General features: G+C 50.9%; 5 protein-coding genes, 1 long non-coding RNA gene and 1 pseudogene across 18 annotated transcripts; 4 read left to right on the forward strand and 3 right to left on the reverse strand.

Annotated features, from left to right (window-relative positions):
* The first annotated feature begins 525 nt into the window (after positions 1–525).
* LOC113933076 (sodium/potassium-transporting ATPase subunit alpha-4) lies at positions 526–30,601 on the forward strand. Of its 7 annotated transcripts, XM_027612788.2 has the most exons (23): positions 526–993; positions 1,162–1,221; positions 2,705–2,908; positions 3,421–3,534; positions 5,382–5,516; positions 5,780–5,897; positions 9,076–9,344; positions 10,771–10,987; positions 11,162–11,271; positions 11,442–11,576; positions 11,936–12,013; positions 14,975–15,164; positions 15,302–15,474; positions 19,427–19,563; positions 19,961–20,111; positions 20,392–20,560; positions 21,854–22,008; positions 22,167–22,290; positions 23,499–23,644; positions 26,474–26,604; positions 26,716–26,817; positions 30,058–30,149; positions 30,406–30,584. In XM_027612788.2, exons 1-23 carry the CDS (start codon positions 841–843, stop codon positions 30,432–30,434), a joined length of 3,192 nt encoding a protein of 1,063 aa, XP_027468589.1. In that variant the 5' UTR covers positions 526–840; the 3' UTR covers positions 30,435–30,584. The 7 variants fall into 7 exon arrangements, with proteins under 7 accessions (XP_027468589.1, XP_027468588.1, XP_027468591.1 ...); XM_027612787.1 differs by lacking the exon at positions 30,058–30,149 and having other exon boundaries at positions 30,406–30,601; XM_027612790.2 differs by lacking the exon at positions 11,936–12,013.
* LOC113933077 lies at positions 16,087–18,643 on the reverse strand. Its single transcript, XR_003523229.2, has 4 exons — positions 17,996–18,643; positions 17,251–17,897; positions 16,735–16,841; positions 16,087–16,587 (listed from the first exon to the last, which is right to left on the reverse strand). It is a non-coding gene; the product is annotated as an uncharacterized LOC113933077 (long non-coding RNA).
* Positions 30,602–30,682: 81 nt separating the features above from the next.
* On the reverse strand, positions 30,683–51,160 carry LOC113932415 (translation initiation factor IF-2-like). Of its 3 annotated transcripts, XR_003523063.2 has the most exons (5): positions 44,424–45,131; positions 41,259–41,442; positions 40,795–40,850; positions 39,535–39,687; positions 30,683–31,776 (listed from the first exon to the last, which is right to left on the reverse strand). XR_003523063.2 is itself a non-coding variant. In XM_027611531.2 (3 exons), the coding sequence occupies exon 1, from the start codon at positions 48,397–48,399 to the stop codon at positions 47,350–47,352; it is 1,050 nt and encodes a 349-aa protein (XP_027467332.2). In that variant the 5' UTR covers positions 48,400–51,160; the 3' UTR covers positions 30,683–31,776; positions 39,535–39,687; positions 47,090–47,349. The 3 variants fall into 3 exon arrangements, 2 of the variants coding, with proteins under 2 accessions (XP_027467332.2, XP_027467333.2); XM_027611531.2 differs by lacking the exons at positions 40,795–40,850; positions 41,259–41,442; positions 44,424–45,131 and adding an exon at positions 47,090–51,160; XM_027611532.2 differs by lacking the exons at positions 30,683–31,776; positions 40,795–40,850; positions 41,259–41,442; positions 44,424–45,131 and adding exons at positions 36,995–37,034; positions 47,090–51,160.
* On the forward strand, positions 33,457–42,472 carry CASQ1 (calsequestrin 1). Its single transcript, XM_027611530.1, has 11 exons — positions 33,457–34,477; positions 36,103–36,187; positions 37,013–37,113; positions 37,299–37,410; positions 37,746–37,819; positions 38,161–38,291; positions 39,155–39,200; positions 39,636–39,690; positions 39,909–40,009; positions 40,815–40,889; positions 41,925–42,472. The coding sequence occupies exons 1-11, from the start codon at positions 33,923–33,925 to the stop codon at positions 42,054–42,056; spliced, it is 1,467 nt and encodes a 488-aa protein (XP_027467331.1). The 5' UTR covers positions 33,457–33,922; the 3' UTR covers positions 42,057–42,472.
* Positions 45,295–53,932, forward strand: PEA15 (proliferation and apoptosis adaptor protein 15). Its single transcript, XM_027611533.2, has 4 exons — positions 45,295–45,445; positions 51,167–51,340; positions 52,369–52,524; positions 52,671–53,932. The coding sequence occupies exons 2-4, from the start codon at positions 51,169–51,171 to the stop codon at positions 52,733–52,735; spliced, it is 393 nt and encodes a 130-aa protein (XP_027467334.1). The 5' UTR covers positions 45,295–45,445; positions 51,167–51,168; the 3' UTR covers positions 52,736–53,932.
* A 2,080-nt stretch (positions 53,933–56,012) lies between these two features.
* DCAF8 (DDB1 and CUL4 associated factor 8) lies at positions 56,013–95,935 on the reverse strand. 5 transcript variants are annotated; one of them, XM_027612875.2, is made up of 14 exons: positions 95,784–95,935; positions 94,672–94,744; positions 82,375–82,449; positions 78,985–79,655; positions 77,894–78,034; positions 76,560–76,654; positions 72,098–72,208; positions 64,642–64,714; positions 64,095–64,152; positions 63,471–63,578; positions 61,946–62,076; positions 58,170–58,289; positions 57,587–57,703; positions 56,013–56,973 (listed from the first exon to the last, which is right to left on the reverse strand). In XM_027612875.2, exons 3-14 carry the CDS (start codon positions 82,421–82,423, stop codon positions 56,857–56,859), a joined length of 1,791 nt encoding a protein of 596 aa, XP_027468676.1. In that variant the 5' UTR covers positions 82,424–82,449; positions 94,672–94,744; positions 95,784–95,935; the 3' UTR covers positions 56,013–56,856. The 5 variants fall into 5 exon arrangements, with proteins under 5 accessions (XP_027468676.1, XP_027468675.1, XP_027468677.1 ...); XM_027612874.2 differs by having other exon boundaries at positions 95,614–95,920; XM_027612876.2 differs by lacking the exon at positions 95,784–95,935 and adding an exon at positions 95,460–95,593.
* LOC113933118 lies at positions 68,697–69,071 on the forward strand (annotated as a pseudogene).
* Positions 95,936–107,060: the final 11,125 nt, after the last annotated feature.

A 107,060-nucleotide genomic window follows, 5' to 3' on the forward strand; every position in this document is an offset into this window, starting at 1 on the left:
TCAATTTAATCCTGACTCTTGCCACCTTAGGTAGACAGTATCCCCCTTACAGACGAGGAAAGAGAGACACAGAGAGGTTAGGTAACTTGCCCGAAGCCACACAGCTGGTGAGCCGAGGAGTCAGGATTCAAACCCAGGACTGATTCAAATGCCCAAGATCTGACGCATTCTGCTATAATCTCCTAAAACTAAAAGCTCAAGGTCAGGGAGGGTGGAGAAGCGGGCCTCGGTAAGGAGCATGCTCACACACAGGGCCTGCTTTATTTATTTATTTATTTATTTATTTATTTATTTATTTATTTATTTATTTATTTTGTCAGCTGCCAAGGGTCCGGGTGAGCCCCGGAAGCCAGCAGCACCCAGCCGGGACCTGGGTCCAGTCTGGCGCTCATGCTGACGTTCTCCCTGCTCCTGTGGCCCTCCAGCCCGAAGGCGGGACTTCTGGACTCTGGGCCAGAACTGTCCCGAGGCCTTTGTGACCACAGACCTGGGGGTTGCCATGGCGCCCACAGGGCCTGGGCCAGGGGCCTCCTCCCCCTGACCCCCCTGCTTGGCGCCTTCAGCATCTGCACCTCCTCGCCAAGGCCCAGGGCTGCCCCACCGTGTCCCCAGCCCTGGCCTGCCGCCTGCTGCCCGCTTCCTGTTCGGCCTCCCCCTCCCTGGAGCTCACCTCCGGCCTCTGCTCTCCCCGAACGGTGTTCCCCCTGCCCTCTCCTCTTCACTTCCCTGGCCTTCCCCGTCCTCGGTGCCCCCGCTTCTCCCTGCACCCCCCACTTCTCCTCCTCACCCTTGGCTTCCCCCTCACCAGCTGAGCTGGGCCAGCCATATCTAGGGAGGACGATGGGGCGCTGGGGGAAGAGGGGGACCGTGACCCCTCACGAGCAGAACCCAAGCCCAAGACCTAAAAGGGAGTCTAATACAGGGAAGAGAAGAAAAATGAAGAGGAAAAAAAAGAAGACTGATTTGGAGGAGCTGAAGAAGGAAGTGGTCCTGGTGAGAACCCCCCCAGGAGCTGCTCTCCTCAGCCCCGCAGCCCGGCCTCTCCTGCCCTGACAGCACCCCCCAGGCCAGGCCCGGCCCTCTGCCCCAGGGGCTTCTCCCCCTCCCCTGGAAATGACCCAGGTCACCGCCCGTCCCCCAGTGACTCCACTGTCCCCTCAGGAGGATCACAAATTAACCTTGGAAGAGCTGAGCGCCAAGTACTCTGTGGACCTGACGATGGTAAGCAAAGGAAGCCCCTGATGGAGGCAGAGGGTCTCCTTCCGATGCGAAGCCCCCACCCCATCCCCAGGGGGCAGCAGTGGAACTGGAAGTTGGGGCCCTAACTTCCAGGGCAATGCTGTTACCCTTCCCTCCTCCCAGCCAAGTTCCCCAGCACACACGCTGGGGAGAGCCCAGCATGGTAACGCCCCAAGAGTTCGGGGTCAGATGAGAGAAAGGAGAATGGGGTAGGGCAGCACTTCTCCAACCGTTGTCCCCGGGGCCCCTCTCCGCTCTCTTAAATTCTCAAGACCCTAAAGAGCTTTTGTTTGTGTGAGTTACATCTATCCATTGCTAGCATCTTCAACATTAAAATTGAGAAAATTAAAAAATACTTCCTAATTCATTTAAAAACAAGAGTAAATCCATTATATATTAGTATAAATAATATTTGTATGACAACTGTTTTCCCAAACAAAAATTTAGTGGAGTTTGACATTTCTGCAAACCTTTTTAATGTCTAGCTTTTTTTTTTTTAATGTCTAGTTTTTTGATAGAAGGCAGCTGGATTCCCATACATTTTCAGTATTAAATCTGTTGTGATATGTGACCATACGCTCAAGAACAAGAGTGGAAAAAGGCGAACCATGATTTAGCACTATTGTGAAAATCGTCTGATTGCGGGACCCCATGGGCCCCCCAGACCACACTTTGAGAACCACTGGTTTAACAGTAAAACCACATATTCTGACTATTACCCTTAGTACTGCTACCACTTAATACGGGGACCACAAATAAAAACTTAAAGGCCCTCAAAATGTAAGTTCTTAGTTCTAGAATTTCTTCACTGAAGGGGATTTGTCTGGTAACCAGGGAGGCACGAATGAGGCTTGTCCTGCTTTCATTCAAGTCGTACGTTTTTCAGGGGAAGCCGGGGGGTCCGGTGGGGATGAAGGAGTTTGTTTCTTAATCCTCTGGTGGGTTCTGCTATTACTCTCAGAAGGAAAGGCGCACAAGGGTACGCCCAGGCTCCACTGGGAATCTGTACCTGCATGTGTTTGGTTGGCATTTTTTTCCCCATGTCTAAGAGTCAAAGTGTGAATGTCCTTATGTTATTGACGTAAGGTATTGTATCCCATCATTGCATTAGCCTTGCACATTATACCGTGAACAGTCGACCGTTACCTCCCACTAGGGCTGGCGCTCCGTAAGGTAGGGACGGTTCGCACTCACTCTGCTGTCCAACCACAGTACCAGCCCAAGATAGGTGCTCAAAAGGTTTGTGAATCAGTCCACCAACTAAAAATCCTTCCTATGTAAATGTGCTAAACAAGGGAGATCTCTTCTGTACCGCATGCAAATTCTAGGAAGAACCAGGGTGACCTTCAGAGAGCTTCCTTGGTCTGTAGACCCATCCAGGGGCTATAAATGGCACCTCTGAGTTTGGCTGTAGCTGCTTTTCTGCTCATGGCTCTCCGTCCTTTCCTATTTCCTCTCCACACAGGGCCTTAGCCCCAGAAGGGCACAGGAAATCTTGAGACAAGATGGACCCAATACACTTACCCCACCCCCCACCACTTCAAAATGGTTCAAATTCTGTAAACAGCTGTTCAGTGGCTTCTCGATCCTACTATGGGTTGGTGCCATCCTCTGCTTTGTGGCCTATGGCATCCAGTTCCATCAGAAGGAGGAGCCTACCAAAGATAACGTGAGTCTGTTCAGCTGCTCGTGCACAACCCAGTCTCTGCTTAGCCCTGACACTCTTCTGCTCAGCAGCCTTGCACTACCAAAGGCCTCTGGCCCAAATCCCTAGTACTCCCAGGATTTTCCAAGGGAGGCCGTGGTCCCTCATGGTTTCCCTAGCCTTTTACCCAGCAAGCTACTGATTCAGCTCCCTGCGAGCCATGGTTTTACCCAGAAACTTGCTCTCCTTTGATTATCTTCCTGACTGATCATCAAAGCACTCTGCAGCCCCCTTCTCTTTGCCAGGATTTTCGTCTCTTTGAGCTCACACCCTGGCTCTCCCCAGCCTCCCCCAAGCCCACGAATAGCCTTCCTGGGTGTTTGCTGCATCCTGCTGGCCCTCACCCAAACTCAGGGCCCCGAGTGAGGCACCCTGCCTCGGACTCTTCCTTAGCTGTTACCCTTGCAAGCTGATTTTCTGAAGGTGAAGAGGAAAGAAAAGAACTCCTGGTGAGCCCTTTGTTCCCCTGCCCCCAGCTGTACCTGGGCATCGTACTGGCTGTCGTGGTCATCATCACCGGCTGCTTCTCTTACTACCAGGAGGCCAAGAGCTCCAAGATCATGGAGTCTTTCAGAAACATGGTGCCTCAGGTAGGATTGGTGTGAGAGAAGTGTAGAATGTGGCCAAACACACAGTTTTTGAGTGCCCAGAAAATTATACCCTACAATGGGTGAACTGAGGGAGGGTGGTGATGAGAATGAGGGTCCTTCAGATTTTACTCTATCATGCCTTAGAAGTACCCTGAGAAAGACACAGCATCACCTATGCAGTAGTCTGGTCTGGAATGCATAATCTGAATGTGATCAGCATAATCTGAATGTGATCAGCATAATCTGAAGCCCCAAATGAGAACATTCTAGTAAAAGGGGGGGAGGTACAAAGGAGGTTGGAGCAGCTGGATTCTTCAAATGTCAATGGCTTTAAAGACAAAGAACAGGGGCACCTGGGCGGCTCAGTCAGTTAAGCATCCAACTCCAGATTTCGGCCCAGGTCATGATCTCAGGATCATGAGATCGAGCCCTGCCTTGGGCTCCACACTGGGAGTGGAGTCTGCTTGGGATTCTCTTTCTCCCTCTCCCTCTGCAACCCCCTCCCCACCTCATGCAAGCTCTCTCTCTCTCTCTCTCTCTCTCTCTCAAAAAAAAAAAAAAAAGACAAACAACAGCTGTGAGAATGTTCCAGATTACAGGGGGCTAAAGGGGCATGACAACTAAATGCAATACCTGACTGAGACTGAATCCTGTGCCTAAGGAAAAAATAATGTAGTAAAGGACATACGGGGTCCTGACAAAGCGGGAATACAAACAGTAGGTGACAGTACGGTGTCAAAGTGAAATCTAGTGAAATCGACAACCGCGTTGTGGGTATTAACACACTAGTTCTTGGGATGTGTGCACTGAAGTACGCAGGATAGAAGATCGTCACGTATGTGACTTACCCTCAGAGGGTGCAGGCAAAGAAGCATTCACATACATACACGTGTGCAGACAGTGACCAAAGGACAAAGCAAATGGGGTACAGTGTCAACAGGTGAATCTGGGTAAAGGTCATTACAAGTATTCTTGGTACAATTTTTATGCTTGCCACTTTTCTGAAAGTTTAGATGATTTTCTAATATGTTTAAGCATCTGGAAATAATATGACAGCAGAAAGAGGTTTCTAGGCACAGAGCTGGAAACTTGGAAAGAAACAGGCTCCAGAATTTCCCGACAGCACCGTCATGTTCTAGTGTTATAGCCCAGGATCTCTTCCCTTTGGTGTCAACATAAATTAATTCCTCCCTTGGGTGAGAGTTCAGGCAGGGGATGATGCTTTGGTAAAATGAAGTAAGAGTCGGGAGACCATTCATTAGCTTTGGCTGCCTAACAAGCCACCCCAAACTTAATGGCTCAGAACAACAAAAATAGCAGTTCCCACACTTCTATGCCAGGGCTGTTCTGATCTGCGCTGGGCTGAGGGGTGCTGAACGGCGCAGATGACCTCATCCCCATGTGCGGGGATGGCTGAGATGGCTGTGACCACTGGACCCTTTCTCCTTATGACCTCTCTTCCTCCAGGAGGCCAGCACAGGCTTGCTCGATACGGTGGCAGAGGGGTTCCCAGTGGCGACAGGGCAGGCCCCCACTTTTTAAGCCTCTGCTTGCATTATGCTTGTAACATCTTATGAGCCGAAGCAAGCCATGTAGCCAAGCCTAAGCGTGAGGACGGAGAGACAGACCCCCATCTCTTAGAGAGAGGGTCATCAGAGTCATGCTGCAAAGGACAGGGATGGTAAGAATTTACAATCTGCCAAAGAGACCTTCAAGGGTGGTGCGGTGAGTGACAGCTTAAGGAAGGGTGTCAGAAAGAAGGAGACCAGGAACAGGAGTTTATAGGCCAGGAGCGGGTATGTGGAAGCAGAAAGCTTTGGAAGTCACCCTGCACTGTCTTCCCACAGCAAGCTCTGGTGATTCGAGGTGGAGAGAAGGTTCAGATCAATGTGGAGAATGTGGTGGTAGGAGACCTGGTAGAAGTGAAGGGCGGAGACCGAATCCCGGCTGACCTCCGGCTCATCTCCTCACAAGGATGTAAGGTGAGAGGATGCAGGAAGCTCTGGGAGGGGGCCAAGCACTGTGGAGATCCGGACTCAGTGAAAGAAAGCATCATCTTATTATTCAGAACCTCAAGAAGTCACAGGTGCAAATTGGAGGTTGGAGCCAACAGGTGCTGGTGTGTATTTGTTTCTCTCTGCCTACCAGTAACGATGGTGTTGGTGGCAGATAAAGATGTGTCATCTTCATAAAGGAACTTTTCTTCCCATGTTCACTTTACATCCCATCCTGCTGCCCATCCCAGGTGGACAACTCATCCTTGACGGGAGAGTCAGAGCCCCAGACCCGCTCCCCTGAGTTCACCCACGAGAACCCTCTGGAGACCCACAACATCTGCTTCTTCTCCACCAACTGTGTGGAAGGTGAGTATCACATCATAAATAGCCTAGTTTCAAAAGCAGAGCTTCAAATAAAGATTTCAAGAACTCTCTATCTTCGAAAGGTAGTTGGGTAGGTAACAGCTGGTGAACAGTCTAGGCCCTCCATCACTTATGAGCTGTATGACCTTTGGTGAAAGTTCAAAGCCACCATTTCCACATTTGCACCCTGATGATACTAAGAGTCGCTATCCAGTAGATTTTCATTTGGATTCAATGAGATCATGCATATACAATGCTTAGCAGAAAGCCTACCATGTTGGAAGTGCCCTGCAATCGTCAGCTCCATATTATTCTGGCTGGTGAATGGACTATGCTCTAGAAGTTGAAAACAGCACAGGAGGGCAGGAAGTTACTCGGCCCTGCTAGGTCAGTCTTCCTCTGAGAGGAGCCGCAACTTCTCACTATTCCAGGGAGGTATTGGCATTGGAAATTGGAGTTACCAGAGGTACCACTCACACTTTGGCTTTTCTCCTAGAATGTAAGACACCCTTGAACTGGGAGGCAGTTCTGGCCAAGGTGGTAGCAACGGACTCAGTCTCATGTCAACCTTCCCCCTTAAGGAGGCGTGCAAGACTCTCAGGAACACACACGAAAGCCATTACTCGTGCTTAAGAATAAATGTTTGGGTATCTAAGAAACAGCTATTTTTTTTAATTGAACACCTGGCATGTGCCAAGTGTTACAGATGTGTCTGACTCTCACAACACTACACAACAGACATTCGCCCTATTTTGCATATGAAGAGCTCAAAGAAATAGAATGCAGTATCCAAGAGCACAAGCCTTAGGAAAGAGGAGACTCAAGGATCTAGTGCGAGTCCATCTCCCAAAGCCTGTGCTCTTTCCACAGACCATTATCTGGGATAAAGCTTGCCAATGACCTCTCTGGTCATGAAGCTATCCACTTGAAAAATATTTTAAAAAATGAGATTAACAATAAAGCTGAAGAAGAATCCAACCAGAAAATGAAATATATATTGAAACTTTTTTTTTTTAATTTTGATTGGGCAGAAAGATGCAGGTCAGCAAGCTTCCTTCAAAAACACTAGATTTGTATTATTACATTTTAGGAAAAAGTTTTGCTCACATTTGTCCTTCCCAAGTAGGTTTTTGGTCAGCAAAGTATATGCTTCAGATAAGGGGAGGAAAGCGGATGGTGGCACCCCATCCGAGAAACAAGGGTCTGGCCCAGATGGAGGAGGCCTTAGTCGGAGACCAGAGGGACATGAGATGTGGCCAAGAGGGTGGAGCTAGGTTGAAGGAGCTCTTGACTCTTAAACTGAGGAATATCTGTGCATTTTGCAAACAAGGAGCATACCTTTAACCTTTATCCCAGACCCCCACCCCCCTACTTTCATGGCCGTGGTCCCGACGGGGCTGCAGGTACAGACGTCTCTGTCTTTGGGTTCTCACACATCTCCATGGGGCCTGAGCTGTCTCCCTGGTGATGTGCAGGAGTACGGAGGCATCGGTCTGGCCTGGGGTACGGGAGGCTTACCCATGGGCTTGACCTTCCCCCAGGCTGACATCAACCCATCCTGTCTCCAGACACATGGGATTCATTACCAGATCCTGCCTCTCTGTGCATGGGGAAACCCATGAAGGAGTAAAAAGGAAGAACTAGACCAAACCCTGGCGCAAAATAGATATACAGGTAGCGCCATACTCTACCCCCGCCCCAAACCCCAAAGCCTCTCAGCACCTCTCAGTTACTGTAGTGTCTTCGACAAGGCTCCATGAACGCCTCCAGCAGGCAGCCCTCTGGCGGGTGGCCACTGTGGAGCCCATCTGCAGAGGGCCTCGTACCGGAGCCACTCTTCCCCCGAACACCACGAGCACCCCTCCCTTGTGGCCATCTGGACGGGACCCCGCTCTCAGGCTCCCTCAGCGGAAGGCCACCCCAGACGTGGAGCGGCCGCTCTGCGCAGGGTGTTTGTGGGAGTTGTCGGAGTAGAGTCACCCCTACTCGGTCCCATGCATGATTCTGTATCAGTCCTTCTCAAGGCCCTAAATCCATCTAGATGAAGAAAAGAAACCAACATTTGCGTGCCTCCACTGAGCCCAGTCCCGTCCTAGGCTCCTTGAATAACCTTTACTCCTCCCAGCTTCGTGGATGCTTCCATGCCCTCTTAGAGCTGAGGCAGCCCGAGGGTCAGCGGGTACGGAGCTGGCCCCGGGCAAACAGCTGCCCCACTGGAAAGCTGAACTCCCAGCTGGAGTCCTTCTGATCCTAAAATAAGTGATATTTCTAGAATACGTGGCTTTTCTGGGTGATTCCGACCGTGACTTGGAAGGGAAGGAATTTCAGCCACTGTGTTTATAAAGCCAGAAAATTGTTTTGAGCCAAGAACCTTGTCAGGCCCCTCATTTCAAGCCACGTAGGTGAGTGGCCAGGATCCCGTGCGTGCAAAGCCAAACAGGACGTCCAAGTCCCCCTTCTGACTCCGGGGGCGGCACCGGCGAGAGAGAGGCCCGGGAGCTGCTATGGCTTCGCTCCCCGGCAGGGGTCAGGCTGGCTCCAGCAGGAGGAGCAGGGAGGGGCTCGGTTCCCCAGCCTCCACACTATCAGCATTAGAGCGGGATAATTCTTCCTTGTAGGGGGTGACGGGTGGCGGGGGGGGGCGCTCCGGCCATCTGCAGGATGTGTAGCTGCACCCCTGCCCTCTACCCACCAGACGCCAGGAGCAGCCCCTCCCACCCCAGTTGGGACAACCAAGATGCCTCCTGCCATTGCCCAATGTCTCCTGGGTGGGCAAACGGCCACCCACGGAGAACCACTGGGGTAGCGGATAACCAGATGTTGGGAGGGAGGACTCTAGCAGAAGGGCGACCCCAACTCCTGGGGATCTAGAAACTATTCAGCTGCTGAGGGCAAAATAAGAAACATACAGGCAATAGAAGACATTTAGATTAAGTGTTCTGAATACCTTCTTGACGGGGAAGGCAATGAGTCAGTGAAAGTGGAGAACTGTGAAATCTCCTCAGAGATTTTTTGGGCGAGGAGAACCTTACCTGTATAAACTAAATACGAGGAGCATAGACTACAAGAGCCTCTCGGACGGTGTTGAGTGTCCACCTTGCTTTTGACCACTGACCGTGTTCTCCTCGTAGGAACGAAAGCCAGCAGCGCCCCCACCTCAGACCTCCCTGTTGCCCCGCAGGAACAGCTCAGGGCATTGTGATCGCCACGGGAGACTCCACGGTGATGGGCCGCATCGCCTCTCTGACGTCAGGCCTGGTGGTCGGCAAGACCCCCATTGCTGTAGAGATCGAGCACTTCATCCATCTGATCACAGCGGTGGCCATCTTCTTTGGTGTCTCCTTCTTTGGGCTCTCACTGATCTTGGGCTACGGCTGGCTGGAGTCTGTCATTTTTCTCATCGGCATCATCGTGGCCAATGTGCCCGAGGGGCTGCTGGCCACCGTCACCGTGAGTGGCCAAGGTGGAGGGTGGCCTCTGGGCAGACACACCACCCCAGGGGATAAAATCGTTTGTATCTCTTTTGCTAGTGAATCTCTCAAGTGTCAACCACTTAGCTCCCACAGGACCTTGACTTCTTCCACCCATATTTTCTGGTGCCTTCTCTTTCTTTTCCATGAGTTGCAATGCAGGAAGCACTTAGATTCTGTCACCAGCAGTGAGTTAGTTAGTCTGGGCTGTACCGGCCAGTGAACTTGGCCAAATCCCTGAACATCTCCAGGCGTCAATTTAACTAATCATCAGTTTCTATAGGAAGATTAATTCAGAGTTACAGAATCTTATTGGAAGGGACTTCAAAGCCCATAGAAATCCAACCTTTCCACCAATGCTGAATATCTTGTGCACAATCCATGGGAGATGATGATTATTTCTAGTCCTGAGATTTCTAGTCTCCGCTCATTTCACCACTGGGTTGCTCCAACTGGATTTCATTGTGTTGAGCAGAAATATGACTTCCTGTTTGGTTCCAGTGTTCCCATCTGAAGAAACACAAAACAAGTCATTTCTCTCTCTTCCACAAACTACGCTTTTGACTGACGGGAGCCATCATGTCTCCTCAAACTCCCCGGTGGGAGGTGAAATCGTCCCTTTTCCTCTAGTTGTTGTTCACAAGACACGGTCTTCTGACCTCTTGGCTTACTGATCACCTGTTGGGGGTATGCTCTAGATTATCAATATCCTTCTTAAAATAGAAATGAGAATAATACTCAGGGTGCGGTTGGTTAGCGCAAAAACCTCAGGACTAGTGATAATAGGTAAATAAATCATAACCCCACGATTAGAATTCTGTATTAATATAACCATAGCCTAAGAACTGACTAGTTTTTAAAACAACCCTGCCCCACGCCTGACTTTCACTGAACGTATGGTCCACATAATTACTGTCAACAAAAATGTCCCAGTTTAAATAATTTCTGAAGTCCTTTCCAACGGTGCAATATTCCTTGTCAACTTCATGATTCTCCCGTTTTCTTCTTTTTTTCCAACTATTGGTACCAGCCCCCTGACCCCACAATGAAAGATTAGCTATCGACATGGTCCCTGAACTTGACTGGAAAGGGGCTGCTGGACAGAAAAGACGAAAGGATCCTGGGGGAGCTGAGTATTCCAGGGGACAAGGTCACACACTGTGTTCCCCTGGGGAAGGAAGATACGCTTTTTTCCGAGCTGTGCCGCGAAGCACGAACACCGTCACTCTCCTGATTTCCTTCCTGTGGCCGGAGGTGGAATTGCTAAAGACTAGGTGGAGACAAAAGGGAAAGAATTTCCTAAAATTACAATAGCAATACAAACGATCCGATTTCCAAAACACAAAGTGGTGTGAGCAGCCGAGCACTTCGTCGCCATTAATTCTCGGCCCTCTTCACGGCCTTAGGTGTGTCTGACCCTGACCGCCAAGCGCATGGCACAGAAGAACTGCCTGGTGAAGAATCTGGAGGCGGTGGAGACGCTGGGCTCCACCTCCACCATCTGCTCCGACAAGACGGGCACCCTCACCCAGAACCGCATGACCGTCGCCCACATATGGTTCGACAAGACCATATACAAGGCTGACACCAGCGAAGAGCAGACTGGTGACTCGAGTGGCATGGGTGAGCCACGCGTGGAGGGGCCGGGGGCGGGGCGCGGACACGGGAGACAGCTGGGCCCTGAGTGCAGATGAGGGTTGTCTCCGTCAAGTGCTGGGGGACAGAGCGGGATGCGAGTAAGTCCCTGCTTTAAACTCCCCACCCCCTATCCTGCTCACAGCCTCTCCTTCTCCCTAGGGAAAACATTTGCCAAGGGCTCTGCGACCTGGTTCATCCTGGCCCGAATCGCAGGCCTCTGCAACCGAGCTGACTTTAAGGCTCACCAGGAGACCCTTCCCATTGCTAAGGTATCAGGCCTGCGGTGGTGGGGGAAGACAATGCCTCGGTGCCGAGGGCATGCCCCGCCCCCTCCCCAGGAATCTCTGTCCTGGTGCTTAGGGTCCTCCCCATTGCACCCCTCGCCCTGTGCCCTACCCCTCGGGCTCACCCTACAAACCTACAAACCCCGTCCTGGCAGCGGGCAACAACAGGGGATGCTTCCGAGTCAGCCCTCCTCAAGTTCATCGAGCAGACATACAGCTCTGTGAAGGAGATGAGAGAGAAAAACCCCAAGGTGGCAGAGATCCCCTTTAATTCCACCAACAAGTACCAGGTACAGAACCCACAAGGGTAGAATCGTGGTCAGGGGTGGGCTCGTCATTTGGGGAAATGGGAGCTCCGCCTTCGCCTTCAGCCTCCCCTCTGAACAACAGAATGGAGACGGTGGATACCCAGCATCCCCATTAAGAGGAAGGCTCACCTCAGGGGAAAGTGACCAGCAGGGAAAGGGAGGAGCAGGTGGTAAAGGAAGAGGCGTTCGACCCCAGGCAGAGAGTGAGGCTCCGTCACTTGTGGAGAGAGCAAGTGGGAAGTGTCCTGCGGGTAGGACAGGCTGCTTGGTGACACTCACGGTAGAGCCTGGTGCAGCCCTGGGAGGCATCTCTGTGGCTCCTGCAAGGTTTGCCCCTGCAGGATAAGGCTGGGTTTGCAAGGCACTCCCGGGAAGCTCCTGCTTGCTTTCCGCGCCTGGATTCCAGTACCTGCCATCAGGTAGGTGGCAGGGCGGGCGCTCCAGCACATTTGTGAAGGTTTTAGTCTCTCAGGGGTATTTTGCCCGCTACCCAGGGAGGCGTGACAAGGGAAAGAGATACTCGGGCTGAGGGGCAGTGGTGGGGCACTAACCCCGAGGTGCAGGGGACAGCCAGCAAAGCCAGTGGGACCCTCCCACGTGAGGTCCTGCACGCGACAGTCACGGTTTGCTCAGGGGAGGGGAATTCTCCAAGTTCATGGGCTACCATGAAGGTCAGACGTTCAGGTGTGGGTGACAGAGAAGAAATGAGCCTCCCAAAAAGTCAGTTTTGTTTTCCTGTCTTAGAAACCACAGAAGAGTGCTTGCTTTAGCAGCTCTGGTACTAACATCAGAACAAAACACAGAAGGTTAGCAAGGCCTGTGCACAGGCGAACTCATCAAGTGTTGCATTTGGAAGTTGCTAAGAGTAGTAGATCCCCCAAATTTTCCTCACAAGGGAAAAAAAATCATAACTAAAAAAACAATAATAAAATAACAAAAGCTCTATGGAGTTTTGAGTTTTTAAAGCCCAATTGCCTATCTTTTTATATTGAATACTGAACAAGTAAGAGTTAAAGAAATAGATCCCGAGTTTTTTTGTCTCAGCTGACTTTCGGTCCATGTAATAAGATAGGTCTCCTAAGCCCACACTGCAAACTTATTTCTACTTTTTTTTTTTTCTGACGTTCAGTGGCCTCACAACCCAGACAAGAATTCTGTGCTTGGCAGGACCGGATTAAAGCCTGTGCCTGCAAAGAAGTAGATACTTCTTCCTTCATGTGATTTAAAATAAAAGCAAAACATATCCATGACACTTGTTGGGACGGCCAACAAAATAGCAACTTTCCCCAGAACAGCTAGGTTAGTGTGTTTTCTGAGTTTCACAAGCAAAGGGCACGATCCTCCTCCGTGGCGCCTCCACCAGGTGAGACGGGCCAGCCGGGCGCTCGGCGGGGCTGACCCAGCGCTCTGCCACCTGCAGCCTTCATCTCTGCCTTGCTCTCAGACTGAAATGAAAGGGAGGGTCTCTGTCCTGATGTTCCCAGATTTCTCCCACTTTTTTAAAAAAAGATTTTATTTATTCATTTGACAAGGAGAGGGAGAAAGCACAGCCGGGGGAGCGGCAGGGAGAGGCAGAGGGAGAGGCAGGCTTCCCGCAGAGCAGGGAGCCCGACGGGGGGCTCGATCCCAGGATCATGACCGGAGCCCAAGGCAGACGCTTAACGACTGAGCCATCCAGGCGCCCCCTCCCACCTTTTTATCTGTAATTTTCTATCAAGGTGTGATTTTTTTTGTGACCAAGTTGCTGACTTATAAGTAGGTCTTGCTGCCACCTCCGATAATCTCCAGTAAATAGGGAACAAATACGTATTAAGTACTCAGGAAATCAAGCTTTTTAAACCTCTTACAGCCTTCTGCTTCAACAAGTTAAGATTTTTCCTCTTAACTGCTTAGGCATATTTTGAATATAACTGAGAGTTATAGGAAATATTTGAATGTTTCTCATGGGACGGTTTTAACAGCACTTTACACACAGGCTTCCCACCTTGGTTACCCTCTGGGCAGTGTGGTCTGGCCCCCTCTGCACCTGCTCCTTTCGAGTTGCTGGTTTGGTGACCAAACAGGCTTCATAACGGGAAGTTCCTGGCTCGAAGAGGAGCCCTGTCATAGTTCCTGCTCACAGATCAGGGATCAGGGAAAATGCAAAACCAAAATGCATCTCATTCCTCTCTCCTCCTGGCCTCTGGTCTCCTGAGATTCACTGTGAATCTGGCCTTCCCCGTCCCCAGCCCACCAGGCCGACCCTGACCCCGACCCCAACCCCAACCCCACCACTAGCCCCTGGCACTTCTCAGACTGTTGGGAGAGTGGCAAAGGGATTACGATGACGTAATCTGGATTGTGCTTCGTAGTTTTCAAAGTACTTTTTAACAACTAATCTGACCCTCAAACGGCACGGTGTGAACCTTGTAGGTCCAGCTAAACACCGATGTTTTTCGATAAACACAGTACAGTCAGTGGATGTTCTCTTCCTTGTGATTTTTCTTAACATTTTCTTTTCTCGAGCTCACTTTACTGTAAGAACACGGCATATGATACACAGAACATACAGAGTATGTGTTAATTGACTGTTGATGATAATATTGGTAAGGTTTTGGGTCGCCAGCAAACTGTATTAGTAGTTAGGTTTCGGGGGAGTCGAAAGATATATGAGGATTTTTGACTGTACTGTGTCCCATAAAAACCCAGCGAAGTGGAAACACAGAATCTTTTGCAGCGTATCAAAGGAACTAAGGTTTTGAGAGGTTCAGTGGATTGACCTGAGGTCACAAAGCCTTCCTGCTGGGAGGACACAGGCCTGTGGCCCCTACCTTCTTTTCCTGTCCACCCCGCTGCCCCCGCCCGGCCCACACTTCTGCTTTCCAGGCAGAGAGGAAGCAGAGAAAGTGAGAGCCCTGCTCTCAGCTCCTGCAGAGATAGCAGGGATTCCTGTGCAAACAGCACCGGGCTGGGATCCCTGGACAGGAGGAGGGGTGGGCTTGACCCCGAGTCAGATTTCCCTGGAGGGAGGGGGCTGCACTGGGGTTAGGGGACAAAGGAAATGGGGGGGGTATGAAATGGGTTGTCTGTTTTTTACCCTCAAAAACCTTTCCCCATGGGAGCGCCTGGGTGGCTCAGTCGTTAGCGTCTGCCTTCGGCTCAGGTCATGGTCCCAGGGTCCTGGGATCGAGCCCCACGTCGGGCTCCCTGCTCCGCGGGGAGCCTGCTTCTCCCTCTCCCACTCCCCCTGCTTGTGTTCCTGCACTCGCTGTGTCTCTCTCTGTCAAAATAAATACATAAAATCTTTAAAAAAAAAAAAAACGAAAACCTTTCCCCTGTTTTTCTGCCCCAACCCTTTCTCCCTCCTCCTGCCGCAAGGATTCTTCCTCTCTCCTCCCCAGATGTCCATCCACCTGCAGGATGACAGCAGCCAGACCCACGTACTGATGATGAAGGGGGCCCCGGAGAGGATCTTAGAGTTTTGCTCTTCTTACCTTCTGAAGGGGGTGGAGTACCCCATGGACGATGAGATGAGGAAAGACTTCCAGAAAGCCTACATGGAACTGGGAGGCCTGGGGGAACGCGTGCTAGGTGAGGGGCTTCGGAAGAAACCCAGAAAGAATGACACCCGAATGGTTATTTGTGGGGTGAAATTTCAAAGATGCTGGGGTGAGCGAGACAGGGACGTAAGCCGCTGAATGACTACCGGTCCCTCCGTCTCTCCCCAGGGTTCTGCTTCTTGAATCTGCCTAGCACTTTCTCCAAAGGATTCAAGTTTAATACAGATGAAATCAACTTTCCCATGGATAACCTTTGTTTTGTGGGGCTTGTATCCATGATTGACCCTCCCCGAGCTGCAGTGCCTGACGCTGTCGGCAAGTGTCGTAGTGCAGGGATTAAGGTAAACTCCTAAACTCCTGACTAAGGTAAAAAAAATATCCCGGAAGCCCCCCAACCTGTCACAACTTGGAGCAACAGTAGAAAGCCTTGCCTGGAGTAGGTTCTTCATAATCTTGGTTTAATTCATGTCTGTTTCCTTGAGCTTACGATTTTTAGTCTTAAGAGACTACCTAATACGAAATAGTAAGTTTCTTCTGTAGTTAGAATCCTGTCTTGCGTTGAACATTAGAATCACCAGGGGACCTTTAAAAGTCTGATGCCTAGGGCCGCCCCACCCCCCCACCCCCCCCACCCCCCCCCACCCCCCCCCCCCGCTCCCCAGTAGGCTCAGTCGGTAAAGCATGCGACCCTTGATCTCAGGGTTGTGAGTTCAAGCCCCACACTGGGTATAGAGATTACTTAAATAAATAAATAAACTTAAAACAAAATCTGATGCTTAGGTTAAAGCATCAGATTAGGTTAATTCCCATTAAATTGGAAACTCTCAGGGCAGGGTGCAGACATCTGTAACTCTTCAAACTTTCTTTTTTTAAGATTTTTATTTATTGATTTTTCATTTGAGAGAGAGAGAGAGCACACAAGCAGGGGGGAGGGGCAGAGGGAGAGGCAGAAGCAGACTCCCCACTGAGCAGGGAGCCCAATGCAGGGCTCCATCCCAGGACCCGGAGATCATGACCTGAGCCGAAGGCAGACGCTTAACCAACTGAGCCACCAGGTGCCCCCTTTCTTATAACTTTCTTAGAGATTTCACTAGGCAGGTAAGTTTGAGAACCCGTGTCCTAGGGTTGTGCATGTGACTCATCGAGGGGTTTTGTCGGAATGCAAAATCTTGATTCTGCAGGTCTAAGACCCTGAGATTCTGCATTTGTAACAAGCTCCCAGGTGATGCCATTTCTGCATTTGTAACAAGCTCCCAGATGATGCCGTTGCCGCTGGTCTGCACACCACAACAGGAGTAGCAAAGGGCTAGAAGATGTCAGGGAAAGGTGCTCCTGGGAAGGGGCCGGGGGCTGGAGTGGATGACAGAGAGGCTGAGCCACGGACAGCTGAATCCTGGTTGCCCCTGACTCGGGGCGAACAGCTACACCAGCAGGCACTCGTCCAGGAGTCAAAGCTAAAAACCAAAAAGAGTGAAACACAGTTGCAGAACACACTCCCAGAGGTGGGAACTCCTCCTTGGCCGGGGGGCTCGGACTGCATGGGATTCCTCTAGTTCTGAGACATTCTGTACCCCGCTTCCAGGTCAGATTCTAAGACTCACCTACATCCTCACAGGTCAAAGACTGACACCTTTCCGGCTCATGCCCGATATTCTGGATCCCAGGCCTGGGGGAGAACAGGTTGGAGGGTGGGGGGCGCTGGAGGTATCTAGGGAGAACGAGATGCTATCTGTTGGAGCTGGCTTTATCTTAGACCTTTGACTGTCGGCAGTTTGGGGGCAGCTGGGCCGTGCCAAGTTCAATGATTGTGGCTGGAGTGAGAACCAAGGAACGGATGGAGGAACTATTCTGAGTGAGTTCCTTAATCACCACACGCTGTTTGGGCGGTCGGTTCTCTGCAGAAGCAGCACGTCTGCATCTGCGTAGGATAGCCAATGTCTCGACCTCCCCCAGCTCTCGAAGCCCCCACACCACATCATAGGAGCTAGCTGGAGAAGGGCCCATTTGACTTTCCTGAGCATTGAGGCGGCTGTTGGAACGGGGAATTATACTGGGGATGTGAAATGTATCTCATCTGGGGATTTGTGGGTCCCTTATAGCAAGAAGAAGAGACTTACAATTGGAGGCCCGAACAGGGCCGAAGGGCTGAGTTAGCCTGGGTGTCGTGACTGCCCGAGGCAGGCGAGTCCGAGGCTGGCTGCTGAAGCAGGAGGCCCGGGGGCTTTCTGGGCCAGTCCGCGTTCTGGGCATGGGCTTACGGTTCGCATTATCATTTTCTCACTTCTTCTGGACCCGAAGCTGGCAGAACTTTGGCAGACTCGGTGAGAAATTCTGAATCAGCCCCCTTTCCCTATAGGGGAGTGTAAAACACACGCATGATGCCATCCTCCGAAGAAGACAAATGTGATAGACATAGGCGGGTGGGTTGTCGCGTAGGGTACACCCTTCCAGGGCCAATACCAAAGTGGCCTTGATGCAGAGCTGATCGGAGAGCCCTGGGGTCACAGGGCAGCAAAGTTCTTACAAGGAGATGATCGCAGGGCTGGTACTTCCCAGGTAGAACCAAGTCTCCATTATATTTGCCACTCACTGAGGCTGTAGGGGCCGTGAAGGTGTTTGGGCCTCACCGTGAACCTGGCCTCCTCCAAGAACCGCAGTCTGGCCGTGAGGCCGACACCGGTGTCACCAACACCGGACTCCGTCTCTCAGATGGGCCCCACACGGGAAGAGAAGGGACGAGGGAACAAGGGGGCAGCTCGCAAGACTACGTGGGAACAGCAGAGGTACGCTCAGCACCCACAAGTTGGAAATGAGATTCCTTCAGTCCCTGACGAATCCCAGAAACCAGGAGATGTCCTTTACCTCAAAGGGAGCCACTCTGCAGGACTGCGCGTCTGTTGTGCGCGTGCACCTCGGTGCGCTGTGAAATCGCGTCCTGGGGACTTGGGGGGGGCGGGGGAGATTGTGTTTTTCTTTCTCCAGCCTGGCCTGGAGGTGGGACTGCCGGAAACTACTACGGAACAGCGCCTCTGAGCAGTCAGACCGGGCAGGTGCTTGGACTGGGGGGGTGGGGGTATCAGGATGACGGCGCACCTGCCCTCCAGCCCCCCACCGCCCTGGTCACCACGGATGAGCCCCTGTGGGGCTGTCCGGGTGCGGGGAGCCTGAAGGGCAGCACGGAGGGCTCGGTCTGCGTCACACCGGGAACTTTGTAAGCTCGCATGCGGTTCCCTCCCAGACCCTCCCCGGGTACCCCACAGGCTGCGTTGGTGAGATGGGGACACTCGCCGTCCGTGCTGCGGGTACAGCGGCCCGCGCTGCGTCTCTGGTGGTGGCCACACGGACTTCTGCGTTACCACCTCCCTCCAGGAAGCCGGGCTTGGAGTCCCGCTGCTCTCAGGCCAGCGCACAACGAGGCAGGCTCCGGGAAACACTCCCTACAGGCTTGTTTCCATGCTCTGAAAGCAAACAGACGGACCTTTCCAGGACCTTCCCAGGACAGTTCAGCCACAGCCTCGCAGCTTCCTTTCCCTCCATCGGAGGAGCCAGGGAAAGCCGTGCGCCCAGAGGGCACTCGGGAGCCTGGGGCCCTGATTCTCAAGAAGCGGTCATTCTTTCATTCCCGCATCTGATGGCTGTTTGCCGAACGCCGGCTATGTGCTAGGCTTTGCGCAAGAGCAGAGCTTCACAGGGAGCCGGGACACGGCCCATTCTTGCAGAGCACTGGGGCCAGCAGACAGAGGCAAGCCCTCCCGGTCCAGAGCAGCAGGAGTGCTGACACACAGAAGGAGCACAATGCTGGCACAGCCTGGAGCCGGGGGACAGGGCGTCGGCGAAAGGGCTGGAGCCCAGGGGAGGCCACGGGGGGGGGGGGGGGGTAGGGAACAGTGGGGGTCAGAACGCACCTGGGCCTAGAGGATATTTTGCTAAGCAGAAGGATTATCGCAGATGTCCCTTTATTACCATCTGTTCTATGTGTAGGTGTTTGTCTTTTGAGCTTAAAGAAACAGAACAGCTTCTGGAACAATTCAGTGAAAATCGGAATATAGTCATACACCCAAATCCCCAGTTTATGCCCGGGAAATCTAGAACCCAAACAGTTCTATGTGTTACGGTCTGGTGGTCCTGACCCCGTCCCCAGGGACGAAGCCACCGTAGCAGAAGTCCTCGGGGACTCCTACAAATAGCCCTGTGGAGTGAAGGTAGTGATCCGTCAGGTCCTGGAGAGAAAGACCAAGTGTCCAGGAAGCCCTGAAGATGATTCTGCCCCCCTTCCTTCCCTTCCCGACCCAGGTGATCATGGTGACCGGGGACCACCCCATCACAGCCAAGGCCATCGCCAAAGGTGTGGGCATTATATCAGAAGGCAACGAGACGGCAGAGGACATGGCTGCGCAGCTCCAGGTCCCTATCAGCCAGATCAACACCAGGTGGGGCCCCTAAAGAACTCAGACCTGCCGTGTGTCCCCTCCATCCTCAGCCGCCCCACCCCGACCCCCTCTCGCTACAGTTCCCGGAGGCTCCTATAGTAGGTGGGATGTGTAGGGTTTACTTATTGCAAAGTAAAATGTAATGGGAAAACGACCCAGTGACTATGCCAGTGGGTTTTCAGAGGAAGTGGGTGGAAGGACGCAGAGCAAAGGGAGGAGCGGGTGGGAGGCGGGGAGGGGTGCAGCGTGTCCGTCCGGGGACCGTGGGTGGCTGGGGACAAGCGAGGAGCCGGGCTGAAGGCAGAAACAGGAGGGTATGGCGGAGCCTGGACAGAGGCACTGGGACCTCCAGGGAACTCTGAGCGCTCTGCAGTGGCTTTTGACCTCCCTGCCTCAGCGAAGCCAAGGCGTGCGTGGTGCACGGCTCTGACCTGAAGGACATGACGGCGGAGCAGCTGGACGAGATCCTCAAGAACCACACGGAGATCGTGTTCGCGCGGACGTCCCCGCAGCAGAAGCTCATCATCGTGGAGGGCTGTCAGAGGCTGGTGAGGGGACGGGGGCAACTTGGGGGGCCCGGCCCAGCTCTGCCCCAAACCTCCTCGGGCTGGCAGAGGCGGGGGACTCCACAGAGCACCCTGTCTCAAGCCCCGAGACGGGCTTCAGGTGGGGGGCCCCCTGAGAGTTTTCACATCTCAGCAGGAGCAGGAGAAGAAAGGGCCAAGCACAAGGACTTTAAGAAACAAGGGATGATGGGATCAGAGTGACCTCTGGGACCGGTCTCGATCCGACACAGTGATGACTTCACTCCTTCTGTGCTTCGTCCAGGGGGCCATTGTGGCGGTGACCGGGGACGGCGTGAACGACTCCCCCGCGCTGAAGAAGGCTGACATTGGCATCGCCATGGGCATCACGGGCTCCGACGTGTCGAAGCAGGCCGCCAACATGATCCTGCTGGACGACAACTTTGCCTCCATCGTCACGGGCGTGGAGGAGGGTGAGGGGGCAGGGTGCCCGTCAACTCAGGTGACAGGCGGGAGCTGGTGTGCGTTCTATCATTCCCTTTGCCCAACATTCCACCTCCGTGATCCTGTACGGACTGGGAATAATCAGTGTAAGACAAAATTCTGTAAATTAGACTCGGCCGTCGTTGGAACATCACTGCCAGGAGCCCTTTTGTATGAGGTGGAAGGCAAGTGCAGATTTGTGAAGGAGACGGGGACCCTGGTCTAGCAGAGTACCCCCTGGGCCCTCACACACATTCCAGTGGGTCTGCAGCAGGTTCCAGGATGTAGCCCTTCCCTGGGACGACTCCATCCGCCACAATCTCCGGGGTCCCCGGGAACCTGTTGCCTGAATGATGTTGATACAATGAGATCAGCTGGAGGCTGATCTAGGGACTGACTGCACGAGCCGAATCAAGCGCCCACTTTCCCAGAGAGTTCTGAAGACCACACCCACTGGTGAGCAGGAGAGCCCCAGAACCCTGCTTCCTGGGCTCCTTGCTTTCTGCCTGCAGTCATCTTGCTGAACCCTATGACAAGCCACATAAGAGTAATAGTTATACCGTTGTACTGAGACCTCGTATCATCCTGACACTTTGCTCGGTATTTGGTATCCATTCAATTCAATTCATTTTTTGAGCACCAACCATGTACCCGGCTCTATTCTAGATCCCGGGATGTAACAATGGGAAATAAAAAGACACAAATCCCTGCCCTCGTGCTCCTTAATTTCTCGTGGAGCAAGACAGGCAGCAAAATAAATTGCATAGTATATTACAAGGAGATCAGTGCGACGGGGCTGGGGTTACAGTTTTTGAAAGGGTCGTCAAGGAAAGACTCAAGCCATCTCGCAAGGGAGGCGGAATGAGGCTTGGGGAGGTGCCCAGCGTCACAAGCTGCTGCGGCAGAGAATGGGATTGGAACCCAAGTCGGGACTCTCTCCACCTCAGCCTTCCACCTCTAATGGCTTTTATGTTGGCGTTCTCAGACATCGCCAAGTGCCAGCCCAGCCCAGCCCTATTTCATTCTCAGGGGTCAGGTGCTCTTGGCCCCACGGAATCCATGAACAAGGAGGGCTCAGACATGGCGTGCTAATAGAGCACGGCTCTAATGAAGAGTCACGTGATTCGGGAGCAAAGCTGGGAGCGAGGACTGGGTCGAGGTCTCGGACCTCCAGACCCTTCCACGGGCTGTGGCTCTGCTTTGTAGTATTCTCTGTCCAGGAGCCAGTGTGTGGGTGGTGTCCTCTTTGCGTTTCTCACAGAAGAGCGGCCTTCCTCCCCCAGGCCGCCTCATCTTCGACAACCTGAAGAAATCCATCGCGTACACCCTGACCAGCAACATCCCCGAGATCACCCCCTTCCTGCTCTTCATCATCGCCAACATCCCCCTGCCCCTGGGCACCATAACCATCCTCTGCATCGACCTGGGCACCGACATGGTGAGCCCCAAACTGGGACCCTGCTCGCAGAGCTGCCACGAGAGGACTGGGGAGCAGGAGAAGTCTGTGTCCGGGGGAGGGACAGAGCTCGCCCGAGTTACTTCTGTGTTTCCTTCTGAACTTGGTGTCCCTTGTCACCCCCACCCTCCGTCCTCCAGGTCCCGGCCATCTCCTTGGCTTACGAGTCAGCTGAAAGTGACATCATGAAGAGGGCCCCACGGAATCCAAGGAGCGATAATCTGGTGAACCACCGCCTCATCGGCATGGCCTATGGACAGATTGGTGCGGCCAGAGGCATGGGGGGCTGGGGTGTGGGGAGGGCCTGCACCTGCCAGGCCACTGGAGTCAGGGAGATATTTTCATGACGGCAAACTCTGTGCTGGGCCCCCGGAACACAAGGAGCCACGGATATGTGATCTGCCCTTGACTTAAGAGTCCAGCCGAGAAGGAACAGATATACACAAAATGGTAGCATCTTTCCCAGTGCTGAGAAATGAGTGTGTACAGGACGTGCGAGAGGAGAACAGAGCAGGGGGCTCGGGAGCCAGGAGGACAGTCAGGGAGGCCGTGTGGAGGGAACAGGACTCGCGCCTGGTACCGGAAGATCGCAGATGTATGGTCAGCCAGAGGAGGGCAACTCACATGCCTGCTTGCAGGAGAGCAAATAACCAGTTTGGGGGGCCCCTGCTCCTCAGAAAGGAGCAGGAGAGAACGAGGCTGTGGGTACAGGTAGCACTTACCCCGGGCCAGCCTGGGAAGACACTGGAAAGCTGTTCGAAGTCTTTGCTCTTGAATTGCCGGTGCAGTGTTTCAGGGAGCAGGTGAGGGATGGACAGGGGAGATCACCCCAATATCTAGAGGAGGAAACATATAGGAAAAGCACAGATTTAGGAGCCAGGCCTATGTTTGAATCCCAGTTTCACCGCTTACTTACTACCTGTAAGACCTTGGATGACGACCGAATCTTTGTCATGCTTGTTTTCCCATCTCTCGAAGGTAAATAGTAGCTTATAATTGTCGTGAGGATCGACTTGGTGCGCAGCTCAGCAGTCGGTAGCCAAACGCTGGTGTCCGCCACCGCATGGCTAGGCTTGGAGGCAGAGGTGTCGACTAAGGGACAGGCAAGGGGCAGGGGGGAGGTGCGAGGAGATGACAGGACCTGATGAGGGTCCGCACGTAAGAGAGAGTGGGCCCAGAAGAGCCCAGCGCTCGCTCAGGGACAGAGGGAATAAACCCTCTCCAGGATCCTTTCAGTTTTGGTCATGTGACTCAAAGATGACTCTGGGTTAGAGCTCCGAAAGAAACGTCAGGGCTTGGAGACAAACCCTACAGAGATGAAGGGATCAGGTCGCCGATGGCAAGCACCTTCAGCACTAAAAGCTCAGACACACACCAGCCCAGCTAGAACCCGGCCACAACCCCTTCCACGGTCTGCCTTTTAAGGTCCTTCTCTGAGCCACGCTCTTCTGTCCTGTGACTGTCATTCACAGGGATGATCCAGGCTCTGGCTGGATTCTTCACCTACTTTGTGATCCTGGCCGAGAACGGTTTCAAGCCTGTTGACCTGCTAGGCATCCGCCTCAACTGGGAGGACCGGTTCTTCAATGACCTGGAAGACAGCTACGGACAGCAGTGGGTGAGTTGAAGAGGTAGCGCCCGAGACGGTGACCAGTAAGGGTGACGAAGGCACAGGGAAGAGCGGAGAATACCGGAGAAGAGATGATACCTCATCTCCAGTCCTACGTGACCTCAAACTCCCATCACGTCGGCAAATACTCTTCAAAGGAAGACTTTTCAAACGATGACTTCATTTCTGCTCCTTCCTACTGTCTGTCACCTGTCCTTACCTTGCTGGATCTTTCAGCTTCCTTGGACCTAGAGGTCTTCCTCGTCATGTCAACTTTTGGGGGCTGATTTCTGTGTTTCCAGGTTCTAGGCATCGTTGCCCCAAAAGTGAGTGCTGGGTCTTCTCTCTCTCTCTCTTCTCTCTACCTTCTAAATACCTCTCGCCATCAATTCCACTGACGACCACTCATTCATTCATGAAGCATCTTCTAGGTACCAGATACTCTTCTCTCTGTTTCACTCCCTCCCTCCATGGGAGTTCAAAAATTACGACTTCAAGTCTGAAAATCTATGTGCTTTGTATCTCCCTTTCTCACCTTTCTAAACTTGTTAAACTCAGAGGATGCCTCTCTCTGGTAGTCTTTCGTAAAACCCAACATGATTGAGGTTCAAACTGAAGCCCTCTAAGCCAACAGGACGTATTCAAGAATTTTAATAAGTATGCTTGTTCCTACCTGTGAACATGCCTTTCCTAATTTCTAAAACAGTGGGCGATGTGACACCAATTATTGCTAGAATCGTAGGACCACAGAGGATGCAAAATCTGTAGAAGACACGTGGTCTGTTATCATCACTCTGTAAACAAGGAAACTGAATCTAGAAAGATTTTGCGACCTGTGCCAAGTCCCACAGGGCATCCCTAGAGCTTCACGGGAGCTCTGCCCTGGTTCCTGCCCAACACCTTCCGCCTTCACCATGATGCCTCCAAACCAAGCTAACTGTAGGTTTCTCAAAAGTGTGTTAGAATCCTGGTTGTTGGAAAGGTGCCCCTTGTACACACTTGGCTTCCCTTAGCCGAGCCCCATGAAGTCATCAGGGGTCAATCTTCCCAGCCACCAACAATGCTCCAGGGTCCAATGATGCCCAAAGTCATTACATTGTCAGCATTTCCTCGATCCTCAACTCCAGGCTTTATTAGTTTTATATCTTGATACCATCTCCCTGCTGCCAGGACGCGGCTTAACATATATTTATTTGTAATAAATTAAAGGTAATTAAAATTAATTTGAAGTAACACCAAATTACATCAAAGACATCTTGAGGTATTGCAGAATGGGTTGAGAACAATCGCCCTGAGGAATAAAGTTCATAAAGGCAGGGTCTATGCCTCTTCCCTTGCCGTAAAATTCAGATAATCGCATACAGAGCCACCCCACCCACCCCACCCCCGCCCACAGACTGCTAGAAGCAGGGAGAGCTCTCTACCTTCTAAATACCTCTCACCATTAATTCCACTGATCACCACTCATTCATTCATGAAGCATCTTCTAGGTACCAGATACTCTTCTGGCCCTGGGGGGTCTGGTAGTGAACAAATATGGTCAAGTTATTGCTCTTGTGGACTTTATATTCCAGTGAGGGGCAGGGGGTGGGAGGGGAGACAACAACCAAATATGTAACCTACAGGGTCAATGGAACTTAACTCCAAGTGGAGTCTAGGAAGTGTTGGAATTGAGACACCAGAGTGGGCGGGATGGAGAGATCCGAGCGGTGGTCAGAGAGAAAGAGATGCTCGAAATGGAAATCACAGAGAAACTAGCTATTGGCAAGGACAGATCCGGGTGTGACATGGACGCCAGCAACCGAGGTGGGGAGTGGAGGGCCACACCTCTGGAGAGGGAGACCAAGGGACGCTGAGACCGTGGCGGTGGAAGGATCATCCACACGGATGTTTGAATCCCCAGAATCCAGGACAGGAGCAGGCGTAGTCAGGGCGTCGAGCTAAAATGTGCCAGCGACCACAGAGCACTGGGGTGCTGGTGGCTGGCCACATGCACGCCGGTGGCGGCAGTGGCGGGGGCGACCTAACATCACAAACGGGCCCGGGGCACTCGCTCCCCGCGCAGCTCGGGGCTCATCAACTTCCAGCCTTCGTGTTCCAATCACGGGAGGCATTATTTTCGCTCCAGGCGCCACAGCCCATGAGGCTCGGTACGCAGCGTCTTGTCGTCAGTCCTCCACATTCTCAAATTCTTTATTCAACCTACCAGTTAAAACCATGATGTTTCCATCATTGAAACAGGGCCTTTTTTCCTCCGGTCTAAGGGAGATGCGTCTCTTCTCTGTTCCCAAAGTCCTCTCTGACCTCTCTCCTATGACGCTGGCTGGCCAGCCCACTTATCTTCCCCACTAGACTTAGGTTCCTTATGTGGAAACTACCGATGCAAAGAAGACCCAATGGGTGAATGAGCGCTCCTCTCCGGTGCCGCCCCCTCGGGCCTTCCCTTCTCCGCGGTGGGGTGGAGAGATCCATCCCCTTCGGAGCTCTTTCCTCTGACTCTGCTCTCTGAGTCTGCCTTCCCCCTCATACCACCCTTCTTGTTCACCTGCTGAATACTTCGGAGCCGTACACCTGCCACCCCCTGAACTAAGCATGGGAGGGCGGCGCCAAGGTCAGTGAGACAGGTGCTTGCCCTTGAGTTGCTCTCGGTGGGTCAGGAAAACAGGTCAACCACTCACAACCCAACACGGGAAGTGCTGAGACGAGATGGTGGGAAGTGTGGGGGCCTAACACCTAACTCGGCCTTGGGGTCCAGGACGGCGGGAGAGGGAAGAAGCCTACGAGGTAGATCCGGATCCCTTCTGACACGGTCCGTCTCCACTCTGCCCGCCCCCGCAGACCTACGAGCAGCGGAAGGTGCTGGAGTTCACCTGCCACACGGCCTTCTTTGTCAGCATTGTGGTCGCGCAGTGGGCCGACCTCATCATCTGCAAGACCCGGCACAACTCAGTCTTCCACCAGGGCATGAAGTGAGCACCTCCCCGCCCCCGCCCGCCCTCCCCTCACACCTGCACACGGGGCGCCGGCTCCCCTACCTCTCCCTCCCTTTCTCCAGCTCACCCTTCAACATTTCTTCCCAGAAACAAGATCCTAATATTTGGGATCATGGAGGAGACCTTCCTGGCTGCTTTTCTGTCCTACACTCCAGGCATGGACACGGCCCTGCGGATGTACCCACTCAAGTGAGTAAGGGAAGGGACACAGGCTGGGGGTCTCCAGCACGGGGAGAGCCTGGGAGGGGAAGCTGCGTGTCTGAACAGGGAAGCCGCAAGCTGGGGGCTGCCTGGATGGACATGGCTACCCTCAGTGATACAAGGAGAACTGTCTGCACTCCCACAAACACATCTTATTTAGGGAGGGACTGGGGCCTGTGCCAAGTGATGGCACCCCGCGAGACATGCAAATTTAGCAGACTTACCCGCAATCAACACAGGGGCATCTTTTTTATGGTGAAGTGCAGCGGTAGCTGTTCAAAGATACAAATTGCTTCGAGCAGAAGAAAACATAAAAATAGCCTAATCTACGCATGGCTAATTCTGTTGTACTTAGGCAAACATGTTCAAGGTGCATATGTGAGTGGGCGTGCAGGAATCCTACTGTCTGGTATCTTGTTTTGTTCAAAACAGGCCCATGGTTTTGTTTTTTGGTCTGTATTGTTTTTTACATTAGTATACCCTTGTTGTGAAAAAATTTACAAGGAGGGGCTCCCGGGTGGCTCACTCTGGTGAACGTCTGACTCTTGGTTTCAGCTCAGCTCATGATCTCAGGGTCTTGAGATCAAGCCCCTTGGGGCTCTGTGCTCAGCAGACAGTCTGCTTCCCCTCTCTGTCCCTCTACCAGTCCCCCAACCCGTTTGCATGAGGACAAGTGCTCTCTCTAAAATAAATAAATAAATCTTAAAAAAAAAGAGAGAGAGAAAAGAAAATTTTACAGGGAGTAAAGCAAAACTGCCATGCCACCCCCTCTCATCACCCCACCTGCAGAGGCCGTCTATTAATGACCTAGCGTGTGCGCTTCCGGCTCGTCTGCTATGAATTCACACACCTCTCTCACCTTTCTGTCCCTTGCAGTGTTTTACACAATGCTTTGTATATTGTCGGTGCCCAGTTAATGCTTAATAACAGACACTGGCGCTGCCCTTAGATGCTGACAGGCCCAGGTTCTCATTTCAACTCTCCTGTGTTGTATTATTCTGGACAGTGTGTAAGCAGTACCTGCGGTCTCCCTCATACACACCGGGCGGACCGTTGTGAGAATTAACACGCGGAGATGCTACAGTGCGCCCGGCACGGTTGCGTGGGTCACGGTGGGAGCTTTGGTCACAGTAGCTTGATCCCGTTGCTCTCGAAGTCAGCATACGAGTCATAGTCGATGCAGTGGACCATTAGCTGTGCTCCCAAACATTCTGTATATCCTACCCCGACCGTAACACGTGTCACCTAACACTCTACTCCAGTTGTTTTGCTCCCTTCGTCTCCCTGGCCACCTGAGCTCCTTGAGATCAAAGGCCATCACGTCATCAGTTTTATTCCCTCACGACCTACACGGACACAGAGCGACACATGGTGATTGCCGTGCGCGAGTCTGTGGCTGTGTGCATGGCACTGTGTGTGTGCGCGGGGGAGGAACCACGGCTGAGGCCCACGTTGGCCAATATGGCAGTCGCCGTCTGACGCAGCAAGGACGTTAGGGTTCAAAGCCGGCAGCCAAGAAGGAATTCTTGAGATGTTTTTGGTGCCAAAAGGTAGTTTTATTAAAGCACAGGGCCAGGACCCGTGGGCAGAAAGAGCTGCACTGGGGCTGACTATATACTTTCATTTTTTTTTTAAGACTTTATTTATTTATTTGACATGGAGAGAGAGATGGTGAGAGAGAGAGAGAGAGAGAGCACAAGCTTGGGTGAGAGGCAGAGGGAGAGGGAGAAGCAGGCTCCCGCTGAGCAGGGAGCCCGATGCGCGGCTCGATCCCAGGACCCCGGGACCATGACCTGAGCCGAAGGCGGCCGCTTAACCGACTGAGCCACCCCGGCGCCCCTGATTATATACTTTCAAGTTGGGAGAGGGTTAGGGAGGCATCATCAGTCTCTAAGGAATTTTGGGAGCAAGGTTCCCAGGGCCTTGAGGGGGCTAGCTATTATTAGGAAAAGGTCATTTATTACCGTCTAATAAAACCTTAGTCATGAGACCCTTCAGACGTGTATCGGTGGGTCATATCCTCGGAGGATGACGGCCAACATGTATCTCGAGGGGTAGAGATAAAGGAAGTTTCCAAAGGAATTTCTATATGTTAAAATAGACTTACAGGGTCCTGGGCGTCGGGCTAAGACTGCCTTTTGCCCTTAGCAAGGTAGCAACATCAAGGCAGCTGAATCCCTAGAGGAAGGTCACGCTGCCTGTTTCAGGGACTTGTCAATGGGCTGAAGGCAGTATGGAAATTTAACTTTTCTTTTGCCTTCGTTTCCCACATCATCCTCTTTCCATCACTTGCTATTGAGTTCTTGAAATATGGCTAGTGAGACTGAGAAACTGAATTTGAAATTTTATCTAGTTAATGTAGAGTTACAAACTCAAGCAGTGTCAGATATTATTCTGCTAAATACAGCTTTCCTGTTTGGGTTGGACTACATTTTCTTGACCCTTTGAAAATTAAGTGTCTGATGTGCGATGCGCCGTCAGCTTAAAGTACTCCCTGGATCTCAAAGACTTAGGGTAAAGAGAAGAATGTAAAATATCTCCTTAATAATGTTTACATTGGTTCCCTGTTGAAATGATGATACTTTGGATATATTGGGTTAAATAAAAACCTATTATTAGAATTAACTGCCCCTGTAACTTTTTACTTATTTTAATGCAGCTACTGGAAAACAGTAAGCGTCACAGGTGGCTCGCAGTGTATTGCTCTGGGATGGCTCTGGTCTAGGCCACCTCCCTGTCACCCAAGGGAACAAACAGTGGTTGTGATTTGACTCCTCCCCAGAGTCTCTCTCCCTGGCCTCTAATGACAGAAGAGGTTCCGGAAGAAAAACGTTCCCCGTGTTTGCAACATGGCCAAGTATATCCATTCCTCGGTGAAATAACCCCACAGGTGCCATCTCAGGTAGACCCACCCCGCTCAGAGCACCTCCCCTTCGGGGGTGCAAAGCCCCGAAGACCCGAAAGGCAACAGGGGTCTCCCTGAGCGCCTGCAGAAGCAGGAACACCGCGTGTACCTCTAACGCGCATTTATCACGTTCTGTTATCACCGGCTTCTTCTGTTTCTGTCTCCTCCCTCCCTCCCTCCCTCCCTCAGCTCCGACCTCCCCAGAGCTAGGGCTCAACCCTGCACAGGATGACGAGAGACGCTCGGTTCTGCGCTGTTCCCGGCACCTGCCCGCCTCTGGCCCCTCTGGCCCCGCCCCGCTGACCAGCGCTTCCTCCCCACAGGCTATCCTGGTGGTTCTGCGCCACTCCCTACAGCATTCTTATCTTTATCTATGATGAAGTCCGAAAACTCATCATCCGACGTCATCCTGGCGGTGAGGCGCCCCACGCCCTGCTCTGGGGGGCCTCCAGCCTCCTAACTGGCTCTCCCCTCCTGCCTGGCTCCCGGGGGCGGGGTCCGTCTCTCCCCACCCCACAGCCTGCACGTGCTGCCGGAAAGGTCCTGACTCCTGGCCTCCGGCATCCGGCTTCTTCCAGTCCTCGGGGCCCTGAGTTCTACCGCCAGCCTCCTACCTTGTCCTCGCTCCCCTCCACCTTCCCCCGCTCACTCGGGTCTCCTCTCGTCCACAGGCTGGCTGGAGAGAGAGACCTACTACTGAACTCAGCAGAGGAGGAGCTTCCCCTGCCGGGGGCGTCCCAGGACTGGTGGGGGCGGAGGGGTTGGGGTTCTGAGCTTGGCGCATCTGAAAGAGCCTGAGTTGGGACAGAGTTGCTGGGATGAATTACCTGGGATGAGAGAGACAGGCAATCCTGGGGCTGGACTGGGCCCGGGGGGGGGGGGGGGGGGGGGGGGGCGGGGGTGGAGGGCAAGCACAGGCTGTGTCCGGCTGGGGCCCAGTGGGGGAGGCGCCGTCCTGTTCAATCAGTAGCCAGTCTAGAGAATAAACGTTTGCAATGGCTCTCACCTGGCTGGATGTGTCTGTCTGGTTTCTGGAAAGAGGGGATTACTGTGACGGTGTCTCCACAGGAGCCGGGCAGGGTGGTCTTTCAGGGACCGAGTCGAGGCTGGGAGGGGGTCCGAATCGAGCATCCCTGCCCCTCGAGGGCTAAGCCCCGACTTAAAGTCCAAAGACCCGAGGGAAAGCAAAGACAGGACAGGTAGAGCAGGGAGGCTCGGGTGAGGTGAGGGAGAGGCGGTGGAGCCCCAGCCTCGAGAGGGGCCACAGCACCCTTGTCCAGACTGGCACATGGACTCCTCATGGAACTTAGTGCTAGAAAAGGCCTTAGTTCATCCACGAAGAACCCGGGGTCCAGACGGGACCTGGGAAGCGTCCCAGGGTGAGTGGCGAATGCCGGCCGGCCACCCCGCCTTCCTCTGGGCACCGGAAGCTGGTCCCTGCCTCCACAACCTGCCCTCGGGCATCCTGACCCCGTCCCATCATTTGGGATCCTGTAGCCTTGACTTTAGGTGAAGCACCCTGCCCTTTCGCACCCAGGCTCTGCCCAGGGTGACAGACATTCCCCAAGGTCCGGCGTCCGGAGCCTGAGAAGCTGGGCCCAGGCTCCCTGCTGCGCGTCAGGTGGAGGAGTCGGAGGTGCCCTGGGCCCTCACCCCTCCCGGCCACCGTCAGACGTGGCTCCCCCTTCCCCTTGGGTCCTGTGCTGGCTGTTGCTCTGTGAGCTGGTCCACTTTGCCCTGGAGGGCAGGGCCTGGTCACACCTCTGCGGGGGCTGAGCCCAAAGCATGCAGAGCAGAGAGAAATGCTGAGGAAGTCTGTTGGAAATCAAAACCAAACCATGTGTGTTAAGGGACAGCATGGTGTGCCCCGCGGTGGGACGAGCGCCCTGTGCACACCGTCCAGCAACTCACACAACAAGCAGACTCTTAGCACCCACCCTGTTTCACCGATGAGGACGCCAAGGTCTGTCTGACGCCAACACTTCTGCCCTTAACCACTTAGGGCCCAGTCCCGCGATGAGGGCTGCGCCGAAAACACCCAACTGCAAAACCAAAACCAGAACAATAGGGTCGTGAGCAGGGGGAGGTCCACGGATGGCTCTGGAGGGTGAGAGGCAGTGGGCTGGCAAAGAGAACGCCACTGTAAGGTGGAGCCAGCCCCTCCGGGCCCTGCGTCGGGCTCCTCCCAAGGTCCCTCCCTCCGGTCGCCCTCCCTCCTCCAACAGCAGGTCCCCTAGGGACAGGGCTATGTCGGTCTGGGGTCCTTCCCCTGCTGCTGACGTGGCTGAACCAGGCCTGGAAGATGGAGGGGCCAGGGTGTGGGGAGTGAGTGGGGATGGGGAGCGCCGAGGGGCCAGCTCCTCGGGTTTCAGTAGCAGGAGCTTCGGGTGTCTGGTGGGTTAAAAATACAGAGGCCCCAACTCAGAGTCATTTGATACCGGCTGCTGAGGCCTATTAAGTCCAAGGGCCCAAAGGCAGGGGTCCAGAGGGAAGGGACGGAATAGAAAGTAGGGAGCAAAGCAGCAGGGAGAGAGGGGTGAGGAGCAGGTGGGGAGGGTGCAGCTGCTGGGGTGGACTGGGTGGGACTGGGGGGCCCAGGTCACCACTTAGCCCCATCCCACACCCTTGGGGGTGCCGAGGGGCAGGTCCAATGTTCTGGAGTCTCCCCTCCCCCAGGGTGCCGCAGAAGTCAGAAATCCACGCCCTCCCTCCTGTGGGCCTTCCGTCCGGCCGTGGCCGTGGGCGTGTGGGCCGCTCAGTGGCTCTCCTGGGAGCCCGGGAGCTGTGTTCCGAGGCCCCTTTAGCTCCAACCGGCCCTGCTCAGGTTAGCTCTGGCCTCTCTTGCTCCAGGGACAGCTGTCTCTCTTGGACCCCCTCCTGGCACGTTCTTGAGATTTTCCGTGGCCTTCCTTGCTTGGCGGTGCAAGGCCCACCCCACAGGAGGGGGAAAAGTTATCCCTCTAACACAGTGTCATGCCCCTGCCTGGGTGCAAAATAAACCCTGTCTCTCCAAAAACGGAGACAGCTCAGGGTGGGGATGGAGTGCTTTGATCTAACCTCTCCCATGGGCTCCCCCGTGCCTCAGTTTACCTGTGCCTGGTAAGAGCACTGGAGGGCCATGAAGAGGGTCCTCCCTTCCTAGGTACCCAGAGCTGAACTCATCCACAGCCCTCACCCCAGGATGGGGCCCAGGAAGTTAGAGCCCCTCCCCCGCACTCCACCTGGGCTCTCAAGTGCGCGGAACCAATCAACATCCTCAGCTCTGGTGCAGGGCCCACCTCGTTTTCCCTGAGGTAGCTTCTCCCCTGGCCTTTATACCGGATCCTCTTGCTCAGAATGCACTGCGGCAACTCTCCTTCCTTACAGTCATCCAGCCCTGGGGGACCCTCCCTCCCCACCGTGCCCTAGAGAACTGAGTCCCCTCTGATCCGAGTACCCAGCACAAGCAGCAGGCAGAAGCTGCAGGACTTTCCCCTTTCCGTGGAGAGAAACCCCAAATCACACTTCTGCAGCGTAGATGTGGGCCAGCGCTTCTTGCCCCATGCCCCGTCCTTCCCCCGCGTCCCGACTTAGGGTGTTGAGTGAAGCACAGGAAAGTGGCTGGGGCTGAGCCAGGTCGCCCGTCCTGGCCGAGGCTCCATCTTTTATTCGGAGAATGACATCATCCTTAGTCCTGGTTCTTGAAAGGGAAGTGCAGGGGGTCTCTTCCTGCAGCCCGGGTGCTTTTTACCACCTTCTCCTCCGCTGGGTGGAGGAAACAGGCCACATCCAGAGGACAGTCCCAGGTTTTAGGCATTTGTGCCCCCTTTGTCCTGTCGTACGAATCGAATCTCTGACCCAGAATACCTCCTCTCCACCCCCATTTCCCTGGGTCTGAGTACCCTTGCCCTCCCTGGACTCTCCCTAATGACCCCATGCCTCCCCTCCCCCAGCCCAGCTCATTTACCTCCGACTCATCTGGTCTTATTTTTAGCTCAGGCTTTTTCCTTTCTTAATATGGCGATGAGCTTTCCGGGCCGGCGTGGGGACTGTGCTGAGGAGCCCTGGCCGTCGTGGGGGAAGGCAGCGGGGGAGGGGCTCCCAGAGCCAGGGGGTGAGGTGGGGGAGGAGGGAGGGTCTCGGCCCTCTGGGGCTGTCCTGGCCTCAGAAGGTTATCCTCTCTCCTGCCAACCCCAGAGACATATTTAGATGGAGCCAGGTGGGGGCCCTGGGGTGCCAATTTCAGGGGCAGCTCCGGTTCCCTCCCCACCCCCTGTCGCTACCCCTCCTCCTGACCCATTCACTCTTGGCTCTGTCAGCAGCTTGTCCGGGACCCAGCAGTGTCCTCTGTCCACTGCTCCAGGCCATTCCCCACCCCACGCCCCTGTGAGCCCCTCACTCGGGGCTCAGGACCCAGGGCCCCGCCCGACCCCAGCTACCCTCTTAGGGACCGGAGAGCCGAGGCTGACCCCGCTCCCTGCCCCGCACCGCACCGCCGACAGGATGGGGGCCAGCACGGGGCCCGGGCTGCGGCCGGCACTGTTCTTCCTGCTGGTGCTAGGGACACCCAGGTTGGGGGTGCAGGGGGAGGACGGGCTGGAATTCCCTCAGTATGACGGTGTGGACCGTGTGGTCAACGTCAACGCCAAGAACTACAAGAATGTGTTCAAGAAGTATGAGGTGCTGGCGCTGCTCTACCACGAGCCCCCCGAGGATGACAAGGCCTCACAAAGACAGTTTGAGATGGAAGAGCTGATCCTGGAGGTGAGTCTGGGGTCCGCTGGCCTACAGAGCACAGCGGCCTCTCCCGGCCACCCCTAGCCCGCAGCCGCATGCAGACTTGGAGGGGGACTCGGGGCCTCGCGGCGTGCGGCCTCAGCCCCACGGGAAAGTGACTGGGGACCCCAAAGTCCCACCACGGGTAGGCACGTTTAGGAGGGAGGGGCTGCTGGGAGACCCCTCCTCCATGGCCTGGACTGAGGTGCCCTTGGAAGAGGAGCACAAAGAGGAGAAGGGCCGTGCTTTGGTCGGAGGAGGGGCCTGGAGCTGCACGACGCCCCCCACCTACTCTCCTGGCCAGAACATGCCCCTTCTCTCCACACACCGCAGGCCTGCACCCCAAGTTGAACCAAAGGGTAGGCATTTTAAATGCTACCGACATCTTATTTGCATGGTGTCTGTTTCTCCCACCAAAGGTTTAACAGGGACCACCGTGGCGCCCACCGGTCTCAGTACCTCTCTCCCTAATTCTCCAACTGCCCCTATTGGGTCAGGTCAGATGCCCTGATTGGAAAATTCTTGCCATTGGAGGAGGCCTCAGAATGCCTTCCCCAGCTTCTCTCTATGGGAAGGTTCTCCTCGCCCCCAAGCCGACTTACAACAAGAGAAAGGGCCTGTGTTTGGGGATGACTGGTTGATGCGGCCCCACACGCTCTCTAGCCGTACGGTTGTTCATGTTCCGGCCCAAGCTTGTGCAGCCCATTCTCCAGCCAGGCAGGACAGCGAGGCCCCAGCCTGCCTGCAGGAAGGACCACAGGCTCTCGTTTCTGTAGGCCCCTATGGCTGCTGGAACCTGCCATCTGATTAATGCACTGAGTATTTTTATCCTGAGTGCTCAGCATCTCGGCCCATCCACCTGCCAACAGCCTCCCCGTCCTCCTGAGAATCTGGGTGCCTGTGTGTGTTAGGCGGGGTGAGGCTGCAAGCCCGCGGCAGAGGGCACCAGGGCGGAGTCCAGCCGGGAGGCTGAAGGGGGCAGGGACCTGCGGGAGTGACTGTCCACAGCCTGAGAAAGGAAGGGCTGGGGGACACAGGGGAAGTCTGGTCTTGGTGAGGAGAGCCCCGCCTGGGTCCCCTCTCGTGCCTGCTGGAGTCTCTGCCTCTGAAGGTGACAAGTGGTGGCCCCAGTGACCTCTACCCTCAGCTCTCTGGCTTCCGCCACTCCTCGGTGACATGACCGGACCCCGGACCGCCCCCCCCAACACACACACCCTCCTGCCCTCCAAAATGCTCCCCAGTGGGGTTCACTCAGAAGAACCCCAGGGACTTCTAATGTCACCCCACACTGAGCATGGCCTTTAATGACGATGGCGGGGAAGCCTCAGCCCCGAAGCAGAAAGGGCCTCAGTCACTCTGAAGCCAGACTCCCCAGCATCCCTCGGGAACATCAGAAGCACGCTGTGCACGAGCAATACGTGTCCGGGGGCCGAAACCAAACTACAGCCCAAAAGGGTGGGCTTGCAGGCAAATGGAGCTACCTTGGAGCTTTATGCAGTGCCAAGGGCAACTCTTATCTTCCCCACATCCCAAATGACCCCTCTGGGAAGCGTGAGATGGGCACGGGGTGACTAAAAATCCCAGAGCTGATTTTAACCTTATGCTCCCTCCAGTTAGCGGCCCAAGTCCTCGAAGACAAGGGTGTTGGCTTCGGGCTGGTGGACTCTGAGAAGGACGCAGCTGTAGCCAAGAAACTAGGTAAGGGGGGGGGTGGGGGGGGCGCAGTAGTGTGCGCCCGGGGAGGCCCAGGTGTGGGGGCTTGCGGGATGCGGGAGGCCCAGGCCGGGATTTGGAGGGCGGCCCTTGTACAGGCCAAGGGCCCCGCCGGGCCTGACCTGGCAGCGGGGAGAGAAGACTGGCACGGGGGACAGGGACGGCAGGAGCTTCGGCATCTCCTACACGCCTCAGAGAGCCCCGGGCTGCGATCCTAGAAAGAGGGGGGGCTGGCCCTCTTCATACTTACCTACAAACCAGGGCTAGGCGCTGGAGGAAAGGGGCAGCCAGGGAACACCGGCAGGACAGGAGAAGCCTCTCCGGCCAGAGCCTGGGGGGGCCGGGGGGGGCCGGGGTTACGGCACCAGCCACCAGGGAGCACCACAGGCCTGAACCGGGCTCCGGATGTGGCTGGGGAGGGCGGTCACTAATGAAGTCATCCGGTCAGTAATGGCAGCAGGTTACAGGGCTGGACCGGGAGTGAGCGGCTGGAGTCCTCGGAGGAGGTAAAGGAATATCTGTGTCTCTAGTTGTGGAGAGCAGAGAGGGGGAGACCTCTTGCTAGAGTCTGTGTCTCCCTATGTCCCCCCGACACCGCCGCTGAGCACCCCTTCTCCTGGAGAGCCCCGGGGCCCGGCGGGCTGCCGGGGTAGACCCACAGGCACAGCGCCCAGGGCTGTAGGGGCCTGAAGGGAGGTGGGCGGGGTAGGGGCGAGGGAGAGGTGAGGGCGTGGGGTCCAGGGGCACTGGGACGGGCCCTGGACCTGTGGGCAGCCTGGCCTCCGGGCTCACCTCCGGCTCGCTCCCTAGGCCTCACGGAAGAGGACAGCATCTACGTGTTCAAGGGAGATGAAGTCATCGAGTATGATGGCGAGCTTTCTGCGGACACCCTGGTGGAGTTTCTACTGGATGTGAGGATTCTCCTGGACCTAATGGCCTTGCTTTAAGACTTCACACCCATCCCCAACCAAGTCCAGCCTTGCACGCGTGCACACACACGCACACACAGGCGACAGACAGCCCCTCCCTCCCAGCCCTGCCGCCCTCATCCCTCCCCCTGCTCCTTCAAGTGAGGCGAGAACACACTCTCCCCCAGGTCCTAGAGGACCCTGTGGAATTGATTGAAGGCGAACGCGAACTGCAGGCATTTGAGAACATCGAGGATGAGATCAAACTCATTGGCTACTTCAAGAGCAAAGATTCAGAGCGTGGGTAACCCCCAGATGCCCCTGTCCCTCCTTGGACCCCTGTTTCAACCCGTCTCCCTAACCCCACTCCACCCACTGCCTCCGCATCTCTAAAACCGACCCCCTGGCACGGTCAACTTGCCTGCTGCTCTGACCTCCCTGCACTTGGGGCTCCCAGACGGGGACCCCCAGCACCCTAACTTCCTCCACTAAAGTTTTGCTGCCCTCAGAGGACTAGGGGGTGGGTCTCAGAAGGAACCCCTCTGGCCAGAGGAGACTCGGGGAGAGACAGAGGGGCCACGGCTCCCCGGCAGACCCTGGCTCCCCCAGAGACTGACTCTGCGTTACTCCCTCAGATTACAAGGCCTTTGAGGATGCGGCGGAGGAGTTTCACCCCTACATCCCCTTCTTCGCCACCTTCGACAGCAAGGTTCTCCTCCCTGTGGCCGTATGGGGTCCCCCTCGCTCCCTGCAGCTGCCCTCCAGACCTCTCTCCCAGAATCGATGGGGGGGACCTGGTCCCTTGCCACACACGACAACCCCCACCCCACCTCAGGCCTCTCCCTCTTGCCCCAAAGATTTTAGATCCTTTAACCCACCCCTCTCAGGTTCAACCAAAGCCCAGAGACGTTAAGGCATTTGTCCATTGTCACAGCGGCAGTGACAAGGGCCCAGACTGTCTGGCTTCCTTCTAAGACCTGCTCGCAGTGATACGGCCTCTCCCCATGACCCGCATCCCCCGCTCCACTCCCCCTGCCCCCTCCCCCAAAGGTGGCAAAGAAGCTGACCCTGAAGCTGAATGAGATCGATTTCTATGAGGCCTTCATGGAAGAGCCTGTGACCATCCCAGACAAGCCCAACAGCGAAGAGGAGATTGTCAGCTTCGTGGAGGAGCACAGGAGGTGAGCAGTGGGGGCAAGCCTGAGCCGGGGGGGCGCCTCCTCGGGCCAGAACGCCCACGCGCCTCATGTGCGAGAGGGGCCGGGGATCCGTGAAGGCAGGTGAGGCAGGTGAAGGCCCTTCTGGGTACGGCTGCTCACTCGCACACAGACCAGCTTCTGCCAGGTGCTCCCATCTCTATTATTGTTTTTAATCCTCTCAACAAGCTCAGGTACTGAGGTCCCACCAGTAGGAAATGTCAGAATGGGATCCTGGCCGGCATTTTTGGTTGAGGAGAGAGCTACCGGTGTTTGGCGGGAGGCGGGGGGGGGGGGGGGGGGGGGGGCAGAGAAGCAGGGATGCTGCTAAGCTCCTACAGGGCACACGGGATGGCCCCCCACAAGCGAGAATTCTCCAGCCAGAGGCGGAGAGACCCTGCCTGCATTCACACACGATTCTCCTCCTTCGTGGCACTCCACAACTGGGAGCGTCCCCTGGTGTCCATGGAGACTCCACCAACCTCACCCTCTCCCGCTAGATCACGGCCCCCTTGGCCGGGGAGGGCCAGTCCGCTTCGCTCACCAATGCCCACACGGCGCCCCGCACAGCACCTAGAACTTCTCAGACTCAGCTGTACCGAATGAATGAGGGGATGCCCAGATACCGCGTTCTCACCTTTCTCCCAGAGACTCTCTCCCAGGCCACAGGCCCACCCGCTGCCCTCCCACCTGCTTTAACCAGGCGGTGACCTGGGCCTGGAGCTCAGAGCTTAGGCTGTGCCAGATGGCTTTGCTCTGGCCTACAAGCTGTCTGTGCCCTAGGCTTGACCCAGAGCTCTCTGAGGGTGCATCCTTCTCGCCCGCTGAGTCCTGACTGTCTCTTCTAGGTCCACCCTGAGGAAGCTGAAGCCTGAGAGTATGTATGAGACGTGGGTGAGTGTCCCCACCCCCCCACCCCCGATGGAGCCGGGTCCCTGGCGGGGGGGGGGGGGGGGGCGTAGGTGGCCGAAGACGCAAGTCCTGGAAACTTCCCGCCCTGCTGCGCTCCGTGCCTGGCTCGTACGTAGGAAAGACCATGCACCAGCAAAGTTTGTAGGCTGTAGCTCTGAAGAACGTGCCAGGAATTAGGAGACACACAGACGCTGACGCAGATGACAGCGAGGGAGGTCTGGGGCTAAAGAGTTTGCTAGAGGAGGTGCGGGGTCCCTGTAGGGGAGGCCGAGCCGTCCGTGTCACCTGGGAAAGGGCCGCCGCCACAAGAACGTACCTGATCCGGAAGCTGGAGTTCCACGAAATTCCGGGAAGATGTAGGGTGTGTGTGGCTCCCTAACTTCAGAAAGCGCGGCTAAGCCTCGCTGCCCCCAACAGGAGGACGACATGGACGGAATTCACATCGTGGCCTTCGCGGAGGAAGCTGATCCTGGTGAGGGAGGGGCGCAGGTTTGGGTGCGGGTGCCGGTGACCGGGGGACAGGGGTGCTTGCGAGAGTGCAGGCCTCAGTGGGAGGCGTTCCCGGGGCGCAGTGACCCAGGCGTGGGACAGCAGCAACGGTGGGGGGGGGGCGTGCCCAGGACTCCTGCTGCGTCCGCCTGCCTTCCTTCCCTGTCCCACCAAACACTGCTTACTCCTGTTCCCTCCAAGATGGTTACGAGTTCTTGGAGACGCTCAAGGCTGTGGCCCAAGACAACACGGAAAACCCTGATCTCAGCATCATCTGGATCGACCCTGACGACTTCCCCCTGGTGAGAGGCACGGTTCTCCCGAGGCAGGGCCTGACGCGGCGGCCCTTTCCGAGAGGAGCTTCTTTCAGAGCTCCTCCCTCAACTCCCGGCCCGAGGACCTTGGGAGGTTACGTCCGGTGCTCAAGGGCCCCGTGGGCACGGAGGGCACCCCCAGAGGGGGGCACAGGATGGGAAGTAAATCGCATGGAACACAACACACACGATCGATGCCCAGAGCAGAGACAAGGCAGGGAGCTGGTGTTCCCAGGGCTGACTCCTTCTACAAAACACCAGAGTGGGGGGGGGGCGGCGGGGGGGGGGGGGCACAGGAGCCCTGCAAGTGGGTCTACGCAATCAGACTGAGAGCACGGAGAGTCCATGCCTCAGGGGACAGCTTCGTTCCCAGCCGGATCCCCAACACCTCAGGCTCGTTGTTGAAGGAGCAACGGAATGAGGAGATACGTGAGGAACACTGACAATGACCAGGGACGACGACCTTAGTTTACAGGTGCAGAAGCTGAGGGTCACTGAGAAGTGACCTGCCCAAAGTCACAGGTCACGCAGTAGCAGAGCCAGGATCAGAACACGGCTTCCTACCCAGTTTTCCTGGGGAAGGAAGGGCCAGTGTCTTCAGCTGACCCTCCCGATACTTTCCTTTTGGGATTTTTACCTGCAACTGCTTACCTCTACCCCTTCCCTTCAGGCCCCCACCCGCCGTGGGTTCACAGTGACCTTCCTCTGCCCCCGGGCTGACCCTCTACACTCCCCCTCCTGGATGCAGGCGTTCCCAGATGCTGTTACCTTACCGTGCGTGGTCTCTCCACAGCTGGTGCCATACTGGGAGAAGACGTTTGACATCGACCTGTCAGCCCCACAAATAGGAGTGGTCAACGTTACCGATGTGAGTTTCCTTCCCGCACGCCCCACTGGCCCCAGCTCTGCTTCCCAGCCCCACCAGCTCTCCCTGCTCTCGGCTGACCGCCCCCCCCCCCACCGCCCCACCCCCCGGGGGGTCAGACACGCCCAGTCTCAGGGCTGGGCAGAGGGAGAGGCTCAGGCCCGGAGCACACACACCCCTCGCTGCAGCTGGCGCCTCATCCCTCAAGGCCCCGTCCACCTCCTCTCCAGACTTCCCATGTGGAGGGAGGCCCCCTCCTCGGCGCCCCCAGAGCCCATTTGGCGTCGCGAACGGGACTTCAGCTCGGCTAGCTCTGCGTCGTGCTTGCCTCTCCGGCAGACTCAGCTCTTTGAGGGCAGAAATCGCACTCACACATGGCAGGTGCTTCGGCCACGTCTGTGGCGGTGAAGGGAACAGGCCCACAGTCTTTGCGTTCATACCGTTCTCAGTGCGACTGGGGACGCAGCTATTCTGTTAACGACACGGCCCGATCTCATAAACTCGATCATAAAGCGACCCATAAAATGCTAGGAAGCCACAGAAATCAAAGCAACTTCTGCTGGAGAGAATCAGAGAGAAGGGTTTCAAGGGAGTGGCACCGAAAGTGGGGACCGCACAGCCTTGGAGGAGTCCGGACGCGTGCAGCTGATGACAAGTCGTTTCCAGACCGCTGGAAAAGTTAGTGCGAAAGGTCAAAAGTAGGAAAATGAGTATCAGGTTCTGGAAAAGGCAAGTCGTTTTTTAGGGCTTGCGAGAGAGACTAGAGGCTTCTGCGGTCGGTGCTGGAAAAGCAGGTTATAAGAAGCCGAAGGGTGGCGGGCTTGACGCTCTGGCCACCGGTGGTTTCCCGTCAAAGGCCAACCCAGCCATCCCTGCTCCCCCGTCGCGGCTCCCACCTAGACCCGCCCCTGGCCAGCGTCCCGGGCCCGGGACAGGTGAAGGGAAGGGAAGGAGGACCGAGGGAGCCCCGTGAGTGGGAGGGCAGGTCTGAAGACCTGAGTCGGGCTGAGCTGCGGCCCCGTGTGTGCCTCACCCCAGGCGGACAGCGTGTGGATGGAGATGGCCGACGAGGAGGACCTGCCCTCCACAGAGGAGCTGGAGGACTGGCTGGAGGACGTGCTCGAGGGCGAGATCAACACGGAGGACGATGACGAAGACGACGGCGACTAGACGCTGCGGCCGCCGCCTCCCAGCCCGCCCGCGCTCCACGTGTTTCCTCCCGCCCCCCATCCCTCCCTGGGCTCCTCCGGGGACACTGGGCCGTCCTCCGCCATAGGGAGGCCATATGCTGAGTGCTGAGGCCCGCTCGTCCCCACACGCCAGCCCAGCCGCCTCAGCCAGCGGTGTGTCCCTCGGCGGCCCTGCTCCTACGGTTTGGGGCGCGCCCTGGGCCCGTCCTGCCTTTCTCCTCTGCTGCCTCTGCCTGCACACACAATTCCCCACACTCTCAAATCCTACCTCCTTCTGGCGGCCCCGATCCCTGGCCAGGAGGAAGGGTGGGCCCTGCGTCTGGGGCGCGCGCTCTCTCTCTCTCTCTCTCTCTCCCCCCCAGCAATCTCTTGTTAATCTATTTGGGTCAATATCGAGAGGCCTCAATAAAGGATCTGGGGCAGCATGAGCAAGTGTCTGCTGCCGAGGTCTCACCCCCCAACGGCAAGGGGGGGGGAGGCAGCCCGAGGATGGGGGCGGGGGGGGCCTTGTTAGGGCGCTGTGATGGGGGGCTCCCTCCAGGCAGTTACCCCAGAGAAGAGTGAACTATTTATTTGCTGCCAGTCCACAAGCTCTCCCCGCCCACGTGGTGTCTGTCCGGCACCACTGGTAGGTTCTGGGAGAACCGGGAGTGCCGATTAGCCCCACCGGGAAGTCAAGACAAGCAACTAAACAACTGAAGCCGAACACAAAGCAATACGTAATTAAGTGATTATGTGCTGCTTGATAGCACCCTCCCTGCAGCTATTCTTTGAACCGTCAACACTGACGCCAAATATCACTTTCTTGGTGAGGCCTTCCCAGAGGCGGCCGGCGGCGGTCCCCTCCTCTGGGGTCGCGCTGCACCCTCTCGGCCTCCACCCCAGTACTCCTCAGCTACCCTCCATCTGTAGCCACACGTCCGTCTTCCCCAAGGGACTGCAGGCCCCTGGAAGGCAGGAGCCCAGGCCTCTCCTCTGTGCCCCCAGGGCCTGGCGCACAAAAGGTGGCCCCAACAAATGTCTGTTAACGGAAGGAGCAAACGAACAGAAAGGGTCAGGAGAGAGAGGCCACGTGGGCTCCGGTGGCTTCAGGCAGCGAGCGCTTTCCAGGCCTTCAGTGAAGAATGGGGTTTGACGGGCCCAAGGAGACAGGGAAGGGACATTTCATTCAGTGGAGAGCATCAAAAGCACAGGTGGAATGTGGGTGTCATATTGGGGCTGCAGAAGAGAGGAGAGGGACAAGAAGAGACCCTCGAGTGGAGGCCATGAGGATGGAGGGGCATCACGGGGTGTAGAGGAGTTTGAATTTAATCCTGGGGCTGGGAGGAAGGGCAGTGATGAGCGGGGTGGGCAGAGGGAGGGGAGGATGGAGACAGCAGGTGTGTGTTGGGGGGAGGGGCGACTCTCACTGTCAGAGCCCATCAGAAGTTGGGAGAGCCTGAGCGGTGGCCTTGGGATGGAGAGGAGACACAGAGTTTTGTACACCAGGGCCCCCACCCTGAGCCCGGACCCGGGCTGCCCAGGTTCCCGGCAGGAAGGGCCCGCCCTCCCCGCAGCACAGCCCAGGCCGGTGTTCGGGCCAGGGAGTCGGACGTCGTCGTGTGGGGAAGCCGAGGAACTGACCGCACCCAGAACTCAGAGGGGACGGTTGTCATGGGCCAGGTATGAAGGTGCTGCTGAGAGAAGAGTGGACTGCTAGGTGCAGAAGGAGGCCTCAGGTGACACACATGTCACCCTCCAGAGACAAACCAAGGAAGTGCTCCTGGAGGAGACAGAAGAGCGTAGAGCAGAAACCAACTTGCGACCATTCCGTACTTGGTCTGATTCGTGGGGTGGGCCCTGGGCTCACACAGTCCTAACGGGAGGTGGGGGGGGTGCTGACCGTCTAGCAGGGGTCAGCGGAAGGCCCCAGACTAAACAAGTCGCCCCTAGGTTTCCAGCGCCCACCTATGCCAGTCCTTAGACACTTAGGATTTCCAAGTCTCCAGAGAACCCTGTCGGGTGGGCATCAGCTTCCCCATCTCAGCCGCAGGGCCCCTGGGAGTCAGAGGCTTTAACCTGCCGGAGAAAGGGGCGGAGCCAGCGTGAAGCCCCTGCACCCCCCACCCCCCGCGGGAAGACCAGAGCCTGTCACCCTACAGAAGTCATCCCGTTTCTCTGAGTCTCGCAGATGGGCCGGTGACATGGCTTTTGTCCCACGACACAGAGCAAACGAGACAGGCACACAGCAGAGGATGAGGTGGTCTTGCTCTCAGAGGGGGTGACAGGAGAGGTCGCTGAAGAGAAGGGGAAGCAGCAGGAGTCTGACCTCTTTGGGCGCAGTTAGACCAAGAAAGGAGGGGCTCACCTGAGGCTTCGTGAGGGGGTGTCTGCCCGGCCAGCACTGAGGGGAGGCCAGGGCCTTCCTGGATGCGGCTCGGACCTCTTCCCAGGGCCGGACTCTGCCAGAGTGGAGGCAAGGGCCCTCAGGCGGGAGCCTGGGTGCAGACAGATGCTTCCCCACTTCTTCCTTCCCTCTTTCAGTCTGGCTGAGAATCTGGGGGAGGAAAGTCCCTGGGGTGGAGAGGAAGTGAGAGCTGCCATGCCGGGCCTGGGCAGAGAGGCAGAGCGAGGAGACAGCTAAGTGTGGCTTTGCAAGACGTCTATATTTGCATGCTGAGCTCACTTCTGCTCTCTTCCTCCCCAGAAAAATAAAATTACATCATGGTGGGGGGGAAGGCAGGAGGGCGGTACGTTTGGGAAAGGTGAGAAAAACCCCACGGGCCATCACCCCAAGGAGAGAGAGGAGAGCGGATCCGGGCTCCAGGTCAAGGCAAGGAGGCCCCACGTGGCTTCCCGCCGGCATCCCTACGTCCACCCCGCCCTCCAGTGTGGATGAGTCCGAGCGGTCCTCCGGCCCTTCGCTACCGGTCCCCTGACCCAGAAGGGGAGGAAGGAGGTTTTTCCCAACACAGGTCAGCCAGCTAAGAGGATCAGAGGCCCAAGGCCCTCCAAGGGCCTAAACCCTCACTCCCTCTGTGCTCCCCAGGGTCCCAGCTGCGGTGGTCACCGCAAGGTGGCCAGGACAGGAGGCTGTCCCCCTGGGAGCGGGGCACCGCGGTCCGGGGGGGGGCGAGGGGGGGACTCCGGCAGCGGCCCTCGGCAGCCCACCCGCGAGCCTTTCAGAGCCCCCGCCCCCCGCCCCGCCCCCGGCGCTGACGTCACCGGCCGGCCGGGCGGGGCGCGCGCGGTGCTCGGGCTCGGGCTCGGCGGGCGGAAGCGGCGGCGGCGGCGGCGGCAGGAGCGGCGGGAGCCGAGGAGGAGGCTCCGGACGCTGCCCCAGGAACCGGGACGCCGGAGAGCCGCGCCCTGAGCGCTCAGCCCGAGGCGGTGAGAGGCGGGCCGGGGGGGGGGGGGGAGGGGGAAGGCGGGCAGGCTCGGGGCCGGGGCGGCGAGCCGGGGCTGGAGGGGGCGTCCGCCGACCGGGGTGCGTGTGGGGCCGGCCCGGGGTCTCGGCGGGAGCCCGTTTCCCGCGCGGCCGGCTCGGCCAGGCTCCCCCTCCCCTCCCCCGCCCCGCCGCGGCCCGCGGGCTAGGGCGGGGATCGGCGGGCGCGGGCCGGGGGGCCGGGCGGCCGGGCGGGGGGTGGTCAGGAGCTGGGGGTGGAGGGAAGGAGCCGACGTAAAAGCCCCGATTAATTGCCTACACTCCATGTCGGAACTGACAGGGACACACACACCTACAAGAGACACGCCAGCACACACGGTGACACACACCCATGTGACTCTTACACACATCGCTTCGCACACAGCAAATCACAACCGTCCCCGCACTACACATCCCCCTTCCCCCACTGCCTCCATGTGCCTCCCGGAGGCACATCTGTCCGCAGGACAGCTGAGTGGGGGCCCTGTCCCTGCCGCCACCCTGACTGTCTGGCTAGATTCTCCCAGCCCCGGACTTCTGGCTGCCCGTCTCTCAAACAGGAGAGCTGGGAGGAAATCCTGCTCTCACTCCAGGACCGGGAGACAGGACCCGGAGTGCCGGAGCCTGCCCGCGGCTCCGAAGCTGGCAGAGTGGGGAGGGTCAGGGGCTGCTGGTGGCCTCTCTCGCTGGGTCCACCGAGAGCCTCGGGTGCTGGGAGTGGCTGGTTTCTGCGGCCCAGAGTGGCCGAGGGACGGAGGAGGGGGTGGGAGAAAAAGAATGAGTATGAGTCAGCCAAGGATGGAGCCTAAGTCGGAGAGAGAGAGAATGAGGGGAATGTGTGCGAGGGACAGGGACAGTCGGAACGGGAGGGGAGGCAGCGACACGGAGGTGGTCAGAGGAGTGGGAAGAGGGCTGGGGGCTGGGCTGCGCTGGCTCGGAGAGCGCGCTGAGAGCACGGTGGGGTGAGACCGCGGGGAGTTCGGGAAACATGCTGAATCCGTGGGTTTTGTTTCTCGATGAGTCTGGCCCCCAGGCTGTCAGAGCGATTAGCTTTAATTGCTCTTCCCTTTGTGGCTAAGCACTCCATTGGGGAAATTGCCAGAGATGCCCTAGGCTGCCCGATGCCCCGGTTGCCTACTTCCTCCCTTCCCTGACACCTGTGCCCGCCCTGTGTGCACCTAGCGTCATGCATGAAGAGGGCCACGGAGTCCCGTCCTGCCAGGCCATACCTTCATACAGACCCTCACGCCCACCAGCCAATTCAGGCCCCTCCCCACCAAAGTGATGATCCCTTTACAGCAGGGAAGCTCACTCCTTCCTAATCGCAGTGGCCCTGGGTGTTTGCATGGGGACACTGAGTCACAGGCCCCAGAAGCCGTTGGCATTCAGGGCTGCCACCAAGTGAGGCAGGATGAAAGCCCACCGACGGAAAAGGAGGAAGAGAGGAAGAGAGAGACTGGAGGGAGGAGGTGGATGAGGGGGAGAGATGGGAAGGAAACAAACAGGAGGAGGAGAGGCCCCACCAGCTGAGTGGCGAGCCCACTCGCCAGCAGGCAGCCCTCCCTCTCTGCCCTGCCTGACCCAGTGCCAGGATCTCCCAACGCCCCCACCTTGGGTCCATCTTTCTCCTCTTAGACTAAGCGCTGAAGGCTCAGCACCGTCTCTGTGCCCAGGGCCAACCCGTCCTGCTTCTTGGACTGAGCTGAACATTTTGAGGCCCAGGTATCCTGCCTCCCCTCATTCCCAGGCTGGCTGAGTCTTAGGGCCTCCTTCCTTTGTTACAGAATAAAGACACTCCCTGCCCCCCACCCAAAGCTGAATGGAAGCTAAGAGAAGAAGTAGTCAGCTGAGTGTGGTATTAAGGGAATAATTAGGGACGAACTAGAGGACTGCTTGAACTTGGGGCCCGGGTAGAATTTAAAATGGGCACCCTGTGCTCTCCCCACCCACTCCTCTGCCTCTCCTTGATCACCGCCCCACCCCGGAACCCAGGCAGCATGACCCCTCCTGCCCGTGCTGGGGCTTCCACACCTGCCGTGGGCCGGCCCTCCCCTCGGCCGCAGGTAGCCAGCAAGCAGCGGGGAGCGGGGAGGGGCAGGGGCTCCTCATCCTCAGGGGAGAGGGGATGGTCAGGAAGCACGGCAGGTCTGTGGTGCGCCCTCCTCCTGCACAGGTGGTTGTCCCGTTGGGGCGAGGCCTCCCGGAGGGCCCCGGGGCCTGCTCCCTCCTCCCCCAGTGCCCACGGACCACCCACCTGTGTTGCTCCCAGCTCCGACCCCCAAAGACCAGCCTGTGAGATCCTGCCCTCCTGCCCTTCTTCCCCAGCATCCCCAGCTGGTTCCGCCTTTGTCAGGGCCCCACCTGGGGCCAGCTGGGAAGGAAGGAAGGAAGGTGTGAGGAAGCAGCGAGCAGAGCACGAATGACCCGGGAGGGAAGGGGACTGACTTCCTGGCAGCCTCAGCCCCGTCCCGGTTCCTGCCCTGGTATCCTGTTCCAAGAATGGCCTCCGCCCAGGCTGCCTGGTGTGCTCCCTGGGCAGCCTCGCACCGCTCCGGAGGTCAGGAAGACTTTTCTGGGCTACGAAGGGAGGAGCCTTCTTCATGGGCCCGAAGGAATTCTGAATCAACGGGAGGAAAGGGAGGGTGGTGGAGGGTGAAGGAGCCAAGCTCCACCACAGCCACACCACCCCAGGGACGATGATTGATCGGTGAGACCCAAGAGCCGCCGCGTAGGAGATTGCACTTCCTTGTACCCCCAAAATGCCCCAAGGGACTGGCCTTGCCCCTGCAGCCACACCCAGGCCTGGGTGGCGGCGACCGCTCCGGAGGGAGCAGCCAGGCTGCCTTGCCCCCGCTTGCTCAGGGGGCCCTACTCCGCTGCTTGTCCCTTCTTCCTCACTCGCTCCCCACACCCCTCCCATCCAGTGGTGTCATTGTCCTGACCGGTGGGGGGGCGGCACTCAGAACTGAGGTTGCCGTGGTAACCGCAGAGTCCCGGGCCCTCCCCCCAGGATCTCATTTGCAGCCTCCTTCCCTTTCCCAGCCCCAGCCCTCCCTCCATTCTGCAGGGTCTCCTCACCCTTCCCCTCTTCTCTGGATGTGAGCCTGTGATTACAGACCTTCCACATGCTCTCACTGCCACACACACACACACACACACACACACACACACACACACACACACACACACACACACACACACACACACACACACACACGGAGCACGTACTCGCACCACCGCACGTCCAGTGATTACAGACCTTCCACATGCTCTCACTGCCACACACACACACACACACACACACACACACACACACACACACACACACACACACACACGGAGCACGTACTCGCACCACCGCACGTCCAGTGCTGGCACGTACACACCCATGCCCAGAACACGCACATGCACACGCCCGCGCAGATGCCCGCCACTGCCTCTTCCCTGTGCCTGTGCCCACACCCGGGACGCAGCATCCACGCGCACGGCGCTGGCGACATTCCCACCCCCGGTCCTCTTGGGGGCCTCCTTGTGTGTGCCTCATGCTCTCAGAAAGCTCCTACCCACCGCCCCCCAGCCTTTGTGGGTGGCTCACTCACACACATTAATCCCTCCCCCCCACCCCCGCCCTGGAAGTCTGTGTTTTAGATTCAGAGCCCTAAACCTTAACTCATTCTAGAAGATACACACATACACTTAACTCCTTTCAGGAGAGAGAGACACACACATACTTTCCTTCCCCAAGATCTAGTTACAATCTCTTCCTCCACGTGAAAACAGCACAGGATGACTCTAAATTGCTGTCCCATTTTCCAGCTGAGGGCTTGGTCCCAGGTCTCCCCCCAAGGGGCAGGGTCTTCTTGGGGGCACCCTGCTACCCCTTCCTTTTAAGCTCTCCTTACCCCCCATTAATTCCTCATGCCTGGACCCCTCCCCATCACCCCCCCTTTCCTGTCCCGGGATTATCAGTGGGGTGGGGGGTTGGGCTCCAGAGCCTGCTGCTGTGACCTAGATTTCAAGGCAGAGACGGTTCCTGGTGCTGACAGTCCGAGAGCATTGTTCCTGGCCGAGGCTGGCAGGGCCACCGCTGGGCCCTTCTGTCTGCTTGCACCTGGGTGTGCAAGTGAGCATGCCTGGGAGTGCCTGCTTCTTGTGGGGGTCCTGCTGGCCCTGCTGCCTGGCTCATTGTGTGTGTGTGTCACGGTGCCTGCCACCAAGGGAGGCTTGTTTGTTCTGGCCCAAGTAGGGGGCTGGGAATGGGGACTTCTGGGTCCATGCCTCCCTTACGATGCCATGCCTCTCTGCCTCAGTTTCTCTGCATCTAGACCAGATGCCCCCTGCTCTCTGCTGCCTTCCCAGCCCACTGTTGGGGTGATTTGTGGGCAGTCTCAGTGAAGTACAAGGTCATCTAGCTCCTTGGTCTAGCCACAGAGTTTATGATATAATGTACTTTTTAAAGTGCTTTACTTTCCTGATTATAAAAGAAATATTTCTTCATTGTTGGGGGGGGAGCCCCTTTTAAACTCACTACTAGAGCCTTACATTTTATCTCATCCAAAAAGTTCATCCTAATGTTTGACCTTCCTTCTTCCTTAGACACACTTTCTACCTAGTGAGTGCAGGGAGGGCCTTGAATGTTCTCTCCCTTCCCACCTGAAGATCTCCACGAGCGAGGGAGGCCCAGCCTTGCCCAGCCCCCTGTGGGAGGCCGTCCTGAAGGTAGTGCCAGCCGGACGGTGACGCAAGCAGGAGCGGCAGCCCCTTTCCTGCCACTCTCCCAGAGCTGCATCTAAACCCCTTCCCCTGCCACCCAGCCAGCCTGGGAACTGGGCAGGGGGCCAGAGCCGGCCGCTTGGTATTCTTGGGCGCGGGGGCTGCGGGCGCAGCACAAAGGCTAGGAGAGGGGGCTGCGTGGAGGCCCAGCAGCAATCAAGGGAGAAACCAGGCTCCATGGGGGGGGGGGGGGGCGCGCTCACTGCTTCCCCTCCCCGCCCACCCGAGCCCTAAGGACTGAATACAGGGGGGCACAGAGGGACCAGGGGACCATTAGACCAAGCACCCAGGCATTTTTCCAAAATGAGTTATTAGTGAGGTGGTGGGGAGTCGGGAGTGAGGGTCCCCTTTGCTTCTGGGGAAGAATGGAAGCTAGAACACACGAGCTCCAACCTTCCGACCCCCTCCGGCCCCTTCTTCTGAGCTGCTTACTGTCACAGCCAGGCAGCCTCTCCCTGATGCTTGTTTTGGAGTGTTTTTTTCTTTTTCTTTCTTTCTTTCTTTTTTTTTTTTTTTTGACAGGGGGAGGGGTTGCTGGTGGGTGGGGCGATTCTGGGGGGCCTTGGAGGCAGCGGGTGAGTGTCTGGAGCAGGTTGCTATGGTAACCGCCTCCTCAGTCAGGGGAGCTGTTGCCAGGGTTACTGTTGGGGGGGGTGAAGAGAAAAAGATGGGGGTAAGGAGGTGTGACTTGTCACTCTAGGCTGTAGCCTGGCCCCTAGCTTCTGCATTTCTTCCTTTCTCCTCCCACCGCCCTGAGGCCTTCCTTTTTACCCCTCCAGCCCAGCCCTCCCCAGCCCCCCTGCTGGCCTCAGCCCTGCCCGCCAGCGTGGAGGTGCTGGTGGGAGGTGCCAGTGAGTGAACCCTACCGGCACCTCCAGCTCAGCAGCCTCTCCCTCTGTTCCTCCCAACCCCAGTCATGGCCGAGTACGGGACCCTCCTGCAGGACCTGACCAACAACATCACCCTTGAAGATCTGGAGCAGCTCAAGTCGGCCTGCAAGGAGGATATCCCCAGCGAGAAGAGCGAGGAGATCACTACTGGCAGGGCCTGGTTCAGCTTCCTGGAGAGCCACAACAAGCTGGACAAAGGTGGGGGGGCGGGGGGGTCCCCAGCCTCTCGGGCCCAGTCCATTCAGCAACGGGAAGCACGCTGAGAGTAGCGGTCCTCACAGCCAACACGGTGCCCGGGCACCACTGTGTTACTGTGAGACACGAGAGCAAGCACCGGTCTGTCACAGGACACTAAAATACAAATTAAAAGTGATCAAAGTAAAACCGCACGTTCTAACGTTCTCCCATCCACGGCTAGAGACCGCTGCTCTGGGACAGGCTTGGGGCGGGGAGTTGGTCTATTAAGATGGCCCTGAAAGGCAAGTGGATTTCAAAGGCAGGGTCCAAAGGAGGGCACGCTTGGCAAAGGACCATAGTGACACAGGCAGGAGTGTCTGGTGTGTCTGGCAGAGCAAGGGAGCCTGCTCAGCTTGGCTGGGGCCCGAGTAAGTTTAGAAGTGGCTGGAAAGGTACGTTAAGGCTGTGCCATGGAGGAACTTGAGGGCCAGGGTATGAGCAGGCAGGGTGAGCCGCTGGAGGGCCCTGGGGGGCGAGCAGGGAGGGAGGCTGAGGTGGACACGGTCCCGTTGGGGGACACCTGCAGTAGTCCGAGGGGAGGAGCCGCAGAGGAAGGACTGAGGGGGTCCCCAGTCTCCTAGAAGTGGCCCAGCCGCGGAGAGCGTCCTTCTGACCACACGTGTGCCTTGTCTGGAGACTCCACCCCTCCAGTCCCACACGTGCTAGCCGGAAATTCTGACGCTGACTTGGAGGAAGAGTGGCAGGGGCACAGGGTGGGTGTAGGGTATCAGGAAGGCCAACGTTTTTTCTGTTCTCCCCTCCCCACAACGTGGGATCTTCTGTTTAGCCTGAATCCCCCCTCAATTCGTAAGTTGGAAACTTCACTGACCAACCACCTGCTCTTGACCAACCACCTGCTCTGTATTGTTGGTGCTTTAGCTTTCTGGTCCTGCTCAGGAGCTCCTCCTCTTCCTGTGCTGCCCAGTCTGGTAGGGCAGGGGAAGCTGGCCTCTACAGCCTGGCTGACCCTGTCTCCTGCCTTTCTCCAGACAACCTCTCCTACATTGAGCACATCTTTGAGATCTCCCGCCGCCCTGACCTACTCACCATGGTGGTGGACTACAGAACCCGTGTTCTGAAGATCTCGGAGGAGGATGAGCTGGACACCAAGCTAACCCGTATCCCCAGTGCCAAGAAGTACAAAGGTAGGAGCCCGTGTCTCTAACACGCACCTCTGCCCCCTCCCATGGGTGATCCTTGGAATGCTTGGATTTGGGGCAAATGGAAGCGGACGTGGTGGGCCTGGCTCCCACGCCTTCCGTCCCTGGACACATCCCTTTTTGCCCCCCAGACATTATCCGGCAGCCTTCTGAGGAAGAGATCATCAAATTGGCTCCGCCACCGAAGAAAGCCTGAGCAAGGGGGAGGAGAGGAGGAAGGTTGGACCTTCAGTGGACCACTCCCTTCCCCCAGCCTCCAGGGGAGGGGCAAGGGCAACCCCCCCAGTCTACCCACTTACTAACCTGGTCCTAACCCCCTTACTGTGCGCGTGTGTGTGCGTGTGCGCACGCTCTGGCTGTCTGTCTATATGTCTAGCTCATCTAGTTCCTCCTCCTTGTGAGGGGATGGGGGTCGGGCTGGGGGGGGGGGGCTTCGTTTCCCCACTTTAGGGGGAGGTGGGGGCTATTTCTATGCAAATAGAAATGGGCACATTACTCCTACTGCCCTTTCCTCTATGGCTAAAGTGTGGGAGCAGAAAGGACCTGTATTTTCCTACACTGAGGAGCCGAGCTGGAGGGAAAGCATGGGGCGAGATGGGTGCATCTAGTGAAAAGCAGTGGGAGGGAAGGTGGTCACCCAACCCCCCCACCTGGAAGGGGCAAAGAAAAGCCAGAGTTCCACGTCTGTACCCCATGCTGGATCGGCTGAGGGTTCCTTTCTAGATGTTCCTCAGGTTGGAGGGCCTGGGCCCCAGTAGGTCCCCTTTTGGCTCCCCTCCCATGGGCCTAGGATGGGTATGAGCCAGGGATCTAACGAGAGAGGACCACAGGATCCTTTCCTGGCCCCAGAGTACAAACTTCATGAGCACCCAGCTAGATACGAGAGACCCCCCCCACCCCCAAGAGCCCATGCTGGGAGCAGGCCCCACTGCACCAGACATGGGGCTGTGGACAGAGGGGTCCTCTTTGCCACTCCCTTTATTCCCGTTCAGACTGTTGCACACACGGATTCCAAACCTAGGGAGGTTGACGAGTGAGCTCCTTAGGTCTTAGCTCCAACCCTGCCCCACCCACAGGGTCCCGGCGTGGTTACTACAGGTGACCTTCCCTCTCTGGGGTCTAGAGCACCCCCAGCAGGAAAGACAGGAAGAAGCTAATTACAGCCTTTTCCTTTGCACTGACCACCCCCAGTTCAGTCCAGGAGGGGACTCTGCTAGCCCGTCTCCCTCGATATCCTGGCGTGTTGGGCTCGTGAATGCCTCCTAGCCAAATCACTAGACCCCAGCCTCCTTCCTGTGCCAAGATGCTCTCCCCACCCTGACCGTGCTAACTGTGTGTACATATATATCTACATATATGTATATTAAACCCGCACTGCCATGTCTGCCCTTTCTTGTGGTGTCTAGCATTAACTTATTGTCCAGGCCAGGGCGGGGGTGGGAGGGGAACACCACGGCCAAGGGAGTGCCAGTCAAGTTGCTACACAGTCAAAATGAAGAAAACTTTTTAAATTCACACGCCGTCTCAAGAGACCAGAGAAAGTTGAAGTTCAGAGCTTGTAAGATGAGGGAGCAAAACGTAAGTGGGAGGGGAGGACTGGCTGTTTGGAAGAGGGAAGAAGCCAGACTGGCCGGAGAGCAGCTTCTCCTCCCCGCCCGGCCGCCCCCTCTGGCCACCGCTGCGGACACCTGCCTTAACACGTCCGCCTGGAGTACTCCACAGTTCTGCCTTAAAGCCCCTCCCCCCGTTCGCCCAGCCCTGTCTGGCTTCTCCCTCAAGGACAGAGAGAGACTTGTCAAATTGGGAGGGGGGGAACTGAGCATGAACTGTCCTTCCGGTCAGGATTTATGTGATGTGAGAGTGTGTGTGTGAGAGAGAGGGAAGGAACAGCAGCCTTCTCTGAAGAGAGGAGAGGGTGAGGTGGGAGGAGGGAGACAGGGTCGTTTTCAGCAGAGTCTAGTAGTATCTCTGTAAGGCCAAAATCATCTAAAAAGACTAACCTGCCCCCCCGCCCCCCCCCCCCCCCCCCCCCCCCCCCCCCCCCGTACAGCTGTGAGATTGTCCCTAGCCTACGCTCCTGTCTGCAGTGTGCACGGCCTTGTTCTAACCCTGGAATAAAGGTGACTGTACTGTATCTGACTGATTCTAGAATTTCTGTGAAGGATTTGGGAGCCTTTGACTGGGAAGGGAGGGTGAATAATACCCCCACATCCCTCACGGCAGCCTAGAACAGAGGCCAGGGAAACATTCAGCCCTCGTGGTGCCCTTCCCTCCCCAGGCCCCTAAGTGGCCCTGAGCTATGGGGCTGACTCCACATACAGGAGTCTCCAGCTGGAGCCTGCGCCTGCACACACAGCTATCCCAGACCAGACCTCCCCAAACTGCAGTAAAGACAGGGCCAGGCACCTATGCTGGCATGAACAGAACTAGCCCATGAGGAACAAATGGGCCACACATGACACACACAACAGCAGTCAGAAAGAAAAAAAAAAAAAAAAAACTTTACTGAGAGAAAATACACAACAAATTCCAGAGTGCATGGGTTTCAGGCCACTCTGTCACCCCACCAGCCGTGGGAATGCAGACCACTCAGTCACCACACGTCCCCTACCTCAGGGGGGACGTGCAGCAGCTCACATCTGGTCTGACAGTTGCTACGGAAAAGGCCAGCAGGAAGGAGTGTCTGGGAATTCCATCCTTTCTCTGTTCCCTTCCTTCCTGGCCTGTTCTAGTAGAATCAGACTGCCCCAGGGGGCAGAAATCCTGGTTGGGGGTGCAAAGAAATAGCAGCACAAGCAATAGGGCAAGAATTCAACTAGGCCTTTCATATCCGTGACCAGTGATGAGACGGGTGTCCAAGCCCCAGCCATCTTTATCCTTAAACGATGTGTCCCTCAATCGTAAGATATCAAGGGGCGGACAAGCTTTAATGGCCAACCCAGGAGGGCTTTCTCTACTACACTCTTCCACTAAGAAGGGAGCGGCTGGGGTGAGGTGGGTGGCTTAAAGAATCAAGCAGCTAATGCTAAGAGTGAACGTGTCCTCTGTCACATACAGTGTGAGGGGAGAGAGTCTGCAGTGGCAGAACCGTTTCTGAAGTCCGAGTTCAGTCAAGTTTTAAAGACGGGCCAGGCTCTGGTTAGGAGAGCCATCCTGGGAACCCCCACAAGACAGAAGGAGAGGTAGGAGATCTGAGGCAAAGAACTGAGAGGAATTTTCCTGTTGTCCCAACCCCGGAACCGCGGCAGGCGGCAGGGAAGGGCAGGACTGAGGATCCTTCTGTCCCTGCGCCTCCAGAACCCGAAGGGGCTCACCCCGATCCCCAACGGCCGCACACACGGGGCGGGCTGACCCAGTGGGCCCGCAACATCATTACCTCCACTCTCTCCTTCCAGTCCCTTTATTGTTGTCATAGAGAATATATAGGTATTTAAAACTGGCAATAATCTTATCGTGATACATCCAAGTTTGACTTGCTTTTTAATATATTTATAGATATAAAATTAGGCCTCTAACAGTGACAGGGCAAGGAGATCACTGCCACCAAACAACTTTTTTTAAAAGTAACAGAAGAAGTAACACATCCTTCCTACTCTTCCTGCACTTCTGCCCGTCCGCCCACCCACCCCCAGCCTCCCTCACCAGACCTAGTTCTCGGGGTGATGGGACTGAGAGGAGAGCGTGGAGGACACATCATCAAGTGTGAGACACTGTGGGGCGTACAAAGGATGAACGGGTGGGAAAGCAAGTCAAGAGTGTGGGGTGGTTAGGGGCTCTAAGGACTTCCCAGAAGAAACAAGATCCTGGGTTGGGGTTGTTCAGGGGGAAAAAAAAAAAAACAATGCAACTGTCACAGACTTTTAAAAAATAAAGAAGAAAAAGGCCAAAAACCTAAACCAAAGAGAGAGTGGCACTTCTACCACCCCCACTCTGGCCCATTGGTACTGAACAGCCAGTTATCCCCACCCCCCCCCCCAAGAAACAAGGGAGATGAAAGAAAAGGAAACCCCATTCCCTACCCCAAACCAGTTAACAAAATAGGCTCCCCCCTCCCAAAAAACAAGGCTCTGGGGAGAGGCCATTTCTGCTGAGCCCTGTGCACCTCTCCATGGAGCTCATCCCGGGCTTGGCTCCCATTCTTAGCTACTCCGCAGGTTCGCTCCCGCTCTGGTCTGTCTCCTGGGATGTCTTTCTTTTTTATCTAAAGCAAAGAGTCCAAAGTGCGTGTCTGCTGAATGTAAGGGCCTGGGACAGGAAAGGGCCGTCCAGGCAGGATCGGGTTGGCAGCCCCAGCCCGCCCCTCCTGGGTACGAGGCCTCAGGACGGCATGCACTGCACCCGGTCGGGGCCCTCCTCCTCGTCCGATGTGTCTGAGGAGCTGGGAGACTCATCGGAGTCTGCGTCTGTGGCCCCAACCCCAGGTTCTCGCCAGCGCTGTAGAACGGGAAAGGCCTGTTAGTAATTTCCCTGAAACGAGGACAAGCCTTTCAGGTCTTAACTCTAATTCAGATGCTCTAGGCCAGGGGCAGCAGAATTTTTCTTAAAGGGCCGGATAATAACTATTTTAGAGTCACAGGCCATAACCCTGTTGCGACTATTCAACTCTGCTGCTGCAGAATGAAAGCAGCCACAGACACCATAAATGAATGAGTATGGTTATATTCCAATAAAACTTTATTTGCAAAAAGCAGGCAGCATGCCAACTGCCAGAGTTTGCTAACCCCTGCCCTAGGCCTCTTCTGGCACAAGGAAAAAAAGGTCACCCTATTTCTTCTCAACTCCTTCCCCACCCTCATGCCTCTGCCTTCATTTATGAAGACAGCACTCTCATGCGTGGCGATGGGGAACAGAAAGCAGACACCGCCCATTTTGCCCGACGGCTCTTCCAAGGCTACATCAGGGCTCTGATGGGGATGGAAGACCATGGATCGGACACCCCATCAAAACCACCCAATCTCTTTTTAAAGTGGCGAGGAAGTGTGCACTGGAACGTTTCACCCTCGAGAGTGCCACTGCCCTTGGGGGCTCACCTTCTACGTCAGCTTACCCGGTGGTGGCGTCTCTGTCTCAGGTGATGCATGAGGAACCAGAGCATGTGACTATCAAACAGGTCGGTGTGGTGCAAGCTATCTTCATCCCGCTCCCGTTTGTTCTTCTTTATCACCTGGAACCAAACAGGGTTGTGGGGGTGGGGGTGGGGTGGGTAACGAACAGGAACCCTGGACCTGATCAGAAAAGACTGGCATTCTATCCCAATGAAAACTTCTTTTAGGAACTGTTAACCTGAAGGGCAGCTAGATTACACCAAGCCAGGTTTATCCACGGAGAAGCCTGCGAAGCTCTAAAATAGAATGAGTCTTCCTCGTGCTCGCTTCAGCAGCACATATACTAGAATGATTCTTCCTCAAGACATTGCGCCCCCACTCCACCGTGAACTACAGGCACTCCGCCGCTGCACCTGAACCCCCGCGCTGGGACTACTCCCCGAGCGGCAGTCACGGCAATGGCGGGGGGGGGGCGGGGTGGACGGTGTTAGAGCAGTGCCTTTAAAGAACTGGGCTTGCGGCTATTCCTTCCCGTGACAACGAAGACTCAAAATGTAACATGAACATCTGCAGTCAGCTACTCACGTCCTTCAGCCCTGTGAGCTCGGTGGAAGTTTCAGCTGTGGGTGCCCAGATCTTGACATCATGGTCAAGGCCACTGGTTGCCAGCACAGGCAGGTGAGGGTGGGGCTCGAGACAGTTTACCTGGTCAGGAAGAAAGGAAAGCACAAGCTCAGGGGTGTATGGGAATAAGGCTTAAAAAACCACTACTCACCTTGAGCCAAACATAGTCCTCAATCAGAGCTGAGGCAGCTGCTGGGAAGGCAGGCCCAACCATCATGAGCGTAGGCCAAGGGCCCTGGGGGTGGAAGAAACACTGGACACAGACTGGGTATAAGACCAGGCCCATCTCTCATTTCCTAAGTATAGGTAGGGGTGGCCTCACCCTAGACACAGCCCTAGGGGTGGGCGGGTGACTGGCCAAGCTTACTGCTGGCTTCACAAAAAGGCAGTGAGGTCCGGATGACCTCATCCACTCCGGATTCCACAGCTCCAACTTGCCCAAGGCTGGGGAAAAAAAACAAAAACAAAAAAACAAAACAAAACAAAAAAAACCTCTCCGTGGCTTTCACCAAATGGCAAATAAATTTTTAAAAATGAAGAAAGCAACAGCTACCACTGAACCCCCAGAAGAGAGTCCAGGGACAATTACATTCCCTTGGCGCTGTGGACTCGAACTGGAGGGAGGCACAGGCTGGGAAGAGGCGGAGCTGGGGAGTGAGGAGGTAGCGGAGGCTCAGGTATGCTTGCGAACTCTGCGCGCCCCAGGGTGCAGCACCCTGCTGTCTGCCCCGAAAGCCCAACAGGCTCAGCTAAAGGGTGGCACAGTGTAGGGCGATAGCTTCCAGGGCCACACACGGTGTCCATATCAGCCACCTCTGGGTATAGTCACTGAGCAAGAGAAAGGTTCTCCCGCAGACAGGCACGCCTTCTGGCTTAGGCAGCTTCCTTCTGTCTGGAGGCACTCATGCCCCCTGCTGTCTGACTTGGAAACATCAGCCTTCCAAATGGTAGGGCAGGACAGGGTAGGGCAGGGGCAGGGCAGGGCAGGGCAAGGCAGGCAGCTCCCATGGCCACTGGAAGAGCTGGTCCCAGATCTAGCTGCTAATAAAGCATTTTCGGGCTTTTAGTCAGATGAGGAATAGATAGGAAAAGCACCCGGAAGGAAGAGGGTGTGGTCCTAGCCGCTCCTCACCTCCCCCCCGCCCCATCCCATCCCATCCAGCCTTGCAGCTGCCCTGTAGGCCAAGAAAACAACCCCTGGCAAAAAGCCTCTTTTATCTTTTACTTCTCTCCAGACCAGCCTCCTCTGCCTGGCCTGCACACGCAGGGGGAGCAGCTGAGAGGAAACTGGGGCCAGCATGGAAAATAAAACTGACCCACAGACTTCCAATCTTCTCTGTTCTTCCACTTTATAACTAAATAAAAATGCTCCAGAAAAGACTGAAGCTAAAGCCTGAGCCTAAGAATAAAGCAGAAACCCCATTTCTCTTCTCCTTTTCTCACTCCCCATGTCAGCTCATCGCAAAGTTGACACTGGGGCTCTCTTAGGCAGTGTGGAAGTTTCCGGCACCTGCAGCACGAGTAGGCACTAGACAGGAACTCCACTGCCTGAGAATATGATCAAAAGATACGTGACAACTTACACATACAAACCTGAACTCATTCATCCACCTCCTGATAAGCCTTTGCTAACCCCTCTACTCTGACCTAGCTCTGCTTGAGCACGTCAGTGAAATCAGAAAGCACAGAGGAGAAATTCCTTGGGACTTAGGATTAAGGGCAAAGCCAAGGGAAAGAGGAGTTAAGAGTCAGTAGCACACAGTACCTGGGTTGGAGCCCACCGGGGGAGCAGACAGAGAGCTTCTGGGCCAGGTCTGAATGCCAGGACTTACCCTGTCAGTAACAAGCGTGAGCAGAGCCAAGAGCTCCAGCCTTAAGAGGACTGGCCTGAGGGACACAGGGATGGGAAGGGGCAGCGAAGTGCTTTGGGAGACTAAGGACTGTCCTCTGACATCATCCCCCCACCCCTGTCCCTGAATGGGAACAAAGAAAGGACTAGAGTTTGAGCCAAAACTAGAGGCGAGAGACCTAGGCAAGGCAGATGAGAATTTCTAAGATGCCTTCTGGTTCTAATATTCTACTGTATGATGAGCTGCTCTGAATCTGCTCTTGCGGTTGGTGCCTGGTTGACCCACTGCAGGGGAAGTTAGGACCAAACAACAGAGGAGCCAAGTGGGGACACACAGATCATCAAGCTCATACAGGGGCAAGCACAAGCTGGGAACCTTGTTACAAGGTACAGTCTATCTCTTGTTCTAGTCTCTCACTCTTGTGACCACTCACTCCAGGCTTGGGGCCCACCCATCCCAAGCAGGTGCCCTCCCCACCTGAGCACCTAGATGCATCACCAGACCCTGATTCTGGCTGAGGTGAAAGCAAACTGGCCTGCAGAGTGGTCTGGGAGAATGGACAAGCCGCTGGCCTGGGGGAGGACATTCAGCCCTGCGTCTCTCTGGAACAGAACACAAGACAGTTTATGATCTAGAAAGGATTCACTGGCCCCTTCTGACTTTCTTTTGACTATACGCCTACTGCAGAATTCTCATGAAGACTCCAATGTTTTAGTTTCACTAAACTAGTTCACTGCAGACGACAGAAGAGGACCTATGGGAGAGTAGGCCATGAAGCAGGCAACAGTGAGACACACCTTCAAGCTCAGGACCCCTCTCGTTCAGGCCGTAGAAGCCTTGGATCTATACTGGCCCCAAGTCCCAAAAATTTAGAGAAAACCAGAAAAAAGTCTGAAATAACTTCACACTAGGACAAGAAACACACAAGGAAAGGAAGCCTGATTGCAGGGAACCATTTTAAAATTCCACCAGCACTCTCAGGATGAGCCTCATGAAGAGACGGCTGGACTCTCTGCAAACCCCCGAAGTTTAGAAGGAATGAAACTGAAGAGAAACCAAGCTGTCTCAGCCACTCCTTAGGGGCCCTTCACCAGACTGCCTAAGGAAATCGGTACAAGGCAGTCTCCCACACTGCCTTTCAGATCTTCTGCAATCCAAAAGCCTTACAACAGGAACCCACTCAACTGCCTTCCTAACTCTGGGTCTCAGAAAAGAAAAAAATTTATGGTTAGCTAGATGCACTGTAGAAGCTGACCAAGCTTCACTCCCCAACTCAGGATCCTCAGGCTTCTTTCTGGCCCTGCCTCTGTGCAGGCGGTCTAGAATTCAAAGGACAGGCGGTCTATGACAGGACCACAGCCTGCATAGCAGGCTGCTCAGTCATTATTTAAAAACAAATAAATAAAAATTTTAAAAAATTAAAATATTTTGCCATGTTTGCTCTGTCCCTATTAGCTCCTTCCAGCCTGTATCCGCTGACCCAGGATCTCGACACGATCACTACCTGGCTACCCTACGGGATGAGGTGCAAGGCACGGAGCGGAGGCCTCTCTGGCACACTGCAGGATGGAGCACCCTCAACTCCAATGCTTTTCTTTTAGAAAAGGTGCCTGCCTAGAGATCCCTCATTCAGGCCAGAGATTCTTCCCTAAGATCCCTTTCTCTCCTCACTAAACCATGCCTTACAGAGGCAGATGACAGAAAAAGGAAGCCAGGATTCCACCCAAGCCTCAGCAGCCCCAGACTCTACCGCCGTTACTGTCCTGGCTAGACCTCGGAGACGCGGCACCATGCTGCTGCCCTGGTGCGAGAACTCTGTGGCCCTGCTCGCACCTACCTTACTGGCGAGAGAGCAGCGAGCCAGCCAGCCGAGCGCAGCGTACTCACCACGCCTCCCTTGTCCCCCTCCATGAACTGAACGATCTGGCAGGATGCCTTCTCCCAGAGGAAGATGTGCCCGCAGTCACTGCCGCTCACCACAAACTCACTCTTGGGGCCGTAGAAATTGACGCCTTTTACTGAAATGATAAATGAGGGAAGAGACCACATGAGAGTTGGCATCGGGCCTGTATGTATTTACCTTATAGGGACTTTAGTTATTCACAAACTCTAAGTCAGCTAAGAGCCAAAGAATTCCTTTCATTTTCACAAAACAAATCAAGGGACTGTGTGTATATAACAGACCAAGAATCACGCCAGTCCCAGAGACTGTTTCTAGGCCCCCAAAGAGCTCCACGGGGCCGAGGGGCTGTAGTCCCTCGGCAGCAGCCTCAGTCTCACTGGTCTCTGCCCTACGGAGCACCAAGACCTGTGGAGCACTTCCGGCCACAGTAATGCCTTCCTAGTCCCAGCCTGAACCACCCCAGCTCTGCCCACTCCTAGGCAGCCCTGTGCTACACCCGAGGATCACCCTGGGTGTACTCCCTTAGTACCACCTTGTCTGCTTCCTGGGCCATCCGTCAGCTGGCCCGAGAATGCAGGAGGTCTAGGCCACAACTACCTGTCAGAAGCATCTGAACCGTGCTTGCTACCAAGACTCTGAATGACACGGCTCCACCCCCTGGAATTACTAAGAGAAGCTGGGTGTCCCAGCGACTCTGTGCAGTTCCACAGCCGTCACGGGACTGCACTCAGCTTCTGTCTGCCTTTGGACTAAGTTCCAAGCACCAGTTCTCCCACTCGCCTCACCAGCTCAGAAGAAAAAGGACAAATCACTGCTCTCTCCAAGTCAAAATTATGACAGAGACCTGTTAGGAGCAGTGTCGACGACCAAGAGCAGTGACCACCCCAACTTTTCTGTACATTAGAGTCACACAGGGAGCTTTTAAAAGACCTCTATCAAGCCATACCCCATCCCAATTAAATCAGAATGTCTGGGGGTAGAAGCCAGGCTTTAAAGATCAGCAGGTGACTCCGCAGTGCAGCCAAGCGCAGGAACCACACCCAGAACACGGCCAATCTTCGCCGACAACTAGGGGGCAGGAGGCGCTGACACCACACCTCCTCCTCTGCCTCACTCAAAAGAACTGTTGCCTCCTCCGCCCTAGAGCTAGCAGCTCACCCCCCACCCCCACCCCCAATTTCAGGCAATTCAGTACCCCAGACTGAGGAGGGCTTTCCCAGATTCCCTAACAAGCCCGCTAAGCCTGAAGTTACCTGAAATCTTAAGAAAAACACAGTCATTCAAGTCTCCTTATGCCCAAACGAGGCCACATCGCCGTGGTGAGAGAGGCTCCGGGTGCCGCCCTGTGCTTGAGCACAGCAGGCCTGTGAAAGCTCCAGCCCAAGGAGGGACAGCCTCTCACCGCCCTGACAGGCTGTCCTGTCCTTTAGGTAGTTCTGATCTGCACAGCCTGAATGAAATCCTGCCGTTCCCTAAGCCAACAGACAGCAACTAGAGAGACCGGCTCACCTGTGGCATTATTCCTGTGGCCTTTATACCGCTTCACATACTGGGCCCCATCGCTGTGAGAGGAGTTGAAGAGGTAAATGTCTTCGTCATTGTAGCTGGCCAGGAGCTCTGCCAAGAACAAGCACACAGCAGTGAAGGCAAAGGCTGAAAAAGAGCCGGGACCAGGAGCTGGGGGCTGGGGTGCAGCTTCTTGCCAGTAGTGCCCCCTCCGAATACCCAGGTAGAGCACCCATCTCACTCAGCTGGAGCTGCAGGCAGATCGGGTGTCCAGGGTAGACTAAGAACACACTGCCGACCCAGGGGTAGCAGAATGCTCAGGAAGATCATACCCGTCAACTCAAGAGTGAGCCAAAGGCATAAGCACCTGCTCAGGCAAGGAGCCTGGGCTTCGGGGCAGGCACTGCCAAATCTCATCTGCAGCATTCTGCAAGTGGCACCTGGCATCTCCAAGGGTCATCTGCTACGTCCTCCCGCTCTGTGCTCACCGTCAGCAACTACTCCCCAGCTGCTCCGCTTGGAGCTAGAGCACAGCGGTGAGCGCTGGAGGGCACGTGCCTCGCGGGCTCAGCAGCTCCCCAGACAGAGGGGGCGTGCCAGCCTGGGAGCTGGGCCCTGCTCACGTACCTGTGCCGTCGTGGCTGTACACAAGACAGGTGATGTTTGCTTTGGACTCACTGTTCACCTGCAATAAGGAGCAGATACTGACTGATGCCCCACCCCCCCACTTGTTCACCACCTTCAGGAAACAGGTTTTCCTTCAAACTCCCCGCTATCTTCTCCCAGAGAGTGAGAGTGAGAGAGAGAGAGAGAGAAAGAGAGAGAGACAGAGACAGGAGTACAACCAGTGAAACGTGGCCACCTCAGGGGAGAGGGCTTTCTGCTGCTTTTCTGCGTGCTAGCCATGTGACATACACTCTTATCTCCTTCGGCCCTACCATCACGGGCAAGGCAATGATCTTTACCTCTCTACACTCTGTCAATAAGAAAACCTAGGCTAACAGAGGTGAAGTGACTGCCCAAGATCACAAAGCTGGTAAGTGGTGGAGCCGGGATTCAAATCCAGGGAACTGACTCGAAAGTCCAAGCTCCTCCCACCAGGCCAACAACTTCGGGGGCAGCCTTGGAGTTGAGTTAGGAAAGCTGGGAACCACTGGCCCCTCATGAATCTTACCAGGTGATGAGGACAGAATTTCTTGAGCACTCCATTGTTCTCGTTCTCATCAATTTTCCTCTGGTCGTAAATCCTATAATGGAAGAAACAACAAAATGTTAAAACTTACCAACGGGGCATCTGGGTGGCTCAGTGGTTAAGCATCTGTCCCCAGCTCAGGTCATGATCCCGGGGTCCTGGGACTGGGTCCACATCGGGCTCCCTGCTCAGCAGGGAGCCTGCTTGTCCCTCTCCCACTCCTCCTACTTGTGTTCTCTCTGTCAAATAAATAAATAAAATCTTAAAACAAACCAAAACAACAACTTAACAAACTGACCCCTTGAACTGCAAAGGAGTGGCAAGAACAGCAGTCAGCTGGATGTCAGGACAGATAAAGGACATCACCCCACTAAGATTCTGGCTCCCGCTCTTCCCTGAAGGCCCTCCTTCTCCCAGCCCTTTCCGAATCCTGACTCTTATCCAGACACTCTCCAGTTCAAGCGGTAATCCTAAATCACATTAACCTGAAAGGGTTTCTCTCTCCTCTCAGCTTTGAATCGCTTACTACTTAGTTCTACTGAAAATTCCCCAGCAACCTTTACCGCTACAGAGGCCCCGCTCCTAGAAGTCCGTGGGTCTTCAAGCCTCTCTCGGCCTCTGACTTGGCCCGGTCTCCCTTTCGCTCCTCACAGTGACGATTACAAACCCCTGCCAGGATCTCCTCAAGATTTCTTCTCTCCTGCCTTTATTCCCATCCAACCTGTGTCCCCTTTCCTCATCTCTGCGATCCAAACTCTGACCATTCCTTCCTACACGTAGGACAGATGTCATCACCCGGGTATTCTGCCAGGTGCTGGACACACCGGAGCAACAAGCCACCGCCTGCGTGCTTCCTCCCCATAGCTGCTCTTTCCACTCCTCCGAGGACCTCTTTCTGTAAGTCCTCAACCTCTTGCTCGTGCCTGTCTGCCCATTTCCTAAACCCCCCTCTGCCGACTTCCACTACTGCTTTTTCTGTCCTTCCTTCTCGTAGTTAAATTACTAAAAAGAGCAATCTGCATTCAGTGTTTTCACTTCCTCATTTCCAGTTCCCTTCTCAATCCATTCCAATCTAGCTCTGGCCCTCAACCCACCCGTGAGACTTCCCTGGCTCAAGCCACCAGTGGCCTGACAGCCTCCACCCACAGTCTACTCTTCAGGCCTCTGTCTCTCTTGACATCGTTCACTACGCCTTCCCTAAAACCGCTGCCTTCCTTGATGGTCAACCACCCCTTCATGGTGTCCATGAGCTTGTCTGTCTTTAGCTCTTCAATGCTGGTATTTCCCAGAGGTTTGGTCTGAAGTTCTCCTCTGACTCTACACAGGCAAACTATAACCTAGAGGGAGGTTTTGCCTAGATTATTTGTAGTATCCTTCTAACCGACTTCCTTGCTCATGCTGTCCCCAGAATTATTCTAAAATGCAACATTTTATGTAAATTCTCTGCTTAAAATCTCTTCAGTGATTCTGTATTTTCTACTAAATAAAGTCCAAACTCCTTAGTAGGACTCTCCATCTCTTCTCAAAGATCCTACCCGTGATATAAGAACAAACAAAACAAAAAAGCAAGGCTTCCTTGAACACACCATGTTCACAGCGTGGGTTTCTACCTCTACACACACCGGCCCCTCTACCTGAAATACTCATTTCCCATTCATTTTGAGTATTTCCTCTGTGCGAAAGAACAGCATGGAGAAATGGTTTCTCCCATGTTTAAGGAGTCTGATCTGAGTTCAAATACTAACTCTGCTACTTAGCAGTCTGCTGCTGGGTGAGTAATCCTGGGCATTTTCCTGATATTTTCAAACCTTAATATACGTGTTTCTCCAAAACGCTCCTTAAAGGCAAAGTCTGTCTAGTCAAGTGTGTGTCTAGCACAGGAGATGCTCAGTAAACGCTGGATGAATAGATGAATGAATCAATACATGTTTGTATTCTCCACCATTTCTTGCTTAATATCCTGCATTAAGAGAATTATCTGGAAATCTTTACTAAATAAACCCCCAAAAAAGAAAAGACAAACAGGAGACTGCTGTACACTGCCAATTACTCCTCCTCAGCAAACACAGCATCTGATAATCTGATGTTTTTCCTCTAAACAAAGTCTAAATCAACAGCTCTTAAATGTCACTAAGCCATCATAAACTTTTTAAGTCAGCAAATTAGTAAAACATATTTAAGTATTCAATATTTTTGGTGTATGGACCACTCAGTGTTCGTCAGTATCTAAGGCTCTCTGCCCTTCCTCTTTATGAGCAAATCCTTACCTTCTTTCCCCTTTCTTCCGTAATTATTTAAGAAGAACCTAATACATTCTAGATAGGACACTAGACTAGGGGTTGGCAAGCTTGATCTTAAATGGCAAGATACTAAATATTCTAAGCTGGCAGGCCATGTGGTCCCTGTCACAACTACCGAAGTCTGCCATAGTAGCATGAAAGCAGTCTTGGATAATATATAAATGAATGACCATGGCTGTGTTCCAATAAAACTTTATTTATAAAAAAACAGGCAGTGCAGGGATATCTGCATGGCTCAGTTAAGCATCTGACTTTGGCTTAGATCACGATCTCAGGGTCCTAGGATGGAGCCCAGCATCAGGCTCCCTGCTCAGCCGGGAGTCTGCGTGTCCTCTCCCCTTACCCCTCCCCTGGCTCCTGCACTCTCTCCCTTTCTCTCTCAAATAGATAAAATCTTAAAAACAAAACAAACAAAACAGGCAGTATAGTTGGCCAGCTCCTGGGCTGGACAGTGCTGATACAAAGATGAATATGATTTTTTCCCCTATTTTCTGAGCATAGGACAGGACCTTGACATTTAAAAAAATTTGGGGGGGGAGGGGGGCGCCTGGGTGGCTCAGTCATGGAGCGTCTGCCTTCAGCTCAGGTCATGGTCCCAGGGTCCTGGGATCCAGCCCCGCATCGGGCTCCCTGCTCCGCGGGAAGCCTGCTTCTCCTTCTCCCACTCCCCCTGCTTGTGTGTTCACTCACTCGCTGTCTCTCTCCCTGTCAAATAAATAAATAAAGCCTTTAAAAAAAAATTTTTTTTTTAAACATCAGAGACTTTATTTTTTCGAGCAGTTTTAGGTTTATAAAAATCCTCTGTGCTCTGCCTATTCCTCTCTCCCCCGACCCCACCCTTGACAGCCACTAGTATTTGTGTCCACAGTTTTTTGCCTTTTCCTGAATGCCATATGATCGGAATCATATAGTATACAGCCTTTGGCTTTTTTTTAACTTAATAATATGCATTTCATGTTCCTCTATGTCTTCTCAGGTCTTGATAGCTCATTTCTTCTTTAACACTGAATCCTATTCCATCACCTGGATGTATCAGTTTATCCATTCACCTACTCGGGGACACTTTAGTTGTTTCTAAGTTTTGGTAACAATGAATAAAGCTGCTACACACATCCGTGTACACGTGTCTTGTCTGTGTGGGCATAAATTCTCAGCTCCACTGGGTAAATACCAAGGAGCATGATTGCTACATCATATGGTAATAGCATGTTTAGTTTTGTGTGAAACGACCAAACTGTCTTCCAGTGTGGCTGTACCATTTTGCATCCCCAGCAGCAGTAAATGAGACTTCCTGTGGCTCCACATACCTGCCAGCATTTGATGTTGTCCATGCTCCGGACAGTATCTCGTTGTTGAATATGCATTATCCTGATGACACAGGGCGTGGAACACCTTTTTATATATTTATTTGCAATCTATATACCCTCTTCCGTGAGGTGTCTGCTAAGTCTCTGACCCAAATTTTAATCGGGCTGTTTTCTTGAGTTTTAAGAGTTCTTCATATATTTTAGATAACAGTCTTATATCAGTTATGTCTTTTGCAAATATTTAATCCCAACCTGTGGTTTGTCTTCTAATTCGGACAGTGTCTTTCACAGAGCACAAGTTTTTCATTTTAACGAAGTGTACCTTATCAACTATTTCACAAATCATGTCTTTGTTACTGTATCTAAGAAGGCATCACCACTTTTGATTCAACATCTGAGCAGGTGTGGCTGCTGCTCTCCGAGCTTCGTAATGCCTCCCAAGGACAACAAGAAGAAAGATGCCGGAAAGTCGGCCAAAAAAGACAAAGACCCAGTGAACAAATCTGGGAGCAAGGCCAAAAAGAAGTGGTCCAAAGGCAAAGTGTGGGACAAACTCAGTAACCTGGTCTTGTTTGACAAAGCGACGTAAGACTAACTCTATAAGGAAGTTCCCAACTATAAGCTTGTAACTCTAGCTGTTGTCTCTGAGAGACTGAAGATTTGAGGTCCTCTGGCCAGGGCAGCCCTTCAGGAGCTCCTTAGTGAAGGACTTATTAAACCAGTTTCAAAGCACAGAGCTCAAGTAACTTACTACACCAGAAACACCAAGGGTAGAGATGACCTAGCTGCTAGTAAAGATGCATGAACGCAGCCCACCAACTGTACATTTTGGCAAATAAAAATTTATTAAATAAAAAATAAAAAGGCATCACCATACCCAAGGTCATCCAGGTTTTCTCCTATGTGATCTTCTAGAGGTTTTATTGTTTGGGGTTTTACTTTTAGGTCTGTGACCATCTGCGTTAGTTGTAGTAAAGGGTATAAGGTCTGTCTAGACTCCTTTCACATGTGGATGCCCAGCTGTTCCAGCACCATTTGTTGAAAAGATTACCTCTGCTCCACTGTATTGCCTTTATACCTTTGTCAAAGATAAGCTGACTATATTTACATGTGCCTGTTTAGGGCTCTCTATTCTGTTCCACTCATCTATTTGTCTATTCTTCTGCCAATGCCACACCATCTCCATGACTGTAGCTTTATGGGAAGTCTTGAAGTTGGGTAGTATCAGTCTGCCAACTTTGTTCTTCCCCTTCGATACTGTGTTGGCTTTTACGGACCTCCTGTCTCTCTATATAAACTTTAAAATCAGTTTATCAATATCCATAAAATAACTTGCTGGGATTTTTATTGGAATTGCACTGAATCAACAGATCAAGTTGGGAAGAAGCTGACATCTTCACCATACTGATTCTTCCTAAGCCCTTCACACATTTTAAATCAAATAAAGAGTGGTTTTAGCACTGTCTCAACACCCTTATGGCATCTCCACAGGCCTGCAGGTATTGTACTAGCTTGTTACCTTAAGCCTCTCTCTTCCCTCCCCACCTCTTCTCCCCCCACCACCCCACCTGCCCTTCATCTAGCATTCTCTCAGTGTTGCTGATATCAGCCCAAGGACAGAAAAGCAAAGGGACTATTTATTGAGTATTTATGAGCCGGGGCCTATACCAAATCCTTTACCGATAAATTCACATGTCAACCAACCACCACAGGATTCATTCATCTGATACATTCTCCTTTTCTTCACTCCTGTCAATTCGTAAACCAACCCAGACAGGATTTAGTAGTAGGCACCCACACCTCCAGCACCTCTACTTGCCTACTTTCTCCTTTCTTCCCCCCACCCCTTTTTTTGGTTCTAGGCCAAAAAGCAAGTCTCTCTAAGCTTCCTTTAAATGCTTCTTCACAATACTAAGCCAAAATTCAGGATTCATGATGCAAAGGCCTTAAGGATGAGTAAGCAATTTCTCTATATTCCCCTGAAGGAATTCCTTCAGGCTAGGAATGAAAGCTAATGGTACTATGATATAAAATATTCACCAAAAATATTTTCAAATTTGTACTGGAAGGCGAGCTCTTTAGGTTCTTTCAAAGAAATAATCAGAAAGGGGAAATCCCAAAACACTCAACTGGCTGAATTGAAGAGATGCCAGAGAAACTGAATGAGCCTAATGTCAGAGAAGATCTGGGGTGCTCAAAGGGCCATCTGCTTGCACAGGGTCAGTGTGCCTCAAAATCTACACATGCCAAGTGAATAGCTTACATCTGCTGAAAATCTGCAACGTACAAAGGGATAGAGGATATTAAGCTGATAAGAGACAGAATATCTAAGTATTCTTCTGTGTGCTAAAATGTTCAAACTGACTTCCAGCCTCTGTCTAACCCTGGCCAAGGTATCAGCTTTGGATTAAGGCGTTATCAACTGCAGTTCAAGATAAAGCCCACTGCTCTAGTCTCCTCCAAACATCAAGGACCTAGTGGTTGAATTATCTACAGAAATAGACTTTTCAAGCAATCCAGAGCTCTGAGGAGGAAATCCAAACTAGGAATTTCAGGAAATGCTCTATTTGGAGGAGGCAGCACCTGACAACTACAACCCTTTTTGATCAACAGCTTCTTATTAAAAAAAACAAAAAACAAAAAAACTACTACTACACATTTGCCATTGGGTAAATAAACGATAGGAATTTGGAAAGCAAGGGAAACAGGAAATAGGCGTAAAGTTGTCTAATTCTCTTGTGGCAGGATTCTTGAACAAGGGAAGGTCATCTCTCATGTATTTCTAAAAACTTACTCTATCCCCATGATAGTTATCAGTGAAATTAATTTCAGAATACAATTATAAAAATGCACGCTTATTTTAAAAGGAAGATAATGCTTTTCACCCCCCATCAGGAAAGCAAAAAGTCATTCATTTTTCTAGTGATGCTCTCCCTCCTCCTTTTCAAACGATGATCCCTCAGCAAAGGGGGATGGTATAATCACAGAAACAGAGCTCCAACAGGCCACCTGGGTAGGGAGGGGATACAGTTTGTGACTAAGGGCCAGAAGGAAACTAAGTGATACACAGGGGGACTGAACCTCCGAACTCCTGTTTTCCTTAGGATATGCCTCACTAGCCAGTGTTACAACAAATGTTCACAGTAACAAAGATATCACTACAGAGAAAGAAAACTGGTTCATGACAGTGGGAGTCAAAAACTCAAGAGTTCACACTGAGTACTCCCACTCAAATCATTTCTGTATCTGAAACCAGCATTCAAAATTTCTAGTACACATTAATTTATATATGAAAAATGGTGGAAAATATTTACTAATACACCAGTTGCTAGTAAACCTGGATTTATGTCTCAGCTGCTATGTGGGGACCTTGGTCACAATTCATCAAACTTCTTTAAAACGTGACAATCTCAGGTGTCTGGTGGCTCAGTCAGTTAAGCATCTGCCTTCAGCTCAGGTCATGATCCCAGGGTCCTGGGATCCAGCCCGGCCGTGGGGCTCCTTGCTCAGTAGGAAGTCTGCTTCTCCCTCTGCCCCCTCCCCTGCCCCATGCTCTCTCTCTCTCGTTCTGTCTCTCAAATAAATAAAATCTTAAATAAATAAAAAAAAACTTGACAATCTCTGTAATAAGTTAAGCTATCCCTCAGGGATTGTTATTGTTACATCAGGGAACAGAATGCTCAGAAGCTTAAACTCTTTGGAAGATGGTAAAAAAATTCAGGATGGTGGTTAATGGATTCCAAGGCCGTTCACACTGTCCCACAAAGGATAGCTGGTGGTACCCAATGCATCAGTCTCAAACTCTCAAAGACACAAAAGAGCCAGACTCACCTTACAAACTGATCTCGTCCACCCACTGCAAACTGGTGGGTATTGGCAGGATTCACATAGATCGTATACAGTCCCACTTTCTTCTCCTTCTCTTTTGTCACCACCAGTTTCCTTTAAGAGTAGAAAAGTGTAAACGTTATATTCTCTAAAAGACCCAGATGGTCACGGCAAGAGAGAGCACAGAGAGTTATGTAGACACAGCTAGTTAAAGACCAGATTCTCAATGAGAAAGAAAGAAAAAAGTGGTTTTGTTTGTTTTGAACACTGGAACAAGAAGAAGACAAAAATCACCTCCACGTATATTTAATAAATGCTACCTTGGGGAGGGAAAAACAAACGTGTAGTGAAGTCATTTTATGGTATTCCTCAAGATGTGTAAATTAAAGTATATAAAAATATTGCTCCTCAGGTAGTGTCAGTTTAGTTGGAGTCCAACATGATGATAACCTATCATTAAACAGACGATACCACCCACATCTTCCCATATTATATAAACACATTCTCCCAATCATCTGGGAGCAGAGAGAAAGAGGAGGATGAATCATAAAAACAGTGGCCAGAAAAGACCTTAAGGTTAGAATCTACCGGCGCCTGGGTGGCTCGGTCGTTAAGCGTCTGCCTTCGGCTCAGGTCATGATCCCGGGGTCCTGGGATGGAGCCCCGCATCGGGCCCCCTGCTCCGCGGGGAGCCTGCCTCCCCCTCTCCCACTCCCCCTGCTTGTGCTCCCTCTCTCACTCTCACTGTGTCTGTCTCTGTCAAATAAATAAATAAAATCTTAAAAAAAAAAAAAAAAGATCTTCTTTATTTGAGAGAGAGAGAGGGCAAAAGCAGGGGGAAGGGGCACAGGGAGATGGAGAAGCAGTCTCCCCACGGAGCAGGGAGCCCAACTCAGGGTTCGATCCCAAGTCCCCGGGATCATGACCTGTGCCGAAGGCAGACACTTAACTGACTGAGCCACTCAGGCGCCCTTCAAATAACTAAAATCTTAAAAAAAAGAATCTACCTCTCAGATTCCACGAAAGTGCCACAACCCAGCTCTAAATATGCACACTTAAGAATGAAAAGCCACATCTCTAGCACAGGGACAGTCCAAAGAAAAGCAGCATTCTTCCTTTATCTGAAGTTAGGAGAGGAGATTCTTACGAAGACAGCTGTCTCTAAAGCTGGAAAGTCACCTCTAAATTACTCGTCTGGTTGTACCACAAGAAAAGGGCGATCCTTAAGAGGGCGTTGGGGTCCTGAGGAAAACCCTGTAAAATTTTAGAGTTTTAGCCACAAAATTCTGGCTCAATAGACATATCTGTCCCACCTTAAGGGTGGCACTACGAATACTCTTCCCAAGCCTAAGTGTCCAGCCGGCCAAATACGGTACCATTGTGGTACCACAGAGATTAGTAAATTTACAGGGAAGGACAGACAGAGAAGGGAAGGGCTGAGTTCTAGCTTTCGTTTTTAATTCTAAGGTTTTGCTCATTCTGTTGTTATGGAAACTGAAGGAAATATAACCATGACAACGAGTTTCTTTGTAAAGAAATGGTTTCACAACCTCTCTGCATGGTCAAAGTCCCTCCAGCCTAGAACTGCTCTAAGCAAAGTGGACAGAGATTATACTTGATTTTAAAATCTCTGTAGCTTTTCACTGAAACAGTATATGGGGGCGCCCGCATGGCTCTGTCGGTTAAGTGTCTGCCTTTAGCTCAGGTCATGATCCCAGGGTCCTGGGATCGAGCCTGCCTCTCCCTCTCCCTCTGCCCCTCCCGCCCCACTTGTGCGCTTGAGTGCTCTCTCTCTCTCAAATAATAAATAAAATCTTTAAAAAAGAAACAGTGCATGAAGATCATTAAAAATGAATGTCATTAGGGAAAACACACACATACACAACCCTCAAAAACACAAGGCAGAAAACACATCCAAAATGAGTTTAAGGAACAAAACTAGCAGTGGAGAAGAGGCAGCTCTAATCAGGCTTTAGATGGGGAAAAGCAGACGCTTCTGCTTTTCACAAGATCATCTCATTTTCTCAGCAATGTGGATTTGCAGAAGGAGAGAGTCAGACAAACAAAAGTTGACCACCATGTGGAAGCAAAAGGAAAAACCTGAAGGGAAAGATTATGAAATAGGGCTCCACCATCCTGTAATCCTGACAATGAGCTCAATCTTTCTAATGTCTCAATTTATTCATCTGAAACGAAAAATTCTCTCGCCCAAGGGATAGATGCAGAGTACCTTGGGCTCTCTGGGGAACTTGCAGAGGTGCTATAAAAATAATTAATCATGGCAGGAGAAAAAAAAACTTTTTTTCACATCAGAAGGAGGGAGCACATGAAAACATAAGAAACAAACTTACCAAATTTTGCCTTAAAATTTGCAGATTTTTTTAGTAAGCAGGTATGTTCCAACAAAAAGGGAAAAATAACTACAGATCAGACCAAAGAAATCCTCTGAAGAATATTTCAAATTGGCTTCCACTGGCTAAAGGAATATCCCACCCACAGCTCCAAATCCAACTCTTTTTAAGATGTCAGCCAATCTTACCAGCTTCCAGAGACTTAGCTATCATAAACACACAAAAGAAAAGTTCCCATTATGCCAGCTTCACACAAAAATGCCTCTGATGTAAGTGGATGTTCACACACCAGCTTAACACGTAAGGATAGCTTGGATTTTCCAGCCAGGACTTTACATTCAGTCCCCTACCTCAGCCAAGCTTTCTACTACTTCTTCAACCCCTAAAGCAAAAACTTTTTGAAAATTCAGTCTCTTATTCCCCAAATCCAGAATCTGGGCCTCCTCCTACTTCAAGTTTCTCCTATGTTCCCCCTTTGAATTTCTATCCCATCTATCAGTGCTTGCATCCAGAGCCACTGCTTATGTCATTTCATTCCAAATTCAATAATCTGCCAAAGTCATCTGTTTTGCCCATTACATGGTCCCCAACTCCTTGTGGTCTAACGGTGGTTTTCCTATGACCTGGCGCACAGGATAAGCTCCCACTCTGCTTCCCAACTCTCTACCAGAGCAGACCAAACAAACTTAGCCCATTTGTTGCATCTCTGTACTTCCCCTCCCCTCTGGAACTTTAGAATGAAAACAACAAGGGACACCTCGGTGGCTCAGTTGGTTAGGTTAAGCATCCCCTTCCACTCAGGTCATGATCCATCGGGCTCCCCGCTGAGCAGGGAGCCTGCTTCTCCTTCTCCCTCTGCCTGCTGCTCCCCCTGCTTGTGCTCTCTCTCTCTCTCTGATAAATAAATAAAATCTTAAAAAATAAAGAAAAATAAAAGTCTAATAATAACCAGCCTTGAGATTATATGCCCTAAATTAGCTTATATTCTACTTGTACGCTACGCGAATCAATGACATCCCTTGCTTAATATTGCTAATGACATATAAGACTTATCATTTTTAAGACTAACAAGAACCGTAAATAATCCAGATAATTCTAGATAAACAAGTCTAGTTATCTAGATAAATCCATATAAAGATGGCAATTTTTTTTTTTTAAAGATTTTATTTATCTGACAGAGGCACAGCGAGAGAAGGAACACAAGCAGGGGGAGTGGGAGAGGGAGAGGTAGACTTCCTGCTGAGCAGGAAGCCCGATGCGGGGCTCAACCCCAGGATCCCGGGATCATGACCTGAGCTGAAGGCACTGAGCCACCCAGGTGCCCCGTCCATATATTTTATTATGTGAATTTTTAAAACAAGATGTTTTTGCTTATTATAACAATTAAAATTTTTAAAAACTAAAATAATTAGTAGCTATAATATAACCAGTTCCAAACATGGTGCCAGACACTATGCTGGGGCATCAAGGACGTTTATCAGTAACACTCACAAGATGACAGACAGAAATATTGATTGGTTATGCCCAAAGTAAGGCTAGAGAAACGGAGGTTCAGAATGGTTAGATAGTAGTGCCTGAGTTGCAATCTGACTCACGTCTGTCCAGATCCAAGTAAGATGCTCTGATCTTTCTATGACATCACACAGCTAATGAGGGATATGATTTAACCGTGAGCCTCAAATTCACGTAAAAATTAGGAACTGTGATATGACAGAACTCTGTTATAGCTACTAATATTTTTGTGCAAGATTTATCCTCTGTTTACATGTTTCTATACATAATTGAACTGAAAACTAGCTGCTCTGTAATGTGCTTCCTGTGGGTGAGCTGAGTGGCACCCAAGTGGATAGAGAGATAAACAAGTGATTACAGCCCACATGGAAGATAAGCGAGCCTTGTTTTAGAAATGAAGGCAGACTGAACAGCACTGTACTGCTGAGAAGCAGACAAACAACAACAAAGAAGGGAGGAAGAGCCCTAAACCTCAATCTGCTTCTTAGCACAGGCACAGAGGGACTCTGGATTGACCAGAGAGGTGGGTATTACCTAGGACAGGTGGGGTATTTTCAAGGCCAAAAAGTCCAGTTCTGTAAAAACATTATTGCTACACTTACGAAGCTGGCCGGTCTTGTCTGAGGTCAATGGTGAAGACAACTGCATCTTCACCTGCAGATAGGAACGTACAGGGAGAGTCCGGTTCCAGCGCCAACTGAGGGACAAAAAAAGGTTTCTATAGATTAGAATTCGAAGCCATCTAGTTCATTCCTTCATCTTTAGGAAGGACTGCATTTTTAAATATCTCAGCAAGAGACATGTCTAGCTTTTTTGTTGTAAAACCCCAGGAAAGGAACTAATAAACCCATTCTCTCTTGTTCTATGTGAATTTGTTACAGCTTGTTTATTCCACACAAGTCAAAAGAACAGGAGTTTTGCTATTTCAACTAAGTCCCCAAGGGATCTGAATAGTGATACCAAAGAAAAACATCAACCATTTTGGTTCATTCTCAAACAAAATCAATTAAACTCTCAGATGGGTAGAGAAATAGTGCCCAAGTTTCACTCCTTAACACTTTAGTTGTAAAAATTAGTTAACTAATGGGTTGAAGGTAGGCTTAAGAATCAAAGAAATAGGGATGCCTGGGTGGCTCAGTCGGTTGAGCGTCTGCCTTCGGCTCAGGTCATGATCCCAGGGTCCTGGGATCGAGTCCCACAGCAGGCTCCTTGCTGAGCAGGGAGCCTGCTTCTCCCTCTGCCTGCATCTGTCTCTCTCTCTCTGATAAATAAATAAAATCTTTAAAAAAAAAAAAAAAAAGAATCAAAGAAATAGGTAACTTTCATATTTTCTGCGCCATCTGGGCTAGAAAAGGATATTCCAGGTCCACCCACCTATCAGCTTAGGGTTTGTAAAAGAGGTCCACCCTCCTACAGCATGACCACTCTGACATGAGGCAGCTCTCAGCTCCTCACTGGCTGCCCCACGACTGTCTGTTCTATATTTCCAGTCCTAAAAAGGGCTTCCCAGTCCTACATAGGGCTTCCCTAAATAGTACTGTCTGTGCCCTGAGACCTGAGAGAAAAGTTGGAGCTCTCACGCGTGAGGAGCGACCACTAGGACCTTGGAGCTGTTAAGGTGTTCTAGATACAACCAAAATAAATTTAAGATGTTTGGAAGACACAGGAGACCTCAAGGATTTCCAAACCAACCACTGGTCAGCTTAGGGGTTAGGTATAATCAACTGAATGCTGAATGTACAAGATCTAGAAAGCTTTCAAATACTCCACTTGCAAGAAGTTTAGGGTGCCTGCTTTTTCTCCTTTTTCATCTACAAATTTTAGGACAAAAGAAGTGAGGCAGGTGACACAATGGGCAGAGATCTGGAAAGGCCCTGGCTGAGATCCTTGGTTGAGGAGCTAGACCACACAACCATGAGGGCAAGAGCTTACTTACCTTGTGGGACGCTCCCTTGTGCTGGGCCACACGCTTCGTATTCTTGCAACACTGTGTGGCAGACAGCTCTGCTACCCGCACCTGCCCATCACGGGCACACATGGCCAGAGTGGAATCACCACTATTAGGAAGGAACTTGGCCTGGGATATTAATGAGAAAAAGAACATACAAAAGAAACTGAGGAGGTGAATTTGAGAGGGGAAAACCATAATAACAACCCTAACCCATCCCTTTGGTCGTACAAAAGCTGGAAACTGAGCTCTCCTAGCCTTATACCGTTGGCTCAAGTCCAATTTCTTCCAAGAATTAAAGAAAAGGAAGGAAAACCTGATGTAAGAGAGCATTTCAGTTGACTCTGCAAGGCTGAACTGGTACAGGGTAAGTGCTCAGGTGAACTAGGACTATGCCTACTAGGGGAGAAATGTAAGGAAAAGAGGAGGAAAACCTATCTTGATTCAGGAAGCAAACAGAAATTTGCTACAAAGACAAAGGAAATCAGAGGGGCTGTTGGGGAAGCGATCATGCCTAGGAATCAGTGCCAGTACCAAAATGATGGATGGGGCTGGTGAGTAAACAGAGAACAACAAGGCTAACAAATACTCATCAAATGTTTATTAAGCACCACGAATGATTCTAAACTGCTTAACTTCTATTGTTGTATAACTCTCATGGTCCTCTGTGTTATTAGTTCTACACTACAGATAAATAAACTGAAGACAGATATTAAAGAATTTGCCCAAGATCACAAAGCTAATAAGGGGCAGCACCAGGAACTGAAGCCAGACTGGCTCAAGAGCCTCCGCTGACACTGTACGCCTGCCCCCAGGCACACTGAGTACCTTTCCTGAGGACTTCCAAGCACCCCACCTATCATGAGGCTTCCAAATGCCTCTGTGCTTAGGAAAAACAAAAGGCTGCCACGGGTCTTTCAGGGCATTTAACTCCTCTAAGTCATCATGGGAGCCATGGCAGGACTGAGTCCTGATGCCTTATTCTACCACAACTCACTGTCAGCTCCCACTCCAGGCATCTCAGGCTTGTCTAACTGCTGCCTGCCTTTCTCAATTGCTGTTCCACTCCCTTGCCTCACCTGGAAGACATTGCTTTTGTGGCCGCTCTCAAAGTCCAGTACTGGCTGTCGTCGCACCCAGTCCCAAACCACCACTTTCAGGTCATCGCTGCCACTGGCCAGCCAGGTGCCGCGCTGGTTAAAGTGCAGGGTGTTGACACAACCAGTATGGCCCTCAAGCCCATGCTGCAGGCGGAAACGCTGCACAAAGACTCTTGCTCCACAAGCCTCATATACAAAGCGGGCACTGGAACCCAGCTCCCGCTCCCGAAGAGCAGGAAGGGCCTGCCAGCGAGGGCGGGGCAGGGCAGATGTCTCGGAAGACACCCAGTCCTCCAGGGCCCGCTCATCATCTGACGAGTCCTGGTCACGGCTGGCCCGCTTCCGCTGGACACGGCGCCGAGGATGCTCTTCCTCCTCCTCTTCTTCTTCCTCTTCCTCCTCCGAGCGGTCATGGACCTGGTTTTCGTCGTTGATGGAGTAATGGCCAGTGTCCTCCATGCTGTCAGAGTCCTTGTCTTCACCTGAGCTCTCTGTATCTGTACCCCGACTTCCTGTGCTGGTGCGGTTGGGGCCACCATCATCCCCAGTCAAACTCAAGCTCAGGTCTGAGGCCTCCACTTCAATGCCTGAGGATGTCTCCCGACCCTCCTCAGCGCCAGACATCTCCTCTGGACTGCTGGACAGGCTTCCTGCATGTTAGTGAGAAACAGGCGGGTGAGGGGGAAATAAGGAAATGGGAGAGTGATCAGAAGGATGTCCCCGCCTTAGTCCAAGAAATTATCACATCAAAAGATCCAGACACCAACTTTGGTTACAGTGTTTTTGTTCAAATGCTTACAAAGACTACCTTCTGAAGGGGAATCTTGAAAAGGACAAGAAACTGAAAAGATTAAGACCAAAGCCACATGCAAATAAAGGTACATCAACACAAGTGAAGAACTGCAGGACAGCCTAAGAGTCTCCTGCAAAGCATGGACCGGCTGTGTCCAAATACGTCCGATACAACCACCTTAAGCTCTGTTCTGCTGGGATGCACATCCATTAGCCACAGCAAATAATTAAACCGAATATAAGAAAAAAGAATAGCCATCCCAGCAAGAGTTGGTATAGACATCTGCTCAGAGAAAGACAGAAAATAACAGATTAAAATCATTCAGACAATGGGTGTGGAGTTGAACTATTTCTTACTTCAAGAAAGCACCACTCCCCCACCGTCCCTAAATCCTAATTTCTTCCCCTGAGGTCCTAAAATCCACTAACAATTCAAAGGAAGTAGAAGGGACAAGCGGGGATTGTGAGCATTAGAATGGGTTCCTGCTCACTCTTCACTAATAAATGTATTCTGACTTCCATTAATTTGATGATGTTAATGCTACTATTAGTTAAAGGACTCTTTATTGAGGTAGAGTTTTATCAGGAAGCATACACAAATATCTGAGAAAGAAAGTTCACCATATCCTAGGTCTGCCATGCTGGTGGTTATAAAAGAACTGGGTCACTTTGAGCAATCTAATCCCCGACAATTAGATACTGCATTCTCCTATCTAATAGCAGCCAAATCATATTTCAGTGAGCACTCCTACAATGTGCTAGAGCCATATGACCACAACTTCCACACTGAAGCCAAGGTATGAAGGAAGGAAGGCGGGAATGAGGACTTTAAACACTATTCACAGCCTCCTTTCCTGATGATTACAAACTTGACCTCGCCAGAAGTAAAGGCTGTTAGGAACAGCAGACCAGGCATGTGCAACGCTGGTAGGAGCTATCCAACCCCACAAGGACGTTGAAAGGATTCCAAGTAGCGCCTGACAGCTTAGTCACCTGGACTAGAGCAGTAATTTCCAAAGATCTTTGCAGCAACGGAACCCCTGCTCGACCAACTCTCAGGCAAAACCCGCCATGGAAAACAGATGAACAATACAAGCACGTTGGTTCAAATGGTCACAGAAGGTTGGGAGACTTGTAAACAGCTCTTTTCAGAAAGTACCTCAACTAAGATCCCAGCGTGAAAACAATGGGTGTAGGAACCAGAAGAAAAAGGGGGAAAGTGCAGCAATTTATTCCTAGGAACTACACTTGCTGAGACCGCTGTGTATGCTGAGAAAGATTAGTAGTTGTGGTTTCTCAAATACAATTGGCTTTGAAACTGGGAGTGGTGAGAAAGGATAAAATACCACACATTTCACTTCTGTGGAGAAGGAAAACTAAAACACCCAATCTCCTAGCATTTCTTGTTAAAATTATGATTAACCAATCAAGACGACTTGGGAGCTCTCCCATATTAACATAAGGGCCAGAGTCAATCACACTCAGCAGGGGGACCCTAACGGTCAATGACCAAGATCCAGAGGTCAACAAATTTTTTCTATCAAGGGCCTTCACAGGCCACATGAACCCCTATCACAAGTACTCAACACCTCCGTTACGGCACAGAAGCATCCATAAGCACCATGGGAATGAGTAGGGAATGACTGTGTCCCAGTAAACTTTACAAAAACAGTGGCAGGCTGGATCTGGCCTGCAGGCCATAGTCTGCCAATCCCTGATCTAGCTGATGGCCAAATTCCAAATCAGTTATATACCTCAAACCACCTAGAACCCTGAGTCTCTCAACGAAGCCCAGTGAAAAATCTGAACCACTTTCTTTTACAGAAGATGAATGAACAGAACTGGTAAGAAGAGAACACAGGGTCAATAAACAGCATGTTGAAAAATCTCACTTTCCCTTACTTAACTTCACTGCTCTACCAATCTCATCAACTGGAATTGAGCCTATAATTCTGACCTGCAACGTGCTAAAGAACGCTGAACGCTGTGCTGCCCAATCACACCCATTTGAAGGACATTTCTCTAGGTTAGAAGTTGGCTCAGGGTTCAAGCATTAATCGAATAATCTGTTATCAAAATCTTGATATTCTACCTCCAAACGTGCCTTAGACCCACTGAATTCACACCTAGCTAGACCCTAGAAAGAACGCAGGCCAGCCCTCACTCCAGACAGTTGAGGCTGTAACTTCATCTCTCATCGGCCATCTCTACCAAACCAAGACCTGCCGTAGAAAGAGACCTCTCATCACAACTGGGGAACGTTACCTTCCCACAGCTCCTTTTTTTCCACCACCAACTGATCTTTTCCTCCTAGGTTTCATCGACTCTTACAACCTTTCAGAATTCCAAACTACTTGAACTCCTCCTAATGGCACACCTCTATTATTGATTTTCTGGAAACAATCAGATAGAAGTTGAAGGAACAGAAGTACCACATAGTCCAGGGTGTCTCCTGTGTAGCTTTCTACACACAAAACACAGAAAGGGTCCACTCTTAGGAAAGATTTCCTTCCCTCCACTAAAATCCAGGTCTCCACTTTCTTTGGGGGAGAAGAAGAACCTCAGGTGGCCCCTTACCATTGGCTAAGTCTGTTTTGCCATCTGCGCTGCTCCCTTTGCTGGACATCTTGAATGATGTTTATTGTGGCCAGCCTGCATTTAGGAAAGGAAGAAAATGAAACAATTAGGAAATAATCTGGGAGAGAAGATAAAAGGGACCGGACATTTAACCATGCACAGCCTTTGTCAGTTTCATAAAAATGATTTTTTGAGGGGTGCTTGGCTAGCTCAGTCAGTGGAGCACGCGACTCTTGTTGTAGTGCTTTAACGCACTAAGTTCGAAACCCACATTGGGTGTAGAGACTACTTAAAAAAAAAAAAAAAAGTTTTGAGTGTGTGCTCAACAGGGCTCGTCAGCTGCTGAAAATCACACCGGATCCCCCTCCCCTATGTCTAAATTCCATAAAGGGACATATCTTTGGGAGGTCAACTGCCATCTCTTTACCTGAGTAGCTGGCAGTGATTTCCGAGATGGGAAAGAAGGAACCGAGATCAAACCTGCACCAGCAGGCATATACCCAGTGATAGGTACTACAAGCAGAGAGCTCTAACACAAAGAGCTAGCTTCAGCCTTGCCCTCTAGGCAAGAATCTTCTGTTGTAAATTTAGTCATATGCATCATCCATAAGTTCTATGAAAGACATGTCTTCGTAACATGAAGAGGTGGGTCAGGCTCTGAATATCACCTTACGCAGAAATCAAGAGACAGAAGAGACCAAGCTATTGGGGTGAGAGCTTGGGCCATATATTCACTCAGGAGCCAAGCTTCGAACTTAACAGGCACAGGTATTAACTACGGATTATAAGAAGTAGAGCCAAATTAGAATTCAGAAGGACCCTCCCCCCAAGAAAGAACCTAAAAGGTTTCTTTTTTCCTCTTACAACTAAGCCGCCAAGTCCACAGCTGGGGAAGAAAAGGGCCACATTTCCATTAAACCATCTCAGTCCATTTCAGAAGTGGAAAACGTCATTTCACCTAATTCCACCAACTTTCACCAGATTTGTCTGTTTGGCAAAGCCCTATCTGGGAATCGGGGTACCTAGCTTTTTTCCTTTCATACCACTGTAACACATTCATTATTTTCACAGGGCCTCACTCCCACCTCGAGCGAATTCCAAAGAGCAAAGAATAATATTATTCAGACCAGAATTTTGTTAAGCCCTTTCAGTGCCTGGACAAAAGGCACTGGTCAAAGACAAAGTATGATTATGACTCCAGTCCTCGTGCCCAGGCACACTGGCTTCTAATCTTTCAACAGCCCTTTCATTCCCACGACAACTACCCCCGACGCAGCCCCATCCTTATCCTGACCCCCTACCCTCCTCTACAGAAATCCAAGTTGCTTCAAAAAGTGTCCCCGGCCAAGAGACAGCTACCCAAAGCTTGCTCCGCAGGCCAGAGTGGGGGAGTAGCAAAAACACACGGCAGGACCAAGGCCGAGTCTCAGGAAGGACCTGGAAGGGTGCTGGGAGGCAACGCCAACAAAGCACAGATTTGTGAAGCCACGTCAAAAAACATCAGCGAAGAGCGGTTTGCAGAGCAGGCTGTTTTCCTCCTCCTACTCCAAGGAGGGTATTTTTGCACAGCATTCTTCACACAGCCCTGGTTTTTTCCTGTTGGTAGTCCCTATTTATATTCTTGAGCATCTCGGCAGTATCTTCTTCCCTGCCGAGGGTTTAAGTTAATTACATTAACTGCCAAAGTCCTGTGAGGTGGGGAAAACAAGCGCACTACTTTGTTAAGATTAAAAACTCAGGTCATAAGCACACGTTCCCCAGTCAACTGAGAGAAATGTGATGTTTCCTCACCTCCAGAAGCAAAACTCTCAACCATACCCTACTGTCCACCCCACCATTATCACTTTCCAAAGAAGAAAGTGGCTCCAGAGACCCTTTCTCAAAACTGAACTGCATCAATTCCTACAGAAGCCCAGACTGCCTGAGCCACAGACACATAAGGCACTAGAGAATCCATTTGCTCTCCCAGCCTCCATGACCAGGAGGAGCCAGAGCTCCCAGCCCTGAGAGGCAGGAAAAGCAGAGCCATACGGTTCAACCCATACTGAGAGGTTGCAGAGCTTGTCTTCTGGGGAAAGTGGTTTAAGGTTCTTACAAAAAGAGATCTTTTTGAGGAAGAAAAATTGACAGAATGTATTGCTAAATTCAGAAACAGGGACAACCCTGTGAATGCTCATGCCAACCCTGTTTAATCACAGAGTTGGTAGGCAGATAGCTTCTAAAGGTCACATTTTAGGGGCCAGAGAGTTTAGCAAAATTAGTTCTAGATTGAAAATTAGTCCAGGGTTGTAGTATCAGCTAAGCCATTAGTATCTTTTCTGACCATGAATGAGCTACTTAACCTTCTCCAGACTTCATTTTTTTTTTTTTTTTGTAAGATAGCATTAGTAATTCCAGAGATGGTATAGGTAAGTAGAATTATATGTTAAAAGTTCTGCAGCAGGATGCTCTGGAGCAGGGGTCTCAAAACGGATTATAAACCTGTATCAGTGAAAAGTTTTACCATGAATCTTCAATATGTGTGCATATATACTAAGTTTAATTTTTCTAGAAAAAAACAAATTCCAATGTTCTTTTTCTATACATTACTGGACCATCTTCAATACCCCTTGGGGTGCACACCTTCCCCCTTTGGAGGACCACTTTTTCAAAAAGCCAAGAAATGATGACAATAAAATACAATCACTTTGGAAATGACCTGTTATTCTTATCGTATACATTTCTATCAGAATGAAGAAATTTAAAACCATCTCAACTCTGGGGCAGGAATTAAAGTATCCAAATTAAAACAGGCAAGATGCTATGACGGTGCCCTTGGTCTCAAGTATAGGAACCATTCTAGAATCTCTTTCATCACCAAAGAATATAACCTTATTTTACAATCAGAAGTTAGGGACCATACTTGACCCAAACATAAGTTACCGTCATCATTCTTTAATGCACTACCATTCCCAACAAATCCACTGCTTTTACCTTGATCAATTTCCATGTAAAATCCAGTCCAGAGCAAACCAATCTGAGCCTGGAAGAGCTGATGAGCTCACTGTCCCAGGTAGCTAGGGGAGTTTAATTAGATTAGCTCTACTGCCTACACTCTAAAAATAACCATAACCCCTGCCAAACTGAAGGTTAAAGAGTAAACTATTGGGGGATGGGGAAAAAAAGATTCAAGTGCCATTTTAATTTCTACCCTAGAAATTCCAGTGACCTAGATTTCTCTTGTGTTAATAAAAAGGCTTTAAATTTTTAACCAAATATATGACAAATTATTAACTAAAAACCAAGCAAAAGGGCAGGTAATACAAAGTATAAAAGTACTTTGTGGAAGAGGTACCAAACATGTCTTGTTTAAAACTACTGTAGCTGCTTTCCTTTCCTAATATTGATTAAAGATTTGTGTAAGAGACCACATACACCAGAGCAACAGGACATCCAAATGCAAAAAAAAAAGACAAGAAAAAGGAAAAAACAGCAAGGAAAAAAGAACACAAGAAACCTTGACTTGTAACTTGTACAATACACAAACACTAACTCAAAATGAATCATAGATCTAAATGTAAAGCTCAAACAATGTAACTTCCAGAAGAAAACAAAGAAGATAATGCTTGTGATACAGGCTAGGCAAATATTTCTCAAGACAAGAACTCAAAATAAATAATAAATAAACAAACAAACAAACCACACAAACCGTGAAAGAAAAAATTAAGTAACGGGACGTATCAAAATAAAAATTTATTCTTCAAGAGACACTACTAAGAAAATGAAAAGACAAGCTATGGACTGGAAGAAAATATCTGCAAAAGATGGATTTCATAGAGGGCAGCAGCCAAAATCTACTTCTCACAGCTAAATAACAATCACCTGAAAAGATGTTCAACGTTATCAGTCATTAGGGAAATACAAATTAAAACTACAATAAACCTCTATACACCTATCAGAATGACTAAAACTTAATAAAATAATAACAATGAAAGTTTCCTTTATTGAGGGCTAACAAGGAAGGGAGCAACTAAAGTCCCACACACTGCTGGTAGAAATGCAAGATGGCAGTCACTTTGGAAAACAGCCTGGCGGTTTTTTATAAAGTCAAACACAAACTTACCATACAACCCAGGAATCCCACTCAGGTATGTACTCAAGAAAAATGAAAATATATGTTCCCCCAGAAACCTATAGGTGAATGTTTTCTTTAGTGGCTTTATTTAGATTCACCAAAAACTGGGAACAATCAAACGTTCTTTTGCCAGGTCATGGATAATACATAAGTTGTGGTCCAGCCACAGAGTGGACTACTACTGAGCAATAAAAAGGAACGAATTATTGATACACAAAGCAATGCGGATGAGTGGCAAGTATGTCACGCTAAGTCAAAGAAGCAAGACACTGACAGCTACGTAATGATTCCATTCATGGAACATGCTAAAAAAAATAAACTACAGGGACAGACAGCAGAACCTGGTTGGTCAGGGAAGAGAACTGACTACAAACAGGCGTAAGAAAACTTCTGGAAGTGATGGAAATGTTCTATGACTATGACCTTGGTGGTGTCATGTGACTATATGTTTGTAAGAATCCACAGAATGAGTCACTGAGAAAAGGTGTAAATTTTACATGTATATAAATGATACCTCAAGAAACATGGCCGATAAAAAGGGAATAGGAGAAGGGATGTGGGAGGAAGAAGTCGGGCAAAGCGTTAAATGATGGCCAAAGCCCAACAATTAAAATTAAAAATACTAAATTCTCAGGGCTGGGGCACCTGGGTGGCTCAGTTGGTTAAGCATCTGACTCTTGATCTCCACTCAGGTCCTGATTTCAGGGTCACAAGTTCAAGCCCTGTGCTGGGCTCAAATGCTAGGCGTGCAGCCTACTTAAAAAATTAATAAAATAAAATCAAAAATACTAAATTCTCAACACTGTGATTATTAACAGAGATTAGCTAAAGTGGTCAATATGCCACAGTAAATGAAAGCAAAACATCAGTTCTTGTTTGAAAAAGAAAGTACAGGAGGAGTTTGGCTGTGACCAAAGCCACCTGTGATTTACCAACGACGCCATGAAAGGCAGGATGAATCCTAAACTTATAAAAAGACTCCAATCCCACTGTCTTGGTGACAACTAAAAGTATCGGGAGCTTAAAGTAGTTCAAAACAGTTCTGTGGTTGTACTGCTAATTTGTATACTTAATGCTTTTTAATTTTATTTTTTAAATTTCTCTCAAATTTTCATTTTAACTCCCTTGGGATCTAGGAAAATGGGTGTGATAATTCTTCCTCACTTCAGGTCCGATGGGAGCATCAACAACTACAAACATTACCATCCCTGATCCCTTTTACTAAGACCCGAGCTCACCCACCCCGTGAGTCCCCATGACTTACATAAGCCTGGCAGTCTGGCTTGGCGCGCCTCTGCAACTCAAGTGCCTAGCTCTCCTACATCAACACCCATTGTTCAAGTAGACAAAGTTTTAGAATCTCCTCTGAAACTGAAAAATGGTGGTAGAAAATACTTCTATTATTAGAACAGATATCTGAGAGTCACGCAGTGTCTGGCTCCTCTTGGGAGGACAGACGTCCCAACACACCCGTAAGAGGACAGCTGTTCAGGGCCCATCTCCATCCACAGGACAAACCTGCCTTTCTGCCCTGGGCTCTGTGGTCCATCTGGAATCGACCAGTCCTGCTTTCCCCAACCCCAACTGTGGTTCTTAGCTGAAATGGCTCATTTTAAATTCATTCTCCTCACCTTATTTCTCTACTTCACAATAAACACCTCCTCTAGCCAACCTTCCTGACTCCCGCCATGAGCCACACTCCCACTGTATGGTGTTTATTAATCAGAGAACCCCGGGGAACTGAAATTCAAAGGATAACCCCAAGGAAACTGAAACTCCTACTATATACAACATGTTTACAGGGAGATAGGCCTTTAGTTCTGGGCCACTCTCTATTGAGTATTGAGAGAAGGTGAATATCCTACACTGTCTCCTCTGGAGCGTGGAGCAGAAAGAAACTATAAATGCTTCTGGATCAGGAAAATTAATCTCTATTCGTGTTGTGCAGAAGATCTGACAGCACGGGGCAACCTAACTGTACAGCTCTCCAGCTGCCCTTGTTTATCCAAATTCTAGGCCTCTGGCACCCCCCAGCGGCCCATCTATACACAGACAAGCTGGTACTGCCACGACCCACGAGGCGACACAGGAGGCGCAAACACACACGAGGCAGTCCTAATTCCCTCTGTAGCCAGTCATCAATAAGGGAAAATGAGTATACAAGGATGACACAAGTGACACAAACATCAGTATCATAAAAAAGGTAAACTCAGCTTGGCAGGGAGGATAGGATTTCAGTGGGTAACGCTGAGAAAGACCAGGACAAGGAAGAGGAAACGCAGGGAAGATGAAAGCCCTGGCGTGACCACGTCTGCCCGGGTGGGGCGGCAGGGTGCACACACTGATCAGTTAAGAAGGTGTGTAGGGGGGCAATCAGGAAAATGACTTTGTCAAGGACAGGACTGAAATGGACAGAAAAGGAGGGAGAAACAAGTTTAAAAGCTTCCAGTCGTTGAGGTAAAAAGCACTGGGCGCCTGTCTGAGGCTGCTGGCTGAGGAAATGAGAAGAAGGGAACGGATGTGAGGACGCTGCCAAAGCGGAGCTGACCAAACCTGGTTCAACGGTAGTTACGAAGCACCCCCCCAAATCAAAAAGACAAGTCTGAGTTGGGGTACCCGGGGGAAATCAATGTCATAAATGAGAAGCGGGCATGTGTGGGAGAAGAGATGAATCTGATTTTGATTATGTTTAAAATCCAAGTTGACATGTCAGGAAGGTAGTGGAAAACAAAGGTAGGTCTGAAATTTCAGAAACTAGGGTCAGATACCGACTTGGTAATTACTGTACAGAGAAGCTTCAAAATCAACCACCTTATAAGTTATACCTCACAAAAAAAACAAAAATTTAAGTACCCAAGAAAGGTGAGAGAGTCCAAGGCAAGAATCCTGGGGAACACCTACCCTTAGGAAAAGAAATAAGAGGGAAACCGAAAAACGCACGGGAGAGTGGAAGGAATAAAGAGTGTCTAACATCTTGGAAGTCAAGAGATAAAAAGGTTTCAAGAAGGTGGGGACCATCCACGTTTCAAATGCTTCAGAGAAGTACAGAAAGAGACAGACTGAGGAAAGGCTCTGAGAGTCAGAACAGTGTTCTGTGGAGTTACCTCCGGTGTGGAGGGAGAATGCCATTTTCTCCCTCTTCAAGGATGAAAAAAGGATTCAGCTATCTCCTTCAGTGTAGTTACATCCATTAAAGTTCTTTCCTTAAAAAACTCATTAGCCTACCAATTAATCACAACCTGAGACCCATGCTTAAACAATTCAGAAACGCTTTTATTCATACTGTCACGTGGACAGACCTTTTATACTTTACATATGCTTTTATAAGAAATACTGAACTCTTCCTTTCAGCTCATTTGTTTCATCAGTTGGCACTGAAGCGCCCAGGTTTCTAAAAGACAGCGCAAGGTATGATAAAAAAGGGTTTCTGGTGTCAGTCAGACCTGGGTTTGAATTCTGATTCTACCACTTAAGTCTGTTTCTCCTTCCATAAAATGAGACAATACTATTACCCTGCAGGAGCTGGTTTAGAGAATTAGAGACATTTTTGCAAACGTGTACTATTTTTCTAGCTTCTCATTTCTGCTTCCAGACTGCATTTCCTAGAGAAGCCTGGGCTTCACCACTCAGCAACAATCCTCCAAACACTGTACACAACCGAGGACACAGTTCCAAGTCTATAAAATCTGCTTCCCTGCTCTCACTGGCCTTTTAAAGAATCAGAGAGCTCTGTCAGTATCTCTTGAGCACATTCATGCTCTACGAACTACGGTGAAGCAATATATGCAGGTGCCCAAAATATGAGCCTCCCACTCTTTCAGTTCTTCTCCCTCTTGAAGGATCACTGGATAGCCAAGATGAGAGCTTCAAAGCAATCCTCCACAGGTGAAGAAGAAGAAAACAAGGAATTCCTGCAGCAACTATATTATGAACAAGGAACTTCATTCCTCCTTTGGATGAATGCCTTCTCTCCCTGTTGGTAATACCAAATGCCCTGTGTTTATAGTTTATTGGCTTTAATTCTAATAATGGTATTTCAGAGTATGTTAGGAATGCACGCTAACTCTTAAGTGCTGTCAGCAGCAAGACAGCTAAGGAACTTTTTATGACCATATTTAAGCCCATTTACCTCAACTTAAATGATTCTAAGGAAAAGTCATTTCTAAGGGAACTCCACTCTGTTTCCACAATGAAATGATTTACCTTTACATCAGAATCCAGCCCCCATTACCAGTTTTTACCACTCACATTTCACATTGTTCTTTAATCACTGGAAAGGACACAGAAGTGTGGCACTCCAAAGATACAACTGACAATAAAACAATAAAAACAGAAAGGCTAAAGACATCAAGAAGTGCCCTCCTACCTGCACTAGGTGAGAGGACAGAGTCTAACACTGGGTCCTAAATAAGGTTAGAAACATGTCTGATAATGTGGCAAGGCTTAAAAGTACACTAGAGGAATACAGCCTCCTGGCTACCACCAGAGGTAAAGCCTACAGATCTCCAGATGGCTAAGAAAAACCCAGAACAACAACAAAAGGACATGAGAGGCAAGCATGGATGCTTCGCATTAGAACTTCAACAGACCTCCTTAAATAGTATCATCAGAGGGCAAGAGCAAATACCTAACCTCTCAGATGCGATACTAAAAATGTTTGCAATAACACAATCCATTAGACATACTACATTTCAGCAATAAGATGCCATCTTTGTCATATTAATCACTCCCCATGCCCTATCTGCAAACTCAGAGCAGGCTCAGTTCATTAATTTATCTTTAGCATACACATTCCAGAGGTTAAGGCAAGTACTTGAGAAAGTGGGCTTCTGGCCCAGAAACTATGTCCTATGGAGACAGAGATAAAAGAAGTGTGACCAGGGGTGCCTGGGTGGCTCAGTCGTTAAGCGTCTGCCTTCGGCTCAGGTCATGATACCAGGGTCCTGGGATCGAGCCCCGCATCCGGCTCCCTGCTCAGCGGGAAGCCTGCTTCTCCCTCTCCCACTCCCCCTGCTTGTGTTTCTGCTCTCACTGTCTCTTTCTCTGTCAAATGAATAAAAAAAATCTAAAAAAAAAAAGAAGTGTGACCAATTCACAAAATTCATTACATACTAACTTTCAAAGACCTTTCAAGGACTTTCTTCTCCAAGAAAATAACTGAATCAAGTAAACAAGAATTTCTGACCAATCTTAACAGTGACAAAGTTTCTCTATTATATTCACAAAAACATTAAGACGAAAAGTTTTCAATATTACTGCAAAACTAAGCTAAAATCACTGGCATCTGGCTCTGACATTAACATACACATGTCACCACCTCCACGTCTGTTGCTGATTCAATTCTTTCAGTTAGTTGCCTGGGTTCCAGATTGGGTGACAGTAAGTAGATTACCTTGGCTTACTGATAATTTGCTTTTTTAAAAAAGAAAAAGCTAATTCAATCTTAAAAACTAACTTAACCACCAAAGTTATGCAATAAAAAAGCTCTGTTTGGATAACTGTCTTTTATAATCTGCACCATTCCCAGACAGGTTTAGAATAACTTTTCTACAGCAGAAACAATCCAGAAACAGATCTATCTCCTGAAAACAAAGTTTAATTAGTCGCTTCATGATGTTAAAAGCCTGTAACTCACCTGCTAGAACACAGGACCAAGAGCATGAAAATCTGAAGGTCTGTCTCCCACAACAGAGCGCACTTCTGCAGAATGTCTTCTCCTAGAGTCCTTTTGCTCTTGAAATGTCATTATCGTTTTAAACTGGCAACAAAAAGGCTGCTTTCTTTTAGCTGTCTCTGAAGACAAGCTTCTGTCTTAGGATGATCCTAGTCAACACTAAGGATCACAGCACTGGTACTGGTTTCTATACATTCCACAGACCGCTGTATAAAATGCCCTGTCAGGCTGGTGGTGGGAATTAAGGTCACAAGCAAACCTAGCCTCCCACTTCAGCCATACTAGGAAATACTTCCTAATAAGATGCGACAATTCTTATTCAACGCCCTGAAATATAAAGTATCTTCAGAAAGCTAAGAATTTTACAGTTGTGGTCCAGAGACTAAGAATACTGGTTCACTGTATACAAAGATGTCACCTGGAGCTCAGAACGTGAAACCCCTAAGGGAGGAGGGATTCTTACCCAGCACACAGAGAGGAACAAAGTTATGCCTCTTTCAACATATGTGCTTTTTTCCTCCCAACCCCACCCCTCGCCCAACACAGATCTCCAGATCTCATAAAAACACAAATAATAAAAATGCAGTCTCAGACCACCTCAAAACCCTCCATCCAAAAGTCTACTTTTCAAAAGGAGAATTTAGACCCTGGATGGTGGTAATGAAAGCTGATCAACTCTAATTAGATCACTGGCCTGAATGAATACAGTTGATTTCACTGCAATATTATCAACACTTTTAATTTTCATGTGCCCTTACCTCCCCCAAAAAGATGTAGAAGAAAAGCCAACAAGAGAAGGTTAAAAACCTGCATCTTTGCCATCATATTGTTAAGATGGTCCAGCTAGGGAGATGAACTAAAATGCTCTGCACTCCCTGCTCCCTAGTCCAGACTCACTTCCAAGAACAAGGAGACCTTTTCATGGTCTAGTTCTCTGATGATCTATTGATGAGGATCACTGCAGAGCCCAATAGCTTGGAAAAAAATGTATTCTCTTCAAGGCAAAAAGGAAAAAGCAAAACGGGTAGCTGGAGCAGAGGCGGTGAACAACACTGAAGCAGCAAGGGAAGGAATTACAATCCTTGTGTCAACGCTGATCAGATGTGCTAACAGAGACCAGGAGGAAGGAAGCAACGAACTATGGAGAAGTACTGATGTTTAGTCTAAGAATGCATTTAGAGATACACACTGACAACTAATATTTCCGCTGTCCTCTGACCTTGAACCCCCAAAACACGTACCTCAATCATGTTCAGAAAATAACTCTAGGTGTGTACCCACAAAGCATACATCTAAGCTGACCAACTAAAAATGATTTAAAGAGAAAAAAAGAAGTGTAGACTAATGCATACCTTACTCAAGACCATAGCAACGATGTGTAAAGAAAACATTTTTTTATAAATGTCTATCATATGTCAGGCATTTAACAGCTTTATGTAGCATACAATACTAACAATGACCCCAAGAAGTAAGCGGCATTATCCCACTTTTAGAGATGTGGAAATTAAGAGTCAAGAGAAGTTTAAGTAGCTCGCCCAAGGTCACATGGCCAATAAATGTTAGTATTTAAACTCAGGTCTGTCCAGCTCTCAAAGCTGTATTCTCTCTTTACAACTCACTGATACACATACATGCCACCAATAATAATCTTATTCCGGTTCATTTTTTAATCAGGACACCATGAGGAACAAAACTTACCAGTGTCACACTCAACCTTTACCTACTACATATCATAAAGGTATTAAGAATCAGCCAGGCCTACCTTCCAGAGCCACTCAGTTCTTCTGTCACATCCCACGGACGTCAACCACAGCACTATCCTCTGCTACCAGAAACCTAAGAGTCTTACAGAAATTACATTTACAAGTATGTTCAGACTCCCTCTTTGGCTCTGGCCCATGCTGCTAAATGCACAGGATGATTCCTCTGCTCACCAAAAACTCTTCAGAGCAGCTATAAAAGAGCAGCCAATTTTTTTTAACCCCGAATTTACTACTATGTCCTGAAAAGTTGGAATTCTGAGGTAGACTGAACTCAGACACCACTGACAGCAGCATCACTTACCAGCTTTTAGTGACAAGCAGCTGGATTCTCCTCTAAAGAGAAACAACAGTCCAAAGCCCTGAGAAGGGAAGAGACTTGATTTGACAAGAGGCTGAACAGAACTCAGGCAAATGAATTCCCAGCTTTTAACAATGTAAGAAACATGATCCACACAAAGGCAACACACAAGGCACATGAATAAAGGAAGAGGGAGACACATTCACTTCTAGGCTTAACTGGAGTTATTTGAAGATATACAGCAATAGTTTAGGCCAGAAAGTCAAGACGCCCACAGCCAATAAAACTTGTCAAAGTAATTTAGCCAGAGCTGGGACACAGCCAAGAACAATACCCCAACTTTGGGATACTGGGGTAGGAATTTTATGACTTCAGTGGTCAGCACTTGAGCATCAGGGGAGGGTCTGTCTTGGCCTCAGGAATTTAAATGCCTTCAACTCCTACTCACCTTTCCTTCTTTATCACTGAAGTAGGGCCAGGCTGAGCTCCTGAGAAAATAGGTCTGTTGATTCACTGAAGGGCTGAGAAAAGTTAAAGTTTAAATGGCAAAGGTATCTCTAGCAAACATAATAAAAATATTTATGAATACATTTAAGAATCTCTTTAGACCTCCTCAGTATGACTTAAAACCAGAGTAACTCTTAACTACTGAACAAATAACCCACACAGTTACAGAAATAAAATGAACCAGGCAAGTAATCTGCCGGCTCCACTAAAACGTAAAAGTCATTTAAAAGGAAAAACGGAATCTTTCCAACGCTAACCCATAACCAAACCTCTGAACCAGAAGCCACAGAGCAGGGGGAAATCCCGTAAAGAATGTGATAGCGCTAGCGCCGGTTTGTTTACAGAGACTTCAGCAACAATCATATGAGTCAGAAATTCAAGCCACCAGATGCTTTCCAACTAACAGGGGGCAAATGGTACGGTTCTGCGGTGCCCTGGAAGATCTGGGGGTGAGGGGAAGTAAGGTGCGAGAATTGTATTACAAGGGGAACAGGAGCAGACGGCAACAACTGACTTGGACCTCGGCCTTCCGTACAAGGTGCTGGGCCCGAGAACTCGGGATGGGGGAGGGGGCACACTGCGCGGTGGCCCCGAGGTGACGGGGAGACGCAGGGCGACCGCTTCCCCCAGTCTAAGGGGTAAAAACGCGCACACAAATGGGTCACCCCAGGAGCAAAGACGTCCCTGTGGACTGCGGGGCAGGCTCTTGGGGGCAACCCCAGGGCTGACCTGAGGCAAGGGCAGCCAGTCTTCCCGGCGGAGACTCGGCTCAGGGCCAGAACAAGACCTGAGCCCCGGGAGCTTGGGAAAGGAATCCAACCTATCCTGACGGGGAGAGGGCCAGGGGCGAGGGGGTCAGGCCAAGCCGGAACGAGACACGGACCGGGTAGGTCAAGGGGGGGGTGTCCGGCTGGGGCAGTTACAAGCACGGGAGCCGGCGAGGCTCAGCAGCCCGCTTCCCGTCTTGGGTCATCCTTCTGCCAGCGGCTGCTCCGACTGTTCCAGGCCCAGCCGCCCCGTCCACTGCCGCCACCAACGCCGCCGCCATCTTACACTGGCCAGCGGCCGCCACCACCACCGCCTCCGCTCTCGGCGCTTGCGCCTGCGCCACCACGCTTTCCGGCCCCGTTTGCGACGAGGTGCTGGAGGAGACTGAGGGAAGAGTGGTCGCGCGAGCTCTCCGCTCCCAACCCTCCTCGGAGGACGCAGAAGGGGCGGGGCTTAGGGCCAACGGAAAACAGAGCGAGGGGCGCGTGCGCACTCCCGGGAGGCGAGGTTGTTTTCGCCGCGCGTTTCGAGGGGCTCGCTTTCCTCGCGCAATCAAAACAAATGCGAGTTAGGGACCTCCCGGACTTGTGGTGGTGTGGTGGAAATAAACTTCGTTTCTGGCGGGCTGGCTGGCAGCTTCCTGGGCGGCCTCTATTTTTGCCCTGCTTTTGAATACTGGAAACAGGCAAGTTGTCGCCGGGTTTCCTCTGAAAACCCCATTTCCTTTGAGGACCTGGTTTTCTTCAGTGGTTTTTATACCTTCGAGACCCGCTTCCCCCCGAGAGCTTCCATTACCCCATTTTCAAATTAAAAGAAGGGATTCGGAAGCTTAAGGTGCAGCCGAGCTATTCCAGAGGCTGTTTCTCCGCAGGCGGTGGTGTGCTGTGGGTTCCCCAGAATGGGCTTGGTGTTGCGCGCTCTCCTCCGTTCTGACACCTTAAAGGAAGCTTGCAGAAGTCTGGAAAGGTGGCTGCCAGGCGCGGGGATTTTTGACCAGGCCAGGGTGCAATCATCTGACCCCTTTCACCTCCTCTATCGCTCTCATCTACTATTAGGTCATTATGTTACTTAGACTGTTGCAATGGATACCTAGCTGGTTTGTCTACTTTCACTATTGACCTGCCAGTTAAACAGAAGGCAGCCAGTGTGACCTTTTAAAATTTAAGTCAGGTCACCCCACTACCTATATTATTACCCCAAATCTTCCCCATCACACACACACACACACACACACACACACACAAAGTGATCACAATGGCTTCCAAAGAGGGCCTTATGTGTTGTGGCACCTGTTTCTCTGATTTCATCTCCTCCTTTACTACCTACCTCTGCTCTATCCTTATTGGCCTTCTCCAGTCTTAACTCCAGCCAAAGCATGATCCACCCTTACGGCTTCTGCATTTGTCCCCTCTTCTTGGGATACTCATGTACCAGATCTTTACTAGACTTGCTCTCTCCACTCAGTCAGATCTCTGCTGAAATCCTACTTATTCTGAGAGGCAGCTCTTGACTATTCCAACTAAAATGATATTCTACACCACCGTCTTCCTCTGTCCTCTCACTCTGCATTATTTTTTTCCTAACATTTTTTACCTGTGAACATTTAACCTATAATTACGTATCTGTAATCTAAGTATACTACTAGAATATGCACTCTGCAGTGGCAGGGACTATATCTTTCTCATCTTTGTAACCCCAACCCTCTAGAAGAGGACCAGAGCACAAAGTAGCTGTCTGATGCCTTACCGTTCTATCCGTTCTTTCATTCACTCTGTCAACATCTGTTGAATTCCCACAGTGTGTAAGGCCCCTGTTCTAGGTACTGGGGCTGAAGCAGTAAAAAAAACCAAACCAAGATTCCTGCATTCACAGAACTTATTTCTCAGGGCAGGGGTTGGGGTGTAAGGGGAAGACAGGGTCACACAGACAATAATATTAAGCTTATGGAGACTAGTGGAAAATAAAGCAGGGTTTACCCGAGTAGATGTGCTCTTTTACTGAGGGGGTTCAGGAAAGGCCCTCTGCTGAGGTGACATTTGAATAAAGATTTGAAGTGAGAGAGTGAACCATACACACAGGGGAAGAACCTTCCAGGCAGAGGGAACAATAAGGTAAAAAAGACCTGAAGCTTGAGTGTGCTTGGTGTATGCAAAGATCAGCAGGGAAGCCAGTGTAGCAAAAGAGCAGATAGGAAATCAGTTTGGAGATACAAGATGGGAGCCGGATCACTCCCAGATTTATAGACCAAGGAGAGGACTTTGGATTTTATCTCCAAAGAGTGCTAAAAAGCCATGGAGGGTTCTGAGTAAAAAAGTGACAGGATCTGACTTATAAGTGAAGAGATTTACTCTGGCTGCTCCTTTGAAAACTGCCTGCAGGGAGGCAAAATAGAAGCTGAAAGACAGGAAGCTATTGCAAAAGATCTGTAAGACTAGTGTTGCAGTGGACGTGATAGGAAGTAGTTGGATTCAGGACATACTTTGAAGGTGGCAGAGGTGATTTGCTAATAGATTTGAGTCTGGAGTGAAAGATAAAGAGTCAAGCTATCTCAGGTTTTTTTGATTTGAGCGACAGGATAAATAGTAATGCCATTTACTGAGATAGAACTCCAGGCAGGAGGGGGGAGCAGGAGGAGAGGTTTTTTTTGGAAAAATGTCCAGTTCTATTTTAGACATGTTAAACTGGAGGTGCCTATTAGATTTCCAAATGGAGCTACTGAGTAAACAATTGAAATATGAATCTGAGGCTCATAGAAGACAATTGGTGGTATAAACTGGGGAGTCATTAAGGTATAAACGGTGTATATAATTATGGAGTGGGGAGCGCTTACTTCATGTGGAAGAAAAGAGAAAGAGTCTATATATATATATATATAGGCTGGACCCTCTAATCCGAAGGCGCTCCAACTAGTAAAGGTCAGGACGTAAAAAAATCCAGCAAAATTTATTTAGAAGGAGCAACCGGGAAATAGAATTTATTTTATTTTATTTTACTTATTTGACAGAGAGAGAGAGAGAGAGAGAGAGACAGCGAGAGAGGGAACACAAGCAGGGGGAGTGGAAGAAGGAGAAGCAGGCTTTCCACAGAGCAAGGAGCCTGATGCGGGGCTCGATCCCAGGACCCTGGGATCATGACCTGAGCTGAGGGCAGACGCTTAACGACTGAGCCACCCAGGAGCCCCCAGGAAATAAAATTTAAAACCCGAGAGTAAGGGGTCTTATCAAACAAATGTCTTAAATGTTTCAAGGACACTATCAACTGTCATTCTTAAGAGTTTGAGGTTAAGATGACTGAAACTTGACCACTGGATTTGGAAACATGGAGGTTAAGACCTCAACAAGAGTGATTTTAGTGGAGCCATGGAAATAAAAACTTCCCACTGGGTGATCCGGTTTCTATGCTTACTCTGGTTACTATGCTTTGATGGACACCATTGCTCTTACCACCAAATCTTATTTTGGGCTTTCCTATTGCGTTTGAGGTTGTGATGATCATTACCCCTTCTAAATATTCATTCTCACAGATTTCTGTGACATGTATTTCATAGTTCTATTTATATCTCTTGATGGTTTATTTCATGAACTTCTCTTCCTCTTCATTCTACGTGTTCTTCCAAAGGGATCTTATTCATTCTCACAGTTTAAACTACCAACCCTATCCCAAAGCCTCTATTGCCAATCCAGGCTTCTCCTTCAAGCTTGAGACTCACATACCTGATAGCCAATGGCATTTTTTAAAAAACCGCTTTATTGAAATGAAATTCACATACAATTCACCCATTTAAAGTGTGCAATTGAATGGCTTTTAGTACATTCACAGATACGTGCAACCATCACCACAGTCGATTTCCAACCATTTTCATCATCTCAAAAAAAAAAACCCGGTACCCTGTGCTATTACCCCCTATCTCCCCATACCCCTCCAGCCCCAAGAAACCATTAACGACTTTGTATCCATGGATTTCCCTATTCTGGACTTCCATATGAATGAAATCATATTTTTGTGTGTGACTGGTTTCTTTCACTTAGCATGTCTTCAAAGTTCATCCATGTTGTATCATGTATCAGTGTATTCCATTCCTTTTTATAACCAAATATTGTTCCATTGTATGAATATACCACATCTCGTGTACCCCTTCATCTGCTGATGGGGTAATTTGGTTGTTTCTTAAGACTATTATGAATAATGCTGGTATAAAAATTCATGTACAAGTTTCTGTGTGGACACATGCTCCATTTCTCTTGGATATATACCTAGGAGTGGAATTTCTGGGTCACGTGGTTAACTCTCTGCTTAATCATTTCAGAAACTGACAGTTTTTCAAAGCAGTTGCACCATTTCACATTCACACCAGCAGTGTATGAGGGTTCCAGTTTCTCCCCCTCCTGGCCAATATTTGATTATCTAACTTTTTATTTCCAGCCATCCTAGTGGATGGGAAGTTGTATCTCACTATGATTTTGGTTTGCACTTCCCTGATGACTAACAATGTCAAGCATTTCTCACGTTTATTGGACATTTTTGTCTTCTTTGGAGAAACGTCTATTCAGATCCTCTGCCCATTTTTAAATTGCCTATTACCGAGTTTTAAGAATATATATTCTAGATACAAGTCCCTTATCAGGCATATGATTTACAAATATTTTCTCCCATCCTGTGGGTTTTCATTTTTGATGGTGTCCTTTGAAGCACAAAGCTTTCTAGTTTTGATTAAGTCCAATTTATCTTTTTTTCCTTTTGTTGTTGTTCATGCTTTTTGGTGCCATACCTAAGAATCCCTAGCTAAGCCCAAAGCTATGACAGTTTTACCTGTTTTCTTCTAAGAGCTTTATGGTTTTAGTTACTACTTTTAGGTCTTTTTTTTTTAATATTTTATTTACTTATTTGACAGAGAGAGAGCTAGCGAGAGCAGGAACACAAGCAGGGGGAGTGGGAGAGGGAGAAGCAGGCTTCCCACGGAACAGGGAGCTCGATGCGGGGCTCAATTCCAGGACCCCGAGATCATGACCTGAGCCGAAGGCAGACTCCCAACCACTGAGCCACCCAGGTGCCTATTTTTAGGTCTTTGACCTATTTTAATTTTTTAATATAACGTGAGGTAAGGATGGAGCTCATTCTTTTGGCTATCCAGTTGTCCCAGCACCACCGCTGAAAAGACTATTCTTTCCCCGCTGGATGGTTTTGGCACCCTTGTCAAAAATCAGTTGACCATAGATGTGTGAGTTTATTTCTGGACTCTTCATTCTATTCCACTGGTATGTGTCCATCCTTGTGCCAATAGCACACTGTGTTGATTACCATTGCTTTGTATTAAGTTTTGAAATCGGGAAGTTTGAGTCCTCCTCCGTTTTTTTCAGGACTGTTTTCTTATTATGAGTCCACCGCAATTTCATGTGATTTTTAGAATTACCTAGTCAATTTCCACAAAAAAGTCGGCTGGGATTCTGGTAGGGACAGCGCTGAGATCATTTGGGAGTAATGCCATCTTAATGATGTTAAGTATTCTGCTCCACGAACATGAGATGTTTTTCCATTTATTTAGATCTCCCTTCTTTCAACAGGGAGTTTTGTAGTTTTCACAGTATAGTTTTGCACTTCTTTTGTTAAATTTGCTCCTAAGTACTCTTTTTCCCCCAAGTATTCTTTTCATGTTATTGTGAACAGGATTGTTTTCTTAACTTCATTTTTGGATCATTCATTGCAAATGTACAGAAATACAATGGATTTTAATAACGGGGCGCCTGGGTGGCTCAGTCGTTAAGCGTCTGCCTTCGGCTCAGGTCATAATCCCAGGGTCCTGGGATCGAGCCCCGCATCGGGCTCCCTGCTCGGCGGGAAGCCTGCTTCTCCCTCTCCCACTCCCCCTGCTTGTGTTCCCTCTCTCGCTGTGTCTCTGTCAAATAAATAAATAAAATCTTTAAAAAAAAAAAATACAATGGATATTTGTAAATTCATCTTATGTCCTTAGAATTTCCTATACGAGATCATGCCATCTGCAAATATGGCTTTATTTCTTCCTTTCCAATCTCAGTGCCTTTTATTTCTTTTTCTTGCCTAACTTCCCTGGCCAGAACCTTCAACACAATGTTGACTAGAAGTAGTGAGAGCTGATATCCTTGTGTTGTTCCTGATCTTAGGGGAAAAGTACCCAGACTTTCACCATTAAGTATATTGTTAGCTGTAGGTTTTTCATAGATACACTTTATCAGGTTGAGGATGTTCCCTTCTCTTCCAGCCATTGGTACTTTAACACTCCCAAAGTGAACTCACCTTTGCTCTATCTTTGCCAAACTCAAACTTCTCCTATTCTTATCTCTTAGTTGACACCACTGTTCTGTCTTAGGCTGGATTCCCTAGAAGCAGAGCTCAAAAAAGGGATCCTGTGCAATGATTTGTTGAGGGAGTGCTCTTAAGTAAAACCTGTAACAAGAGTGAGGGAAGCAAGATAGGATGGGGGAAAAGTTAGGTAAAGATATGGGTTCCTAAGTTTACCCTCCACCAGGAACTCTTGGCAAATACATGGCACATTTGCCCCACCTTGAGGAAAGGGGGAAGGATCATTTGCCGATAACACAATTACCAATTACAAGTCATCACTGATAATGCAATCTTTATCAGAATCCCAGCTGCCTTCTTTGCAGAAACTGGCATCATATCATTGTCTGTGATGCTGTCCCTGGAAGGGAATAACCTTCCAGGAACTTCCAGAAGTGGCTCCATCGGCACAGAGGGCAATTCTCAAAAGGATGTAGCTGTGAGCTATTAGCAGCCAAGACTTTACACTTCCTAGTAAAGAGGTTCTGGACAGGGTACCAATAATGCTTACTACAGTCCACTTCTAGCACTGCTCAGATCCACATGCTTTGTATACAAGTTCATTCTATCAAGGCAGTTTCTCCAGCATTCTGGTTAATCACAATTTCTGGGGACACTTACAAGAGGGGTCCCTAAGCTGTAAATGATATTATCTCCCTTCTCTAGCACCCATTCTGGATTCATCTCCCCATTGGCTAGCACTTGTTAGTCTATATGGCTTACCCAGTAGTAATCCAGACCCTCATCCCTGAGGGTTCTGAGGCCCTAGAGATCATGCCCTTATCAGGACGTAATTGTTGACTTCCTCATTTATAGTTAAACTGAGTATAGGAGGACCAAGAGGTATCTCAAGGATCCTATATGCATCACACACTTTCCTCTCCGTGTCCCTGTTAGCAGTAGTCCTACTGCTAACTAACACTACCAGGCAGTGTGGTAACTTCTCTGCTTGATAGTCTGTAGGCATTAGGAGCTCAAAGTGACCAGAAGACAGCATATATTTAAGTTTATTGAGATTCTTATGTTGTGCCTGGTAGAAGGATCTCCCACCCCACCCCACTCCACCGCCAAAACCAGGACCTCCAGACCCACAGAATTTAAAGTTGCAGGGATGTACATAAAACTCCTCAAGTAGATCACTGGGAGTGATGCTGAAGAGGGTAACTTCTATTTCCACCCCTTGTTCCCAGAGCCCTTGGACTGAGGATAAAGCACCCTATTATGGTCATGTAGGTCTATACTGTACTGTAAAGGACAGCACCCCATTCTGGCTGGCACCACCAATGCACCTTCCCAAGGCCATCCCAATGCTCTACTAAGTCAGAAGCTTCTGGATGGAAAGGTATTTGGTAGGAACAGTATACCCTACTGTCATGCCCCCGTTGCCGCACCTGCTTTGTCTTAAATGGGTCCCTTGTTCCAAGGCATTATTATGTAGGATCCCATACCAGTAGATCAAACGTCTGAGTCTTTGGATGGTAGTACTAGTAGCTAAGGCACTTTAGGTAGGATAAGCAAAGTTAAAAAATACGTGATCAGAGTAAGCTGTCAGCGTGACTTTTCCAGCATGGAACTGTTGCCACCAGGTGGCAGCTTGTTCTTGAACAGTGGTACTGAACTAGGGCACCAGCATTGCTCTTTGTAGCTGACGGTTAGACATTTAAAAGAGCTAGGTCAGCCTTGGGTAAGAGAAGAGTCCAGTGCTAATAGGTGGATAAATAGCTCCATCTCTGCCAACAAGGTGATTCTCCTCATGAGCACACTGTGAAGAACAGGGCTAGGTGAGGCTCCTGACCAAATTGTCCTGTCCATTTGGTTATTAGTTAACACTTTTCTGGTGAATACTTTAACAAGTCCCACTCTCACAGACCCCCTGAAATGCTCTTCACCAGACCTTCTCCCGCATTTTCCTATCTTGCACCTTCTGGGCCCCTGACCAACCAGCCCACCGACTTTGAGTTCATGTATACTCTTGCTTCAGGCCACTTCTCTCCTTCCAGACCAAGTGGATGCTCAGCTCCATTGCATAAAGACCTACTTTCAGGACTACTCTAGATGGGGCTGTTGAGAAGCAGTAGTCCATATTTGTCTTGCCCTAACATATCAAACCAACTCATCCACAAACCAGACCTGGATTTTTTTCCTCCTCTGTCAAATGGTTGCAGGAATTCTTACATTGCCACAGGCATGAGCTACGACAAAACCATCAGGGCACAGACATAGGTAATACAGAGGTCTGGGGACCCTTGTTTGCTTTAACTTACTTGTACCCACTAAGTGTGTTTGGGCTTCTTCCCAAATGTACCACTTCCACTTTAAGATGGATTGCTATTGTATCCACCCAACCTTATGACCTGGCAGGTCTCACAATAACCAGCTGGCTATATGGGCAACTGGTCACACAGTCACTTGACATTTTGTGGTCAGGCACTGAGTCTCTATCAGGGCCTAATCGTATGCTAGGAGATGCTTTTCAAAAGATGAAACTTTCTTTACTGCAGATGGCATAACATGACTCCAGAACCGGAGAGATCTATGCTGGAACTCTCCTACTGTGGATTGCCATAGAATCCACACATCACCTTTCCCTACCACAGATACCTCTAGTACCACAGAATTTTTCAGGCCATACGACTCATGCAGCAGCGCTGCCTGTATCATAGCCTGGATCTGCTGCAAAGGCCTATCCTGCATTCCCAAGTACGGAATATAGTGCCTCCAAAACTGGAAGAGGGCTACCAAGAGACTGTGCTTCTTTCTTGCAGTAAAGGATACAAGAAGCAGTAACTTATCCCTTACTTTACAGAGAATGTCCCAGAATACTCCAGATCCCTGGACTCCTAAAAACTTAACCAATGTGTAGGACCCTGTAGCTCTGCAGGATTTATCTTCCACCCTCTGGAGTGTATGTCTCATCAAGGAATCCAAAATACTTGACACTGCTTGTTCATCAGGTCTGATTAGCATATTCCTACTTCCTGAGTAGCATAAGCTTAATAAAGCGTACGAATGTGATATTCTGTAGAATGTCCAGCTCCCTTTGGACTACACTGTGACAATGGGGGAGAATTAATAGAGCTCTAGATCAAGACTGTGAATATACACTGGTGTATCACTTGTGAATGCAAACTGCTTCTGATACTCCTTTTTGATGGGTATTGAAAAACATATTCACTAGATCATGGGGTCAGCAAACTTTCTGTAAAAGATCAGACAGTACATATTAATAACCATACAACTATGACAGAAGCTGTGGTACTTTCTCTAGTAGAGAAAACACACCCAACACAGTACTGCAACAGGGACAACAACCTACTTCAGTTTACTGTAGTCCACAGCAATACAGTTTTTCCAAGAACCAGACAGGTGAAACTAAAGGAGGAAATGATGGAAACCCACACCCCTGCATCCTACCTTTTTAAGCATTTAACTAATCACTGCCATTTTCCCCAGAATGTGGTGTTATTTTTTATTTTCTATCTTGGCAGAAGTGGAGGTACAGTTTCAGGGGCTTCTGTTGGGGCTTTCTGCCAACTGCCAAATATGTCCATTCAGATTATACATCTGAAAAACTGAAAAAATGACCATAAAGTGGGTTTTTGGACCCACTGTGAGACAGACTTGGGCAAGCACTCCATTCTGAGCCCACATTTCCTTATTGCAACGTGGACGGGGTGTAGGGAGGGAAGCGCTGTGGTGGTGCTTTAGGTCGCTGGGTATCAGAGTCAGTTCAGACCCAGTATCCCGGTTTTCCAACTTAAAAAATTTAGGTCATCTTCCCCCAATATACAGTTAACTAAGTAAATGGATCCTTTAATTGATAGGTTGAGTCTGAGAACTGTCTCAGGCCTAGGAAATTGGCAAGGAATTTTGACTTTTTGTTGAAGTTACTGACCTCTTTCTTCTGTTCATTCTTGATCTCTCTTAATTAAATATAAATCAATACCTTTCTTGGCTGTCCATTTATCTGGTCCCTAGGACCACCCACGTTCCATTAGCCAACTCCACTTTGAACATACTGCCCTTTTGGAAGTCCACTCACCCTTCTTCTGAGAGTTAAGTGTTGCCACTTGGCCTCTGCTATGCTAGGATCCTATCATCCTCACTGCTACAAGGGAAACCAGTTCTTAAACATCCCCTTCCATCAGCCTCCACCCACAGAGACAGCCACTTCTAAACTTCTCAAAGATACCAGTGACCCATTCATTGGTGCCTTTCCTTTATAAAAAAGAGTTGTCCCCAGGCCTTCCTGAGAAACATGGTCAGTCGGTGGGTTTTCCAGTGTAATAAACATTCATTCTTGCATGCCCACTTCCTCTAAACCTTTTGATCATTTCTCATATGGTCTATCATCTCAACCTCATTTACTGTGGGCCATCAGTTTTTTTCCAAGTTCCCCAAAGCCATCTCTATAGCATATCATAAGCATCTCTTCATGCCCTTGCCAGAATGGTCCAGAGTTACAGGAAAATGTCCTCATTATCACAAATTCTGTATGACTTTGAGTCTTAATTCATGAAACCATCCAAACAACTACAAATTTATTATCTAACATACAGAATTTTGGAACAAAGGGGCACCTCCCTTTAAGTTTGAGAGCAGCATAAAAACTCCATGTACAGCTTATACCTAAATTCTGTGGTTATTTTTAAGCAAGAGAAAAGACTAGAAAAATACTATAAATATCCTTACAGTGACATTCCTTGCTAAAGAAAAAAGTTCACTGGGCGCAATCCTCATGTGAGAGAGAACAGGTATAGAAATGTAACAGTGTGGCCGATGGAGCGATGGAGCTATGGAGCCCGGGGAGGGCCCCAGCAGTGCTACTCAAGGTGGTTCAAAGACTTGTACTGGTCCATGAACAGGTTTTTTTACTAGTCTACAACATGATGAGTTAGAAACTGAAAGTGTTTAGACACCTTTTAGCATTTTGACATTGCTGTGATATCCAAGTGCATGATCCATGGACTTACCCTGCTGAAAGGGGTCTGGTCAGTTCAGGTGTTGTGAAGCCTGTGTAGTGGGCAGCATACTGTGTGAACTGCACACTTGTCATGGGCAACAGGAACACTTCTTAGTGTACAAAGGACTGGATATTTGTAAAGCAAAAAGCCTGGTCCTTTACCACACACAGTTTGAGGACTGCTCTATCCTTCCATAAGTCACAGAATCACTCAAATAGTGCTTCTGGAACAGAGAGTAACTGGAGGTCCATTTGTTTATGTTCAAACAAAATGAAAACAAATG

Source organism: Zalophus californianus, chromosome 10, assembly GCF_009762305.2.
Source record: "Zalophus californianus isolate mZalCal1 chromosome 10, mZalCal1.pri.v2, whole genome shotgun sequence".
NCBI lineage: Eukaryota > Metazoa > Chordata > Mammalia > Carnivora > Otariidae > Zalophus > Zalophus californianus.

What these genes read in the sequence shown, in the direction of transcription:
- LOC113933076 (XM_027612787.1), top strand. Translation starts at nt 841, where the DNA reads ATGGGGCGCTGGGGGAAGAGGGGGACCGTGACCCCTCACGAGCAGAAC. An exon ending in CCTGGGGGAACGCGTGCTAG is followed by an intron (nt 15,165 to 15,301) that starts GTGAGGGGCTTC and finishes GTCTCTCCCCAG; the next exon opens with GGTTCTGCTTCTTGAATCTG. An exon ending in TCGACCTGGGCACCGACATG is followed by an intron (nt 22,009 to 22,166) that starts GTGAGCCCCAAA and finishes TCCGTCCTCCAG; the next exon opens with GTCCCGGCCATCTCCTTGGC.
- CASQ1 (XM_027611530.1), top strand. Translation starts at nt 33,923, where the DNA reads ATGGAGCCAGGTGGGGGCCCTGGGGTGCCAATTTCAGGGGCAGCTCCG. An exon ending in AGCTGTAGCCAAGAAACTAG is followed by an intron (nt 36,188 to 37,012) that starts GTAAGGGGGGGG and finishes CTCGCTCCCTAG; the next exon opens with GCCTCACGGAAGAGGACAGC. An exon ending in TGGTGGAGTTTCTACTGGAT is followed by an intron (nt 37,114 to 37,298) that starts GTGAGGATTCTC and finishes ACTCTCCCCCAG; the next exon opens with GTCCTAGAGGACCCTGTGGA.
- LOC113932415 (XM_027611531.2), bottom strand. Translation starts at nt 48,399, where the DNA reads ATGGGAGGGGTGTGGGGAGCGAGTGAGGAAGAAGGGACAAGCAGCGGA.
- PEA15 (XM_027611533.2), top strand. Translation starts at nt 51,169, where the DNA reads ATGGCCGAGTACGGGACCCTCCTGCAGGACCTGACCAACAACATCACC. An exon ending in CCACAACAAGCTGGACAAAG is followed by an intron (nt 51,341 to 52,368) that starts GTGGGGGGGCGG and finishes GCCTTTCTCCAG; the next exon opens with ACAACCTCTCCTACATTGAG. An exon ending in CAGTGCCAAGAAGTACAAAG is followed by an intron (nt 52,525 to 52,670) that starts GTAGGAGCCCGT and finishes TTTGCCCCCCAG; the next exon opens with ACATTATCCGGCAGCCTTCT.
- DCAF8 (XM_027612875.2), bottom strand. Translation starts at nt 82,423, where the DNA reads ATGTCCAGCAAAGGGAGCAGCGCAGATGGCAAAACAGACTTAGCCAAT. An exon ending in CAAAACAGACTTAGCCAATG is followed by an intron (nt 79,656 to 82,374) that starts GTAAGGGGCCAC and finishes ACTAACATGCAG; the next exon opens with GAAGCCTGTCCAGCAGTCCA. An exon ending in ACAAGGGAGCGTCCCACAAG is followed by an intron (nt 76,655 to 77,893) that starts GTAAGTAAGCTC and finishes TTTGTCCCTCAG; the next exon opens with TTGGCGCTGGAACCGGACTC.